The sequence below is a fragment of the Nomascus leucogenys genome, chromosome 6 (assembly GCF_006542625.1).
Source record: "Nomascus leucogenys isolate Asia chromosome 6, Asia_NLE_v1, whole genome shotgun sequence".
Taxonomy (NCBI): domain Eukaryota; kingdom Metazoa; phylum Chordata; class Mammalia; order Primates; family Hylobatidae; genus Nomascus; species Nomascus leucogenys.
The window spans coordinates 108,747,095-108,889,320 of NC_044386.1; the positions used below are offsets into that span (position 1 = coordinate 108,747,095).

Consider the following 142,226-nt stretch of genomic DNA (forward strand, 5'->3'; position numbering starts at 1 on the left):
TCCAACCAACATGCCTTGGCTCGCTTGTAGGTGGAGGGTGACTGGCCTGAGAGCCCATTGCTATGTCCCTTTGTGCTGCTAATCAATTAGGCCTTGAGAATTCACTAAATTCTTTTTTTCTTTTCTTTTCTTTTTTTTTTTTTTTGAGATGGAGTTTCATTCTTGTTGCCCAGGCTGGTGCGATCTCGGCTCACCGCAACTTCCGCCTCCCAGGTTCAAGCAATTCTCCTGCCTCAGCCTCCCAAGTAGCTGGGATTACAGGTATGCACCACCACACCCGGCTAAGTTTGTATTTTTAGTAGAGATGGGGTTTCTCCATGTTGGTCAGGCTGGTCTCGAACTCCTGATCTCAGGTGATCCACATGCCTCGGCCTCCCAAAGTGTTGGGATTACAGGCGTGAGCCACTGCACCTGGCCCAAGAATTCACTACATTCTTAAGCAATAGTATCTCTCCTTTTTGCCTCCTATGTGGGACAATATTACCTGGGAATGAGCCTTCCCAGGTGTGGATGTGGGACAAACTTAAACCTACAATGTTGATTCCCAGTGCCTTCAGAAGAGAAAGATATCTATCAAAAGGGAGAAATGAGAGAAGAAAAACAGCTTAGAGCAGTCTGGCATTTTGTTCTTTCTTTTCTTCCCTGTAGTTTCCTGAATACCCGCCTTAACCATCATATCTATGTTGCTGGAATTTATGATAAAAAAATGTACAGCCAATCAATAGTTAATGTTATTTTAATGTAAATTCTTGGTAAACAACTTAGGAACTGTCTCATATTTTCCTTTTAAAATCCACTTGTTGATTGGGCACAGTGGCTCACACCTGTAATCCCAGGACTTTGGGAGGCTGAGGGGGGTGGTGGATCACCTAATGTCAGGAGTTCAAGACCAGCCTGGCCAACATGGCGAAACCCCGTCTCTACTAAAAATGGAAAAATTAGCTGGGTGTGGTGGGTATACCTGTAATCCCAGCTACTTGGAAGGTTGAGGCAGAAGAATCAATTGAACCTGGGGAGTGGAGGTTGCAGTGAGCCGAGATCATGCCATTGCACTCCAGCCTGGGTGACAGAGCGATACTCTGTCTCAAAACAAAACAAAACAGAACGAAACACTTGCTGGGCCATGTCTGTAATCCCAGCACTTTGAGAAGCCAAGGTGAGAGGCTTACTTGAGCTCAGGAGTTTGAGACCAATCTGGGCAACAGAGCAAGACCTTGTCTCTAAACAATAATAATAAATTAATTAATTAACTAACTTGTCGATGGTCCTAGGAAGCTGGAAGTGATAGTATCTACCTAATAGGATAGTGAGGTAAAGCAGGTAATGAGCTCGAGGCTGCAAGTGAGCTCCAATCTTATCACCGCCCTCCAGCCTGAGCCACAGAGAAAGACCTGTCTCTTTAAAAAAAAAAAAAAAAAGAACCAGCTGAAAGACATATCTGTTAATTCTGTTTTTCTATTTTTTAATTTATTCATGTCCTCCTTCCTCATCTTAGGATTTTGTTTTTTAATATTTTTAGATTTAATATTTTAGATTGTTACATGAATGATTATTTTGTTTATTTAACTTTTTCTGGGTTTAATAATACAATTACTTTAAAATCTAAATACTTTTTTTTAAATTGAGGTGAAGTCTCACTCTGTTGCTTAGCCTGGAGTGCAGTGGCGCGTCTCGGCTTACTGCAATCTCTGCCTCCAGGGTTCAAGTGATTCTCCTGTCTCAACCTCCTGAGTAGCTAGGACTACAGGCACACGACACTTCGCCCGGCCAATTTTTGTATTTTTAGTAGAAACGGGGTTTCACCATATTGGCCAGGCTGGTCTTGAACTCCTGGCCTCAAGTGATCTGCCTGCCTCATCCTCCCAAAGTGTTGGGATTACAGGCGTGAGCCACTGCGCCTGGCTAAATACATTTTTGAGTAAAGTTTTGCATGTATATTTTTGGTTTTCATGGGTGAAATTCTTTTTTTTTTTTTCTTTTTGAGATGGAGTCTCGCTCTGTCGCCCAGGCTGGAGTGCAGTGGCATGATCTCGGCTCACTGCAAGCTCCGCCTCCCGGGTTCACACCATTCTCCTGCCTCAGCCACCCGAGTAGCTGGGACTACAGGTGCCCGCCACCATGCCTGGCTAATTTTTTGTATTTTTAGTAGAGATGGGGTTTCACCGTGTTAGCCAGGATGATCTCGATCTCCTGACCTCGTAATCCACCCACCTCGGCCTCCCAAAGTGCTGGGATTACAGGTGTGAGCCACCGTGCCTGGCCGGGTGCAACTCTTTTTTTAAAAAATTCTTTATTTTTAATTTATTTGAACATTCATAACTGTATTTATACAATTTGCAACATTCCCAATAATCATTAAATAGGACCATATTTTACTTTTTCTTGTTTTATTTTTTTGAGACAAAGTCTCACTCTGTTGCACAGGCTGGAGGGCAGTGGCTTAATCTTGGCTCATTGCAACCTGTTCTTGGGTTCAAGCAATTCTTGTGCCTCAGCCTCTCAAGTAGCTGGGTTACAGGCGTGCACCACCACACCTGGCTAATTTTTGTATTTTTAGTAGAGACGGGGTTTCGCCATGTTGCCCAGTCTAGTTTAAAACTCCTGGGCTCAAGTGATCCTCCCGCCTTGACTTCCCAAAGTGCTGAATTACAGGCATGAGCCACTGCACCCAGCTCAGTCCTTCTTTTTATTGTCAACAATATTCCATTCACAGGTACAATTCTTGTTTGTGTTATTTTCTCTTTTTTGTTGTTGTTGAGATGGGGTCTTGCTATGTTGGCCAGGCTAGTCTGGAACTTCTGACCTCACACAGTCTTCCCATCTTGGCCTCTCAAAATGCTGGGATTACAGGCGTGAGCCACCATGCCCAGCTTGTGTTATTTTCTAAATTAACACTTTATTGGCCAGGCGCGGTGGCTCACGCCTATAATCCCAGCACTTTGGGAGGCCGAGGCAGGTGGGTCACGAGGTCAAGAGATTGAGACCATCCTGGCTAACGTGGTGAAACCCCATCTCTACTAAAAATACAAAAAAAAATTAGCCAGGCATGGTGGCAGATGCCTGTAGTCCCAGCTACTCGGGAGACTGAGGCAGGAGAATGGTGTGAACCGGGAGGCAGAGATTGCAGTGAGCCGAGATTGTGCCACTGCACTCCAGCTTGGGCGACAGAGCGAGACTCCATCTCCAAAACAAAAACAAAAACAAAAAACACTTTATTCTTGATTTCTTACTTTATCCAAAAGCAATTTTGGAGATTTTTTTCTTTTTTTGAGACAAGGACTCACTCTATCACCCAGGCTGAAGTGCAGCGGTACAATCCCAGGCTCAAGCCATGCTCCCACCTCAGCCTCCCGAGTAGCTGGGACTACAGGTGTCCACACCCAGCTAATTTTTGTATTTTTGTTTTTATAGAGATGGGGGTCTCACCACGTTGCCCAGGCTGGTCTCAAACTCCTGGACTCAAGCAATCCACTCACCTTGGCCTCCCAAAATGTTGGGATTACAGGTGTGAGCCACCATGCCTGGTCTGGAGAATTTTTAATAGCTGATTTCTAAAGTTAATTATTTTTATTTTTTAATTGTTTTCACTGCCACAAATTTCACAGTCACAAATTTCACACAGACTCTAACATTAATTTCTAATTTTAGCATATGTGAACAGGGAATGTGATCTATATGACACCTGTATTTTCAAATTTATTGAGATTTTCTTTGTGATGGAAAATATGATAGGTGTTTTAAATTATTTTCCAGATCTTGGAAAATCATCTGAGTAACTTTAAGGGCCCAAGCCAGCAGTCAAGATATCTAGAGGAACTGGGGAAAAGAACAAAATGTGAACGGAAAGTAAACTTCAAAGAGGAACTGATTTTGATACTGAAGGGACAAAGAACTGACTTCTTCAGTCCCTACTATCGGCCAGGTCCCGTGCTAGGTACCTTGCATATATCATCTCATTCGGTGGTGAGGTAGGATTCTTCAGGGCAGGAAACGGGGGCTCAGAAGGGTTACATGTTTCCAAAATCCATTCCCCCTGCTCCACATCTTGTCCTTATTGCTTTGCTGAGCAGCCTCCCACTTTTCTTTCAAGACTCGGTTTAAACATCACCTCTTTTTTTGTTTTTTTTTTTTTGAGACGGAGTGATGGAGTCTCACTCTGTCACAGCCGGTGACAGGCTGGAGTGCAGTGGCACTGTCTCAGTTCACTGCAACCTCTACCTCCCAGGTTCAAGCGATTCTCCTGCCTCAGCCTCCTAAGTAGCTGGGATTACAGGCGTGCCACCATGCCGGGCTAATTTTTTGTATTTTTAGTAGAGACGGGGTTTCACCATATTGGTCAGGCTGGTCTCAAACTCCTGATCTCGTGATCCACCCGCCTTGGCCTCCCAGAGTGTTTGGATTACGGTGTGAGCCACCATGCCTGGCCTAATCACCTCTTATAGGAAGGCCTCCTTCCTACAGAGAAGAGGATACACCTCTTCTGCTATTGTATAAGTCAGTGTACATCTGTCATCCTTGGTCGCCTGGGAGACCCTTGATGGTGGACAGTACATCGTCAGGTCACAACAAATGTTTGTTGATTAAATGAAGAATAAAAGCAAAAGAGGGGGACAAAAAGAGAATTCATGTCTGAAGATTCAACCCTCACCCTACAGCATTCCTCTCCACCCTCTGCCCAGATGGTGCTGCTGCTGCATAGCCAGGCATTCTATACCTCCATTTCTCACTTAAGAAAATATCTCCAGCCTGGGCAACATAGTGAGATCCTGTCTCTACAAAAAATAAAAAGTCAGCTGGGCGTGCACCTGCAGTCCCAACTACTGGGGAGTCTGATATGGCAGGATGGCTTGAGCCCAGGAGGTCGAGACTGCAATGAGCTGTGATTGCACCACTGCACTTCAGCCTGGGAGACAGAGCGAGACCATGTCCCCCAAAAAAAGGCTACATTCCCCTCCTGTCTTGCCCATGATCACAGCTTCACAGTCTTTCAGACTGTTTTATTAATGCCTTAAAAGAAATTCATGGGAGTGATCCCGGATGTTACATGTTCATTCATTCATGCATTCTTTTTTTTTTTTTTTAAACGGAGTCTCGCTCTATCCTCCAGGCTGGAGTGCAGTGGTGCAATCTCAGTTCACTGCAACCTCTGCCTCCTGAGTTCAAGCGATTCTACTGCCTCAGCCTCCTGAGTAGCTGGGATCACAGACGCACGCCACCACGCCCAGCTAATTTTTGTATTTTTAGTGGAGACGGGGTTTCACCACGTTGGTCAGGTTGGTCTCGAACTCCTGACCTCGTGATCTGCCGGCCTTGGCCTCCCAAAGTGCTGGGATCACAGGTATGAGCCACTGCGCCCAGCCTTTATTCATGTATCATGTGTTCTTTTTTTTTTTTTGAGACAGAGTCTCGCTATGTTGCCCAGGCTGGAGTGCAGTAGCGTGATCTCAGCTCACTGCAAGCTCCGCCTCCTGGGTACACGCCATTCTCCCGCCTCAGCCTCCCGAGTAGCTGGGACTACAAGTGCCCACCACCACGCCTGGCTAATTTTTTGTATTTTTAGTAGAGACGGGGTTTCACCATGTTAGCCAGGATGGTCTCCATCTCCTGACCTCGTGAACCGCCCACTTCGGCCTCCCAAAGTGCTGGGATCACAGGCGTGAGCCACATTCATGTATTCTTATGGGCAACAAACATTTACTGAACTCCTGTCATGAACATGATGCCAGCTACCAGGCTGGCCCTGGACACCAAGACCCATGTGCAGAGTGGGGAGGACAACCTGGAGGGACCTTAGGGCAGCCCTGAAGTCCACCCACAGGATAAGTGCTTCCAGGCCTCTCAGGGATCTGCCTGGCCCTGCCCCCTCCTTCCCCATCCTCCTCATTCCCACCCTACACCCTCTTTATCTCCCTTCACAAAAAGCTCTATTCTCTTTTTGCACAATACACTTTCACAATAGATAGTCTATTCAACCCAGAGCCCAAATCATCAGCAACCAAAACGCTGGTTCCTCTTTCCTCCTAGGTTTCAAACATTTCCAAGGGAGGAGAAATAATTGCACTCTGCAGCATCACTTCTGTTTTCATGGCCGTTTCTGCTGAAGATTGGAAGCTCCTTGAAGGCCTGGCCTGGGTCTTCTCACCATTGACTATGAAGTGAACCAGAAGCCTAGACCTTGTTTCCTGAATATATAATTTATTGTTCAAAATTAATATAATCATTCTTACCACAGAAACAAACAAAACAAACAACAAAGGGATTCAAGGAAACTTTTGGAGGTGATGGATATACTGACTGTGGTGATTGTCACAGGAGTATATACATACGTCCAAACTCACAGATTGTATATATTAATTATGTGTATTTTTTGTATACCAATTATACCTTAATAATCCAGGAGAGGAAAAAAAGAAAAATAAATACAGCTTGCTCAAGAAAGAGAAAAAATATATAATAATTATAGAAATTTGGCAAATAGGGCCAGCCGTGATGGCTCATGCCTATAATCCCAGCACTTTGGGAGGCCAAGGCAGGAGGACGGCTGGAGCCCAGGAGTTCTAGGCTGCAGTGAACCAGGATTTTGCCATCGCACTACAGCCTGGGTGACAGAGTGATACCCTGTCTCTAAAAACAGAAAGAAAGAAAGAAAGAAAGAAAGAAAGAAAGAAAGAAAGAAAGAAAGAAAGAAGGAAGAAAGAAAGAGAAAGAGAGAGAAAGAGAGAGAGAGGGGGAGGGAGGGAGGGAGGAGAGAGAAAAAGAAAAAGAAAGGAAGGAAGGAAGGAAAAGAAACAACAGAAAGAAGTTAGGCAAGTACACTAAGGGATAAAGAAGAAAATTAAAATCACCTATAATTTCAACAAACAGAAATAACTTTTTTTTTTTTTTTTTTTTAGATGGAGTCTCACTCTGTCACCCAGGCTGGAGTGTAATGGCACGATCTCAGCTCACCACAACCTCTGCCTCCCGGGTTCAAGTGATTCTCCTGCCTCAGCCTCCTGAGTAGCTGGGATAACAGGCATGCACCACCATACCTGGCTAATTTTTTGTATTTTTAGTAGAGATGAGGTTTCACCATGTTGGCCAGGCTGGTTTCAAACTCCTGACCTCAAGTGATCTGCCCACCTTAGCATCCTAAAGTGCTGGGATTACAGGTGTAAGCCACTGCGCCCAGCCGGAAATAACTTTTTAACTTGTATATTTCCTTCCAGGCATTTTACATGTATTTTTCCGGATATGTATACATGTATATACCAAATTTTAAATATATATAATTTTATATTTCACTCAGCATATTACAAACACTTCACAAGTCATTATTCTTCAAAAACATTATTTTTAATAGCTTATAATAGTATTACATCAAATGTGCATGCCATAACTTCTTTAAACATTTCCATCATTTTTGGATATTTAGATTATTTCCTTCTTTCTTTCGTTCCTTTTTCCTATTTTTAACTTTTGCCAATATAAATAATACTTTCATAAACATGCTTAACACATCTTTGTTCACATTGCTGATTATTTCTCTCAAAAACAGATTTCTAGAATTCGAGTGGACTGAATCAAAGAGTAGAAACTTTTAGGCTTCTCTTGATCTTTAATATCCAATTATTTTCCAGGCTTTGTACCAATTTGCCCTCCGGTAGCCATAAGTATCAACACTGTGGCTTTTAAATTTAATTTATTTTTAACTCTTCGGTGAAGCTGGCAGTTGTAATGACCCATGTTTCTTTTGGCATATTTTTATTCTTAAATTTATGTATATAGGATTAATTAACTAATTGGTTCAGCCATGATGGGAATAAAGCCATGCAATTGTGCACTCTCCATCACAAGGGGAGGTCAGAGGAGGTGGATTATTTCACGTACCCTTTCATTACTCCTGGACTAATAATTTGTAAGTCACACGTTCATCCCATCTATCCACACAAACTTATGCTTTCTTTGGGTTTTCCCCAAAAACCCTGAGTATTCCTAAATTGTTACTATACTTCTGAGGATTTTGTTTTTTATTGTTTATTTTTTAATTTTAATTCTAATTTAATTTAATTTTTTTTTAAGATGATCTTGCTTTGTCACCCAGGCTGGAGTGCAGTGGTGTGATCTCGGCTCACTTCAACCTCTGCCTCCCAGGCTCGAGCAATTCTCCTGCCTCAGCCTCCCAAGTAGCTGGGACTACAGGTGCATGCCACCACACCTAACTAATTTTTGTATCTTTAGTAGAGACAGGGTTTCACCATGTTGGCCAGGCTGGTCTTGAACTCCTGGCCTGAAGTGATCCGCCCACCTTGCCCTCCCAAAGTGCTGGGATTACAGGCGTGAACCACTGCACCCGGTCCTTCTAAGGTTTTTGAATTGCTGCCCAATGCATCTTCTGTGGGCACTTAGAGCTTAGCTCTCAGTGACTCTCTACCAGTTCCCAACCCCCATGCCATTTCCGCTAAGACCAGCCTTTTAGGAGCCCCAGGTCCATCTCTGCTTTCTGCAGTGCCTGTCTAGTTGAACCCTGGGGTCCTCGCCTTTCATTGGCTGGATTCCTGTTGGGAGTCTTGATATTAAAAGTCAAATTTCAGATACTGCAAAGCCAATAATATCTTTTAAAATGTTTGTTTGGTTCTGGCAATGGAAGAAGCAGATATTAATAATCACCTGCTAATCTCCCAGCGAATTACTCTAGTGAACATGTCGACTGAAACATTGAAGAGCTGTGTTCATCCCTTTTCTCAGCTTACAAGATTCCTGGGATTTTCAGAGATGGCTAGAAAGGTCTGCAGCAGGAATGTATCCTCTATCAGGGAAATCAGGATTAATAAACCTTATAATTATAAACCTACCTTTGAATTTCAGCTCTAGGGAGGCAGCTTTGGTGCTTCTGAAATGCCCAGGGGAGGCCTCCATCTACTGCTTTTGTATCAAAAAAGCTGATTTCTTTCTCTCTGGTGTGAATCTGGAGGATTCCTTGCTGGGTTTGGGCAAGTCAGGAGATTTGGCTAAACAGTGATGTCTGCAAGCTTAGGGCCTCACTGGGACCTTCTAACATTCACACAGGCTTTGAAATTTACAAAATACAGTATCATACATTACACATCATATATTATCGGCTTCCACTCCTCCCAACAACCCTAGAAGGTGGGCATTATTTAAGTTAAAAAGGTGTCACAAAAGGAAGTGGGTCACCTGTCCAGACAGGTTCTCACAGGGAGGTAATCTGTAAGAGAGGAAATTGGTGGGGAAAGTGGAGGGGATTCTAAAGAGGGGAAAACAGATGCTGAAAGAGAATTCACAAAGGGAAACCCTATCTATACATTCTGGCTCAGACGCTCCACGGTAGTGACCTTAGGAAGTTTTTTTTTTTTTTTTTTGAGACGGAGTCTCGCTCTGTCGCCCAGGCTGGAGTGCAGTGGCACAATCTCGGCTCACTGCAAGCTCCGCCTCCTGGGTTCACGCCATTCTCCTGCCTCAGCTGCCTGAGTAGCTGGGACTACAGGCGCCCGCCACCACGCCCGGCTAATTTTTTTTTTTTTTTGTATTTTTAGTAGAGACGGGGTTTCACCGTGGTCTTGATCTCCTGACCTCGTGATCCGCCCGCCTTGGCCTCCCAAAGTGCTGGGATTACAAGTGTGAGCCACCGCGCCCGGCTGACCTTAGGCAGTTTTTAAGCTTTTCTGTGCCTCAGCGTCCTCATCTGTAAAATGATAATGACACCTACCTCAAATAAAGTGCTTAGCTCAGCCTAGCACTAAGGTGGCTGTACAGGTATGTTTATCAAAGCAGGTTCATAAAAGCAAAAAACCTGCAAACATCCCATGAATCTAACAATTTGTTTAAACAAATTAAGATACACACATACCATGGAATAATATAATTCACTAAGAATGAGAATGTGGGCTGGGTGAGGTGGCTTATGCTGGTAATCCCAACACTTTGGGAGGCTGAGGCAGGAGGACTGCTTGAACCTAGGAGTTCGAGACCAGCCTGGGCAACATAGCGAGACCCAGTCTGTTCCAAAACATAAAAATAAAAAATACAGCCGAGCATGGTGGCACACAAATGTAACCCTAGTTACTTGGGAGGCTGAGGTGGGAGGATGGCTTGAACCCAGAAGTTTGAGGCTGCAGTGAGCTATGATCATGCCACTGTAATCCAACCTGGGTGACAGAGCAAGACCCTGTATCCAAAGAAGAATGTGGATGTTTACAGACCAGAAGATAATTTGTGACATATACCGGGTGAAAGTAGTTGCAATTCAGGTGTAGTGTTATGCCATTGTTGTTAATTTTGTAAAAATAACATGCTTATACATATAGTCATCATTTGTTTAATGATATTGACTTTGTACAGTTTTATTATTATGTGCACTTAAATGTAGCTACTGGGATATAAAATGTCCAAGGATATACACCAAAATATGTCTCTAGATAGGGTTCGTTTTCGAATTCTTTCACAATGAACTTGTGTTGTAAAGAAATAATAGAGGGCCGGGCGCAGTGGCTCATGCCTGTAATCCTAGCACTTTGGGAGGCCGAGGCAGGCAGATCCCCTGAAGTCAGGAGTTTGAGACCAGCCTGGTCAACAGGGCAAAACCCTGTCTCTACTAAAAATAAAAAAAAATTAGCTGGGTGTGGTGGCGCATGCCTGTAATCCCAGCTACTTGAGAGGCTGAGGCAAGAGAATCGCTTGAACCCAGGAGGCGGAGGTTGCAGTGAGCCAAGATCGTGCCACTGCACTCCAGCATGGGTGACAGAGTGAGACTCTCACTCACAAAAGAAATAATAGAAGTGTAAAATGTTTACAAAGCAGGAACTAGAGCTGTGGTATCTGCCTGAATCCTTGAGGGCATTTGGCTGGTGCCAAGTTCATGTGCAGGTCCCTTGGAGAACCAATAATCCAACCAAAGGACTAAGAGGTTTTGGGAGCTTTAAATCACGTCGTGGAGAAGTCAATAATCACCCCCTATCCCTCCCCTGCCCCTCCAGTGCAAACTTCTGTGATTACTTCTCTCTCCTGAGCAAACAGCCAGGTGCCTGCTCCCAGGAGCCTTCCTGGATTTCATGAGGCCCATACTCTCCTGATTCCTATTTGTTCCTCAGGCAGGCTACAACTCTGCTGATCAGGCTGGGCTTTGGTAACCAGTCATCAAGCTCTGGTCATATTCCTGAGAAGCCACCTGGCCATCTTGATCGGATGTGGTGTTCACCAATCCCAGCCACCCACTGGGACACTGGTCATCTTTTAAGGAATGCTTCCCCCTCAGCCAGCTCATCGTGTTTTTCATGTGGTGAGTCACTCTGGTTTCAACCCAGAACGTAATCTTATTTCCAGGTCATCGGGGCACTACCCAGTCACTCCTTGATTTGTAGTAATAGTAAATAAAAGCTACCAGGGATTGGTGCTTATGTACTGGACATCATGCTAGGTGTGGGGTTTGAGCCTCACAACAAACTGTGAAGCAGGTATTTTTATCCCTATTTTACAGAAAAGTTAGAGAGGTTGACTTGCCCAGGAATATGCAGCAGGTAAGCCTGGGCCCTTAAACTAAGACACTGTCTCTGCAATCCACAGGTCTGCTTACCTGCATTTTATATGTCCCGAAATTAAGTCTAAGTTATTCACTGAAGTTATGTTATTCATTTACATTCACGAAGTTAGCAAGTGGGAGGGGCTAAAATCTGAACACTTCCCTGACACCCTCCCCTTTTTCCCACTTGTGCTCTATCCTCACTCTCCCCCCACCCACTTGTATTCTAAGCTGCAGTAAGCACTTCAACCCTTGACAGTTCTAAGAACCTGTAATAATGTGCTGTCTTGCCCTGGGGCCTTTGGACAGACTGTTCTCTCCCATGCATTTGGCTAGCACAGCCTAATCTACACACGACCTCCTCCAGGAAGCCACACCTGACCACCTTAGTCCAAGCACCCTCTTAGGAGCTTCCTTGGTTCACTCTTGCCTGTATCGCATGGCACTGAGGTTGCCTGTCTTCTCTTCTTGCTCCTTCGCCTGCAAAGCCAAAGGCCAAAGCAACGACTGCGTCTTGCTGATGATTCGGTCCTTAGCAGCCAGCACCTTAGCTGGCACAGGGTAGGTACTCAGTAAGCATTTGTTAAATGAATGCTTGGCTCTAAGAGCTGCATTCTGCTTTTTTGGAGGATACAGCTTGGGTGTACTAAGTGGGAGGGTGCAAGTGATGACGGAAATGTGGCTTCCTGCAGGACCTGGGCAAAGGCTCTGGGGTCATTGGGGGCTCAGGGTGCTGATGTTAGAAAACCGTGGTGTCCTTCTTGTTGAACCAAACTCTCAGGCTACTGTTTTGTCACTCCTAGTCAGAGACAAATGTGTTCTGAGTGACTGGAGTCATAGCTCAGAGCACCAGGAGATGGTTTAGGGTGGGGCGAGGGGCCGTGGCCTTGGGGCTCTCATTTCTAAAGGCCCAGGGCTCAGGGCTGGGGGGGAGGGGTGAGGAGTGGCAGGTCCTGTCCCCGGGAGGCTGCAGTCACTGGGGGAGAGACAATGGGGCTCAGCATCTGCTCCTCCCTGGGAGAAGGGACCCTTCAGTGAAAAGCCAGGGAGAGCAGGGAAGTGTGGGAGGAATTGATGAGGAGAAGGGGTGGAGCCAAGGAGATGCAGCCGGGAGGAAGGAAGGGAAGGGAAGGAAGGGAAGAGGGAGGGGAGAGGATCCAGGCTTTCCTTCCTCCCGGTGACCTGGTCCTGAGCCGCAGCTTCCCCTGCATTGTTCCCTGCGTTTGCTCTCGGGGCCCACCGAGACCTCACGTTTCTCCCCCTGGCTGCAGCCCCAGTCCGAGGGCCCGGCATCCAGCAGGTGCTCAATACTTACTTGGGAAAATGAGAAATGTGACCAACTTTGCTCTGGGAACTTTCCCCCGTCTTCTCCCCACTCCTCCGGAGAACCCGAGGACAGAGCAGGTCTTGGGAGCACGCCCGGGCGCCCCATGAATAATTGACCCTTCCTGGCGGCACTGCCCGGCTCTGTCCGAGGGCTCCGGACCCGCCCTGCATCGGAGTCGAGAAACGGCTCGGAGTGGCGGGTGTTCTGGAGGTTGGAGGCCTGGTGTCCGGCCTGCGCCGGAGCTAGAGCCGGAGGGAGGCGAGGCTGTGCCAAACCCCGCGGCCCCTCAGGGAGCCGAGAGGGACCTGACGGCCGCGCTGCCAGCGGCCACGACTCGGGCCCCCACCCCCAACCCCAGCAGCGCGCCCCGGGGCCGAGGCCCAGGCCCTGGGCTCCGGGACCCCGCCAGCCCGCCGATCCCAGCAGCTGCCCTGAGCCCCTTCTCCACCCGGGCCCTGGCGCTCGGAGCCCGCGCCGCTCCCTCGAGTCAGGCCGTCCAGGGCTCTGCTAACAGCTGTTTAAAGGCTTTTCCTCTTCAGTGCTCTGCGGGGATGTTTGTTCCAAGCCCATCTGCCTACTTTAAAAATACATAAGTGAAGCACACACACCCAGCCTGCCACCTCTGGCTGGGGAGGGGGCGGGCTCGGCGGCCCTCGCTCGCACTTCGGAAGGAACCGGCACCCAGGAGCCGCACCCGTGCCCCACACCCCCACCGGCTCTCCTCTCCAGAGGACGCCCCTGGCTTCCCGGGGGGGGGGGCGGGGCGCAGGGCCCCCGGGCCCCCTTTGTACGGGACAGGGCCGGGCCCCCCATTTCCAAGCGAGGTCTGCCTCTTCCCTCTCCCCCGCTTCAGTTAATCTTTGTTCCCCTTTTCTGCTGAGAGGAGAAAAAAAAAAGAGAGAGAAAGAAAGAAAAGAAGGAAAAAAGGCGTGACTTGATTTTCAAACGAAACTCCCACAGCAAACAAAACCCTTTTAGAGAAATAAGAAAGGAGGAAGAAGGAAGAAAAGAGGGAAGAAAAAAACAGGAGAAAGAAAACCCTTCAGGCTTTCAATTCGAGTGGGAGAGTTGGACAGAAAGAAAGAGAAAGAAAGGAAGAAAAATCCTCTGCTATAGAAAGAGAAAAGAAAACTTGGGCTGACAAGAGGGGGGTGTTGGGGGTGGAAGGAAGTGAGAAAACAAAAGAGAGATAAAAGGGCTGCTTTTCTGTCTCTCTCTTCCTCTGCGAGCTGGCTTAGGAGGAGCTGTTTTGCATCCCTTCACGTCAGCCCTGCCTCATTCCCTTCTTCCAGGGAGGGAGAGAGCGCGAGCGAGAGGAGGGGGGAGAGAGAGAGAGAGAGAGAGAAAGAGAGGAGCGGAGGGAGGGCGGCAGGAGCAGGCGGCGGGCGCGCGTGGAGGCGGGCGGCGGACGCACAGCAGCAGCCCGGGCGGTGGGCAGCCAGGAGCCCCCGGCCCGGCCCGGCCCGGCCCGCCGAGGGCCCCAGCGCAGGAGCCGCGCCCGGACCCAGGGTGAGTGTCCCGCGCGGCCCCCGGCCCCAGCCCCAGCCCCGCAGCCCCAGGCTGCCGGCCGGCGGGGGCGCGGGGGGCGCGGGGGTGGGTCGCTGCGGCCGCGGCCGACCCGCCCCCCGCCTCTCCCTGGGGACGGCCGCGCGCAGGCCCGCGCCGCGCTGCAAACATGTCGTCTTTTCCTTTCACTTCCACATTCCCTCATGCCGGAGAGCTGGAGGGAGAGAGGGAGAGCCGGGGAAAGAGGGAGAGATGGCGTCTGGGGGTGGGGGGGAGGGAGAGGAGGGGGAGGGGGAAGGGAGAGGGAGGGAGCGAGCGAAAGAGGGCGAGAGGGAGGAGAGCGCGCGAATGAGAGAGAGAGAGAGAGAGGCAAAAATGAAAGGAAAGCGTCGCGGCGGCGGCGGCGCGGGAGGCCCGGGAGGCGACGGTGGCGGCGGCTCTCGGGCCCGCACGTGGGTGTCCCGGTGCTGGGTGCGCTCCCCCCACACCCGGCCCGGGACTCAAAGTTTCACCCCCTCGCCGCCCCGCCCCTACGGCTGCCCACAAACTTTATTCTCGGAGCGGGTGGGGTTGCTGCGCGTCCCAGCCGGCCGGGGGTGGGGGAAAGCTGAGCGCGCCGCTGGGGGGGCTGGGGGCGTCCCCGAGGGCCACTGGCCGCCGCACGCTGGGCGCCGCGGGACCTCCGCCCGGACGGCGTCGGGGCGCCGCGGGCCAGGGACCCAGGACCGGCGCTCGCTGGCTGGGGGCGTGGGGGTGGGGGTGGCGGGCGGGGTCCCTACGGCCTGTCTTGAGCCTCCCGCGGCTCAGCCCCCCTTCCTCCTCGTCGCCTTCTCTCCGTCTTCTCGCGGTCATTTTCCTAATTGGATGGAGCTGTGGGGCGTGATCGCCGGCGTCAGATCGGGGCCCTCAGGCTGCCAGGTGGGCGCGCGGGCTCGGGGACCGACGGGGCAGCCTCAGCCTCCCCACCCTAGGCGCGCAGATCCCGCAGATCCGGCCCTTGGGCCACCGCCCCCTTCACCGCGGACTTGCTAACTAGTGCGTATCGGATTTTTTTCCAACTTGCTTTTTAAGATGACTTTTATGGGCGCTGCAACTGCTTCCCTCCAGTATAAGCTGTAGTTTGGAAAGATTTAAGAGGCCAGGGAGGTGCTTGTGTGGATTTTAACCGACCCGAAAGGGTCATTCATGTATCTCTAGGCTTTGCGAGACGGTTAGGGCAAGGCGTAGCAGTATCCTGGGTGCCTTTTTTTTTTCTTGATATGGAGTCTTGCTCTGTCGCCCAGGCTGGAGTGCAGTGGCGCGATCTCGGCTCACTGCAGCCTCCGCCTCCCGGGTTCAAGCGATTCTCCTGCCTCAGCCTCCCCGGTAGCTGGGACTACAGGCGCACGCCACCACGCCCGTTTAATTTTTAATTATTTTTAGGAGAGACGGGGTTTCACCATATTGGCCAGGCTGGTCTCAACTCCTGACCTCGTGATTCGCCCGCTCTGGCCTCCCAAAGAGCTGGGATCACAAGGACTCTTCGAGGTGCTCGTCCTACCGGGTCTGAGGGAGGCCTGCCGGGCAATCCAGTGAGGGACCAACGTCATGGCCCACCCTTGAGCTGCAGGCCGAGTGCCCACCTGCAAAGGGCACCCTGAGCACCTTTCTTGCTGTGCAAAATGGAAACTCCCGGCCGGTATCGAGCTGCAGGGTACATAACTAGTCCCTGTGGGCGCCTGGGAAATTCACAAAACTCCCCCACAGGTGTGTGGAGAAGGACTTTGTGCTCTTGGGGGTCACTCAGCCAGCTTTGAAGCTGCCCTCTCAGTCCTGCATTTGTACACGTGTAAGTAAAACCAGTCAAAGTTCATTTCTGCCAAGTAGAGGGCTGGGGGTCTGTGTCCCTATTGCATCTTCACCAGGGGGCCTAGAGAACCAATGGGGCCACGTGGGAGAAGGGAAGAAGAAAACCGTTCTTAACTCATAAGATAAGAGAGAATGTATTCCTAATGTGATCAAAGCTGATGGGGCTATCTGGTTTTGACTTCTGAAACCTAGAGTAGCCATTCCTTTCTCATTTGTTTTAAAGACAATGTTATTTTCTATACTTTCTCAGTGGTTTTATCAGCTGACCCTCAGGCCAGGGTGACTGTGCTGGGTACCTGCCAGTCTCAGAGCAGAACCTCTGGTCGGTCATCTGTAGCTCCAGAGAGGTGCCCACCTGGTGCCCCAGTGACCTTCTGGAGCTGGCTTTTACTGCATGAGGGCCGTGGGGATAGAGCTGCTTTCTTTTGGGTAGGGAGAATTGGATGTTTGGGTCACATTTTCTTCCTCCAGCCTGGCCTGGTTGCCTGTGTCTTGGTAGAGGGGGGCTGCAGTGAGTTGAAGTGGGACCCAGGCTCACTTGCTTGTGTTCTCAGAGCTGATACCTGGGTGAGTCCTCAGCCCACGGTGTGTGGTCAGCGGGCCATTTTTTCAGGGCTTGGGTCATTTCCATTCCAACCAGGCATTTCCTACCAGGGAGACTTATTTTAGGCTCACTGTCTACAGACAAGGAGACAGACAAGGTCTGGAATGGTTTTTGAGTTGGAGGAAGGGAGACTAATGGGACCACCAGAGATTTTGCACTTCTATTTTAGGTTTGCCTTGTGGCCCAGAGATATTTCTAGCAGAGTTGTGTTTGGAAAGAAGCACAACTTCTTTCTAGAAGGGAGTAAATAAATAAATAAAGGAGGAGTCCAGCGCATCCTGGAGGAGACAAGTGAAGTCAGCTCCCTGGCCCCACCAGTGCTGATGCTTGGCGCAGGCTCCTCATCTGGCTTGCTGACCCCTCCCATACTCCCAGTTCCTCAGGCCTAGCCAGGGCCTAGCCCTGGGCAGGACTCATTGTGTTTAAATAAGAAATCTGTGAATGTGCTGCGTCTGCTGTTAATGGTGGTTGCTCCCAGCCCTTTGACTTCAAAGCTGGAAGAAGGCCTTAAGAGATTGTCTGAAAGCAACTGAGGCAGGAAGAAAGCTCTGTACCTAGGATTACACAGTAAGTGGCAGAGCCAGCACTCAAACCTGAGCTTTCAGAGCCTGTTCCTAGTGCTGTTTCTACGAGGCCACTGTTTCTGCTACTGCTGGGGATCCCAAATCAAGCTCACTTCAAAGAATGTAGCTATGAGAGCATGAAACCGTGGGCTCACGCTGCACACATGAGATGGGTAAATGGAGCGCCTCATTTTCCAGATGTGTTACACAAACTGTGCTGGAGGATGTGACTGGCCAGTGAGACAACTAGGGGGAACTGGGTGATTCAGGCTGTTTCAACATTGACTTCTTCAAAGTCCAACAATCAGAGAAGCAGTTTAGTCATCGGGATTTTCTCACATCACACCATTTTTTGATCTGGAATGCTTTCTTCGTACTTTGACTTGTATGTGATTTATTTAGGATTGGTCAGGAGAGAAGAGAAGGAATGTAAGGACCCAAGACCTGAACTGATCTCCATCTGTGGGTTAAATGTACTAGAACGTTTGTGAGGGTAGACGTCTTTGCTTTGTTCATTGCTGAGCCCCTGTGCCTAGAATAGGGTCTGATCCATAGTGGGCCCTCAGTAGATACTTGCTGAATGAATGTACTGGACATTAGGGAAAGGATTTGCCTCCCAGAAGGAACCCATGAATGACACAGGCAGGGACAGGGAGGTGATTGATGGGAGCTGCAGAGTTGTGCTGTGAGTCATTGCTTCAAACAAGCTCCAGACAGGTGAGGCAGGAGGGGGCTGGGAAGAGAGGATCCTGAATGGGGTGGAGCCCCTGGGTGGAGACTTGTGCAAAACAATAGGTTTTTTTAGACTTTTTTTTTTCTTTTTTTGAGAGGGAGTCTCGCTCTTTCACCAGGCTGGAGTGCAGTGGCGTGATCTCAGCTCACTGCAACCTTCGCCTCCCGGCTTCAAGCGATTCTCCTGCCTCAGCCTCCTGAGTAGCTGGGACTACAGGTGTGCGCCACTACACCCAGCCTAATTTTTGTATTTTTAGTAGAGATGGGATTTCACTGGGTTGGCCAGGATGGTCTCGATCTCTTGACCTCGTGATCTGCCCACCTGGGCCTCCCAAAGTGCTGGGATTACAGGCGTGAGCCACTGCACCTGGCCTGAAACAATAGGTTTTGAATTGGACTCAGGATATAGGGAGAATAATAATAATCATGTGTCTTAGGCCAGAATTATGCTGCGTGCTTTGTGTATTTGTCTCTCTTAGTCCTTGCAGGTGCTGGCTCTTGCATTCTTATTCTCATTTGGCAGAGGAGTTAAATAACTTGTCCAAGGGCACAGAGCTGGTATCTAAACCCATGCTGTCTAACTTCAAACTTTGCCTCCCAGGAACGATGACATGGTCATATATCTCTGCCCATGCCAAAGAGTTGGGTGTTCAGCACTTCCGGGTTCCTTGGAAGGACAGCAGCAGAAAAACTAAAGAGAAATGGTGGGTCTGTAGCACAGGGAGGCTGGTCAGGGAGTGTGCCTGAAGAGGGTTCACCCAGTGAGGCCTATAAGGGAATGCTTATTTTAGGGGCCTAACTATTCCTCAAGCAGAGTGGCTATTGTGAGATCAGGGCTATTTTGCACTTGATAAAGATGTAGGAGATCTTTTTATGGGCAAAGATTGCTTTTCAGCTTAAAGTTTAGTTGGCATATATTTGAAACTAGTGGGAATTTTAAAGCTAAGAAATGTCCTTGTTGGCCTTGATACCACCAGAGCCTATTTCCCACATGTGTAAATGTTACCTGCCTGCTCCAGGATGCTGGCCCGGCCTGTTCCAGACCACAGCAGCTCCTCGTTCATTGGCAATCTGTGATGTGCTAGACACTGTGCAGTTCCCGGCCTCGTGAAGCTTGCAGTCTCCCTGGGAGGCAGGCATTAAACTAATAATTACACAAATACTCTTTAATTACAGTTGTTATAAATGCTTCAAAGGAAAAAGTACAGAGGCATAGAAGCCAGTAATCATGGAGAGGGGGAAGGGAGGCTTTCCTGAAGAAAGGACATTTAAATAGCCACCTGCAGTGTGGATGAAGAGGCTTTAACCAGGGTGGTACAGTTCATTAACCTTGATGTGAACCTTGCGACTCCATATGTGATCCATGGACCAGCATCAGCGTTACCTGGTAGTGAGTTAGAAATGCAGAGCCCCGGGCTCCTCAGCAAACCTACTGGATCTGCATTTTAATTCACATGCATGGTAATGTCTGTAAAGCACTGATGGACTCAAAAGTACTGAAATGGGAGGTTCTCAGCTTTGCTGGGAGCTCACTGGGTGACGCTGGGAAAGTCACCCAGGGGTGACTTCTCTGATCTTTGGCTTTTTCCAGTTTGTGCTGTCTCCCTGCTTGTTGAGGGTGACCCACCCCTGTGTTGCTGTTGATGGAGACCCTGCAGACACTAGTCCATGCTCTGGTCTGACTTCTGTAAGCACTGAAGATGGGCTGAACCATCAGAGCTTTTGATAAGGATCAGAATAATTCCCTAAAAGTGTGTGGAGCTGCACACAGAGATTGTCTTAAGGTGACCCTGGGAGGATTTGGCCTGAAGCAAGAGAAAAACTGGCAAGGGTCAAAAGGGCTTTGGGGAAGAAAGGTGTAATGTTTCTGCCAAAAGCGGAACCTAAAACGGGGAGAGAGAGGCACCTGCTCAATAGTTCCATGCATGGGAACATAATACTTTTAAGAATTGCCTCAGAGTTTTATCCTGGAGACCTTCACATCACTGTAGAGAAGACCAGACGGTTGAAATCAGGGGTCCTGGACTCTTGCAGTGCGTGGGTGGGCTTCAAGGGTCAGGGGTACTTGAAACTGTGCAGAAGGTTACATGTGTGCAGTTTTCTGGGAAGAGGACCCATAGCTTTCACTGGCCTTAAGGGAGATTGCGGCTCTAAGAATTTGTCAAATGTCTTACTGGACTAACCTCACCCAACTCTCTTGTTATACAGCACATATGATATGCCAGGCATAATTGTAAGCACTTTATACATACTGTCAGCTCATTTAGGTTGAATACCTTTCTGGAGGTCACAGATCTAGTAAGCCTCAGAGCCAGGATTAGAACCCAGGCACTGGGGTCCCAGAGTCGCTGGTTGCAAAGCCTATCCTAGTAACAGGGCAAGCAGGACTAGGGGTGAGCTCTTTTTGGTAGCACAGATGAAGAGGCTCACCCCCACCCCCACTTTACAAGTAAGCATCTCCCCGGTTGTTCGTGTAAAACATAGAAAGGATTTTCCCAAGGAAGCAGCTTGTGAATTGCTCCAGGTTGCCAGGCTAGCCCATGAAAGCCTGTATCACTATTGAGCCCAACTCATGCTTGTTTGCAAAGAAAATAATTAGAAAACAAGACTGCTGCCGCACCAAAGGCTAAATTAAAAATTCTAGAATTGGAAAGAAGGCACTTGAAGAATTGCACCCTTAAACCAGGGAGGTAAGGTGGCAACAGGAAATTGGCGTAGATTCTGAAAGGGAGGGATTAAAGGATGTTACAGCCAAAGCACAGCCAAATATATGTTGAATCAGCAGCTTCAAAAGGTAAAACAACTGTTTTTTATTACCTACTAATTAATGTGTATAGCTCACAGACCTGACCCTTTCCCCATCCCTAGTGCCTACCCCAAGTACAGAGGCCTTTTGTCTTTTCTCTCACTCATTTTGTGTTATTTGAATTTTTATCCAGTATGTATTAATGTATTATCTGTCTGTCTGTCTGTCTATCTATCTATCTATCTATCTATCTATCTATCTATCTATCTATCTATCTATCTATCTGAAGTAAAAGAACTATTAGAAGTAGGTTGGAGGCCGGGCGCAGTGGCTCATGCCTGTAATCACAGGACTTTGGGAGGCCCAGGCAGGAGGATCGCTTGAGCCCAGGAGTTTGAGAACAGCCTGGGCAACGTAGTGAGACCCTGTCTCTACAAAAAAGTTTTATAAATCAGTCGGTGGCACGTGTAGCTGTAGTCCCAGCTACTTGAGAGACTGAGGTGGGAGGATCGCTTGAGCCCAGGAGGTTGAGCTGTGATGGCGTCAGTGTACTCCAGCCTGAAAACCCTGTCTCAAAAAAAAAAAAAGAAAAGAAGTGGGTTGGCCTCTTTCGCAATCACCATTGTAAAGGATTTTCTGATATTAAATGCATATGCTCTATTGTGTGTTTATTTCTGGGAGAACTAAGAAAACTGTTGGAAATGTGAGAATTTTTAGTGTAGTCGGAAGCTGAGAATAAGTGATCATATTGCGACCCAACTATTTTCCCTTTCTTCTTTCCCTGCCCCCTGCATGTTATATATATGGAATCGAAATGAAGTTAGAATGGTCACGACAGAAAGCAGGAAGGTCCACCCTCCACATTTAAATGGGAAACTATAACTTTTGTGATAACTCTTGGTCATGTGTGGTTTTGTCTTCTGGATGGTACCTGGAATGCCATCCCAGACCCCATCCCATTCTCAGTGGGACAGCAAGGATATGGGCTTCCAGACTGGGAAGGCTGTCTTGCATGTGTTTGGTAAAAGACAGTGGCTAAACTTGGGGCACATCAGAATGTCCTCACAAGGACCAAGTCCAAGCTGGCCCCTTGAGAAGCATCAGGTACCCTTTGGAAGCTGGTAGTGCTGGTCAGTTTAATCTCACTCTGTGATGTCTGATCCTCGGGCCCTGGGCTCACAAGCCATCGCTTCCCATCATGGCTCCATTCTCTAGCTGCAAATCACAAGACCGTTTGTAGACTTGCCATTACCCAGAAGCAGGTCACCTCTGAAATTCAGAACTCTTCCTGTCCTCCCACTACACAGCACTCCTTGAAGCAGCCCTGCCCACCCCTGCCCCGACCTGGGAAATCTGTGCCCACTTCCCTGGTCCATTCCCCATGTGCCCACCATCAACCCCACTGCTTGTTCCTCTGTGTCCTGCCCTGGCTTCCTCCCTAGGTCTAGGCACCCCACATCCTCCTATGCCTTAATTCTCCACCTACAGCTACAGTCACACCTCTCTCCCCGTCCCCAGCCCCAACCTGTGTCACTTCTCTTTACCCTAGGATTTCACAAAGAAGAGTCCACTCTGTCCCCAGTTCCTCTCTCCCCCTCTTCTCCTTGCCAGCTCAGCAACAGTGGAGTGTTTCACCCCGGCCCACTGTCACTCCAGCTGGCTCTCCTAGAGGTCCCTGGCCACCTACTCATGCCCAGTGGGCCATCTTGTGTGACTCTTACCTGACTGCCCAGTGGCCCATCTTGTGACTTCCTCTTACCTGACTTCTCCATAGCAGTTATTGTCATGAATAGTCTTCTCCACCTTGGGTCTGGCTCATCACTCTGGGTCCTTTTCCTACCTCTCTCATCTGTTTTTTTGTACCATTCTTTCCTGTTGCTATGCTTTGGTGCCTTGGCCACAGTTCGTTGCTACTTGCTTACCTACCATGACCGTGGTTTCAGCCTGTATAGGACTCTTGGCCTATGATCCCTGTCCTCATGTCTCCTGTAGACAGCCTAGGGCTGGATTTCCTTGTTTTTAATCTAGTTTGATATCTATGCTCTTTAACCAGAGAGTTCAAGCCATTTGCATTTGTTATGGTTTTGGAAATAGATGGATTTCTTTTTTTTTCTTCTTTTTTTTTTTTTTTTTTTTTTTTTTTTTTGAGACAGGATCTCACTGTGTCACCCAGGCTGGAGTGCAGTGGTGGATCTCAGCTCACTGCAACCTCTGCCTCCTAGGCTCAAGTGATCCTCCCACCTCAGCCTCCCAAGTAGCTGGGACCACAGGCATGCACCACCACAGCTGGCTAATTTTTATTTTTTTTATTTTTTGTAGAGATGGGGTTTTTCCATGTTGCCCAGGCTGGTCTTGAACTCTGAGCTCAGGCTATCCACCTGCCTCGGCCTCCCAAAATGCTGGGATTGCAGTGTGAGCCACCGCACCTGGCCAAAACAGGATGCAGATTTCTTTCTACCATCGTATTTGATGTTTTCTGTGTGTTCTTTTTCTGATTCTTCTGTTCATTCTTTTGAATTGATTGAAAGATTTTTTTCTTTCCTTCAGTCCATTTTTTCTCTACTGCTTTGAAACTCATATACTGTTTTTAAAATTTTTTTATTTTTAGAGAAAGGATCTTGCTCTGTCACCCAGGTGGGAGTGTAGTGGCAGGTTCATAGCTTACTGTAACCTTGATTTACTGGGCTCAAGTAATTCTCTCTCCTCAGCCTCCTGGTAGTTGGTCTTGAATTTGAACTTCTGTTTTTTATTGTTGGTTTTTTTTTTTTTTTTTTTTTTTTGAGACGGAGCCTCACTCTGTTGCCCAGGCTGGAGTGCAATGGTGCAATCTTGGCTCACTGCAACCTCTGCCTCCTGGGTTCAAGTGATTCTCCTGTCTCAGCCTCCCAAATAGCTGGGATTACAGGCATGCGCCACCATGCCTGGCTAATCTTTGTATTTTAGTAGAGACAGGGTTTCACCATGTTGCCCAGGCTGGTCTTGAACTCCTGACCTCACATGATCCACCCGCCTTGGCCTCCCAAAGTGCTAGGATTACAGGCGTGAGCCACCGCGCCCGGCCTAGCCTCCTGAGTAGTTGGGACTACAGACACGGAACCACCACTCCTGGCTGGTTTTATTTTTTAGAGGCAAGTTCTGGCTGTGTTGCCCAGGCTGGTCTCAAACTCCTGGCCTCAATCCATGCTCCTGCCACGGCCTCCCAGAGTGTTGGGATTACAGGTGTGAGCCACCGTGCCTGGCCTGAAACGCAGACTGCGTAATGTTTGGTTGGTGTCTGTAAATTTTTTTCAAACAATGTAAAGACCTTAGAATGCTTTATATAAAGTGACCACTGTCCCTCCCCACATTCCATTGTCATACAATGGTTTATGTTTCTGTCTTTAATCCCACAAATTGGACTCTAATTTTAATGTTGTATACACTTAATCCTTTGTTTTTATTTTCCACATATTTACCTTTTACTCACATTTTCCCTTTCATCTCAGGTCTTCTTTCTGGGATCAGAACATCATGTGGCAAAGGTCTTTTAGTCATAAGCTTTCAGTGTCCGTTTGGCTGAAATCTTATTTCATCCTTATTCTTTTTTTTTTCTTCTTCATCTTTTTTTTTAGCCTAGAATATATATAATAATGGCTTCATCCTTACTCTTAAAAGATAGTTTTGCTGGGTAGAAAACATTAGCCTGACCATTATTTTCTCAGTATTTACGGGCATCATTCCACTGTCTTCAGGCTTTCATTGTTGATATTAAGAAGCTGGGGGCCGGGTGTGGTGGCTCACGCCTGTAACCCCAGCACTTTCGGAGGCCGAGGCAGGTGGATCACGAGGTCAAGAGATTGAGACCATCCTGGCCAACATGGTGAAACCCTGTTTCTACTAAAAATACAAAAATTAGCTGAGTGTGGTGGCGTGTGCCTGTAGTCCCAGCTACTCAGGAGGCTGAGGCAGGAGAATCGCTTGAACCCGGGAGGTGGAGGTTGCAGTGAGCCGAGATGGCGCTACTGCACTCCAGCCTGGCAACAGAGAGAGACTCCGTCTCAAAAAAAAAAAAAAGAAAAAGAAGTTGGTAGCCCAATTATTGTTCCCTTAGGTAAATTCTTCTCTGTGGTTGTTTTGTGTGTGCATTTTTTTTTTCTGTAATCTTGCTCTGTCTCCCAGGCTGGAGTGCAGTGGCGCAATCTTGGCTCACTGCAAGCTCCACCCGCCGGGTTCACACCATTCCCTGGACTCCAGGCACCCGCCACTGCACCCGCCGCCACACCTGGCTGATTTTTTGTATTTTTAGTAGAGACGGGATTTCACTGTGTTAGCCAGGATAGTCTCGATCCCCTGACCTCGTGATCCACCCACCTCGGCCTCCCAAAGTGCTGGGATTACAGGCGTGAGCCTCCATGCCTGGCCAACTTTTTCATTTTTAATCTTTTTTTATTCCGGGTGTTTTCAGGGTAATTTTTTTTTCCATGAACAGAGCAATGAAGGGGTAATTTCTTGTTTTCTAGTTCATGAATTCTCTTTTTAGTTATCTCTAATCCCTGTTTAGCCCTTCACTGAGGTATTTTTAATATAAATATTAACTCATAGATTTAATATATCTAATGTGTTTTACTCCATTGCAGTTGTTATTTTTGATGCTCATCCATTGAGCTTGTAATGTGAATGATTTTTTTTTATTTCTGGGTTTCTATTTTATTATTTTTCAAATATGCTTGGTCTTTTAATAAACAATCTCTTACTCCTTGTGTTTTTTAATTCCTTACTTTATTTCTTTAATCATATTAAACGTGTTTATTTTGTATTCTGTATCCAATAAATCTAATATCTAAAGTATTTGCATTATAGTTGTATTGTTTGATGCTTCTGCTGACTTCCACTCACGAGGGCATGTTCCTTAGGTGTTCTGTGATTTTTGCTTTTTGTTTGTTTATTTATTTATTTGAGATGGAGTTTTATTCTTGTTGCCCAGGCTGGAGTGCAGTGGCACAATCTCGGCTCACTGCAAGCTCTGCCTCCCGGGTTCACGCCATTCTCCTGGCTCAGCCTCTCGAGGAGCTGGGATTACAGGTGTCCACCACCGTGCCTGGCTAAGTTTTGTATTCGTAGTAGAGATGGGGTTTCACCATGTTGGCCAGGCTGGTCTCGGACTTCTGACCTCAAGTGATCTGCCCACCTTGGCCTCCCAAAGTGCTGGTATTACAGGTGTGACCACTGTGCCTGGTCAGGTGTTGTGTGATTTTTGATTGCAAGCTTATGTTTATTAGGATTCTATCTGTGAGAATTCTTTGAGGTATAGGATGAGAGTACCTTCTTTCAGGGAGGATGTGTGTTTCCTTCTACTAGGTACCTGAAGGGCCTACAGATGGATTCATTTCTCTATGATTCTTAGCTTGCAGTTTTGACAACCAGAACCTAAACCCACATAAGAGCCTGCCAATGACCACAGATTCTCAGAGGAACCTTTTTTTTTAAAACTCCACCCACAGCTAACACTAAGATTACTTCCTTCCTGAATATATATCACCAGACGCTCTCTTTTGTCCCATTGTTGCTTTATTGCCAAATGCCTTCTCTCAATTTTTGGTCAAAGTCCTAATCATTTCAGGCCCAATTAAAAACTCGGTATCTCCTGAGCCTTCCCCACACCATATGTTGCAAAATTATCTGGTCTTTCCACATTCACAGGCCACTGTTGCATTACCCATTAGTCTGTGAATATACGCCTTTGGACCCCACACTGGATTCTGAGCTTTTTGAAAGCACAGAGCTGTATCATTTATTTCTGGAGCCCCAGTCCCTGGCTCACTGTTGTGCAGAGTAGTTGTTTCATAGATATTTATTGGTCAAATAGAATTTATGGCAAAACCAGTACTTCTCTTCTTTTTGAATAGTAATAAAAAAAAAAATCACAAGCCCAAGCACCCCCGGTCTTGGACAAAGCCAGTTCACCTCTTTGGATCTCAATATCCTTAGCTGTAAAATGAAAGGATGCTCTGAGGTCTCTACTTGTTCTGAGACACTGAGATCCAATGCAGCTGTGTGTCCGTCAGTCACAATACCATGGATCAACTCTTGACTCACAAATTGAATGAAGGGATGGGAGGGCTGTGGTGAGAAAGAGTGTAATTCTGAGGTAACTGGGCATGAGTTGGAAGAGAGGAAGGAGAAGGGACTTCAAGATGGGTTAATATAAAATAAAGATGGCAGAACCAGGCATGATGGTGTGTCCTTGTAATCCCAGCTACACTAGAGGCCGAGGTGGGAGGATCAGTTGTACCTGGGAGTTTGAATCCAGTCTGGGAAACATAGTGAGACCCTATCTCTTAAAAAAAAAAAAAAAAAAAGATGGCATTTAAAAAATTATGACCTGGTTTAGATGACCATCTAAAAAATGAACACATTAAAACAAAATAAATTTCAGTTGGGTTAAAGATGGTAAATATTTTTAAAAATGAAATTGGAGAAAGTACTTTCTAAGAATGACTTAAAACCCAGAAGTCATAAGAGAAAAAATTAATATATTTGACCCTATGCAAGTAAAGAATTTCTTCGTGGCAGAATCCATCATAAAATCAAAGGAGTCTCCCAGTTCTCAAAATTGGGAAAGCATTTTTGCAACATATATCATGGAGCTTATTTCCTTAATATCTAAAGAGTTCCTACAAATCATTAAGAAAAAGACCATCAACCGAATTTTTTTTTTTTTTTTGAGATGGAGTTTTGCTCTTGTTGCCCAGGCTGAAGTACAATGGCACGATCTGGCCTCACTGCAGCCTCCGTCTCCTGGGTTCAGGTGATTCTCCTGCCTCCGCCTCCTGAGTAGCTGGGATTACAGGCATGCGCCACCACCCCAGCTAATTTTGTATTTTTAGTAGAGATGGGGTTTCTCCATGTTGGTCAGGCTGGTCTTGAACTCTCGACCTCAGGTGACCCACTCGCCTCAGCCTCCCAAAGTGCTAGGATTACAGGCGTGAGCCACCGCGCCCAGCCCATCAACTGAATTTTTAAAGCAGGCTAAAAACGTGAACAGTTCACAGAAAAGGTTCTGAACCATATGAGAATGTGTTGAGCCCACTAGCAATAAGAGAAACACAAGTTTTCTGTGGAGATGTGATGGTGGGGAACAGATACTCTCATAGTTGTTGATAGAAGTGTAAATCAGTACAACTTTTATGGAGGAAATTCTGGCAATATTTATTAAAATTAAAAGTGCACGAGCAATTCCACTTTTGGAAATTTCTCTTACAGATAAATTGTACACGTGTGAAATGATGCATTTTTCAAGATAGTTAATTGCATCATTGCTTGTAAAAGGAAAAGAGAAAGGAAATAACCAGAATGTCTGTCACTAGAGAACTGGTAAATAAATTATCCTGCCACCATACAATGCAATTCTCTTTTTTTTTTTTGAGACGGGGTCTTGCTCTTGTCATCCAGGCTGGAGTGCAGTGGCGCAGTCACAGCCCGCTGCAGCCTCGACCTCCCAGGCTTAAGCGATCCTCCCACCTCAGCTTCCCAAGTAGCTGGGAACATAGGCGCATGCCCGTAAATACTGAGAAAACCCACCCAGCTAATTTTTAAATTTTTTGTACAGACAAGGTCTCACTATATTGCCCAGGCTGGTCTCGAACTCCTGGACTCAAGCAATCCTCCCCCTTCAGCCTCCCAAAGTGTTGGGATTACAGGCATGAGTCACTGCAATGCACTACGATGCAATTCTGTGCAGTTGTAATAAAGAATGGACACGCCCTATGTACCAATGTATACTATGTACCAACTAAGACATTTTAAGTGAGAAAGAGAGGGATAGAATGCCTGCTTATGCAGTAGCTCTGCAAGGATATCTAGGAGGCCGGTAACAGTGGTTTCCCACAGTGGGGGCAGACTTTTCATGGTGTATCTTTTTCTGTATTTTGAATCTTGTACCTTGTGCACGTACTACGTAATAATTTTTTTTAAAGAAGGAAAAAAGCATGGGTAGAAAGAAAGGAGGGGAGGCAGAGGTGGGGAAGAAGGCTTTCACCTTTGCTCTGCATTTTCATATAGATGATTTCAGTTAATACTCTCCAGAAACTGGTGCAAGGTTATCATTTTTAGACCAAGAAACTGAAGCTCAGGAGTCTGAAATGACTTGCCCAAGTTCATGGAGTTAGCCTTGGAACCTGGCATTGAATTCAGTCCTGACTCCAGAGCCTTTGGGCTCATCTCTGTCAGTTTTCTTTTCTTGCTCTCTTATATTTATTTTATTTTTTTGAGACAGAGTCTCATTCTGTCACCCACGCTAGAATGCAGTAGTACGATCATAGCTCACTGCAGCCTCAAACTCCTGGGCTCGAGTGATCCTCCTGCCTCGGCCTCCCAAGTAGCTGGGACTACAGCTGGGACTACATGATGTATCACCATGCCTGGCTCATTTTTAAATTTTTTGTAGAGGTGGGGTCTGGGCTGGTCTCAAACTAATGGCCTCAGTGATTCTTCCACATTGGCTTCCCAACGTGCTGGGATTATAGGCGTGAGCCACTGTGCCTGGCCTCTTGTTTTTTTTAACCAGCATTTCACTGATCAAGAACAAATGGCCATACACCATGGCCTAGACCCATCTCTGCAAAGGGAGTGACTGACTGTAAAGAAACTTCCACTCCTGCCTCTGCAGCTGGCTTGTGCCTACGGGGCAAAAGCTCAGGCAGTAGGTGGTGAAGGCAAGCCCAGAGCCCAGCCAGCCACATCAGACACTTCGAGGAGGATTAGGGATTGGCTCTGCAGTCCTGCCTTTGAAGTTCCCAGCTTTTATCAGAATGTCTGAACCTTAGCGTTATTTCAAGGGAGCTTTTCTTTCTGTCTGTAAACTGGCCTCAGGTAGGTGCCAGCTGCTGCCAGGTGCCAAGGGAGCATTTCCTGGCTCCCTAAGCTGGTGCCTTCACTTTGTTTTATGGCAGGGAACTTTTTGGGGGTAAAGGCACTTGGTACTTGGAAGATTCTGGGAGAATAACTTTTTTAAAATATTTTTCTATACAGAAGTGCCATTGGATGGCATCTCTTTAATTTAAGGGAGGGAGAGGTGCATTTTTATTATTTGTTTCCCAGAACCACCTGTGCTGTTTTTCAAAGTAGGGTATTGACTGCTTCCTCCTTGCTGATGAGAAATGCTGTATGGAGAACAAAGCTGAAAGTGTTGGCCATATATAATATGAGGCTGTAATTTACAGGCTATAGCTTCACCAGGGGAAGAATTTGATGTCTTTAAGAGATACAAAATCATCCAGCTCCAGCTGTCCTTGTGTGTGGTGCCGTATTTATTTTCTAACTTGGAGTCATCATTCTTTAAGAAAGAGGCAGGGTCCTTTTGGGCTGATGAATGCTCTCGGGGGTAGGAAGTTTTCGAGATCTGTGGGCCTGAGCTAGCGTGTCCAACATCCTGTCACTATACTGCTTGGCATCTTACAAGGGATGCATCCTAATGAGCCACCCTGTCCACTTTTGTTTGGTTACTTGGTGGAGGTGGGAGTGTCTTGAACAGCATGGGGCTGTTCCCCTGTAAAGTTTATACTCATCAGTGCCCAGTTGTTTGCAGAATTCGAGAATGGATGGGAAGCACCCAGGAAACGGTTCCCAAATGGATGCATTTTGATATTTGAAATAGACTTTAAAGCTTTTGGCTTTTGATCATAAAGGGACCGGCAACATTGAGACACCTCCCCACTGCTCCTCAGGTTTTCCTGGTGCTTTAATAATTAAGGCCATGCTCTGTGGAATCTCCTTCCTTGGGCTCCAGGGCATCTCTCTTAGCAAAGGCTAGCGAAGGCTAGCTTCTCACTCACAGTGCACTGTGAGTGCTCTGGACGTCCTACCCAGCGTTCTGTTCCATCATCTTCTTGTGTTCTGTCTCACTATCCAGAAAAACTTCTGTGTAACATCAGCTGTGTTCTTTTGCTTCAGTTACAGAGCTTGTTAGAATTTCTCTTCCAAATCCCTGTTTTGGGACTTTTTTTTTTTTTTTTGAAATGGCGTCTCGCTCTGTCACCCAGACTGGAGGACAGTGGCGTGATCTCGACTCACTGCAACTTCCGCCTCCCGGGTTCAAGCAGTTCGCCTGCCTCAGCCCCCGAATAGCTGGGATCACAGGCGTGTGCCACCACACCCAGCTACTTTTTGTATTTTTAGTAGAGCCGGGGTTTCACCGTGTTGGCAGGCTGGTCTTGAACTCCTGACTTCAGGTGATCCGCCCACGGTGGCCTCCCAAAGTGCTGAGATTATAGGCGTGAGCCACCGTGCCCAGCTGGGGTTTTTCTACCGTGGTTGTAAAAATTCATTTCTTGTCGCCACCTAGGTTAACAAATCTCAGGTTAGGAACTGGCCTTTTTTCCCCTCCTCTTTGAATTCACTGTCTAAAGAAATGGCCATTGCCCTTTCCCTAAACCAGGACAGAGGTCATGTCTGCTTTGCCTTTTTGCACCTTGGCCCCTGCCTGCCCCTCACCTCCCCACTCCAGCTACAGTGACTGGAAGGGCCTGCACAGGAAAGCTGGGCCCTGGATCTTCCTGGACGTTGCTGGAGGATGTGTCTCCCTGCTGGTGGCTCTCATTCTTCCTGTGCTCAGTAGGGCCTTCTGGAGGATTCTAATTTCCCTGTCCTGGAAACCACCTTGAAAATATTCTTAAATATTCTTAGGTGGATTTAAGATGTCTCTGTCTAGTGTTTTTTTGTTTGTTTGTTTTTTTAATCCAGCTCAGATTTGAATGCCCAAAGAATGAACAGTCTCTTAGATCTTGTATCTCTTCCTTTTGTTTTTTAGAAAATAGCTTTTATTGATTTTTTTTTTCTTGCTACAAAGAGGTTGATGATTATTGCAGAAAATTTAGGGACTATAAGTAGGCAAAAAAGATAAAAACCACCTATAATTATTAATATTTTAGTATATTGTATAGCCCCCCCCAGAATATTTTTCAATTTAAAAAGATGAGATCATACTGTTTGTACCATCTTATTACTTTTTTTTTTTTTTTTTTTGCTTTTACTTTACAACATGTGATTAAAATTTCCATCAGGTTAAGCAGCCTCTGTCAAGTCACTTTAAAGGGTTGTATAGTTCTTTTGAACAGATGAACTATCATTTATTTAACCGATCTCCTACATTTAGCTTGTTTCCTCTGTTTCTGTCTTGTAAAGAATGCTGTGGTGAACATCCTTGGGTATATTTGCCCACAGACTTGGTTATTTCCTTGTGATACATCTCCAGAAGAGAATCACTGGGCCAAGGACACATTCTAAAGGCTGTTGATCTAGTTGGGTAAATTGCCCCCTGGACACATTGTATCATATTTGGATTCAGTTTAGCCAAACACTAACTCCCATGCTTTTAAACATGGTTGTGAGTCTTTCAGACCTCTGTTTCCTAATGTTTCTCACAGGTCATACAGGTTGGCTGAGAGTAAATGGCAAGGAAGGGCCTGAGAGACTCCGGGCACAGCTGACCTAGGAAAGGGAGTCTGTCATCCTGGCCCCTCGCTTTACGATGGGAGTGCGAGGGCTGGGCCCAGAGACCCTGTCTTGCCTCCCATGACCTCAGGAAGCTGCAGGCCTGTGGCTCCCCGGGGTAACCTTCTCTGGTGCCAGCCGTTAGGGTGCCCAGGGCAGAGAGCTGGCTTTGAGGATTCCAGAGTCTGTCAGAGAACTTAGGCTGGTCTTTCTTCCAAGAGAATGCTCCTAAACAAACATCCTGCCCTAATCCAGAGACTAGGTTGGTGCTTATGGGGGGCGGTGAGTGGGGGAGCTGAGGATTTCCTGTGCAGGCCTCAGACTCTGGCCCAGGAGTCCAGGCCAAGGAAGTGCCTCTGCCCAGACTTTCAGCCTCTTGAAGCCCAGTTCTTCGTCATCACTTGGTGGGGGGAACAGAGGGAAGTTTGATGGAATTACTGAGGAAGTAGCATTTACGTGGTCTAAATCGGACCTTCCTGTTCCCACTGCTGACCGGCTCCTCCTCCTTTTCCGCTCTCTTCCTCCTGCGTGACAGCGCGTTCTTCATGGGGCCTTTGGGGCCCTTCCTGTGGGCTGAGCTTCTTTCTTCCCTTTTCTCTCCTGCCGGGACCTAGACTGGTGCCCACCTTCAGGACTGGGCACATCCAGGCACCTCACTGCCCCTTCCCTCCTCCAGCTCTGCTCCCAACTCCCCTGCACCCTTCCGTCCAGGCAGGGCTGTCCCAGCTGAGGCCCAAGCCCAGCCCACCCTTTCTTCTCAGTTCTGCCAAGAGGCCATGGGGGCTGGTGGAGGCCCGAGCTGCCTCCCCGCCGGGAGACACAGCATGCCAGCTGCTGCCCGGATGGGTTACAAAAAACAAAAACACAAACCCCAGCCCCTTGAGATGAGGGACATTTCGGTTTCTGTGAACCTGACGACTCATGTGTGTTGGAAATGAGAGGCGCAGGTTGGGAGAGGGAGGCTGCATGTTTCCCCCGGGGTGGGCTTTGTTTAAATTTTAATATGCTCTTCCTTTTTCTCAAAGTGCCAGCAACGGCTCCCAGCTCCTTTGTCATTTTAGCCCAGTTATCTGTCTGGTGGATGAGATCTCTTATCTGCCCAGTCCTCCCTCTCCTCCCTGAATGGCGGGTCCCCCACCTGCCTCCCCGCAACTTGTAACTGTGTTACAGATCTCATTCTGTAACCTTAGATTCAGATGAAGCTTGTCACTTTGCTTCTTTAATCGATTAAGATTTGGGGAAAGCACGGGTCCGTTTGTGATAGTGTTGGACCCACCAAGGGCATGGGTAGTGGGCAACTTTGGTGTCCTTTGAGAGAGGGTGTGGCACCCCACCCTTAGCAGCCTGGAGGACGTCAGCTCCAAGGGTGAGGGTTTCAGCTCTGGGTTCCTTGCGATGGAGTCAAACGTCTTCTCCCGTGTGTGTTCAGACTTCTGACCTGGCCCTGCCTTAGCCTTGGGGAGCTCTCTCAACTGCGTCCTTTGTTGGATGGAAACTGCATTAGACACAGAAACACAGAGCTGGTCTTTTCCCCACAGGCAGGTGCAGATCTGAAAGAGCCCTGCTGAAGCGTCTCAGAGGGAAGGGGAGGACCTCATCCTTAAGTCACAGGACTCAGGATTAGAGGACCATGGCTTTCAGCCTCGGCTCGCCATCTCCTAGCCCTGGTGACCCACAGCCTCCCCGAGCCTTGGTTTCACAGCCTGTGAAATGGGTTCATGAGCCTACTTTTCATAGCTATGCTGTGTGTTTGTATATAACCCATGGTTATCACTATTACCTGTGGACCGCGGTGCTATCAAGTCAGGAGAGAGGCCTGCACCATCCTGAATCTTCTGTTCTCTGAAAAATCTCCCTTTGTTCTCTCTTACTTCCTTCATTCAATCAGCAAACATTTACCAACTACCTACCATGTGCTAAACTCTGTCCTATTAAGGTGAATGGCATGGTCTCTCTCACCAGTGAGCCCTCAGTCCAGAAGGGGTACCAGGTATTGGATATAGCCACAAAAGCACAGGAAGTTATAGCTCTTCGAATGTGCTGTGGGCAGGGGGCTGTAGGGAAGACTGCTTGGTGGAGGTGGTGTCTAGCTGAGTCCTAGCAGACAAAGGAGGCATGGGGGACCAGGGGTGGTGGCTCACACCTGTAATCCCAGCACTTTGGGAGGCCGAGGCAGGTGGATCACCTGAGGTCAGAAGTTCAAGACCAAGTGAACATAGCAAAACCCATCTCTACTAAAAATACAAAAATTAGCCGGGCATGGTGGCGCATGCCTGTAAGTCCCAGCTACTTGGGAGGCTGAGGCAGGAGAATCGCTCGAACCAGGGAGGCGGAGGTTGCAGTGAGCCGAGATCGAGCCACTGTACCTCAGGCTGGGTTACAGAGTGAGACTCTGTCTCAAAAAACAAAACAAGGCTGGGCAAGGTGGCTCACACCTGTAATCCCAGAACTTTGGGAGGCCGAGGCGGGCGAATCACGAGGTCAGGAGTTCAACACCAGCCTGACCAATATGGTGAAACCCCATCTCTACTAAAAATACAAAAATTAGCCGGGTGTGGTGGTGCATGCCTGTAATCCCAGCTACTCGGGAGGCCGAGGCAGGAGAATCGCTTGAACCTGGGAGACAGAGGTTGCAGTGAGCCGAGATTGCACCACTGCACTCCAGCCTGGGGGACAGAGTGAGACTCCGTCTCAAAAAAACAAAACAAAACAAAAAGGAGGCATGGGGGACTCAAACATGCAAAGGCAGCAAGGGACACACTTGAGGAGTCCGAGGGGGATTGTGGGTGAGATGGCAGAAGATGAGGCTGCAGGTATAGGTGGGGACCAACTGAGAATGTGTCAAAAGGCTTGGGCTTCATCCTGAGGCCTGGGAGGCCACTAGTGGGTTCTGAGCAAAGAAACAATATGGCGGATCACTCTGGCATAAGCCAGGAGACTTGGGGCTTGTGTTGTTAAATCCCTGTGGGGAAATCCCTTTGGAGATGTTGACCTGAGAGATGAGAAACCCCTCAGAGGAACACATATGGCACTTTTACTTGAATTCCTTTTCATTTCGCCTAGAATTTCTGTTTTGCATCAGCTGTTTACATATAATTTACGAAAGTACACTAATAGGCTTGATTGTGTTTCTTAAAACTCACTGAGAAGTAACCCCAAGTAAAATTTTTCCACTGGGGCATGTTCTTAATACATATTTATAGTTACTGAATCCATTTAAGAATGCAGAAAGCTCTTTTGAAATGTTGCAGGAGTACATGACATCTTCAGGTTGGGTTTTCCCCAGTCCTGGCAAGGGGAAGAGAAGGAGAATTAATGTCTGTCAAGTAGCTGCTATAGGCCAGACGCTGATCTAGATTCTTTGAATTCAGTGATGCACTGAGAAATAGCATTCCTCTCCCCATTTTACAGACGGGGAAACTGAGGCTTATGAAGGTGGCTGCTTTCCCAAGGCCTCGCACCTATAAGGAGTGGCAGTGGAATTTGAACCCAGATGCGATGAGTCCAAAGCTCACACTCCATCCACTGAATGACTCTGCCACCCAGCTGCTAAGACCTGCCAGAAAATTAAAGCAGGAGCTACAGAGGTGGGTGAGCCACTGGGGAGCCTGGTGGCTTCTAGATAAAAATCAGAGCTAAAACACCAGCTCATTTCCATTCTCCGTGCACAAGTTCTTCTGCTGGCTGACAAACTGGAAGCCAGCCCTTCTTTGGGTAGCACTCTTCCAAACAGTGATAGCTGCAAGCTCTTGGCTACATTCTGAGTTGGAGGTTCAGCCCACTGCATGGAGCAGTAGGTAGGCAGTTGGTGCCTGTAGGTGGCATCAAATTGAACATAAACACACTTGCAGGTGAACCAGGCATGGTGGCTCATGCCTGTAATCCCTGTGACTCAGGTGGCTGAGGCAGGAAGATCCCTTGAGCCCAAGAGTTCAAGGCTGCAGTGAACCATGATCACACCACTGCACACCAGCCTGGGTGACAGAGTGAGACCCCAACTCTATTAAAAGCAAAATAAAACAAAACAGTGCTTGGCCAGGCATGGTGGCTCACACCTGTAATCCCAGCACTTTGGGAGGCCAAGGAAGGTGGATCATCGAGCTCAGAAGTTCGAGACCAGCCTAGGCAACATGGCAAAAGCCGGTCTCTACCAAAAATACAAAAAAAATTAGCTGGACATGGTGGCATACACCTGTAGTCCCAGCTACTCAGGAGGCTAAGATAGGCGGATCACTTGAGCCTGGGAGGTGGAGGTTGCAGTGAGCCGAGATCATGCCACTGCACTGCAGTATGGGTGACAGAGTGAGACCTTTGAAAAAAAAAAAAAGCATGCTTGAAAGTGACAATCCAGAACACCCAGCCATGGAGTAGGGAGGGGGCAAGGGCCAGGTTTATAGAGAAAGGATGTCTGTGGCTCTTTTCCCTGGCCACATGATGCAACCCTCCTTCCCACCCCTTACCCTAAGCCATGCCCAGGCGGCGAGCATTCCCAGAAAACAAGATGCTCCACTGGGGCACTGGGCACCCCAGTATCTCTGCCCATCACTGCAGTTCTTTTGGCCCATGCCATATTTCATTGGCCATCTTAACACATTCCCCCCAGAAAAGGGCACCCTGGTCAGGATGCTCTTCCCCTGACTTTCTAGGAGTGTCTTCCTCCCTCTGACTCCTATGGACCCAGACCCCACCAGACTATGTTGGGGGTGGGAGGGTCATTGGATGCCAGTTGAGACAGCTGATGGCCCCCCACCCGTGCTCCTTCCTCCCGTCTGGTCCAGAGGATTCAGATCCATGAGAATGGGCAGCAGAGAAACAGAGGAGGAAGACCCCAGTACAAGATGACTCCCAGGAATGGCAGTAGATGTGCGGGGAAGGGAACGCAGGTGGCTGCAAGGCCGTGGCGCCTGGGCAGTGCATTTGCCCGTTGCCTGCTTGTGAAATGATGGGTCCCCCAGGAACTATTCTGTCTGTGGCTTCCTTGCCATGCCCCCTCTTTCTCTCATACTTTATCATCTCTGCTGCCTCTCCCTCCACCTCCATCCTTGCTTTCTTCTGAGGGTTGGCAGGTAGATCTCCCTGCTAGATCAGGCTGCTACATCTCCTGGAGTTTTTGGCCACCTCCTCTCCAGAGCTGCCAGTGTTGGGGTGGGTGGCAGGAACCGACAGAACATCCAAGGTGAACATCGGCCACCCTTTCCATTAGCAAGGGCCTGCACCAGGGATTTGGCCAGAGTTCCTCTGAATTCACTTGGTCTCTGGCAGTTGACCTTGGGTTGAAAATGCAGTTTTTTTGAGTGGGCTTTAGAGATCATGCTGAGGAAGAAAGAAAATAGCCTGCATGGATGTGTTGCTGTGGTTGGATTTCACTGGCTGTTTTTCATATACCTGGTTTTTCCCTGTGAGAAAAAACTCAGCCATGACAGTAAGCAGGGGAAGCTCATTTGAGAGTAGGGGACATGGAGGGATGAGGGCAGTTCTCCGGGGCACCCCTGAGAATGAATTTCCTCCTCCAGAGCCAGGGTGACCGGGTCCCTCCCAGGGCCACCGTCTTCAGGCATCAACACTCTTTTGGGTCTAAATCCAATTATTCCTCAAGTTCTTCTTGGTGGCTTCCTTCACTCTCTGGCCGGGGGGAGCTTTGCAGAAATACTGTTCCAACAGCAGAGCATGTCTGTGACCAAACCTTGGGCAAATACATATTTAAAGAAATCTTATTATTAAAATAGTCAACCTTATGGTTTATGTAGAAAATTTGATAAACACAGACAAGGGTAAAGACAGTACAAATTGCCCCATGATCTCTCAAGCTGGAAATTACCAACACCATTTAGTACTTTTGTGTATTTCCTCACAGCCTTTTTCATTGCATATATGTAAATACACTGTATTTTAAACATGGTTACAAGCACATTGAACTTTATATCATTTTTCTTTTTCATTTGACATAACATTATGGCAAACAAAAACTTTAAAAAAGCACATGGGCTTTACAAGTGAGCATATGCTTTGCAAACATTTCTGTCAGCTACCAGTAACCAACTGCAAAAACTCATATTCTACCCAAAACAGAAATTGTGCCAGTCGGGGAGTCCTTTGATCACCATGCAGTAAACCTCGCCAAAATATTGTAAATTTAAACAAACTAAAACCCAACCACTTGAAAAAATTTAAAGCACTTAAATTGCTATTGGTTCAAGGAAGAAATAAAGAATGTACTGACAAATATTTAGAAAGCATTGAAAACTAGCATGCCACATACCCAAACCTATGGGAGACAGCTGGCACTATTCTCATAGCCTTAAATGCTTTTATTATTAAAAAGGGAGAGAGAAAAGCCAAATAAACTAAGCATTCAGCCTGAGTGCTTAGCAAAAAAAAAGAATAAAAACAGCCCCTAAGGAAAACGAGAGGGAAAAAAAATAGTAAAGATAAAGGCAGAAATAAATGAATTAAGAAACAGAAACACAGTGAAATTAGCAAACATATCCAAAAGCTGATTCTGTTTTTAAACAAACAGTAAAGTAGATTAACCCCTGGCAATTCTATTTGAGAAATAAAAGGGAGAAATGAAAAAACAAAAACAATGACAACAATAAACAAGGGAATGAGAAAGGGGACATTGCAATAGATACAGAGATTTTAAAATAGTAGAAATTTATGCACAATCATAGGCGTAATTTCAAAATCTCAATTAAATGCATGCTTTTCTGAAAATATATATGTTGCTAATTGAGAAAAAATGTTCAATCCTTATCGAAGCATTGCCCCTCTACCCACCAAAGACACTGGTCCCAAGTGTTTTTGCTAGTTAATTGTTTTGAATTTGATAATACTGATAATGCTAAGCTGTTCCATAGCTTAGCAAAAGATGGAGAGCTCTCCAATTCATTCTACAGAGCAAAATAAGCCTGATATTAAACATGGCAAAGAGACTATTTTGAAGCATGAAAATGCTGGGTAGGAAATAGAATTCAATAATATATTAAACAAGTCATCCACCATAACCCAGTGGGGCAGGAGGAAAGAATAGTCAATATTAGGAAAGCTTAATATAGTAACTACGTCATGCTAATGCATTAAAGAAGTAAAACCGTATTGTTTCCAATGTGTGCTGGGGAAAAATGATTAAATTGAACAACCATGTCTACCTAATCAATACAGCAAAAAAAAGGAACAGAAGGGTGCATTCTTAGCATAATCAAAAATATCTATTTCAAACCAATAACCAATTCTATAATTAACTTAAACATTAGAGGCATTCTTGTGGAAACCAGTAACAAAATAAGGAGGTCTGCCATCACCATCACTATTTAACATTGCTTTTAACACTCTAGTCAACATGATAATACTGAAACAGAAACATATATATATTATAAAGAAGGAGTAAAAGTATTAAATAACAGTAAGTACAATTTACCCTCTGCCAAATCTTAGGCTAGAGGTTGATTTCCAAAGTTTAGAACCAATAGCAAAAGTCATCAAAAAATTCAACAGATTTGACTACCTTAAAAAATTGTAACTTCTTTTTCTTCTTCTTTTTTTTTTTTTGGAGACAGAGTCTTGCTCTGTCGCCCAGGCTAGCGTACAGTGGCGAGTTCTCAGCTCACTGCAACATCCACCTCCTGGGTTCAAGCAATTCTCCTGCCTCAGCCTCCCAAGTAGCTGGGATCACAGGCATGCGCCACCAACCCAGCTAATTCTTGTATTTTTAGTAGAGACGGGGTTTCACCATGTTGGTCAGGCTTGTCTCAATCTCCTGACCTTAAATGATCCACCTGCCTCGGCCTCCCAAAGTGCTGGGATTATAGGCGTGAGCCATCTGCCCAGCCATTGACATTTTAATTCTACCAAGATCCTATATAGATTAGTTTTTAAAAATCAAGATTTAAACTTGAAGGCCTTGCTCATGCCTGTAATACTAGTACTTTGGGAGGCCAAGGCAGGCTGATCATTTGAGGCCAGGAGTTCAAAACCAGCCTGGCCAACATGGCAAAACCCTGTCTCTACTAAAAATACAAAAATTAGCTGGATGTGGTGATGCATGCCTATAGTCCCAGCTGCTCGGGAGGCTGAGGCATGAGAAGCACTTGAACCTGGGAGGTTGCAGTTAGCCAAGATTGTGCCACTGTACTCTAGCCTTGGTGACAGAGTGAGACGGAAAAAAAAAAAAGATTTAAACTTGAAGACAGTATACACAGACAATATAATTAGCAAACAAATGCCCGACCTAAAGAAAATGCTGAATGGTAAGCTCCATGAGGCTAGGAACCAGGTCAATTCTGCGTAACAGATACTACATTGAGTTAATATTTGTTGACTCTATTGAATTAGTATTTGTTGAAGAAATTAATGAACGCAATACAAGTTTTGAAAGTATACCATTTTTAACTTTTTAAATTAGAAGAGTTTTTAAAAGATTTTATTATGAAAGAATTTCAACTACTGAGAAAAATTGAAAGAATATAACAGTAAATACCCATACACCAATGGCTGAGATATAATAGGTATTAACATTTGCCATATTTGCTTCATCTGCACAGGTATATATATTTTTTCCTGAACCATTTTGAAGAAAGTTACAGAGCACACATCATTTCTCCCTTCAATACTTCCACATACAAATCCTCAATCACCCAGAACTTAGCAGTCTGAATGCAGGGTATGGGAAGCTGCTGCACTGTGCTCCAAGGGTGTCTCTGCAGGTTGTCCCAGTCCTTGAGAAGGTATTTAGGAGTCACAGACATGACCCTCTGATATGTAAGAGAAAAGAAAACAGGCATTTATTGTGTATCATGCCCTGTGCTGGGAGTTTACCAATGGCCTCCTGTTTAAATCCTTTTTACAATTCTGCCCATATTATGGGAAATTGAGGTTCCGAGAGGTTAAGTAACTTGCCCCAGTTGACACAGTGTCATTATTCACCAAGTCCCTTCTGACACCATCAAATTACATGACATTTGCCTCTTCCCTTTATCTTCTCTGTGCATGAATGCGTGGAGGTGATTTGTTGGGCAGTGTGGACAGACTGGAAGCAATCTCAATGTCCTCCAGTGCAAGAATTGGCAGGCAAATGGGGATCTGTGTGAATGGTGTGACTATGAACATGGCTGATCGATTACGAACATGCAAGATGGAAAATTGCTTGTGGCATCCAGGTAAGGGAAAACAAGTAGGACACCAGATTGTATACACTGTGATCAAAACCATGTGAAAAACACATGCATGAAGAGGACCGGGAAGAAATACACAAGAAGTGGTTGCATTAGGGTGACAAGGAGTATTCATGTTTTTCTCGTCCATCTTTTTCAAACCTTTTGTAATGGGTGGTTTTGTTAATTTTATAATGGAAAATGTTAATTTAAAAGCAATTTATTTACAGTTTAGTAAGCTCATGGCAAGGAAAGGCTGTGCTCTGTTCATTGCTGTTACTTTTTCCCAACGCCTACTCCCATGCCTGGCAATTATAGAGATAATAAATGTGGGTGTGGAATGAGTGCCCACTGGGAAACCTGTCAGAGGACTTTGACCCAGGAACATATTTGCACAGGGTTTCCCTCAGCTGGGGAAGATTTCTCTGGGAGAGCACCAGCCAGGTGTGTGTCATGGGACATATTTACAGGGTGGTGAGCTCTCCTGGTCCAACCAAAAAGGCCCCAGCAAGGTGTAGGGGCCATTCTGGCAATTTGACATCACCAGGGCAGTTAGTGCTGATACGAACCACAGAGAATGAACAAACTCCAACTCAAACGGGAATGGAGTTTATGTCATTCTGGGACTTTCAAACTTGCTAATAGACCAAGCATGGTGGCTCACACATGTAATCCTAGCACTTTGGGAAGCCAAGGTGGGAGGATCGCTTGCGGCCAGGAGATTGAGACCAGCCTGGGAAAGGTAGCAAGACCCAGTCTCTACAAAAAAATTTTTTGTTTTGTTTTGTTTTTGAGACAGAGTCTCAATTCTGTCGTCTAGGCTGTGGTGCAGTGGTGTGATCTTGGCTTGCTGCGACCTCCACCTCCTGGGTTCCAGTGATTCTCCTACCTCAGCCTCCCGAGTAGCTGGGATTACAGGCACACGCCATCATGCCCGGCTAATTTTTCTGTTTTTAGTAGAGATGGGGTTTCACCATGTTGGCCAGGCAGGTCTTGAACTCCTGACCTTAGGTGATCCGCCCACACCTCGGCCTCCCAAAGTGCTGGGATTACAGGCATGAGCCACCATGCCTGGCCAAACACTTTTTAGTAATTAAAAAGATCAAGCTTGATAATCACAATCATATGAGCAGTTATTAAGTGCCAGCCTAAGTGCATTTACAGACATTCCTTATTTAATTTTCACAACAACTATTAGCATTAGCTATCAGCCGAGCACAGTGGCTCACACCTGTAATCCCAACACTTTGGGAGGCTGAGGTGGATGGATCGCCTGAGGTCAGGAGTTCGAGACCAGCCTGGCCAACATGGTGAAACCCCGTCTCTACTAAAAATACAAAATTAGCCGGATGTGGTGGTGCATGCCTGTGATCCCAGCTATTTGGGAGGCTGAGGCAGGAAAATCGCTGGAACCTGGGAGGTAGAGGTTGCAGTGAGCCAATATCACGCCATTGCACTCTAGCCTGGGCAACAAAAGTGAAACTCCATCTCAAAAAAAAAAAAAGAAAGGAAGAATTAGCTATCAGCTCCATTTTATAGATGAGGAAACTGAGGCACAGAGGAAGGAGGGATGGGTTTCAGGGCCGGTCTTGGTTTTGCTAAGAACTTGACTTTAAGCAAATCGTAAGCCTTCTGGGCTTTCATTTCCTTGTCTCTGAACGAAACAGCTGGCAGGAGTTGAATGCTTATCATGTGCCAGGCCCTGGCCGAACACTCTGAACATGTGTGCACAGAGTGTGTGTTAACCAGTGGGGGAAAGGGCACTAAGCAGGCCCCTCTGGGTGGGAATATGAAGCCACCTTCCCAACGGGGCAGTCACATATGCCCAGCAGGAAAGGGCTGTATCTGTGCTGCAAAGAGGGTCATTTCATATTTAAAAAAAAAATTGGCTGGGCGCGGTGGCTCACTCCTGTAATCCCAGCACTTTGGGAGGCCGAGGCAGGCGGATCATGAGGTCAGGAGATTGAGACCATCCTGGCTAACACGGTGAAACCCCGTCTCTACTAAAAAAAAATAAAAAAATTAGCCGGGCGTGGTGGCGGATGCCTGTAGTCCCGCCTACTCAGGAGGCTGAGGCAGGAGAATGGCGTGAACCTGGGAGGCGGAGCTTGCAGTGATCCGAGATCGCACCACTGCACTCCAGCCTGCGCGACAGAGCGAGACTCCGTCTCAAAAAAAAAAAATTGCTTAATGGATTGTTTGGTAACAAATGGATACCAACAAACACAAAATGGCCTTTTCTTTTTCTTTCTTTAAATAAACATTTGAATTGGAGGCTTAGGCTCATCTCAAGAGGTGGTGGACCCGACGGTGGTGATGGGTTTTGTTCATAAATGAGAATAATAGTCGTGAGTTTAATCCAACACATTGATTGAAGTGAATGAAAAAGAACACATACGCTGTGTGAATATAGTGACTAATCATAGACTCTAGGGATTGAAATGTACCCTGGGGGGATCCAGGATGCAGCCTCACCCGGGAGCTTATTATTAATAGAAACGAAGTATCTCTCACAGCACCCTAGACCTGCTGAACCAGAATCTGCATTTTAGCAAGATCCTCGGGTGATTCCTCAGCACATTTGAGAAGCAGTGCTCTCATTCGTCCTGTCTCCTTTGAGGAAATAGAAGATTAGAGAGGTTAAGTGAGGACACACAGGAAGTTCTAAAAAACTGTAACTCTGGTCTCTCAACTCCAGGTCTTTGCACAGCACTTGCCCCATGGGAGAAACCCAGTTGGTTTTGTTTTTGCTTGTTTTGCATTCCCAAGACCAATTCTTGTGAGCCACTGATCATAGCCCATCTCTCTTGTTTTCATGCAGCAGGGGCATCTTCAGTGGCCACGTCATCTCTTACTCTCTGCTGGGGAGCTTGTTAAAATGCAGTTGCCTGGGTCCAGCCCCAAATCCACAGGCTCTGGGTAGGTGGGAACCAAGTGCCTTAAAATACCCTCAGGTATTCCTAGATGCCAGTGTTGTTACGGCCAGCTTGGGCCAACTATGAACTGTTAAACAGTGTCCTTTTATTCTGAAATTAAACCTGCAGATGCTTGGGCTAATATAAACTAAAGCCCATTTTCATCTGAAGGAAGCCATCCAGCTACTAACATTATATTGTGTACTGAGTATTGACTGTGAATTTCTTTTTTTTTTGAGACGGAGTCTCGCTCTGTCACCCAGGCTGGAGTGCAGTGGCACGATCTCAGCTCACTGCAACCTCCAGCTCCCGAGTTCAAGCAATTCTCTTGCCCTCAGCCTCCCGAGTAGCTGGGATTACAGGTGCCTGCCATCACTCCTAGCTAATTTTTGTATTTTTAGTAGAGACAGAGTTTTGCCATATTGGCCAGGCTGGTCTCGAACTCCCAACCTCAGGTGATCCTCCCGCCTCGGCCTCCCAAAGTGCTGGGATTATAGGCGTGAGCCACTGTGTCCAGCCACTGTGAATTTCTCATTAACAGAACATTTTCTTTAAACCTCAGCTCCATGGAACTCAGCAGATCACATGTGGTTGACTGTAAATTCCAGGACATTTAAATGTATTATTTTCTATTTTTAAGAGAGAGGAGAGGCAGACTGGATGAACTTGGAAAATTAAATGGTCCCCAAAAAGTAACAATTAAGAATGTGTGTTTGGGGCTGGGCATGGTGGCTCATGCCTGCAATCACAGCACTTTGGGAGGCCTAGGCAGGAGGATCACTTGAGGTCAGGAGTTCGAGACCAGCCTGGCCAACATGGCGAAACCCCCATCTCCACTAAAAATACAAAAATTAGCCGGACATGGTGGTGGGCACCTGTAATCCCAGGTACTTGGGAGGCTGAGGCAGGAGAATTGCTTGAACCCAGGAGGCAGAGGTTGCAGTGAGCTGAGATTGTGCTACTGCACTCCAGCCTGGGCAAGAGTGAGATTCCATCTCAAAAAAAAAAAAAAAAAAAAGAATGTGTGTTTGGCCTGTATAGTCTTAGCTACTCAGGAGGCTAAAGCAAGAGGATTCCTTGAGTCCAGGAGTTCAAGGCCAGCATGGACAACATAGCAAGAACTTGTCTCTAAAAAAAGAAAAAAAAAAGTGTGTATTTGAAATTTGAGGCTCTGTGGCTAGAATTTTCACTCAAGAGGAAATATATATCTGCATTTAAAATTATTTAATTTATAAACATTCTTGTTTATAAATTATTTAATTTATACAGATTTCTTAGGCTAGTGCCGCACAAAAGTATGGGCCATGCACCAGAGCTGTTCTGCACAATGTTAACTAACCAAGAGGAGGAGCTAAACATAGAAAATGGGATTGGTGTTTAGAAACTTCTGTAGTTTGACATTGGCAGGATGACATCCAAATGGGCGATTGGTGGCTTCCTCTCGAACAGCGTGTGGGCCAGGGTGGGCACCGTTGACCCCATGTGGCAGGACTCAGGACTAAACTGCCTGCTGATGTTAGATCTGAGAGGGATTAAGGATTAAGATGAATCAAACTGACCTTTCACCACAGAGTTTGAGAAGCACTGGGGATGTTAAAGGTGGGGAAAGTTTGCAGCAGGAGGTGTGCTTTTAAGCTTAGGAAGTGGAAAGCGGGAGAAGAGTTGGACAGGCAGAAGCCTTCTCACTCCCACTTCACCCTCGAGATCCCAACAGGCCAGTTCAGGCAGAAAGGGGCTGGCTCCTAGGCTAGCCGGCTACTCCACGTTGAGCCTTCTGCCTTGTCCCATATGTTCCTTTTTCCTGTTTTTTTAGAGACAGGTTCTCACTCTGTTGCCCAGGCTGGAGTGCAGTGTCTGTTCACAGGCATGATCATAGCTCACTGCACCCTTGACCTCCTGGGCCTGAGCGATCCTCCCAACTCAGCCTCCCAAGTAGCTGGGACCATAGGCATTCACTACCATGCCCAGCTTGTCCCATAGACTTGGTTTGACTGGTCACAGAGCCTGGGGAGAAATTCCTTGATTCAAAGCAGAGCAAGGTGGTTTAAGAGATGGCCTTCTGAGTCCTGCCTGGCCTGGGTATGGAAATGTGGGCACTACCAGCTGTGCAAGCTTGGCCCACTGACTTTCTTTCTTTGCCCCTCAGAGTTTAGAAAATGGGAATAGCTGGATGCAGTGGCTCATGCCTGTAATCCCAACACTTTTGGAGGCCGAGGCAGGCAGATCACTTGAGGTCAGGAGTTCAAGACCAGCTTGGCCAACATGGTGAAACCCCGTCTTTACTAAAAGTACAAAAATCAGCTGGGCATGGTAGCACCTGTAGTCCCAGCTACTCGGGAGGCTGAGGTGGGAGAATCGCTTGCACCCAGGAGGCGGAGGTTGCAGTGAGCCAAGATGGCACCATTGTACTTCAGCCAGGGTGACAGAGTGAGACTCTGTCTCAAAAAAAAAAGAAAAATAGGTGAATGACAGTCACTCCTGGAGGGGTTCTTCTGCCAGATATAAACAAGATATCACATGCAAGAGGCTCCACACATGGTCTGCACTCAGGAAAGGGAGGAATTCTTTGTGTTGTTTTGTCTATGTTATTTGAAAAAGTAGATTGCATTGTGGGTCCCCAGGAAGTTGCCAGCTGTCCTTCCTGTTTCCAAATTCCTGTGTGTGTGTGTGTGTATGTATGTGTGTGTGTGTGTATGTATGTGTGTGTGTGTGTGTGTGTGTGTGTGTGTGTATTCTGTGCCTGTGGTGGTGGTGGCCATGGTGTCGGCAGCAGCAGGGTTGTCAGGAAACAACCATCGGTTTCCTGCTGATTAACTCAGTTCCTGGAGGGCCCTCCCTAGCAGCGGGGGAAGCCTGGCAGCTTGGCTGGGCCTCCTCCGGCCTCTGCCTCACCCGCCTGCTCTTCTCACCCCTTCCGAGAGACCCGCCTGCCCTCCTGCTACCCTAGGGCCCAGGACACCCTTGCAGGCCTTCTGAGCCTTCTTTGTTCTGTCCGTGGGTGGGGCGCCCGGCTCCACCTGCCGCAGGTTTTGCCTGCAGGTGCATTTCCTTTGCACACCTGGCACCTGGCGGGGACTTAGACCTCTTCCACATCGCCCCAAGGTCGGGCCGAAGAGATTTGGATCTTTTGAGTTGCAAGCCCTTAGAAACGATGCTGTTAGGGCCCTCTGTTCACTCAGAGAAGGAGGCTTGATGGCAGGGGCCCCAGGGCTCCCCTGCTGGTAGAAAGGGTGTCTGGAGGGCCTCTGCCTTCCATCATCAGAAGGAGGTTCTAGCAAGGGAAAGAGGCCCGTATAGTACTGGGATTTTGGATCCCTTGAGTGAAGGACCAGGCAGAGAAGGGGAGCACTGCTGGACGATGTGGGGGGCTGGGCCAGGCTGGGCACAGGCATACGGCCATGGTGATTGGCCGCATCTGCCTCACCACTTCACGTGGGGACTTGGCAACCACACAGTGGCCCTGGGGCATGGTGTGGGGGCTGAGACATGAGGCGGTGGTCTTGGTCTCAAACACCCCAGCTTCCGGCTGCTGGGGGTCAGGGACTCGTTGTGGCTTCCTGCCCTGGCTTAGCATTGGCCGTCTGGCTCCTGCAGCAGTGACATCTCCACTCTGGACCCATGAGCCCATCAGCTCTTGGGTGTGGACAGGTTTGCACAGTTGCCCCTGCTGCCTCTGCAATGAGCTGGCTGCAGAAGGCAGGACTTCCAGGGCTAGGAGGGTGTTAGCAGGCTGGCTTTCGGGCCTCAGCACCATCGTGCTTCTTATGTGCTGGGACAGGATCAGGACCATGTTGTGCCTAACATCCGGCAGACCCTGGTAGCTTCTTAAATGATGACACTCTCCAGCACTCACATATCTCATCTGAGTTAGGCCGGGCTCTCTAGCTGGGGTGGGAAGCCCTGCACTTCCTAATACCTGGTGGCTGAGTCAACAACACGGGGACGTGTATTTGGATAGCAAACAGCGATCAGCAGCGGAGCCAGCCCACTGCCTTCCTGCACCCGCCTTCTAGCAAAAATGTCCTCTGGAAAGGTCAGCCAGGACTGGCTACATAATTTTCAGGGCCAGGTGTAAAATGAAAATGCAGTCCCCATGTTTAAAAATTAGTAAAATTTAAAGAACAGCAGAGCACGAAACCAAATGTGAGCCCTTCTACACGTGGGGCCCCTGGCAGTGGCACCATTGCACGCCCCCAAGGCAGCCTGGAGTCAGCATTTCCCAGCCTTGTGAAGTCCTGATGCTTCCAAGGGTGGCGGGATTGGGTCCTCTTTGGTAGAAGAGCCGCTTGGCATCCTGAGACGCACTCACCCCATCCGGTCCCACAAGCAGCTTTCTCAAGAGCTGGAGTGACTTCCACTTCGAAGCGCAAGCACTTCACCTTCTCCCTTTTGTTCTTCTCTACCCTGTTTCCTTCTTTCTTTGTGAACTCAGAAAGCTTTGAGACTCCCCTCCCGTTCCTCCTTTCTTCCCCTCCACTCTTGCTGCTCGCCCCCCACCCCCTCCGCCTCTGTTTCTCTCTCCCTCTTTCCCTTGCTTTTATCTGGGGGAACCCCTTCACAGGTTTGCTGTATAACATTTCTCTTCCATTCACTTGGCGCCGTTCAATTTTAATGTTCCTTTGAATGACACCAGGCGAGTGCGCCTTGGGTTTCCGAAGCCTCTCTCTGAAGTGGCTGGAGCCAGCATCTTCCCCACCGAGGGACGTCCCTTCAGTGGCCTCTGGCTCTGTCCAGATGGTCTCTCCCCATTGGGAGCCTGGAATGAATTCTCATTGTGAGCATTCATCACTCACCACCTCCTCCCCACATTCAGCTGTCAGTCCTACTGGCCGCAGTGGAAAGAAAGCCTGTTCCATTATTTCTAGTGACAGACCTGGCCATCATTCCAAAGGTCTGTGGCTCCCATGCAGGCCTCGAGCTGGGGGTGGGGCAGGGCATGGGAAAGGGTTAAACAGATAAGCCCAAGACACAGTCCTGGCCCCCCTCGTCCTCTTCACACAGGAATCAGAAGGGTCTTCAGCAACATGCATGGGATCGTGTTACTTCCTGGCTTCCCATGCCTGAGAATGGCATCCAGACATGGCCTTCAAGGCTCTTGTCTGCCTCGGTGACCCCATCCCCAGCCACTGTTCCCAGTTCACATCAGGGAATTCTCTGGCCCTCCTGGAGAGGCAGCCCAGGTTGCTAAAGAGGCACTTCAAGCACATTTCAAAGAATGCAAGAATTCTGGAGAGGTGGAGAGCAGGAGAATAGCACAAGCAAGAGCCAGCTCCAGGGTCAGGCTGGAGATGGGAGGTCAGGCACGGTGGGGAGGAGCGGAGGTGGGGCTGGGTTCAAAGCCTGGCTCAGCTTGGAGGACCTGGCAGGGGCTCGGGGTGGGGGTGGAGTGTCTCGATCCTGGTGCACACTGGAGTCATTTGAAGGACTTTTAAAAATTATCAAAGTTGTTCCAGGTTCATTCCCCGGGTGGCCCACACACTGTTTTTAAGTTTAGCTCTCCATCCCTTCCTTGTGGTCCTCCCCTCCCCTTGGAAGAAAGTCCCTGGTCCAGCCTGGGTGTTGGCATTGGCATTTGCCCTCCCAGGGCCACCGGGACTGGGAATCCCCAGGAGGGCTTTCGAAAGTGTCAAGAACTGCTCCATGCACTGGGGTTTTTCTCCACTGATGGGAAGGCTGCCTTGCTCAATCAGCCCCAGGCCCCTGGACAGAAGGAACTACGGGAGCACTAAGCATCATAGGTGTCCCTAGAGAGTCAGCTGGAAGGGACCTAGTTCAGAAGAGGAAACTGAGTCTCAGCCACCAGCGAGTACCACCACCGGTGGCACTCAGAGCTTGGGTAGCAGAGCTTGGGCTTTTCAGCCTTGGACACCACCAGCTAGGATGGAGTGAGGGCTGAGCTGGAACGCTTCTGAGGAAATGATCTCCGACCCGAGCATGCCACAATTACGAGAGCATCTTCAGCACTCATAAGCATTGCAGGCTGGATCCCTTTCTCTGACCTTTGGATGTGGGGTGCCAGAATCTGTGCTTAAAGATGAGGGAGGCCGGGCTTCCGCCCTCAGAGAACTCCGGATCTCGAGGGGGGCAGTGGGCCTAAGCGTAGAGTATTCTAATACGGTCGCTAGGCTTCCAGAGCTGTAAGAGACAGGCTTGAGCAGGGAGAGACGAATTCCCCGAGGGAGGCCTTGATGAGGAGGTGAAGAGGCAAGTGAGGGTCTGGTGTCTACTCCCCTTTAACCACAGGCCTGGCCTTCCAGCCAGGGTGCTGTACCAAAGTGAGTGCTGGGGCTGCTAAGTGGTGCCCAGGTACTGATTTCCCCTCGACCCTCAGTCAGCTGGGCTGGGCGGGTCTGTGGGTGGTTTGGACCAGCCTTGCCCGATTACCCCAGTGTATGGTCCAAATATGATTTTCTCTGTGTGCCATGCAGATCAGGAGCACTGTAGCAGGTCCCTCTCTCTATCACCAGTGCATCACTTTCATCATGGAGCAGGTTGGGAAACAAGCCAAAGGCTGGCCCCACAGACGCAAAGAATAAGTCACAACTCACCTGCGTGGTGTGTTTCCTCCTAACTCTTTAGTTTGAAATTTTCAAACTTGACAGAAAAGTTAAGAACCTTCGTCCAGATTCACTCATTGTTGCCATTTTGCCATGTTTTCTTTATCTCACTCTCTTTCACATGGTTTTGCTGAGTCATTTGAAAGTGAGTTGCAGACAGCCCACCGTTGAGTACGTCAGCAGGTATCTTTCAGGAGTGTGGACTTCCCCATTTGCAACTATGGTGCCATCATCACACCTAAGAGGTTACCACTGTCCAATAATATCCAATCTACAACCCATTCATATTTCCCCAGTTGAACTCCAAAAATGTTTTCGTATGGCTGTTTTCCTGATCCAAAAATCTTCATGCATTACATTTGGGTGTTGTGTTTCTTTACCTTCTTTTAATCTAGAACAGCCTCCCTGCTCTGTGTGTGTGTGTGTGTGTGTGTGTGTGTGTGTGTGACAGTGGCTTTGAAGAGTCCAGGAAGGCCAGCTGTGTTACACAATAGATTTGTGTAATCGAATATGTTCAGGTTAAGTTTGCATAATTTCAAAACTCACCTGATAATTGCTTCATTGTGTCCAGGAAAGTCCTAAGGCAGAGAGGCTATCTCTTTGGCTGTCTGTCCCTGTGTGAGTTGTGGGGTATCCTGTCCAGCCACCCAGAAAAAGCAATGGCTTTGGTAACATGACATGTTATGTATAAAATGTTTCCTGCCAGGTGAGGTGGCTCACACCTATAACCCCATCACTTTGGGAGGCCAAGGGGGGTGGATCACTTGAGGCCGGGAGTTCAAGACCAGCCTGGCCAACATAGTGAAACCCCATCTCTACTAAAAATACAAAAATTAGCCAGGCGTGGTGGCAGGCGCCTGTAACCCCAGCTACTCGGGAGGCTGAGGCAGGAGAATCACTTGAACCCAGGAGGTGGAGGTTGCAGTGAGCTGAGATCATGCCACTGCACTCCAGCCTGGGTGGCAGAGCGAGACTGTCTCAAAAAAAAAAAAAAATTGCTTCTGATGTGTAAAATGATTTCACCTGATGATTTCACTGTCAGGGCAGATGTTCCTCTCATTTCGTGGGTGGGATTCTGAGAGGTTGAGGCCATGCCCAGGTCCACTATCTTAGGCAAAAGTAGACCAGAGCCCTGCCTTGTGACCCACCGTGGGGCTCTCTGCAGTGACAGCTGGGAGTCTTGCCCATGACTAGATGACAGGTGGTCTCACCTCATTTCACTCCTGGATCCAACACGTGCTTGGCTGAGTACTCAACCGAGTATTGAATGTAATCTAATACAGTCCAATCCATCTTGATGACTGCAAGTCATGATTAGGAGCCCTCGGTGCTGAGCTGAGGTATGGAGGTGTCCAAGCTGCTTGCCCCACCCCTAATGGCCCCAAACTGTCACTGGCTCATTTTCAGCCTGCACCCTAGCCAGCCACCATCATAGCCTTCAGCAGCGAGTGGCACCTCTTTCACCTCCTTGGGTTTCCTCTGCATCTGCCGTGATCTGGGAAACTGGATAACCATGCTTGTTAGAACTGAGTCCAAAGCCTCCAAGCAAGGGGCACTGTCCCATAAAGAGAAAAGTGCCTGGGACACCAAAGTCCCCTCTTCGAGTCACCCACATCTGTTTCATTCTGGACTCTCAACTTTTTGATATGCTCTGCAATTCTCTAGTCTTTCGGGGGAAATTTGCGGTGGCCAGAGAAGAGATCTCTGGGCAAGTGTAATCTTGATGTCACATATTAGGAAAGACCGTAATGTACAGCAGAGGTGCCTGGTGAGGAAACAGTCAGCACGCGGGTGAGAGCCAGAGCCCGGGGGCACTTTGTGCATGGTGGCCATGCTGCTGGATGACCATGCCAGCTTGGGCTGTGGCTTGGTGAGGTCACCCAGGCCTCAGGCCTGTGCACCGTGGCCACTGCCTCCTCTGCACGTAGATCATGCCACCTCTGTTGAGGAAGTCGTGTCTGAGGATCTGGTCCCCAGCTCTAGGCAACAGCAGAAACCCTGGTACCTAGATCCCCCAGTCTCCAGGGAGGTGTCCTTAGTGCTCCGGATGGGGTTGTTAAAGCCGCATGTGAACACTCGGCAGATTTTCCCTGCGAGGTACAAGCCCTCCAGCCTCTTCCATCCAAATATGTCACCTTGGGCAGCAGCTCCCTGAATTCTGTTCTTTCTTGAAGGAATTTCTGTTCTCATCACTTCATAAGCACAGTGCCCCTTCTGTTTCTTGGCTCAATGCTCCGGGGAGTTCACAGTGATCCCGATTTGACTTAACAGTGACTCCTTTACCAAGCTTTTTTCCTTGTTTGCTTGCTTTTAATTTTGTTTCTTTATCAGAGTAATATATGCATCTTTTTTTACATCAAACAATACTGATGGGCTTCCAGTGCTAAAGCAGCAGGCCCCGCCCCACCTCACTACCCGACTCCAGCCCTCCAGCTAGTTAACCATTTGCAAACTGCTTACTTCCTCCTTCCTGTTATTTACCTCCATGTTCTGAAATAATGTTACTCCGATGACTTCTTGATTTATCAATTTTGGACATTATCTTTTGCCTCCATATTGCTGCAAGTGAGGACTCATCTCTCCACCACCCTATCATTCCTCCTCCTCCTCTCTTAGTATTATCATTAGGTCGCAATTTTGGGTTAAGCCCACAGTGTAAATACTATTCACTGCTAAACATGGCACTGAACTACGATTACTTCTTTAAAAAAAGAGTTCATTATTGTTTCTGTTGTTCTCACTGCATTACTTTTCTCTGTGCTTCTGATTCCTCCTCATACACCAACAGATTAGGAAAACATCTATTGGATGTTTATCTATTGGTTCACTGATCCATTCTATTTTTTTTCTTTTCTAGACACCTAGGTATCTTGCCAGTTAAATTCTTTTCTTTTCTTTTTGTTTGTTTGTCTGTTTGGTTGGTTTTTAGAGGTAGGGTCTCACTCTGTCACGCAAGCTAGAATGCAGCGGCATGATCACAGCTCCAACATCTGGGCTCAAGTGATCTTCCCACCTCAGCCTCCAGAGTAGCTAAGACTACCAGCATGCGCCACCATGCCTGGCTAATTTTTTTATTTTTTGTAGAGGTGCGGTCTCACTATATTGCTTAGGCCGGTGTCAAACTCCCAGGCTCAAGCAATACTTCTCCCTTGGGCTCTCAAAAGTGCTGGGATTATAGGTGTGAGCCACTGGGCCTGGCCACCAGTGAAATTCTTTATATCTTTTTCAAAACAAGTGAAAATTTTGTTCACTTTAATATATTAAAATAACTCCATGCCACCTCCTCTGAAAGAGCTTCCCTGAACCTCCAGCCTCTCTAAGGCTGCCCCTCCTCTGTTCTTGTTCTAACGCAGCCTTTACACACCAAATTAAAATTGCCTGTTTTCTTGCCTGTTGCTCTCACAACACTGTTAAGTTCTTAAGGGCAGGACCGAGCCTTGTGCACTGCTATCTGCCTAGGAATGCACAGGAGCTGGCTGGCACATGGTAGGTGCTCAACAAATATTTGTGGGATTTGCCTTTGTCAAATGGAAGTGCAACGGTGATTTTATAGGCTGCTGGTGGCTAGGTTAAGTATCTGCCCCATGCCTGTTTGTTTTTCATTTTTTATTTTTATTTTTTTTTGAGATAGAGTTTTGCTCTGTTGCCCAGGCTTGAGTGCAGTGGCATGATCTCGGCTCACTGCAACCACTGCATCCTGGGTTCAAGTGATTCTCCTGCCTCAGCCTCCCAGGTAGCTGGGATTACAGGCGCCCACCACCACATCTGGCTTATTTTTGTATTTTTAGTAGAGACAGGGTTTCACCATGTTGGCCAGGCTGGCTCGAACTCCTGACCTCAGGTGATCCCACCCGCCTCAGCCTTCCAAAGTGCTAGGATTACAGGCGAGAGCCACCGCGACTGGCCCCTGTGCCTCTTTGTATTTTCCATGCCCCCCATTCTCTCCAGCCTCCTTGTTGGGTTCGGAGGCCCTCCTGGGGCCTGTTCCAGCAAAATAACAGCCTTTTCCAGATATAAATGGAAAGGAAGGGTTTTCTTTCCCTGATCCATTGTGTCTCCCCCCATGCCCTCCAGGCAGCATTAGGTTGGCCCCAAGCACCTCAGGGCTCCAGACTGGTCCTTGTTGCTTTATGATCCCAGCCCACACCACTGAGCTCCACACAGACTGAGTGCTCAATAGATGAGTAAGGTTGAGACTCGCTCAATCAATCAATCAATAAACCAATCAGTCTTCCTCCACTCAGCCTCTCTGCTCCCAGGCGTTTCTCATTATCTAGCGTTTGGATGATCAGAAGGAAACAGGAGCCGCTGCGTAAAGGTGACCCCATTTCAGGTTTCGTCATGACTCGCTAGGTACTGACAGACAGCAGGAGAAGGGAAGACAAAGAAGGGGGACGGGGAACACTCACCTGTGATCGCAGAGGGACATTTTGGGAGACACTTGGTCACTAGACTGAGGGCTGTGTGTGGGCATTTGCTGGCATGATCTGGTGTGTAACTGAGGCCCAACCAGGAAGGACAGGAAATCTAAATCCAGGTCAAGGCACGTATATTGCGCGCAGTCTTTGGGTCTTGGCTAACTCAGGAAGGTGCTGGTCTGCAGTGACCCGTGATGTGAGAACACGCCTCAACGTCCAAAGAGGCCCTCCCTTGTCAGTGACATAGACCCAACAGCTAGTGGCCTGTAAAAAGAGCCAACCCACCCGCTCACACTCCTGGAGTGAGGGCCCAGCCTGAGCAGGCAGCGGGCTTCCTTGGAGCAGTCCCTCGAGGGGACAGCCCATCCCAGGGCTGACTCAGAATGCCCTTCACCCCACACATCCACCTGGGACCGAGCACCTCCTGTGTGCAGGCAGCCGCAGAACCGGGTGGACACGGCCCAGGCAGGGTGAGTCGCCACGGCTTTCACCTCCAGCCAGAGCAGCTGCCTCACTGAGAACCCCCTCATCTGCCCCGCTACCTGGTTAAGGGCCCGAGGGCTCTCATAGAGGAGACCTGCGGGCACCCAGAGGTCCGAGCTGCCTTTGGAGACCGAGCCTTGTGCACAGCATCACAGGCCAGGGCTCTCTCCCTTGGCTCACCCAGGACCCTATGGGAGGAGGCCGTAGCCAGGCGGCCAGGGCAGGGAGCAGCCGACCCTGTAATAAAGCTGATAGCTGTCGGCCTGTGGCGCCCCTGGAGAGGGAGCACTCCCCTTGGGGGTGTAGCTTGTTTGGGGGAAGCCTTTACAGCAGCTCTTTGATGTTTCTCCAGTGGAACTGAATTTATTTTTTGTACTTTTAGGAATTAACTTGCAGTGCTCAGCCTCTCCCTCCCCAGAAAGGAGAGAAGGAGAAAAGAAGAAAGGGTTTGCATTGTCACGGTGATTGGCACCGCCTGTGAATGAGGGGTCACTGTTTCAGGCTGCTCCTTTTCAAGCAGGCCTTTCTCCCCTGCACGCTGCATTCACGCTAGAACATTCTTTCTTTCAAAGCTTCTGTCTTTCTCTCCCCCGCCCTTTGTGTCTCTGCCTTCCTTCCCTTCACTTTTGCCTTTCATTCTGAGCCCTCACCACTTCCCTCGGGCTTCACTCTCTTCTCCCTCTCTTTTTTCCCCTTTTTCTTCTTCTTCTATTCAGTTCCTTTTTTTCCCTCTTGCCTCTCTCTCTCTCTTTTAAATTTCTTTTTTCTTTTTCCTTTTGAATAGTGCTTCTGTTTTCAAGGGAAAAGACCAGTAGAGAAGTGGGTTTATTTGAGGAAGGGAGAATATGTTTTTTCTCCATTGCTCTAAATGTGTAAAACAACAACAACAACAAAAAACCTGTTGAAGACACTGTTTTCTTTTAGGCTCCCGCTTTAAAGAGGGAAGAGTGTTTGGGGGTCTCCACCAGCCGTAGGGACCTGTTCATCACACAGGAGGAGTCCTGAGTGGGTCAGCAGGGGTAGGTGACTGAAGGCCTGGGGTGGGACTGGCAGGATGTAGACATGGCCTTGGGATCCTTCCCTTCTGCCTGGCCCAATATGAGGCTCGAGATGAGGGTGAAGGCAGAGGTGGATGTGGTCCCATGGGCCTCCCCACTCTGGCAGAGCCTGGTGTCGCCATTCCCTGCCAAGGCGGGGCTAGGTGGCATCCGTGTGAACATGACGCAGGGGCTGAGTGTGAGGAAGGGGGCCGGTCCACACGACACAAGCTGGACCGCCAGCTGAGCTGGATAGCCCTCACCAAATAAGGGGCCCGCCACCTTGGGTTTGGCAGCCTGTGTTGACACATCCTTTGTGACAGGGACGCATGTGTCCCACGCATCAGAGGGATTTTAAGATGTCACCTGGGAGCTCTAGAGAATTTTCACTCAGGTTTTCCTAAATTATCCAAACAGAACAGTTTGGTTCTTTCCCTGTAGGCCTCTTTATTTTTCTTTAAACCTGTGGAAACACACCTCCTCTGAGAGCCGACATACGCTTGTCAATCAGGCGTGTGCATGTGCCTGGTTAGCACATTTACTTTACCTGTTAAGCAGTGGCTCCTCTCCTGTGTGTGTGGGTCAGTGGATAGCACCGCAGCAAGGCCACCACTTTCTACATCCCCAGGGGCCACGAGTCGCTGTGGTCTGAGGAGTAAAGGTGGCCCTGCCTACTCTTGAAGTGTGTTTATACCTGTGTAGGCCAAACCCCTGCACTGTGTCACACCTCCACATTACAATCACCGCCCCCTCCCCCGGAGTGCCTTTCTTCTGTTAGTCTGCCTGCTGAACTCCTACACAACCTACAAAACCTTGCTCGGGTGTCACCTCCCCCTATGACTCCCCCACATAGACTTAAGCACATCTCCCTTTATCCACCTTCTGGGAGTTGTATGTCATAGCTATCAACTCACTAAGGTAATCATCCATTTACTCTGGCTGCTGGAGGGCGGAGACTGTTGTCTTCATCTCTCTGGCTCCTAGGAGAATGGTGTGCTGTCCATGTTTGCCAGGCAGAAAAGTCTTGCAAAACCTCAGTCACTCTACAGTGACCTCAGAGCTTGAACCTGGTCAACTGGAACAGCAGAAAGAAGGAAGCTGGAAATGGCGGATGGCTTCAAGGACATGAGCCATGGAGAGGTTAGACAGTGACGGCTGACAGGTTTGCCATCTAGGAACCGTTGCAGACCTGGGTAAGGCTGCAGCTCTAGTGAGGTCAACACTGAGGTGAGCGCAGAAGCCATGAGAGATGGTTTCTCTGAGGGAGCCCACTCAGGCCAAGGCCTGAGCCCAGAGGCCGCTGGGATGCAGGAGGCCAGGGAGTGGTGGTGGTGCGTGGCCCGTGAGCCCAGAGAGGGTTGTGTGGCTGCTGCCAGATGAGGAGGAGGCCCAGCTCAAAGCTCCTGTGTTTGGCAAAGGGCTGCCACCTTCCAGAGGACAGTTGAGCTCTGGTGGAGGGGACAGATATCATAGAGTAGAGCTTGAGGAGGTGATGGAGGACATAGATCTGGCCCCAGTTTAGGAGGTGAAGAGAAAACAAGAAATTGGACATTGCCAGGGTTGCAGCGGGCTGTGGTGCAGGCAGGGAAACTAAGCATGCATGAAAGCTTTGAGCTGGAGGCCAGAGAGGGAAGAGACGCAAGGCAGCAGGGGCCAGGTCTCTTCGGGAGGACGTACTGCGTGTCTGGGCCCCTTCTGCCCTGCAGAAGGGGCATGTCGGGCAGCGGGCCTCGAAGACCCTGGATACCTCCTCAGAGCACAGAAGAAGGGACCTGGTCACACTCTGGATCCCCCAGGGCCACAGAGAAAGCTTGTGGGGCTCCCGTCCAGCCAGGGTTCCCAGGGGCCCCAGGAAAAGCCATGGTCTCTGGGGGGACACAGGGCTCTCTGCAGGAGGAAGCTGCCTCTGGGAGGGAGCCCTGAGATGTCAGTGGCCTGGGCTATGTGAGATGAGGACTCCAGGCCCAGGTGTGCTGGCACAAGCCATCAGGCCTGGAGGTGTGGCCGGCAGGACCCTCCCAAGGCAGAACCCTGTGTGCCCTTCCTCCTGCGCACCCAGCTCAGTGCCCGGCCCATAGTAGGCGCTTCATGAATGTTTGCTGAAGTGTGAATTGCATGTGTCGTTAGCAGATGTAGAGTGGAAACAGTACAGCTCACAGCAAAGTGCTGTGTAAATTGTAAAGCCTCTTGCAAAGGGGAGTTCTACCCCTGCCCTCCAGAGCACAGGGCCTCAGGGAAGGAGCCATATCCTCCCCAAGAAGACTAGAGGAGGGTGGAGGAGGGCGGAGGGACAAGTCAGTGCCAGGTATGGAGGATGGCAGGAGAAGGAAGGGCTAGTGACCAAGCCAGACACCCAGACGGCTGAGGACAATGAGCCCACTCATCAGTAGTGACCAGACCCAGGTAGAGGAAGAATGTCAGTTGGATGTGGAAATGAAGGAGGTGGATCTGAAGCCCTGTGATATGGTGCTGAGCCCCTACTATGTGCAAGTTGGGTGCTAACACCCACTTCCCAGGAGGAGGGTCTGGGGCTCCAAAAGGGTTGGGGAAAATGCTGTCCTCCCTCTGAGTCTGGGTGACCAAGACAAGATGAGCTGTGGGAAAAGGTAGCAAGGAGTCTGCTTATCTAGGGACATTTGGGATTTAAGCTCCAGGAAAGGGATCAAAATGGCTTTGGGGCAGGCACCATAGAGATTTGAGCCTGGGCCCAGGGGAGGAGGCCACCATTGCTCTTCCCGGCCCCACCTGCTTCTCAAGATACTGCTGGCAACCCGGAAGCTGCCAGGGCAGGGCTGCAAGGCCATCAGGTTTTTCTGGTTTGGGCAAGAACACCTCCTTACACCCATTAAGATGCCCACCCACAGCCACGCTGGCCTAGAGATGAAAGGGGTTTTGGGGGTGGGTGGGGACAGGACGAGGGTCCAAGTTTGTGAACAGGCTTTAGAGGCAGGCATGTTTCTGGGGCCCCAGTTTCCCAGGTGGCAGGGGACCTAGCGGTCAATTCCCCCCGAAGAACTGGCATCAAGGAGTCCAGCTCCTCCCGTAACTACTGTGTGGCCCCAGGCGAGCTGCTGAATGCTAATAATAGCAGCAAACACCACAGGCGTGCCAGGTTCTGCTTTCAGCACTTTACATATTTTAACTGGTAAGGCAGGTGCTCTTGGTACCACCTCACTTTAGTAAGGAGAAAGAGTCATGCCGTTGGGAAGTAGCAGAGGATGCAAACTCAGGCCTTCAACTCTAGAGTCTGGATCTAAACTGGTGCTTCAAAACCTGGTGGGTTTTTAAAGTCCATTTCTAAGCCTCACAGACTAATACTTTATCAACCTGGCTCAAATGTCACAGCATTGTCACATTGCTATATGAGTTTCTTTTCTTTTTCTTTTTTCTTTTCTTTTTTTTTTTTTTTTGAGACAGAGTCTTGCTCTGTCGCCAGGCTGGGGTGTAGTGGTATGATCTCAGCTCACTGCAACCCCCAACTCCCGGGTTCAAATGATTCTCCTGCCTCAGCCTCTGAGTAGCTGGGACTACAGGCATGCACCACCGCGCCCGGCTAATTTTTGTATTTTTTCTAGTAGAGGCGGCATTTCACCATGTTGGCCAGGCTGGTCTTGAACTCCTGACCTCAAATGATCCACCCATTTCAGCCTCCCAAAATACTGAGATTACAGGCATGAGCCACTGCACCCAGCCAAGTTTCTAAGGCTACACTTACCTATTTGGAAGCAGTCCCAGAGCTCGAGGGCCATGCTGTGAGGAGCAATGTTCTAAAGCTATTAACCATTCTGTGCCTCAGTTTCCATATTTGTAAAACAGGGTGATGGCACCAGTACCAACCATAGGCTGCAGTCAGGATTAAATGACACACTGTGCTGAAAGTTGGCCCAGGTTGGCACTGTCACTCTTAGGGCAGCCAGCCAGTCTGTGAACGTCGGGTTTTGCCATTAGGAATAAGAGCCCACACAGGTGCTGCCCATTCAGATGCCAGTGCAGAACCTGGCAGGGAGCATCCCATGACTTCATGCCTGGGAAGAGCTTTGTAAACTGTAGAGGGCTGTGGCTGTGTGAGCAGGCCTGCTCATTCTCTTGCCCAGCCTGTCTTTCTGAGTCCCAGAAGATCTTGTGTTTCCTTCTTCACTTTGGCACCCAGAGCTGGGGGCATTTGGAGGACAGAACCCACCAAGGCTCCCAGGGGCAGGCCCTGAGTGCATCAGAGCCAGGACGCAGCCCAGCCCATCCTTGCATCAGCACAGGGAGGAGGGTGACTTGCCTCCTGGCTGTGCACGTGTGAGTGCGTGTGGACTTCACACAAGAAGCTTCTGGGCGTTTTGGTTTCAGGGCTCGGGGCCACCACGGGGCAGGGTGAGGGTCCCATTCTTGGACCCAGCCCTTCCTTCTGTGACCCATCTGAGCTGCGTTTGTTTGCTGAGGAGTGGGTCATTCCAGCTGGCAGGAGTGTGATCCCAGAAACAGATTATCTACACTCTGGTGAGGAGAGTTGGATCTTGTACTTCATTTAGGAATGTGGTCTTCTGAGCTACCTGGATGAGTTGTCAAATTTCAGAAAAGAGGTAGCATCTGTGACGAGACTTCTAGAGGCCCACAGAAGATGCCTTCCCGCCTCTCCAGGGTCCTCCTCAGGTTCTGGGGCCCAAGGGACCCTCACAGCCCCACAGGCACTGGGGTTGAGACTGCCCATTTCCTGGCAACCCAGGGGCTCCCATGTGGACCAAGGGCTTGAGCTAGAATCTTCCGTGGGACCGGGTCTATTCCCAGCATCTCCGTCCTTCCTTACACCTGATTTCATTACTTTTTCCAAGTGTTCGTCCTCTCCCCACTCCTTCATGGGATTTAGATATTTTTAATGATAGTGAGAACATGTCAAATATTTAGGGGCCCTGGGTGACTCATATTGTATATGTACATATATTGTGGTGTAAAGGCTTAAACTGACCATTTATCAGAAGCCAGTCCCCAGTTCCAGGTATATCCCCTTGCATTACCTTATTGAGTCTTCTCCACCATCCTGTGGGGAAGGCAGCTGTTATCCCCATTTTACACTTGAGAAAACAGAGGCCCTGAGAGATGAAGCAACTTACCCAACACAGTACAGCAAGGAGGTGGCCAGGCCAATTCTAGAGCTTCCCATTGCCGAGGGCCCCACCCTGCCTCCATGGCCTGGCCGGAGGGGCCTCAACCCCACAGGCAGTCGCACCGCAGGCAGAGGGGGCGGAAACCCTCACACCACTAGTCACGGCCAGCCATTTGCTTGTTTTATAATCATCCCCTCTACTAAAGTCACTTTCGCCCTTGGGTCACACACATGCATTTGAATTCCAGCATCTGGGACACACGGCCCAGAGCCTACCACCCTGCAGACAGGGCTTCCAAGCTCCTACAGGTCATCCTCTGTGATCCAGATTGAAGAGGAAACGAGTTCCTGCTCTGAGCTGAGCTGACCATGTTGGGTACCATCCCCTCTGACGTCCATGGTCCTGCCCTCGAGACCCTCTTCCGTCTCTCCTTCCCAGGCCCCGCTGCCCTCTGATTCTCCTCCCACCTCTCCTCTACCCTGCAGCCAACAGGCCGCCTTGGCCTCCTCCTTTGTGAGCTCCTAGTAATGTGCAGACCCAGGAGCTCCTGGCTGGGATGCCCATCATGTGGCTTCCGCCTTCTCTGAACCTCTTATCTGAGGCATGCATCTCCCTCCGCAGCTCGACTGCAGGGTCCAGTGTGGGTACCCGGGCTTCCACCCCTTGCATAGGTCCTATCCCTGGGCTCACTGCATGAAAGTATCGTTGTTAGGTGACTGAGGAAGGCATGGCTTTGCGCGTTGCTCCTGCCTGCCTCTGATGATAGCCTGTGTGGACGGCCGCATGTGTCTGATGTCTGCGTGTGTACACTATCAGCTGATATGTTGCACCAGCTGTCCCTCCCCCCAGGAGATACACGAAGGCATTACGTGAATGAGAGAGGCATTCTTTACTCCTCCTGGCATAAATCCGTACTCGAGCTGGGTGTGTGGGTGACTGCAAAATAAATGTTGATTACAGTAGTGGCTTCGGGAGGCAGCTGCTGCCAGGGGCTCTGCTGGCATGGAGGCCCAGGGAGGAGTCATTAACACTGCCATGAGAACGGAGAGGGCTTGTGCCCAGGCCATACTCTCCACCCGCCCTCAGACCTCAGCACCTTCCCTACCTCCTGCGCTTCTGTCCGCTTTCCCTTCCCTTCTCCATCCCAAGCTTCCAGGCTGGGCAGGCCCTCCTCTCTGGCTGGGTCTACGGGGGAAGGGATCTTCCTAACCAGCTTCTCCCTTCTCTAGGCCTCCCCGGGCCCAACCACCCAACCTTTGGGTAATAAACACCACAGATCACCCTCATTTGTCTAACGGGCTCAGTTAAACCCCCTAACAACTCCAGGAAGTGAGAACCATTATCTCATGCCACAGATGAGGAGACTGAGGCACACACAGACCAAGGTGTGAGTGATGGGGCCAGACAGCAGTCTGACCCTGCAGCCCATGCCCTGAGTTTATCGCCTCCCAAAGTGCCCATTTATATGGAAGAACATTCCTGATCCCTTACGTTTGGTGTTTTTTTTAAGCACATTTATTTACTGCTTATTTCCTATCTGATATTTTCCACTACTATTTTGTGGTTCTTAATCTTGTCTCTAGCCAAATTGTGAGGTCCTGAGACTGGGGATCTTTGTGCCTCACCAGCAACAAGCACTAGCCTGGCCGGATGATAGGAACAATAATAACAGCAATCGCACAGCCCGGGGCACTGTGGCTCACGCCTGTAATCCCAGCACTTTGGAAGGCTGAGGTGGGCAGATCACTTGAGGTCAGGAGTTGGAGACCAGCCTGGCCAACATGGCAAAACCCGCCTCTACTAAAAATACAAAAATTATCTGGGTGTGGTGGCGGGTGCCTGTAATCCCAATTATTTGGGAGGCTGAGACGGGAGAATCGCTTGAACCGGGGAGGCAGAGGTTGCAGTGAGCTGAGATGGCACCACTGCACTCCAGCCTTGGCGACAGAGTGAGACTTCGTCTCAAAATAATAACAATAGTTGTAATAAATAAATAAATAAATAAAAGCAGAGGCATTTAAGTTAGACCCAACTCCACTTATTCTCTGCTGTACCTGGTGACCGTGGGTGAATCACTCAACTCCTGTGCCTTGGTTTCCTCCTCTGTAAATAGGTTTTGTTGTCAAGATTCTGTGCTGTATAAAAATGACCTCAACAGGCACAACTCCAGGCTGAAAGGAAGGGCACAGTGATTAGACCCTTCTCCTGTCACTATACAGACAAGGAAACCAAATCCCAGGGAGGTCGAGACACTTGCCTGAGGGTGTACAGCTCCTGAGTGGCAGAGCTGGGGGTGGAGGACAGGTCTGCTGGACTGAGAACCATGTATCCCTCCCTTCTACCACCTGCAGAGGAAGGGGCTGTCCTTCCCCGTTTCCTCCCCACCTCTGCTGCTTCTCATCGCCCCCTCCTCGGACCTTGCTCCTGGGGCCCAGGAGATGCTGAGCCAGCCTTTCAGTAGAGGACTACCAATACCATGGCCTCCTCCCTGGCCTGATCCCTGGCGCAGCAACGCTTCTCACCTGCAGCCAGACACTCACACAGCTCGAGGGCTCCTGAAGACCTAGGGCCCCTTTCTTCATCCCCATGTGACTTTTTTTTTCGCAGGGGACTTGATCCCATTTTCCACCAGTGCATCTCTTGGTCACTTTGAGATGCTGGGGCCACAGCCATAATCGGTTTGCTTCATTTTCTGCAGTCAATCTCCATTCCCGGATCTTTGTTTCTCCTGTCATTTCTGATCACTCGAGATTAAAAACAGCAATGGAGAAGCCAGGAGGAGGCTGAGCTAAGGAGGACTCGGAGTGATGTGACCTCACTCCTCCTAGGAACACAGGAAGAAGAGGAGTAAATGGGGAAGAATGTGATTATAATCAGCTCCAATCCTGCCTTTATATCTTACTGGCTCTGTGACGTAGACAAATCATAACTTCTCTAAGCCTCAGTTTGCTCATCTGTAAAATGAAAATTAAAATGTCTATCTTGGGCCGGGTTCGGTGGCTCACGCCTGTAATCCCAGCACTTTGGGAGGCCGAGGTGGGCAGATCGTCGAGGTCAGGAGTTCGAGACCAGCCTGGCCAACATGGTGAAACCCCATTTCTTTTTTTTTTTTTTTTTTTTTTTTTTTGAGACGGAGTCTCGCTCTGTCGCCCAGGCTGGAGTTCTCCTGCCTCAGCCTCTCCGAGTAGCTGGGACTACGGGCGCCCGCCACCACTCCCGGCTAATTTTTTTGTATTTTTAGTAGAGACGGGGTTTCACCGTGGTCTCGATCTCCTGACCTGGTGATCCGCCCGCCTTGGCCTCCCAAAGTGCTGGGATTACAAGCGTGAGCCACCGCGCCCGGCCTATGAAACCCCATTTCTACTAAAACTACAAAAAAGCTAGCCGGGCGTGTTGGCACATGCCTGTAATTCCAGCTACTCGGGACGCCGAGGTCAGGGGAATCGCTTGAACCCAGGAGGCGGAGGTTGCAGTGAGCCAAGATGGCACCACTGCACTCCAGCCTGGGCGACAGAGAGAGACTCTGTCTCAAAAAATAATAATCATTAAAATAAAATAAAATAGTCTATCTCCCTGGGACAGCCTGTCCGTTGTGCCTGGTCCATAATATGAGCTCCGTAAATGATGGCTGAAAAGAAATTAGAAAGAGCTGGCAACCTTTCATTCTGCCTTAAACTTGGGGCACAGAGACATGGGTGGGAAAGCCCATGAATTTTGCTTCGTTTACTCAGAGGCAATTTAGAAACATAGAAGAGTGAATTTTGGAGAATTGGTAAATCTCACCATCCAGTTTGGAGTGAGGGAGCTGGGCACCCTGAGCATTTGCTGGGTGCCTCAGCCTGGGGCCAGGCCCTGTGTCTCATTCACACAAGGCAAGGTAGGGCCTGAAGAGGCAGCATGGGGCGGTGAATGGTTGGGTTTCCCCGGACAGCAGTGAATTCCCTTTTTTTTTTTTTTTTTTTTTTTTTGAGACACAGTCTCTGTCACCCGGGCTGGAGTGCAGTGGTATGATCACGGCTCACTGCAACCTCGACCTCCCAGACTCAAGCCATCCTCCCACTCAGCCCCCTGAGTAGCTGGTACTACAGGCACGTGCCATCATGGCCTGTTAATATTTTGTAGAAATGGGATTTCACAGTGTTGCCCAGGGTGGTCTCAAACTCCTGAGCTCAAGTGATCCTCCCTCCTTAGCCTCCCAAAGTGCTGGGATTATAGGTGTGAGCCACTGCGCCAGTCAGCAGTGAATTCCTGCCTGGGGCTGGTCATGGGGGATTTCTGCACTGGCTCACCCCCTGCTCTAGGTCCTGCCCTTGCTTCATCCTGAAGGGGGTGCCGGCTTCTCCCCTACCCTGACCTCAGGGAAGCAGGGCCAGGCTGTCTGGGATGCCTCCTCCCAGGGAGCCCCCCCAACACACACTTCCCACTCGTGTGTTTTCTTCCTCCCTTCCCTAGGTGAGGTCAATAGAGAAGCTTCTCTGTGGCAGGCAGGGGTCCATTCTGGGGTTTGTCTCCTCCCTCCTGGCCACTGTGGGGAGTCTGACCCTTAGAGATGACCCGAGAGAGAGAAGGCCGGACTGATCTGGAGAAGCCCTGGCTGATGGAATGGGGCTTCTTTTTCTCTCCTTTCTTCCTTCTTTTCTTTTTTATTTTTAAGCAAGAGATAAATAAATGTCATCCTGAGATGACAAGAGAACACTGAAGGAGATAAAAGGAGAGTAAAAGGGAGCGAGAGAGCAGAGGCAAAGGACAGAGGGGGATTTGGACTGTACACTGCGATGAGGGGAGAGATGAAAGAGGGAAGAAAGAGATGAGATGGGAAGGCAGGACCGAGTGGCAGAGCGGAGGATGGGGTTGCCACGGAAACCGGAGGAGGGGAGGAATGGAGGGAGAGGAAGACGGGATGGAGAAGGCGGAGGGCTTGGTGCAGGAGGGGTCTGAGGCGAGCCTTGGTGAGGAGGAAGGGAAGCCATGAGGGGCTCCCAGGTGTGAATTAGGCCCCGGTGTGGGAAAACAGGTTGGCAGGGGAGGAAGACAAGACCCAGAAAGCCCATCTCTGAGATCTGAGGTGGGGAGGGCTGGGTCTCGGCCCTGGGCCCACCCAGCTGGGGCCTGCTCTATCCTGCCTGCAGGGGACTGCCTCAGTTTCCACGTCTGTATAATGGAAATGGTACGCCCTATCCCAGAGGACTGCCCCGATGGCTAGAAATGGTGTGCTTTCATCCCAGGCCCTGATGAAGTTCAAGCACAGTGAATGGTCTTATTGTTACTTCCTTTGATTCTAATCTTTGTCCCCTTGAACTTGTGAGCTGAAGTTTTGTCTGTTTTTCCCGTTACGTGAAGCTGGTCATCTCTGGGTCCAGGATAGTGTACTTGTTTGGGGGACAGATGTGCTTCTTTGCTTCTGGACCTGGAGGAAAGATGTGGAGCCCTCTGGAAACATGAGGCCTGCTGTCCTTCCCCCTCAGAACAGGAACTGGCCCTAAAGCTCAGGGAAAAGAGGCGGGTAGGGTCTATCTGGCTGCTGTCCAAAGCTGGGCTCGGCAAGGGGCCTCTTTTTTCTTTGCCCTTGAATATGGGTATTCTCAAAAGGGCAACAATTTATTCTATCTGTGTACTCTGCTAGGGATGCAGTGGTAAGCAAACAGGCAAGGTCTCTGCCCTTGGAGAGTGTAATCTAACTCGGATGCCAGAATCTAACTGGGATGGTAGCTATTAGGCAAGTAATTCTATAAATACATAAATCATTAACAAATCATTTAAAGTTACAATAAGGTCCAGGAAGGAAAAGTATGAAATTTGAGATTGCACAGGACCTGGTCTAGACCTGGTCAGGGTGGGGCAGGGGGTCAGGGCAAGCTTCCTGAGGAAATGATACCTGGGCTGAAAACTGAAGGGAGAGGAATGAGGAAGAGCATTCCAGGTAGGGGACAGCATGTGTGAAGGGGCTGTGTGCAGGCGAGGTCTATTAAAGAACATCGATGAAGTCCATGTGGCTTCACATGGAGGGAGGGGACAGCAGCACGCTGTGGACTTTTCATGGAGGCAGGGACCAACCAGGCAAGTTCTGGAAGCCCTTGGTGAGATGTTTGGGCTTGATCGCAAGAGCAATGGGAGGTGACTGGGATGTGGAGCAGGTGGGATGTCGTGACCAATTGGTACAAGCATAAGGCTTGCTTCAGTCTTCTCTCTTTTGACCGACTGTTAGCATCCTAGGGCAAGGGACAGCTACGTGGCAGAACTCTTGAGAGCTCAAAACATTTCCTGCAGGTGGGTTGAATGGTGGAAATTCCTTGCCCCATACGATCTCCTGTGCACACCTTCACGGCCCCCAGACAGTAGAAGGCAAACACCCTGGTGGGAAAGCCTGAGTTGCGGGGTGAACCCCATGTTTGACATGGATGGAAGGAAACACGAGGAGTCAAGAGCTCCACAGGGACGGTGGCTCACGCCTGTAATCCCAGCACTTTGGGAGGCCGAGGCAGGTGGATCACCTGAGGTCAGGAGTTCAAGACCAGCCTGGTGAAACCCCGTCTCTACTAAAAAAAAAATACAAAAATTAGCCAGGCATGGTGGTGCATACGTGTAATCCTAGCTATTTGGGAGGCTGAGGCAGGAGAACCGCTTGAACCAGGAGGTGGAGGTTGCAGTGGGCCAAGATCACACCACTACATTCCAGCCTGGGTGACAGAGCAAGACTCCATCTTTAAAAAAAAAAAAAAATGCCAGGTGCAGTGGCTCACACCTATAATCCCAGCACTTTGGGAGGCCGAGGCAGGTGGATCACCTGGGGTTGGGAGTTCAAGACCGGCCTGACCAACATGGAGAAACTCCGTCTCTACTAAAAATACAAAAAAAATTAGCTGGGCCGTGGTGGCACATGCCTGTAATCCCAGCTACTCTGGAGGCTGAGGCAGGAGAATCGATTGAATCCGGAAGGCGGAGGTTGCAGTGAGCCGAGATCATATCATTGTACTCTAGCCTAGGCAATAGGAGCAAAACTCCGTCTCAAAAAAAAAAAAAAAAGAGCTCCAGATTAGTCCTCACTGAGGGGTAGGGGCCTTGGGGTCTTGGTTTCCATATCTGTAAAATGATGGCATTGGACAGGAGGGTCCCCAAAGTTCCTTTCAGCCCTGCCAGTGAAGATTCCAAGACCCACATCCAAAGTGGCTGAAGCACAGGGTCTTCATCAAGGCCACCAGCCTGCCATGGGAGAGCCAAGCATCTGTCCTTTGCAGTAAAGAAGCACGCATGCGTTAACTGGGCATGTGAGCTGCGAGGTGGGAGGATCAGGCCCATGGCTTCTGGGATCCCGGTGTCTTCAGATCATAGGCGGCGCATTACTCCTGTACTTAGCATCAAAGAGAAGCTACCATGTGCTTTTTATGCAGCTCTGCAGGCAGCTCAGCATTTGCCCATAGTAATTTGTGCAGCAGACGCCCTGTTAGTTTAGGCAGGCTCATTTCTATAAGAACCAGAGGCCCACCCAACTCACCTCAGGGCTAAGGGGAGTTGATTGCCAGCGAGGGTCCCCCAGGCTAGGGGCAGGGGCTGGGCACCATCCAGAATCCAGGTGCCTTCTGGGATCAGTGTTCCCTTGGGCTCTCCTCAGACACCCACCCCACCACCCACTTGCCCAAACTCTCTGCTCCTTCATGTTTTGGCCTCACTCTACCCCATGGTGCTCCTTTGTGTGTTCTTTGCACATCTGCTCCTGTGGCTGATGGACTGAGGCTTAATGCACAGCCAAGTTTCCAAGAGAGGAAACCTTGGCCCAAGTTCTTTCAGGGAATGGGGAGGGCCAGGCCATAGGTCTGGGCCCAGCTTCTGTATGAACTGCCCTAGATGGTGGGGGTATGCTATGCTTGGAGGCCCAGGGCTGGAAGTGGGGCAGCTGCCATTAGGGGAAGGTGAGGAAGAAGGCACCTGGGGTGGGGAGGGGCCTCCCACTTGATTCACCAGGCAAGGCCAGGTCACCGAGAGTATGCGTCAACTCTTGCTAATTAACTTCGAGAGGCCGGGCACAGTGGCTCACACCTGTAATCCCAGCACTTTGGGAGGCCAAGCTGGGTAGATCACTTGAGCCCAGGAGTTTGAGACCAGCCTGGGTAACATGGTGAAACACAGTGTCTACTAAAAAATCCAAAAATGAGCCAGGCGTGGTGGCACACTCCTGTAGTCCCAGCTACTTGGGAGGCTGAGGCACAAGAATCGCTTGAACCCAGAAGGTGGAGGTTGCAGTGAGCTGAGATCATGCCACTGCACTCCAGCCTGGGTGACAGAGCAAGACTAAATAATAATAATAATAATAATAATAATAATAATAATTTGGAGAATCAGAATCACTTGAGAAGCCTCTAGAAAATCCCATGTCCAGGCCCTGAACCCAGAGATTCTGGTTTAACTGATCTAGAGTGAGACCCCGGTATTGGCATTCTAATCAAACGATACCAGTTCTGGAACTCTGTGGACCCAGGGTCTCTGTCTTCACAAGAGTTTGTGTCTGAAAACTCACATCAAAATAGTTCATGCCTCACCATGGGGGCTTCACCCCTCATTTCCTTGGGTTTTAGGGTACTGTGATCTCTTAGAGGAGGGAGATCCTCACACAGGGGCCACCCTGTGGCAGTCAGGCCCACCTCAGCCCTCAGCTTATAGAAGCAGAGGCGTGGCTCCCAGATCAGGTGTAGGTGCACCTGGGCCTGGGGGATGGATCAAGAGAGCAAGCGTTGTCAGAGCAGGCCCTGTGGGAGGGGCTCTCTCACCTGGGAGGGCGTCAGATGAAAAAGCACTCAGAGCTCCTGGGCCTGAGCTCCTGGGGACTCTGCCATTAGGGGAAGGCAAGGAAGAAGGCACCTGGGGTGGGGAGGGCCCTCTGGCTTGATTCACTAGACAAGGTCAGGTCACTGAGAGTGTGCGTCTGCTCTTGCTAACTAATTTGGAGAGGCCCTTCCCTATGCTGCCTGGAGACCACCCGAAGGAGGAGACAGGACTGCCCTGGGAGTGAGGTGCTCAGAGAAGAGCAAAGCCTTGGTGGAACTCTCAGGCAAGAGTTTCACTCTCCATCTCACTTACCATGTTCAGTCTTGGCCCCTTGGCGACTGTCAGCTTCCTTCTCTTCCCTTTTCTGCACCCTGGTGTCTTTCTCTAGAGACACTCCCCCGCTGGGCCCCCTCTGTTCCTCTGCAGTCACTGTCCTGTAGGGGTGGCCTGGCTGTGGGGGGAGATGATCCACAGTGTGATTGTATCAGTCAGGGTTCTAGAAAGAAATAGAACCAGTAGGAGACACTACACACACACACACATACACACACATACACACACACACACACACACAGGTCTCTTTTAAGGAATTGGCTCCTGTGATTGTGGGGGCTGGCAAGTCCAAAATCTGCAGGGCAGACCTGGGGGCTGGAAACTCAGGCAAGATTCATATGTTACAGTCTCAAGGCAGAATTCTTTCTCTGGGAAACCTCAATGTTTGCCCTTAAGGCCTTCAACTGATTGTTTGATGCCTACCCACATTATGGAGGGTCATCTGCTTTTCTTAAAGTCACCCGATTGTAAATGTGAGTCACATCTATAAGATACCTTCATAGCAACATCTAGCTTAGCCAAGCACACAGCTGGGCACCATAGCTTAGCCAAGATGACGCATAAGATTTACCATCACAGTGATGGTCTCAGGCTGGGAGAGGGTCCTCATCCTGCCCTCATGTACTTCAAGGGAGGCAGTGCCTGCACTAAATCCCCAAAGATGATGGGAAATGCACCCAGTTCGAGGGAAGGGCAGTCCTGGCAGGGGCATCAGCCTGTGCAGAGGCCCCGAGGTAGGAAACGTTGGTGAGTGGGGGGCAGAGGGGCAGTGGAGCCTGCCTGGGAGCCATCTTGGGCAGCAAATGAAGGCATGGGCAGTGCATCCCACCTACCAAAAGGCTGTGGGGGCTGCGGAGCTGGAGACCTGCATTCTAGTCCTTGCTCCCCCACCGTCTCACTGTGTGACCTTGGACCATTCCCTTCCCCTCCCTGGGCCTCAGTTTCCTTATCTGTTAACAGGGCTGGGTACGGTGGGCATCACGGTGGTTTGTGGGTTGGTAGCCCTGTGTCAGGGGCCCAGCCACTCTGACTCCCAGAGGTGGGGCTCAGTGAATCTGTCCACAGAGAAAGGGGAAGCAAGGCAGAGACAGGATCCCAGGAGGAAGAGACTCTCGAGCTTCCCCTGCCCCTCCCCCATGCCGGTGGCAGCTCCCTGGGCCTCTGGCTCCTGAGGCCTGTGGGCTGGGCAGAAGTGAGACTGTGGCAAGGGGCCCCGAGGCACAGGCCTCCCAGCTCTCGCTTCCTCTTCCCTTCTGCACATGTGAGCAGAGTTTCCTTTGAAGCCTCCTGCGAGGAGGACAACAGGGGAAACCAAGAGGCTGGTTTCCTTAGGCGGTGAAATCCCATGCATGTTTTTCACAGCGGTGTACAGGCCTGGAACTTCCTCTTCTCCTCTCACCTGGTTACTTGTCCCGCCCACTCCAGCTTCAGCCTCTCCAGCCCCAGGGCCCTGGACTCCGAGGGGCAAAAGGTCCAGAGCCACATCCTGGAGGGCTTGAATGCCAGACCCAGGGTCAGGAGCCCCCTCCCCGCTCTTGCTCTGTTGGGTCCTGAACTGCCTCCATGGAACCCAGTCCTCAGTGCTGTCCCCACCCCACCCCCATACTGCAGCCCCTGCCTCCCAGAGATCCTGGTGCTTCATGTGGACTGAGCTTACGCAAGTCAACTCCCCAAGGGTGAGAACTTTAATTTGCCCCTTCTATCTACCCACAAGCAAGCACCTAATAGGTGCTTAGTAAATGTGCATTAAATCAGTGGCTCAAGCCTGGCACAGTGGCTTAGGCCTGTCATCCCAGCACTTTGGGAGGCCAAGGTGAGAAGATCGCTTGACCCCAGAAGTTCAAGACCAGCCTGGGCAACTTAGAAGACTCCACCTCTACAAAAACAATGTAAAATTAAATGGGTGTGGTAGCACATGCCTTTAGTCCCACCTACTTGGGAGGCTGAGGCAGGAGGATCGCCTGAGCCCAGGAGTTTGAGGCTGCAGTGAGCTACGATGGCACCACTGCACTCCAGCCTGGACAACAGAGGAAGACCCATCTCTTAAAAAAAAAAAAAGTCAGGCCGGGTGCAGTAGCTCACGCCTGTAATCCCAGCACTTTGGGAGGCCAAGGCGGGTGGATCACCTGAGGTCAGGAGTTCGAGACCAGCCTGGCCAACATGGTGAACACCTTGTCTCTACTAAAAATATAAAAAATTAGCCGAGCATGGTGATGGGTGCCTGTAATCCCAGCTACTTTGGAGGCTGAGGCAGGAGAATTGCTTGAACCCAGGAGGCAGAGGTTGCAGTGATCCAGTATCGCTTCACTGCACTCCAGCCTGAGCGACAGAGCGAGACTCTGTCTCAAAAAATAAATAAATAAATAAATAAATAAATAAATAAATAAATAAATAAAAGATCAGAGGTTCAGCTGCAGGGCTGGAGACTGCAGTCTCTGAGCAATCTGGTGATTCAAGGCCAAGATGAGGGAGCCAACAGGCAAGCCTGCCTTCCAGGATAAGTTCGAGGCACTGCTGAGGCTGTGTCAGGGAGTATGGGCTCACTGGACCCTCAGGAAATAGTCATCAAATTACATTGATCACGGGTGCTTGGTGATGTCCCAAGCCTGGCCTGGTAGAAGCCCCAGACCTCTGTCTGTTGGTTGTTTTTGTTTGTTTCTTTGCTTGCTTTTTCTTTATTTCTATACTTTTTTTTGTTTTGTTTTTTTGATACAGGGTTTCACTCTTGTCACCCAGGCTAGAGTGCAGTGGCGTGATCTCAGCTCACTGCAACCTCCGCCTCCCGGGCTCAAGCAATTCTCCTGCCTCAGCCTCCCAAATACGTGGGGCTACAGGCACGCCACCACACTTAGCTAATTTTTGCATTTTTTTGCAGAGACAAGAGCTCATCACGTTACCCAGGCTGGTCACAAACTCCTGAGCTCAAGTGATCCGCCTGCCTCGGCCTCCCAAAGTGCTGGGATTACAGGTGTGAGCCACCGTGCCCGCCCTTCAGTTGGTGTTTGAGATCTCCCTGGTGGTGGGAATTAGTCAAAGAGTGTCCAGGTGGCCACAAGATCCTGTTGGTTCTTCCTTCAAAATGGCTCCTGTCGTGCCAGACCAGGTTTTGGGTGTCTTCACCCACTCTCTGCCCTGAGATCTGTGTCCCAGGGGACACCAGCCACCCTGATCCCACCTGACCCTCCTCTGCTGCTAGAGTGATGGGTGAGTGAGAAGAAAGGAGCACTGTTGTGGGCAGTGTGGGATGAGAGGAGGTGCTGTCACAGCTTGGGGAAGGGACCCTGGTAACTGGCAGGTAGGTCAATAGTTCGCCCGCCTCCGCGGTCCAAGTAGGCTCTTGTGCCCATTTTACAGATCAGGAAACGGAGACAGGTGGAGGAGCCAGGCGACTTGCCCAGCCTTTACAGGACCCATGGGGCAAAGCCATAGGTGAAGTCGCAGTGAGAGATTCCAGAGCTCTGAGGAGCCCGCGTCCCCGCCTTGGTGGGGAAGGTCCCCTGCCGGCCCCCAGACGATGAATCTTTGTTCCCTCCCCAGGGGCTGGCCTGGCCCTCAGGCCTGGGAGGTGGAGGTGCCGAGCCCTGGGAAATAGGGCAGTCCTGGGCTTCTGGTGTCACTGCACGCCCCTCCCCCTCCCGCCTTTGTTTCTTGGCCTCCACAGCCTCATTCTCTCTCCCTCCCCCTCACTCAGGCTCCTCCTCTGCCCCCCCTTCCCTGTCTCTACATTTCTTCTCTCCCTCTCCCTTTCTCTCTCTCTCTGATATGTCCTCCCTTCCCCCACTTCCAGCACAACTACAATCAGGCAGCTCATCTGTGTCTCTATTTCCCCGCCTTTCACATTGACTTTCTCCCCACCCTGGGGACCGAGGGCATCCTGGTGGGAGGCCACGCCACATCCCAGCCAGTGGACGCCCCTCATCTCGCCAGCCTGGGGCAGTCTGAGCTCCCCTTTCTCCTGGACATGGGGGGAGCTTTTGTTCTGAGTCCTCAGCACAAGTGGTGGGAGACTCCCTGCTCTAAGAAGGGAGGGGCCACAGTGGGGCCCCAGGTGCATGACAGAGGGGCCTTGGGTTGGGTGGGGAGGCAGTCCTGGCACACAGGTGACACACACCTGGCAGGCTCTCTTCCTGCCCTGGACGGCCCTGTGCCAGGACATAAGGAGAAGGGTTTAGCCTGGGAGATGGAACCAGAGCAGGTGAGGAGACACGAGCCACAATGCTGGCCCAGGAGGAGGAAGAACAGAGCGACACCGGGCCTCCCCACTCCTCATGTCCGTGTGTGATAGGCAGGCAGAACACACATGCGAAACGCAGGTAAATTAGATTCCCTCCTCAGCAGATCCCCTTCTGCATACACACATGCACGCACGCACACACACAGAGCCTGCCTGGCTGCCCCAGTGAACAAGACAACATGAACACAGGGCCTGCCCCCGTAAGCCCGGCAGAGAGCATTACAGGGTGGTGTGTGTTCTACTCAGCCAAGTCTCCAGGCCAGTGTAAAAGAAAGCATGGGGCCAACTGCCCAGGTGGGCTGTGGCTCAATGAAGACTTCTAGTGGAAGGAGAGACCTGAGATCCCCCCGCCGACTGGGGCCCTGGACCAGCCAGCCAGGAAGCAGCCCGAGGCTTCATGTTGCGGTTTGCCCAGGTCTTGCCTACGTGCCCCTGCTGGCCTGTGGTGACCCAGGGCAGCTCCTGAGAACTGAGGAGCCGGGCTCGGGTGTGACCTCTGCGGGTGCATAGCTGCAGGAGCACAGATGGAACCCAGCGGTGGGGCCGCACGGGCCTGGCTGCAGACCCAGCTCCCCCTTCATTGATAGGGCACTCGGGAGTGTGTTACTCAAGCCTGGGTTTCCTGGGGCGTGAGGCGGGGAGCGCACTACCCCACCCCTGCCCCCCGGGTTGTTTCTAGTATTAAATGGCTCACTGGGGACCTCGTGAGTCTCTGTAATGAGAAGCTGTAGCTCTTGCGTGGTGTTTGTCGTCAGTTGTTGGCAGCTCTCTGTACCCCTGCCCTGCCCCCACTTAGGCACAAACCCTCAAGAACAAGGACTCCGGGTTAGTCCCTTTCTACAGCCAAGCACAGGCCCCTGACACAGACGCACCTTCTCAAGTCCAAACTACCTGTTCATATGGGAAGGGGTTTGCTTCTGGTGTCCTGGTGTGACTATAAGGAGTGGCCCCTTGTAGAAGGGGGCCCGGTGTGGACGGTCAGCTCCATGGTTACCCTTGCTGTAGGGAACCACACTTCAGCTCCCACGGGCAGTTCGTTGTCTGAAGTTTTTGCCCTCTCCTCACGTCTAAAGCACTGTTAACTGTTTCCTTATGCCTGCGCCCTTGAGGTTGTCAAGAGGGGGCTGATTCCTGGTATTAGGCTGCAGGGGAAAGGAGAGGAAAGGGAACTAACGACACTGACATCCTCATCTCACTGTCCCATGAATCAGGAGCCTTTTCCCCCCTATAGAGATGAGAATCACCTGATGTCACATGGCTAGTAGATGGCAGGGCCTGGATTGAACTCAGCATCCAGGGCCAAGGGGGGAGCACTGGCTTGGCCACTGACGCTCAGTTCCTCCTTCTTGCTGGTCCTGCCTTTGGGGAAGTTTACAAAAACTGCTGAACACATCATTTGCCCAAACCCCACAACAGACAGGAGGGTTGCCGCTGGGTGCTGTGTCAGATGGACTGTTGCAACAGGAGGCAGCCATGCTCCTCAGCGTGCTCTGCAAACCTGACAGTGGCTGGAGGGCACTGGGGGTGGCTGTGGTGGGCCCCAGGGGGCAAGACCCCTGCCTCATTCACCTTGCTGTCTCCAAGCACAAGCCCTAACCCATAGCGGGGATTTAGCGGCTATTTATTGTACAAATGAATGAATGAGTTCTCAGTCTCTAGCGATTGTCCTCAGAATCACTTAAGCTTTGCTGAATTTGGGGCCCAAGAATGGAAACATCTCTTGGCTCTGTGGCTTTTTTCAGAGAAGCCTTCTCCCAGAGATCTGGGCAGATAATAATGGTTCTTTTTTTCTTCCTTTGAGACAGAGTCTCGCTGTGACGCCCAGGCTGGAATGCAATGGCTCGATCTCTGCTCACTGCAACTTCCGCCTCCCGGGTTCAAGTGATTCTCCTGCCTCAGACTCCCAAGCAGCTGGGATTACAGGCACCCACCACCACGCCTGGCTAATTTTTGTATTTTTAGTAGAGATGGGGGTTTCACCATATTGGCCAGGCTGGTCTCGAACTCCTGACCTCAAGTGATCCGCCCGCCTCAGCCTCCCAAAGTGCTGGGATTACAGGTGTGAGCCACCATGCCCCTGCCAACAGTGATTCTTTACAGTTGGTTAGGGCCTTATAATGAACCAAGCTGCTTCACCTGTGTTAGGACCCTCGGCTCTCACAACCCTTCCATGGGTGAGTGTTTTCATCTCCGTTTTTCAGATAGGGAAACTGAGCCACTGGCATGACTTTGCTTAGTCACTTGCAAGTGACTGAGCTGGCACTTGAGGTCCTCGCTGACTGCATTTCCCAGCAGCTGGACATTGGGGTGGGGTGTGGTGGTTTGGAAGCAGGTTTAGCCCCTCCAACCTATTCCAGATGCACCCTGACCCCCAGGCCGAGGTTTCCTTCTATCTGATCCCTTCCACGAGACCTCACTTTAAGCTTAATAGTTTAATCTTTGGTGTACGTTTCAAGGAGGCTAAATTCCTGTCTGGGGTATTTTTAGCTGTCCTCAGGAAGGGGAAGCTCCGCTGGGCGCTGGGGGGAGGGGGACGCCTTGCCCGGAGCCGGTTTCCTGAGGAAGGGCCGCCGACCGTGTGCCTGACCGTGGCCCTGGGAGAGGCTGGTAGTTGGTCGGTTGGGAGCCCTGGGAGCAGAGCAGGCGAGAGTTGCCCCAGTAATGCCATCCCCCCTCCTCTGATGTGCCAGGTGTTGAACCAGGGCAAGGGGTATAGGCCCAGGAGGAGGTCGCCACCCCCTATGGGCACACTGCCTGGCGTGCTGCAGTCCTTGGAAGCCTGGAGAGGGCAGGAGGGCAGGCCGGGAGAGCCAGGAAGGCCCCAGGAGCAGGTGGACCTCGAGCCACGCCTGGGAGGCTGGTGGGAGGAGCAGAGGTCAGCGGGGTTGGGAAAAGGCCGCCCCAGGTGGGAAGACCCATGGGTGCAAAGACCGGGCTCCACAGAGGGCTCACGGAGCAGGTGCCTCCATATGTGGCTGGAGGCCCCAGCGAGGGAAGAGGCCGCTGTTTGTACCTGGGCACGTGGGCACATTGGCACTATTTAGAAGATCATGTTAGGGGCAGGTACAGTGGTTCATGTCTGTAATCCTAGCATTTCGGGGGCCGAGGCAGGAGGATCACTTCAGTGCTGGAGGTTGAGGCTGCAGTGAGCCATGATTGTGTTACAGTAGCCTGAGCAACAGAGCAAGACCTATCTCTAATCAAAAGGAAAGAAAAAAACCTGTTAGTTGAGAGGCTGTGAATGTGAACTTGGGAGCCTGTTTGAGCATTCAATTCGGACAGTGGTCTCAAACATGTTAGCTGTCAAGGAGCCCTTCTTTCAAATCAGATCTGACATGGAACTCCAATGTATAAAATCAGATAAAAGTGATATTTTTATCAGTATAAATTTAGATATTTAAAGTATAACATTTAGCTAATCAAGAAAAACAACAACCAGTTGTGATAGATGCAGATGTTTAGCATCAGGGCTGACAAGTGATAGCCAGTGTTTGAGATCGGCCTCAGCACCTAATTTATTTTTTTATGTTGTGTTTTTTTGCCATACGTTCTCATTCATACAGCCGAGTCATTACAAATAATGACACTTAACACCTCACCGCACAGTCCCAAGGTCTGTGCAAATTAATTACTTTGGCAACAAAGCCAGTGGGGCTACTGAATGTGTTAGAATGTGGCACATATTACATTTGAGTAGGTGGGCCTTTTAAAATCAGTTTTTAAATAGTGGAATCTTTACTTTTTGCATTTTTGAATCCGATTTTTAAGGATTTTTTTTTTTTTTTGAGACAGAGTCTCACTTTGCTGCCCAGGCTGGAGTGCAGTGGCGTGATCTCGGCTCACTGCAACCTCCGCCTCCCAGGTTCAAGCGATTCTCCTGCCTCAGCCACCTATAGCTGGGATTACAGGTGCCGGCCACCACGCCCAGCTAATTTTGTATTTTTAGTAGAGACGGGATTTCACCATGTTGGCCAGGCTGGTCTCAAACTCCTGACCTCAGGTGATCTGCCCGTCTCGGCCTCCCAAAGTGCTGGGATTACAGATGTGAGCCACCATGCCTAGCCTTTTTAAGGAATTCTTGAAGGACCTGTAGAACACAGTTGGAGAACCACTGAGGAAATCCCACCTCCTTGTTGTACAGATGGGAAGACTGAGGCCAGCAAGGGGGCAGAGCTTGCCCAGGATCCCCCAGGGAGATGGAGGAGATGGTCAGAGACACAGCGGGAATCATTGTTCCCTATAATAACAAGTGTGCCCTGTTCCCAAGGCAGGAGTAGAAAAGACATCAGGGCCAGACACACCCAAAAATCAGCCAAGCCCTTGTCTGTGCTGTGTCTGTTGTCTGTCTGTGCAGCAGTGAGCCAGCAATATTAACCTTCCCTTCTCCACCCACAGCGATGCCCTCCTAGCTAGCCGTCACGGGATGGAGGGCTTCATGGACTCAGGGACACAGACGGACGCTGTGGTGGTGCTGTCCTTGGCTCAGGCCGCCGTGCTTGGCCTGGTCTCCGAAAATGAGCTCTTTGGAGCTACCATAAGCGCCGAGGCCTTCTACCCGGACCTGGGGCCCGAGCTTTCAGGGGCAGCCATGGGAGAGCCCGGGCCACCAGGCCCCGACGTCTACCAGCTGGCCTGCAACGGGAGGGCCTTGGAGGAGCCAGCAGAGGAGGAGGTGCTGGAGGTGGAGGCAGCCTTTGAGAAGCACACCCGGCGGAAGACGCGGCCACCTGTGCGGCTGGTGCCTAAGGTCAAGTTTGAGAAGGTGGAGGAGGAGGAACAGGAGGTCTATGAGGTTTCCGTGCCGGGTGACGACAAGGACGCAGGGCCAGCAGAAGCCCCCGCCGAGGCGGCCAGTGGCGGCTGTGACACCCTGGTGCAGAGCAGCGCCGTCAAGATGATCGACCTCAGCGCCTTCAGCCGCAAGCCCCGGACACTCCGGCATCTGCCCCGAACCCCGAGGCCGGAGCTGGACGTGGCCCCATATGACCCTCACTTCCCGGCCCCGGCCCGGGATGGCTTCCCCGAGCCCAGCATGGCGCTGCCTGGGCCAGAGGCCTTGCCCACAGAGTGTGGGTTCGAGCCACCCCACCTGGCCCCCCTGAGTGACCCTGAGGCCCCCAGCATGGAGTCCCCGGAGCCTGTCAAGCCGGAACAGGGCTTCGTGTGGCAGGAGGCCAGCGAGTTCGAGGCTGACACGGCGGGTTCGACCGTGGAACGCCACAAGAAGGCCCAGCTGGATCGGCTGGACATCAACGTGCAGATCGACGACTCCTACCTGGTGGAGGCGGGCGACCGCCAGAAGCGCTGGCAGTGCCGCATGTGCGAGAAGTCCTACACGTCCAAGTACAACCTGGTGACGCACATCCTGGGCCACAACGGCATCAAGCCACACTCGTGCCCACACTGCAGCAAGCTCTTCAAGCAGCCCAGCCACCTGCAGACTCACCTGCTGACGCACCAGGGCACCCGGCCCCACAAGTGCCAGGTATGCCACAAGGCCTTCACGCAGACCAGCCACCTCAAGCGCCACATGCTGCTGCACTCGGAGGTCAAGCCCTACAGCTGCCACTTCTGCGGCCGTGGCTTCGCCTACCCCAGCGAACTCAAGGCCCACGAAGTGAAGCATGAGAGTGGCCGCTGCCATGTCTGCGTCGAGTGCGGCCTGGACTTCTCCACCCTGACCCAGCTCAAGCGCCACCTGGCCTCCCACCAGGGCCCCACCCTCTACCAGTGCCTCGAGTGTGACAAGTCCTTCCACTACCGCAGCCAGTTGCAGAACCACATGCTCAAGCACCAGAACGTGCGACCCTTTGTGTGCACTGAATGTGGCATGGAGTTCAGCCAGATCCACCACCTCAAGCAGCACTCCCTCACCCACAAGGTAAGGCCGTTCCCAGGGCCTGGGGATCTGCCTGCCCCTCCTGCCACTTTTTCATCCAGTACTTTCCAAAGCCCCAGATGGGACCATTTAGGTGGTCTCCTAGTTTTATCATTATATACTTATTTTGATGAGTATTAGAAATCAATTAGTATTAGAAACTAATTGAAATTAGCTTTGTAAGTAGTAAAGCTTTACGCATTCAAAAACATGTATTTGGCCGGGCACAATGGCTCATGCCTGTAATCCCAGCACTTTGGGAGGCCAAGGCAGGCAGATTGCTTGAGTCCTGGAGTTTGAGACCAGCCTGGGCAAAATAATGAGACCCCATCGCTACAAAAAAATTTAAACATGGCCAGGCGTGATGGCTCATGCCTATAATCCCAGCACTTTGGGAGGCCAAGGTGGGCAGATCACCTGAGGTCAGGAGTTCAAGACCAGCCTTGCCAATGGTGAAACCCTGTCTCTACTAAAAATACAAAAATTAGCCGGGTGTGGTGGCGGATGCCTGTGATCCCAGCTACTTGGGAGGCTGAGGCAAGAGAATCGCTTCAACCCAGGAGGCAGAGGTTGCAGTCAGCTGAGACTGCACCATTGCACTCCAGCCTGGGCAACAGGAGCAAAACTCTGTCTCAGAAAAAAAAAAAAAAAATTTAAACATTAGCTGGGTGTGGTGACACACACCTATAGTCCCAGCTACTTGGAAGGCTAAGGTGGGAGGAACACCTGAGCCTGAGAGGCTGAGGTTGCAGTGAGCTGAAATCACGATACTGCACTTCAGCCTGGGCAACCAGACTGAGACCCTGTCTCAAAAAAAAAAAAAAAAAATCATTTTTAGAACCCCTGCAAGACCCAAGGAACACAGTTTGAGAATCACTGAAGTCTCTTACCCTCCCTATTTTCTAGATGGGAGGCCAGAGGCCAGAGAGAGGCCAGGATGCAACAGGGAGGCGTCCTGGCTCAGTGGTCAGAAGTACAGAGGGTGTCCTTTGTTCCTTGTCATGACAAAAGCGAATCAAAACCTGTGACTTCCCTTTAAGAACAGGCTAAATATATTTAATTTTCAAAGCAGAGAAGATGTAAGGAAAAATATTTGTTATGGAAAAGTACAGGTAGTTCTAGAATATGGCTAAACTAGGCACAGTGGCTCGGCAAGGCAGAAAATTGAGCAGCACTTTCTAATCTACCATGTCCCTAAAGCCAGCCTTGACCTGTACTCCCCTGCCCTCCATTCCCTGCCTTCGGCCACTAGCCTCCCCGCTTTTCAGCCAATATCACCTCCTCTGAGAGGCCCTCATATCCGGGTAGGTGGAATGAGGCCCCTCGGGTCCCACAATCCCACTCTGGTACTTGGCTGCCCCGTGGTTTCCACCAAAATCCCACCAACTTTACCCTTCAAAGCTGAATGTACGTAGAGCTTCCTCTCCCCATAACGGTGGCCTATGAGTGATACTCCAGGTCAGACTTGCGACCCTGTCTCTCACAGTAGACACTATAGGGAGTTGGGGAGCTGTTAACACCCTGCCAGGCCTAGAAACCAGCAATTTGTAGGTTTCATTGCAGAGGCTCCTCCAGTCAACTGGTAGTAGCTGCCTAAAATGTAATGTCAAGAAAGAGTCTAGCCAGGCATGGTGCTGCACACCTGTAGTCCCAGCTACTCAGGAGGCTGAGGTGGGAAGTTTGCTCGAACCTGGGAGTTAGAGGCTATGATTGCTCCTATTAATAGCCACTGCACTCTAGCCTGGGCAACATAGCAAGACTTTTTTTTTTTTTTTAAGAGAAAAAAAAGGAAGAATTCTGGGCTGGATGCAATGGCTCACACCTGTAATCCCAACACTTTGGGAGACTGAGGCAGGAGAATCACTTGAGCCCAGGAGTTTGAGACCAGCCTGGCTAACATGGTGAAACCCTGGCTCTACTAAAAATATTTTTTAAAAATAGCTGAGTGTGGTGGTGTGCACCTGTAGTCCCAGCTTGAACCCAGGAGGCAGAGATTCCAGTGAGCCAAGATCACACCACTGTGCTCCAGCCCAGGTGACAGAGCAAGACTCTATCTCAAAAAAAGGAAAAAAATCAAAAAATTAGCCAGGCATGGTGGCACACAACTGTGGTCCAGCTACACATGAGACTGAAGCAGGAGGATCGCTTGAGCCCAGGAGGTCAAGGCTGCAGTGAGCTGTGATTGCACCACTGCACTCCAACCTGGGCAACAGAGCAAGACTGTGTCTCCAAAAAGAGAAAAGGATTCTGAAACTGAATCTAGGCTTGGCAATAAAACCCTATGATTGATTGTTAATGTCTGCACTGAGTGATTGTGCAGGGTGACAGCACATATGCTATATATTTGCCATCTTTCTCCTCTACTAGGGGACTTAAAAATCCCAAGTCCAGGGCCTGGCGCAGTGGCTCACGCCTGTAATCCCAGCACTTTAGGAGGCTGAGGCGGGCAGGTCACAAGGTCAGGAGTTCGAGGCCAATCTGGCCAACATGGCGAAACCCCGTCTCTACTAAAAATACAAAAATTAGTTGGGCGTGGTAATGGGCGCCTGTAGTCCCAGCTACTCGGGAGGCTGAGGCAGGAGAATTGCTTGAATCCTGGGAGGCAGAGGTTGCAGTGAGCCAAGATCGTGCCGCTGTACTCTAGCCTGGGCAATGAAAGCAAGACTCCATCTCAAAAAAAAAAAAACAAAAATCCCAAGTCCACAGAGTGTTAATACTGTGAAGAAAAGCTGAAAGCAAAAACCAAAGGCTAATAAAACTGAAAATGTCCCTATTATCAGCCTAAATTTGTACAATGTGCACATGATGTGTTTATAAAATAAACTCCTGAATGGCAGGGCCCCCTGGTGGTCATACACATCTGCGATGTGTCAACAGTGGGTTTACAACACAAGACACAGTCCCTGCTGCTAAGAGACATAGACACGGGAACCATTAAGTTATAATACAAAGTTTTTATACCAAACAAGCAGTTAAGACAGCAGCTGTGACCACAGACACATATCCCACTGGGTTCCTACTAAATTACTAACTCATCAAAAAGAAAACAACTCCCAACTTAAAAAAAAATTCTTTTATTTATTTATTTTTACTTTTTCTTTTTCTTTGAGACGGAGTCTTACTCTGTCACCCAAGCTGGAGTGCAGTGGCATGATCTCGGCTCACTGCAACCTCCGCCTCCTGGGTTTAAGCAATTCTCCTGCCTCAGCCTCTTGAGTAGCTGGGATTACAGGCGCATACCATGCTTAGCTAATTTTTGTATTTTTAGTAGAGATGGGGTTTCACCATGTTGGCTAGCCTGGTCTCGAACTCCTGACCTTGTGATCTGCCCACCTTAGCCTCCCAAAGTGCTGAGATTACAGGCATGAGCCCAGCCTTTTTCAAATTTTAGAGATAGGGTCTTGCTATGTTGTCCACACTGGTCTTGAATTCCTGCCCTCAGGTGATCCTCTTGCCTCAGCCTCCCAAAATGCTGGGATTACAGGTATGAGCCACCGCACCCAGCCCAGCTCCCAGCTTTTATCCTAATTTTCCTCTATGGATAATAAATTGGACCCCTTTGCACACAACACCCTGTCCTGCTCTGGGAGTGACCTCCAAACCGTAGAAAAGAAAGTTCACAGTCCAAACCAGTGGGTTTTCTCCTGGAATCCATGTCTCCTGGGGGTGAATAGCCCAAAGTCCATCAATGATAAGAATCATCTGGGGGCCCTGTTGAGAATAAAAATTCCTGGGCCCGTCCCAGACCCCATGAATCAGACCCTCCAGGGAGCAGCCTGCAAGGCTGTATGTTGGATAAGAACTACAGGTGGCTGTTATCACCAGGGAAGTTAGGAAAACACTTTCAAGAGGTCAGTGGATAGGCTCCAGGAGTTTGAGACCTTTCGAAATTCTACATAGACCTAAGTGCCACTTTTGGGGGGGTGTCCATAGCTTTAATCATATTATCAAAAGGGTCTGTGAACCAAAAAGGCCACCAAGAGACAGCATGGAGGATAAAAACACATACACATGTCCTTGATCTGATGAAACAGTCCACAGACAGCAGGCAGACCCTGTGTCTTCTTGACCACAGGCCCCTGCCGCCTAGCGTGGTACTGGCTTGGAGCAGGTGCCCGGTAAATGGTTGTCGAATGAATGAATGAGCACACGTTTGCCTGAGTGCACTAGTACAGACCTTATGTACACATCCACCCTGGGGGCAGGAGACAGCAGGTATCTGGATCGTTACAGTAAGGCACAGCCTATTTCTGTCTATTACTGAAAGGCTTCCTGGAGTAAGTGGCTCTGCCGCAACATTCTTTGGTGGTTTTAAACAAGTGTTACCTATTTTGGAATACCCTCAAAAAGAGACATTTCCCAGAAACTGTGCCTTTGTGATGCTATGGCCCTGCACCTACCCGGCTCCCCACCAAGAGTCACTGCCAGAGGCTGTGCCCATTGTGTAGCCCTGACCATCACCCCCTACCCCACAGGGCGTGAAGGAGTTCAAGTGCGAGGTGTGTGGCCGGGAGTTCACCCTACAGGCGAACATGAAGCGGCACATGCTGATCCACACCAGCGTCCGGCCCTACCAGTGCCACATCTGCTTCAAGACATTTGTGCAGAAGCAGACCCTCAAGACCCACATGATTGTACACTCGCCCGTGAAGCCATTCAAATGCAAGGTACCAGGCCGTCAGGCCCCGGGGCTGGGACCTCCCCAAGGGTGGCCTGGAATCAGCATGCCTGCAACAGCTGTGGCCCACCAAGCGCCGGCCTGGCCAGTGCGGGCAAGAGGAGCCCTGGCTGGGTGAAACTTAGCCTGGGCTTTGGGGGTTGGGAGGGCAGGTGGGGATTCAGATCCTGAAAGCTGCTGAAGTTGGTTTTTTCTGAGAGCTGGGGAGGGAGTGAAGGTCATGGTGCAGCCACAGAGAAAGGACCCCAGCCTGAGGGCTCAGTGCAGCTCGAGATCCAAGCCCTGGGTTTCTGATAACTCCGGCTCAGAGAAAGTGGGGCAGACCTGGCCGGGCGCGGTGGCTCACGCCTGTAATCCCAGCATTTTGGGAGGCCAAGGCAGGTGGATCACAAGGTCAGGAGATCGAGACCACCCTGGCTAACACAGTGAAACTCCGTCTCTACTAAAAACACAAAAAATTAGCTGGGCGTGGTGGTGGGCACCTGTAGTCCCAGCAACTCGGGAGGCTGAGGCAGGAAAATGGCGTGAACCCAGGAGGCGGAGCTTGCAGTGAGCTGAGATCGCGCCACTGTACTCCAGCCTGGGCGACAGAGTGAGACTCCGTCTCAAAAAAAAGAAAAGAGTGGGGCAGACCCACAGGAGCAGTGACCCGCAATGGATGGCTTGTGTCCCTGTCTCTCGGGTGTCTGGGGTCACATGGAAAAGCATAAAGAGAGAACTGTCCATAAAGAACAGGATTCTGGGCCAGGCATGGTGGTGCATGCCTGTAATCCCAGCATTTTGGGAAGCTGAGGTGGGTGGATCATTTGAGGTAAGGAGTTCGAGACCAGCCTAGCCAGTGTGGTGAAACCCCTTCTCTACTAAACATACAAAAAATTAGCCGGGCGTGGTAGCACGTGCCTGTAGTCCCAGCTACTCAGGAGGCTAAGGCAGGAGAATCACTTGAACCCAGGAGGCAGAAGTTGCAGTGAGCCGAGATCACGCCACTGCACTCCAGCCTGGGCGACAGAGTGAGAGTCTGTCTCAAAAAAAAAAAAAAAGGATTCTGGCCCAGCCATAGAGGTGGGAGTGGGCTGGGGTCCAGGGAAAGCAGGTTCCCCACAGGCTCAGGACACCGGGTTGATGTGTTCTAGGTGTGCGGGAAGTCCTTCAACCGCATGTACAACCTGCTGGGCCACATGCACCTGCACGCGGGCAGCAAGCCCTTCAAGTGCCCCTACTGCTCCAGCAAGTTTAATCTCAAGGGCAACCTGAGCCGGCACATGAAGGTCAAGCATGGCGTCATGGACATCGGCCTGGACAGCCAAGGTGGGTGGGCCAAGCGCAATGGACAGAGCAGGAATGATACGAACATGGCGCACTCAGGAGCCTCCTGCCCAGTTAGAGGAGTGGGGAGGCTGGCCAAGGCTGAGACTTCATTGGGGTGGGCTCAGGTCTGGAGAGGGGGGGACCCTGGAGGGCCATGATGACAATAACGATGGGATATTTATGTCTTCTTCAAAGGACTTAAATGAGCTCACGTAAACAATATAATAAAAATCATAACTAACATTTATTGAGTGCTAACTGTGTGCCAGGCCTTTATTAACTCATGTGATCCTCAAAGCGAGGTTGGCTCTGTTAGTATCATCATTTTACAGCTGCAGAAACTGAAGAACAGAGAAGTTAGGTAGCTCATGCAAGATGACAACACAGCAGGAGGTGACAGACACTTTCGTTTGTTACCGTGAGATAATATTTCAAATAAGTGGATGGGAAAGAAAGTTAAAAAGGGGAAAAAATGGCAGCTGGAAAGATAAGGGAGAGCCAGGTGAGGTCCCAACTCCAAGTACACCATGGGAGGTCCTAGGGAAGGGACATGCAGAGGGGAGATCTGAGCTTCCCGGCAACCAAGGCAAAAAAGTGTCAATCAGTCACACTCTTCACAGGTGCCTGCCAGAGACTATAACCCACGTACTCATGAAAGGGCCAGACAGGCCTGACGTTAAGATCTGGGAGAAATTTTAGGAGAGGATTCTACGCCTCTGCAGTTCATAGAAGTTTCGGAGGCTGTCAGAAAACATCCCAAGTGTTAGCGGTAGCCTTTCCCTCCAGCAGTGGTCAGTACTTAAAGCATTTCTGTTGGGTGACAGCAAAGCTGTTAGCCTTTCTGGCCTCATGGTGGGGAGGGACTGCTGTGGAGACTCCACAGGAAGGAGGGAGCCGACAGCGCTACAGGGAGGCTCCTTCTACAGTTTGGAGCTATTTCTGGTGCTCTGGCTGGGCATGATGGCTCACACTTTGGGAGGCCGAGGCAGGAGGATCACTTAAGGCCAGGAGTTTGATACCAAACCAGGCAACATAGTGAGACCTGGTCTCTACAAAAATATTTTTAAATTATCTGGGTGTGGTGGCGTGCGCCTATAATCTCAGCTACTTGGGAGTCTAAGGCAGGAAGATCACTTGAGCCCAGGAGTTCAAGGCTGCAGTAAACTGTGATCGGACCACAGCACTCCAGCCTGGGTGGCAAAGCAAGACCCTATCGCCAAATAATAATAAAGAAATTCTGGTGTGCCTCTGAGTCACACCAGCTGGGAACATGCCTGGGCAGTAACCAGGTGAGCTGACTTGCCACGTGGGATTATTTACTGGAACGCGGTCAGGCACGCGGGGACAGCTGCAGTAGCCTTAACTCTGGTTTCGGAACAGCTGACCAGTGAATGGCCTGGATTTTCTGGCAGAAACAGGTATCTCAGTTGTTTTGTTTTGTTTTTCAGTTGTCTATTAAGGTTGCTTCCAGTAGATGAGAATGAAACCCCGTCAGCTGCTCTTGGTAGCTCCTTGCTACTCAAAATGTGGTAGGAGGATGAGCAGCGTCGGCCCCACCTGGGATCTTGCTGGCCTCTCAGCTCCACCCACACCTGCTGAGTCAGACTCTACACTTCAAAAAGATCTCTGGGCCATTTGTTGCACAGTCAAGTTTGAGACCCACTAGACCAGACTAGTGCCTCAGAGTCTCCTGGAGGGCTTGTTGAAACAAAGTGCTGGCCCCACCCCCAGAGTTTCTGATTCAGTAGATCTGGGGTGGGGTCTGAGACGCTGCCTTTCCCACAAGTTCCCAGTTCTTAGCAAAGGGGCCGCTGGTTCAGGGATCTCACGTTGAGAACCTTTGATCCAGACTGCAGAGGGCTGGCTGGCAAATCAGCTGCATGTTGGGAGTCACCTGAGGAATGTTTTAAATGCTGATGCCTGAGTTTGGACCTGAGGTCCTGGGATCAGGATTTTTGTAAAGCTCTTTGGGTGATTCCATGTGCAGTAGATTTTGAGAGCTGTATTCTAGTGGATCTGCCCTGTTGCTAACCCACCAGAAGGAACCAGAGCAGAACATGCCCTTTTGGAAATAACTGGGACCATGAAGAGACTGTCAAATGTTACAGCTCTTTTTTTTTTTTTTTTTTTTTTTGAGACGGAGTCTCGCTCTGTCACCCAGGCTGGAGTGCAGTGGCGCAATCTCGGCTCACTGCAAGCTCCGCCTCCCGGGTTCACGCCATTCTCCTGCCTCAGCCTCTCCGAGTAGCTGGGACTACAGGCGCCCGCCACCACGCCCGGCTAATTTTTTTGTATTTTTTTTAGTAGAGACGGGGTTTCACCGTGGTCTCGATCTCCTGACCTCGTGATCCACCCGCCTCGGCCTCCCAAAGTGCTGGGATTACAAGCGTGAGCCACCGCGCCCGGCCGTTACAGCTCTTTTAGAATTTGTTAGGCTGGGTGTACTGACTCATGCCTGTAATCCCAACACTTTGGGAGGCCAAGGTGGGCAGATCACCTGAGGTTGGGAGTTCGAGACCAGCCTGGCTAACATGATGAAACCTCGTCTCTACTAAAAATACAAAAATTAGCTGGGCGTGTTGGCACATGCGTGTAACCCCAGCTACTCGGAAGGCTGAGGCAGGAGAATCACTTGAACCTGGGAGGCGGAGGTTGCAGTGAGCCGAGATCATGTCACTGCACTCCAGCCTGGGTGACAGAGTGAGACTTTGACTCAAAAAAAAAAAAAAAAAAAAAAAAAAAAAAAAAGAATTTGTTTAGCAGGTTTTTGTTTTTACCAGAAATCGCCCCACCCCCACCCCACCGCCCAAAGAAGATTTTTTAAAAAGACTGTCCCTGTACACCTTGTTCCTAGGGGTGGTTAAGGCACAACCTCTTTCTATATGAGCTCAGTCACCAGGGATGCTTACAATTGCTCTATTCCTGGCTGTACCCGATGACAGAATGAAGCGATTGGCCCTGGAACAACTGGGCTCCAGGTCCCCACGTCCCGCATAGAGTCCTGGTCTGGGAAGCCCAGGCTTGATGCGTATGCAGAAGGAAGGCAGCCTACATTCTAGACAGAACGATCTAGTAACTATGGGGCTGTCATTTGGGGAGGTGGATCAATGTCCTTATAAAAAATGCTACAGACTATTCTCTGGGGCCCACAGGACAGGACCAATAGACTTGATAAACATAATGGGGACGGTGTACAGAGCTCCACAAGTAGAAATTTTCCCAAGGTGCTTTATTTAGCTTATTTTTAAAACAGCTGTGTAACATGAGGGTGTGGCACTAGGACTGAGGGAAGAAACAGCCCAAATCTATAAGATATGGGCCAAGTGACCTTGTTGTATAAAGTCCGGAAGACTCACAGTGTGTAGATGCTACAGGCACAAGTAACAGATGCCCATTCAGACTGGCCTAAACAATAAGGAAATCGATTAAGAAATGGCCCAAGGCCAGGTGTGGTAGCGCACACCTTTCGTCCCAGCTACTCGGGAGGCTGAGTTAGGAGGATCACTTTGAGTTTGAGGCTGCAGTGAGCCATGATTGCACCACTGCACTCCAGCCTTGGCAACAGAGCAAGACCTTGTCAAAAAAAAAAAGAAAAGTAATGGGGCCAGGTGCGGTGGCTCACGCCTATAATCCCAGCACTTTGAGAGGCCGAGGTGGGCGGATCACCTGAGATTGGGAGTTCGAGACCAGCCTGACCAACATGGAGAAGCCCCGTCTCTACTAAAAATACAAAAAAAAATAGCCGGGTATGGTGGCGGGTGCCTGTAATCTCAGCTACTCGGGAGGCTGAGGCAGGAGAATCGCTTGACCCCGGGAGGCGGAGGTTGTGATGAGCCAAGATTGCGCCATTGCACTCCAGCCTGGGCAACAAGAGCGAAACTCGGTTTCAAAAGACAAAAGAAATGGTTCAAAGTCTAGGCCCTCTTCAGAGCTGGCTGATTCAGCTTGCCAACAGTGACATCAGGGTGAGGCTTCCTCTGTCCACAGCATTAGCTGCGAATATCCTCATGGTCACAAGATGGCTGCCAATGGCCGTCAGGGTGTGTGCTTCCTTGTTCACATCCAGTGGAAGAGTGACAGGCTGCTCCCCTTAACTCTCTGACACCAATGAGAAGGTGCTAAGAACTTACTAGCAGGCCTTTCCTCATGACCCACTCAACAGTTTTGGGTCACATGCCTATTCCTGAACCACTAATTGGGAAGGGATGGGATTACTCTTAGACCAGTGGTTCTCGACTGAGCGTGAGTTTGTCTTCCAGGTCACATTTGGCCATGTTTGGAGACATTTATGGTTGTCACAACTGGGGTGATGCTACTGGCATCTCATGGGTAGAGGCCAGGGATGCTGTTAAACATCCTACAATGCACAAGACAGCCCCACAGCAAAGAATTATGGCCCTAAGTGCCAAGGTTGAGAAAGCCTGCCTTAGATCTGTCAGGGCTGCCCCTAGCCTGGGGTCTGTTTCCCCCAAAACATACATATCTCCGCGGACAGGGCCAGAATGCCACAGCCCCTGCCAGCCTCCCAGGTCCCCCAGATCCTACCCTGGGCTTCCCCTATATGAGCTTTATAATGAGATTTCAATTTTATAAAATTACAAGGGGCCTCTTTAAGAGTTTTTGCCTGACATATCTTCATGAACCTACCCTGAGTGTTTGTCTGTCCCTGGAGAGCCAGCCCCAAGGATGCCAATGGCTAGGACCGATAGAAAAGCACAGATGCTGGCAGGAGGCCAGAGGAGGAAAAGCACCCTCCAGCAGTTTGAGGCAGAGCAGCACGGTGGCTCAGAACAACAGCATGTGCTGGGTGACCTTTGGCAAACTGATTCACCTCTCTAAACCTCAGCCTTTTGAGCTGCTAAATGGGGTTGTTGTGATTGTTGGATGAGGTGAGGCCTGTGAAGTGGCTGGCATGCAGCAGGTACTGGTAAGTGTTGCAAAGGTGATGTCATGCAGGCAGCTTCCCGTGGCCAATGAGAAACACTGCAGAGAAGGAATAAGTAGGGCTTAGTGACTTTGACGGGTCAGTGGAGGAATGACCCAAAGAAGACTTCAAGGCCAGGCCTGCAGTTCTCCACCACAAGGGCCCTCACTGATAGCATCCACTCCCCCACACTCAGCTTTGGGGCCTAGGTCTGGTGACCCAGCTAGAAGCCACAGGACCCTGAGGCGTCTGAGGGCGGGAAGGCTGAGAGGCAGCTGAGACTCCTGGAGGCCGTGACTGGGAAGCCCTCTCTTTAGAAAGGCCATCAGCTTCCTGCGTGGGGGTGACTGGCTCCTCCCGAGAGACGGCAGCCAGGTCTGACTGTGCCCCTCTCTTACAGACCCCATGATGGAGCTGACAGGCACTGACCCTTCAGAGCTCGACGGCCAGCAGGAGATGGAGGACTTCGAGGAGAACGCCTACAGCTATGCGAGCGTGGACAGCAGCGCCGAGGCCAGTGTCCTCACTGAACAGGCCATGAAAGAGATGGCCTACTACAACGTACTATAGCGCAAGCTGCGCCACCCTAACGGGGGCCGGGGGGCCAGGGCATGGGGGTGAGACCCATGGGCTGCAGGCTGCACCTCCTGCAGCCGAGAAACAAGCTACTGCCCCACTGTTCTGAGCCCTCCCTCCCCGAGTCATTTGCACCACTAGGGACCTTTAGACCAAATGGAGACTGTACTACCGGCCCCGGCTGTGAGCCAGCACAGGCCCAGGCATCCCAGCAAGGGAAGAACACACGAGGCCCAGATCTGGGTCTCCCTGGCCTGCTTCCGTGGGGAGTGGGAGAAGTGGGGCCACTGGGGACAGGTCACAAGGGCACAGGCCCTCGGGGTCTCTCCAGGCCCAGCAGAGCTCTTCAGGGGTCCTGACACTGGAAGAAGAGACCACTTGAGCCATGTCTTTTCCGCGGGCATCTCCTGCCTCTAAGGATGTCTGAGCTCCCCTCTGGCCAGTACTGCCCACCCCTACCTTCTCCAGGCCCCCTTCCCCGCCCTGTCGATGGACCGCCAGGCAGGGCACTCTGCCTTCTACCTCCTGGGGTCTCCCATGCGCTCCTCAAGCCAGGCGTGCATGTGGCCCTGGCCCTGGCCTGCAGGACAGCTGGGGGGAGCCTAGCCCCAGAAGACCCCTGTCCTACATCCCTTTCTGAAAGTGGATGTCCCTAAAGTGGATTGCAACACATGTCATCCACTTCGGCCCTAGCTGGAGCGCCTCACCAGGGGGCCCCCACTAGCAACAAAGCCAGGACAGGCCCCGCGTCAGGCACACACTAACAAAACCAGAAGCATGGGGCAGGGCAGGGCAGAGTGAGGGCACCATGGGGGACCAAGAAGGGCTGTCCTTGGGGGAGGCCCAGGACCACCTGTCGGGGAGGGGGACTGCAGTCATTTCTTATTCCTTAGTGTCCACCTCTCGCGACGGGGATAGCCACAAGTCAGCAGCTCCCCGGAAAGAGCAACGTATTTAAAAAAGGCAAGTGACGCCCACAGGGGGAAATCAAGGGTTTTTTTGAGCAAAGGGGGTCTTCTGAAGGTAACTTATTATTTTTTCTTTCCAACTCTGTGTCACCTATGACCTTTTCTGATGGAGATGCATTTTCTTTTTCCAAGCGTAAGTTTCCTCGTGTGCTGTGCGTGCTTCCTACCTACCCACCCCGAGCAGCCTGGCCGGGCAGGACTGGGGCTCCATGGGGACTGTCATCCTGGCCCTGGAGGTGCAGCCGCTGGCAGCAGCCTCAGCAGGCTGGGGTGGGAGGCAGGAGAAGGCAGAGCTGGGAAGCCCTCCACCCCTGCCTGGCTCCTGCAGTCGCTGACTTGCTCCGTCCCATGTCCCATCCTCGGCTGTCAGGGCTACTGACTGCTCAGCCAACAGCTAGCTCCCTCGCTCACCTGCTCTCTTCCCCTCTGTTCCCACGCCAGCTCCTGCCCCTGGAACCAGAAACGACAGGCCCAGGGCAGTGAAATACCATATTCAGGAACTCTAGGGCACCCGGACCCCCACTCACTTGCCTCCTGAGGCCTCAGTGGGGAGGGGCAAGCAGGGGTCTTCCCCAAAGGCACAGATGAAGCCACTAGCTTCAGCCTAGAAACCCGGAGAAGGGAACAGCCTGGGGTGGAGGAACCAGTCTGCAGCACAGCCACCCCCAAGGCTGGATCCTTAAGTGAAGGACCAAGCCAGGCCTCAGGGTGACTGTGATCAGGACTGAGGGGTAGACAAGGTGGCCCAAGTATGGCTTCCAGACCCCGAAGCCCCACGACCTCCTAGGTGCCCGCCATGATGACCCTCAGGTGGCAGTGACCCCGTCACTGTATAAGACATTTTCTCCTGCTGAGCAGAAGGCATCATCCCCTGCAACTACCTCTTCCCACGTCTTTCTCCCCTGGTACCAAAAAGAACCCTGTACCTCCTCCTCCTCCTCCCTCCTGCCAGTGCAGTGGCCTTGGTCTTGGAAACTGAAGGGAGAAGGTCTGGCCCCCAGGGTGGGGCTCTCCTTTCCCTCCCCGAGCCCCGCCGTCAGCACTGGCCCTCTGTGAGGTTCGATACTTGAACGCCCCCTGCCCTGTGCCTTGGACCTGGGCAAAGCTAGGAGGAGGAAACAGCACAACTCACAGTTTGAGCTGGGGGTGGTCTCGGCAAGGCTCCTGTCTGCACCCCTCCCTAACCTTCTCAAAAGAGGTGCACGGCCTCTCGGGTGACTTGGAAACTCCTGGACAAATTCCATTCTAACTTATTTTGACATGTATACAAACCAACTGTTTAGAGATTCCACTTGTGCAAAGCCCTACTGTGTTTTTATGTTCCTGTTTAAAAGAGAAGTTTACTTAGCAATAATTATAAATAAATGAATATTCTTTAGTGAGGTGACTGCAAATGCTTCTTTCCCCAGCTCTTGGGGACCTGGCCCTCACTGCCAGCGGGAACTCCCAGCAAAACTTCCCAGCCCCACACAGCAGGGCTGCACTCTCCAGGGCCCTGGGCAGCCATCCTCTGCACTGGAATGGCCACCTGCAGGGCCAGGCGCCTACAGCCAGCTGCCCCGGGCCCAAGAGAGTCGTGTGGGCCAAGGCCCCTGTATTCCCACCACTTGCAGAGAAAAGCTGCTTCCCCCCCACACCCACCAACATGGCTTCAGGAAAGAAGCCAGCTCCCGATGCCAGGCTGGACTTCAGAGGCTGCATTCTGCAGAGCTGCCAGCCCTGTGCTGGTGACAGGCAAGAAGAGGCAGGAAGCCTTGAGCTTCCTCCCAGGGGCTGGGCCTGCTGGAGCCAGCAGTCCACATTTCTTCTTATAGCCCTGAGAGTTTCAGGGCATTACTCAGGAAAAGGAAGCGGGGGGTCACCAGTGTGGGTGGAGGGCTAGAGCCCTTCCAAAGCCACTCAGTCTACTGCAATGGTCAGGTTTCAGGAGACATAGGAGTCCCCCCAGTATTTAGGAAAGGGACTTTGTAAGATGGGGTTTTGAGAGATGGGGTCTCACTCTGTTACTCAGGCTGGAGTGCAGTGGTGCAATCATAGCTCACTACAGCCTCAAACTCCTGGGCTCAAATGATCCTCCCACCTTGGCCTCCCAAAGTGCTGGGACTGTAGGCATGAGCCACCACACCTGGCCAGGACTTTATAAAGATTATACAACTCTTCTCCAGGACATTTTAACCCCAAAAAGTAGAAGCTTTGCAGAACTTACTATGCAGAGGACAGTCCTTTTGATTATATGTAGCTTTAGAGCAACTTTTATTTTTCCTTTTTACATGGGGCTAAAGAACTTGCATAGAGCAATTTTTTTTTTTTTTTTTTTTTTTTTTTTTTTTTGAGACAGAGTCTTGCTCTGTCACCCAGGCTAGAGGTGCAATCTCGGCTCACTGCAACCTCTGCCTCCTAGGTTCAAGCCATTTTCCTGCCTCAGCCTCCCGAGTAGCTGGGACTACAGGTGCGCATCACCACGCCTGGCTAATTTTTGTATTTTGAGTAGAGATGGGGTTTCACCATGTTGGCCAGGCTGGTCTCGAACTCCTGGCTTGAAGTGATCCACCCACCTCAGCCTCCCAAAGTACTGGGATTGCAGGCGTGCGCCACTGTGCCCGGCCGATAACAATTTTTCACAAGCTTACTTTTCTCGTTTTGCCAATGCATGGTGAAAGTGAACCCAAGCTTGGGGACCGCAGGCCTAGACAATGCGGGGCCCTCGTTCACACACACCCAAGCCCCGCCAAACTCAGGCAGCCTTGGAAAGGAGACGTGTAAGGCAGGTGTGGGTAGGACCTGTTTTTAGTACCTAGAAAAAGACTAAGAAAGTGGTCTGGAGATGTTTAGAAGGTTAAAAGCAACGAAGAAAAAAATCCATGACAACCTATCAGGAACTGATTGACTCTCAGAATGGAAAACTGGACACAGAAACTGGATCATGCTAGAAAATTCCAGGGAACCCACAGGCCTGTGCCCTGAGTGTCCGAGAGCTCCGCAGTGGGCCCCTGTGGAAGGCGGGATCCCAGGGCTGCCTGGTCCCTTCCCCGCGGTGGCAGCCCCTTCCTGAGGTGCTCTGGTCTGCCCCAGGGGAACCTGCCAGCTCTAGCAGGGCCTCTGCCTCAGGGTCCCACCACCTCCTCCCCTCAGGGACAAACACAGCAGACAGTTTTGTGAAGAGCTTTTTAGTAGCTAAATATGGCACCATGTGTTCCAAGGGCAATATAAATTACAGTATGCAAAACATACTGACTGGCTGAGGTAAAACACACTGCTCCTGCCTCACGTCACCATGAGGGGAAACACACATATGCTTTAAAAACATCTCGCTTATAAAAAAACATCCCCTAGAAAGGCCTCCAGAGAGGGGCTGTGAGGCTCACCCTCTGCCGCGCTCAGGAGGACCCACCGGCTCGGCCCTGGCCCATCCACTGCAGCCATGGGTGGCGCCTCCCCCTACTGCCTGCCCAGGGCTCTGTCCACGTTGCTCTTGATGGTGTCGAGGAAGTCTGTGGTGTTCAGGAAGTGCTCGTTCAGCTTCACACTGCAGAGAGAGCACCACTCACATCAGGGGCGGCTCCAGGCCTTGCCAAGGCCATCAGCCAGGCCCTTCCAGGGAACAGCCTGAGCTTGGGCATCAGAACAGCCATCTCCTGCCACCCAGGCTACAGGCCAGGGGCCAGCTATAGCCCACTGCCATGAGGCCACAGAGATTCGGCAGGCACCCCCGGGGTCTGTCTTTCCAGGTAACTGCTCTCCTGAGAGCTGGGAGAGGGGTGTGGGCAGGGTCAGAAGGAGCTCTGAGTAGCCAGCCTCAGGGATGGGGGGGAACTCACTAGACCTGGTCTGCAGAGGCTGGCCTGAGCAGTCTCTCAGGGCTGTGGACATGTCCTGCCCCAGGCCCCCTGGCAGCTAAGCTGACTCATGAGGGGGACTTTAGGAGGGGTCCCCTGGCTTCCTCCCACATGGCCCCAGGGTCTGCCCGCCACCCCAGGCCACGCACTTGCTGAGGCCGTGAATGCAGCCCGCCAGGTCCTTGGTCATGGCTCCACTCTCCACCGTCTCCACGCACACCTTCTCCAGCGTCTGGGCAAACCTACGGGGATGGGGCAGAATGAGACCCCACCTGTGCAAGGGCAGGACCCAGAGCCTGTCCCAGGCAGCTCTGGCCTCTCCCTCCGTGCTCACCTGATGAGCTCTTGGTTCCCATCTAGCTTCCCCCGGTGCTCCAGGCCACGTGTCCAGGCAAAGATACTGGCGATGGGGTTGGTGCTGGTGGGCCGGCCCTGGGGACGGGGGTTGCAGGGGGATCAGGAGCCGAGCCAGCTAGTGAGGAGGCTGCCCAGATACAGCTGCCCGCCCCTGGACTGGCAGGTCAGGCTCGTCTTTCCAGCCCTCAGCCCAGTGGGCTTTGGGCCCCTGGGGTAGAGGGGCATTGTGAGGCCCCATGCCCTGTACTCACCTTCTGGTGCTCCCGATAGTGGCGGGTGACGGTCCCATGAGCGGCCTCAGCCTCAATCGTCTTCCCATCAGGGCAGACCAGGACGGACGTCATCAGGCCAAGGGAGCCAAAGCCTGGAGGGCAGAAAGCCTTTCTCTCAGGGCCTCGCCTCTCTTGGGGCCACCCAGCTGAGCCCTGCTGCCCTCTACAACCCAATATTGTAGCTGTCATAGTTTGTGGCTCTACTCAGCCTCCCCCAACTGCAACTGGGAGGACAGGGACCGTTCCAGGCCTCTCCACCCTGCTGTGGGTCTCCAGGGCCCGGCACAGGGCTGGAGGGCACTGGAGGGTGGCTATCACCAGCACATTAACATCCATCTGTGTCACCAGCTCCGGGCGCCCCACAGCCTGTAGCCCACAGGGCCCAAGACCCCACAGAGTCCTGTGGTCCCCCACAGCCTGCCACCCAGCCTGGCTCATGACCCGGAGGCACATTCAAGGAGAACGATAAAGCTGTGGTCAGCTATTTCCCAACAATCACTTTTGCAGCTGCTCTCTCAGGACACTTTCAAGCTTTTTGATTAATTTCTGAATGTTCCCAAATCCACATGTCAGCTCCCGCAAATTTTCTATCGTCAAGGACTCCAGGGCTTCAAAGGCACCCCCATGACACCAAAATAAGGACCGAAGAAAGAAAACGTGGACAGCATCTACAGGAAAATGCTTTGTCTACGAATTCTAAGCATTCTGGCTGTGAGCAATCCCTTCTCCATTTTACCTGCACCTTCACACCATTCTTTAGACACTTAAGGTTAATTGTCATGCCTCTGCCTCATCTGCTATGACGTTTCATCCTTCTATCCTAGATGGGAATTGTTCTGGTGAGAGGATCCCCACTGAACTTTCCAAAGTAAAGCCAAAGGTTTACGCAAAGTAACAAGACTCTGCTTTCCATCAGAACCTGTCCTGGGCTTCCCTTTTCCCCGTACCAGGAGCTGCCCTGGTAAGCTTAGGTTTCTCTTTCACTCTCTATGTCCTGCCTGTTTCCCACGCCTACCACCTTTCCTGCTCTTGTTCCCAACACAATTCGCCCATTTCTCGCTGTTCTTCTCTAATGGTCTCACCTATACTTTTTTTTTTTTTGGAGACGGAGTTTCACCCTTGTTGCCCAGGCTGGAGTGCAATGGTGCAATCTCGGCTCACTGCAACCTCCGCCTCCTGGATTCAAGAGATTCTCCTGCCTCAGCCTCTCAAGTGGCTGGGATTACAGGTGCCCACCACCGCGCCCGCCTCTATGCCTGGCTAATTTTTTTTGCATTTTTAGTAGAGACGGGGTTTCGCCATGTTGGCCACGCTGTTCTCAAACTCCTGACCTCATCACCTATACTTTTTACTGCAATCTGATTTGTCTTTTAGGACACCCTAGGGCTTGGGGGTTTGCAAGCTTCCCCGACATTCTCTTCCATCCATTAGGTTCGCTATGCAAAATGCATTCGCTGTAGTTTAAAGAACCTCCGGTCCTGCTTGATCCCATTTTCCTACTGGAACCAAAGAGTTATGAGGCTCCATCATGGACTGGAGCAACCTTAGGGCTGACAACCTAGCCCTGGAATTCCTGTGCCCTCCTTTCTCTCTAAGAGCAGCCTCAGTAATACACCAGTCCAAACCTAATTTGTGATCCTCTCTCTCAGACGCCAGGGAGCTCCTGCCCCCTGCTGTCTACAGAGGACCCTGCAGTGAGTCCTGCTGTTCCACTAGAGTTTTCTACCAAAAGGGTCTGAAAATCCCTCCAGCCAGAGAAGACCAACAGTCCACCCCCACAGGGAGCAGCGAGCTCCCAGCATACCCTGGGCCAGGATGTCTGACTGCACATCTCCGTCATAGTTCTTGCAGGCCCACACAAAGCCGCCCGAAGACTTGAGGACCTGAGCCACCATGTCATCAATGAGCCGGTGCTCATACCAGATCTTATTCTTGTCGAAGTCGGTCTTATAGTGCCTGGGAGTAAAAAGGTCTGTTATGGGGAGAGGGCAGAAGGCTGACAGGTTGGGGATCCGTCCCTGAGCCTTGAAGCTGAGCCAAATGCACTCTAATAGCGACCTTCCCAGGGTAGGATGGGAATAGCATGGGGGGAAGAAAGGCCACAGAGTACATGGATGAGGCTTTACTTGTCAAAGATCTCCTGGAAGATGTCCTTGAAACGCCCATCGTAGGCTTTCAGTATGGTGTTCTTGGTGCTCATGTACAGCGGCCATTTCTTCTGGATGGCATACTGGAAGCAGCTGTGCGCAAAACCCGAGATGGACTGCAGGGGGAGAGACAGGGCCCTGGCGTGGTGCCCTAGCCTGGCGATTGCCGGCAACCTCTCACCTCCCAGGGCAAGGCCCAGATCTCCAGGAACGGTACCCCGCCGCCCACACGACTGTTTAACACCAGCCTCCGTGCAGTGAACACGATGTGTCCGCTGGCCCAGCCTCTCCCTCTCAACTTCCCAGGGGCAAGAGGCCCCTCAACTTTGCTTTGGAAAGCACCGCCTTTTCCCCAGTTCTTAGACTATGTGGCTGGGGCAGGGCTAATTCCCAGGCCTAGCCCTGGGGTTGACAGTGTGTCCCTGGCTTATCCAATCAGAAGCCTTTCTCCCCGGGGCCTCTGTGATTGGCTCAGAGGTGGTCATGTGACTCAGCCTGGCATTGGAGCTGGAATTGGGTGTAAAGAGGCATTCTCTTCTGATAGGGTAGCCAAGCAGGCAGGAGTACGCCTGGAGCTGTTCATGGCCATTTCTTTTCTTTCTTTTTTTTTTTTCAAGAGATGGGGTCTCACTGTTGCCCAGGCTGGTCTTAAACTTCCGGTGTCAAGCAATCCTGCCTTGGCCTCCCAAAGTGCTGGAATTACAAGTGTGAGCCACCATGCCGAGCCCTGGTGGCCATTTCTGCCTCTCTGTGGCCTAAGAATGAGGCCATTACAGAAGAAAGGAAAGCCACGAGACAGGGATGAAGAGACAAGCTGGGAGAGGAGGGGCCCAGGATGCCCGAGCCAGCCTCACCTCGTCGGTGTTGTACATGCCCATGCCCACGCCGCCTGCGGGGAAGTTGTACACTTCCCACTCCTTGACACCGCTGCCATCTTTTGGGGTGAAGACCATTTTGAACGTGCCGGCCCGGTCTGCCACAAAGTCTGTGGCCTTGTACTGCAGAGACAAGAGGATGGCTAGGCCAGGAGCTCCAGTCGGGGGGTGCCCAGGTCAGTGGATCCCCTCCCCAACCCTGGCCTACCTGGTCGCCATGGGCATGCCTGCCAATGGTGATGGGCTTGGTCCAGCCAGGGACTAGGCGTGGGATGTTTTTGCAGATGATGGGCTCCCGGAAGACAGTCCCCCCCAGGATGTTCCGGATAGTTCCATTGGGACTTTTCCACATCTTCTTCAGCTTGAACTCTGTGAGGACAGAGATAATAGGGGTCCCACTGCAGCCGCCACCTTTCAACCAGAATTTGAACCCCAAGCAACAACAAAGCCAGACGGGGGTCCTAAAATTCTTCACGAGGGAGGCAGTAGAGTCTAGAGTGCAAATATGTGGGCTCTGGAGTCTGCCAATTTTTTTTTTTTTTTTTTTTGAGACGGAGTTTTGCTCCTATTGCCCAGGCTGGAGTGCAATGGTGCGATCTCGGCTCACCACAACCTCCGCCTCCTGGGTTCAAGCGGTTCTCCTGCTTCAGCCTCCCGAGCAGCTGGGATTACAGGCATGTGACACCACACCCAGCTAATTCTGTATTTTTAGGAGAGATGGGGTTTCTCCATGTTGGTCAGGCTGGTCTCGACCTCCCAACCTCAGGTGATCTGCCTGCCTCGGCCTCCCAAAGTGCTGGGATTACAGGTGTGAGCCACCACGCCCGGCAAGTCTGCCAGTTTTAACGGTGAAGCTTACAAAAGTGGCTCAACCAAAGCTGTAAAAAAAAATTACTGGAAAAATAACTAGCCTAAGTGTCGTCGTGAGGACTAAATGAGCTCGTGTGTAAAGGGCCTAGAACGGTGCCCGGTCCATGCTGAGTGCGCTGTTGGCCATTATGATTCCCACATCACACATGCAGGGAGTACAGTCAGGGGGAAGGGCTTGTCTAATGAAACCTGACAACACAATGCCCACTCCACATGCTCCGGTCCTGGCCCCAATGTCACCCCAGTTCCTAAGGCTGTGACCCTCTCCTGCCTTGTCCGTAAATGGGGATACGTAACTCCCAGGGTTCAGGTGAAATGAAGAGCTCAGCACTCAAATGATCCCAGTGCTGTGGGCCAGGCATGACCTGCAGGACAGGGGCAGGCCTGGGGAGTTTGCAGATGTATCTCGAGTACTTCCCACCAGCTCCCTCCGACTGTGGAAGGTAGGAAGAGAGAGCTCAGAAAACTCCTCAACCATCCTTTCTCGAATTATCCAAACCTGGCCCCTCTGCACACACACTGCTTTCACTTCATGGAACCCTCAAGAGTGGCCCCAACAGCCAAGGACCAGGAGCCAGTCCAGGCCTGGTAGGGGCAGCTCTCAGTGACCCTGCATGACCATGGGGACAGAGGTAGACCTGCAAGGCCAAGCCAGTGGCAGGAGGGCAATAGCGATGTTCCCCAGAGGCTGCTGAGGCTCTGAAGGACACAGGCCTTACTCACAGCCCTCCTCTGCACAATCTCTCTGCAAACCTGCCTGCAAGACTGTCCACGCCAGAATGGACTACTGCCCAAAGAAGCCATCCTTACTGTGACCACATCAGCATTACCTTCCTCCTCCTCAGCCCTGTCACCGATGACATCTACCACTGTCAGAGCCAGAGTGCAGCAGAAACACCACTGGCCTGGGAGATGGAAGACGTGGATTCTGTTCTCAGCTCTGCTGTGCCCTAACCGTGGAACCTGAGGCCAGCCCCTTTACCCACGCCTGCCCCAGCCTCATCAAAGGTGACCTCTGAGGCCCCACTGCCCACCAGGCACACACAGGGAGACTGGCCTCCGGTGCAGTTGGCTTCAGGAAAGCCCCAGCTCCGGAGCCTCCCAACCTCCCAGTCCCGAAATGAGTGACATGGCCAACTGCCCCACCCCAAGTCTGGGAGAGGCCGGGGGGAGAAGCCTGTGACCCTCCCTGGCCCACCCACCTCCACACCCTCGCACCTTCCACACGGGCCTCATCAGGGGTGATGGTGGCACACTTGACAGCCACACTGTACTTCTGGGTGGCCAGTGCAGAGTCAATGGTGACCTGGTCATCGGTCTGGTCACGGTTTGGGAGCCCGAGGTCAAAATACTTTAGCTGGATGTCCACGTGGGGCAGGATGAGCTGGGGACAGAGGGCCAGAGCAAGGCGTCACCCCAGTGACTCAGGGACATGACAACAAAGGGCAGAATAAGAAGTCTACAGGCCATGGCAGGGGACAGTCAGTCAGAACAGGGATGAGTGAAGGCCAGTGGAGGGGCGCAGCAGAAAGCTGGAGTCAGCCATTTCTCAGTGGGGCCTGGCCAGAGCTGGCAGAGGCTGGGGCTCTGGAGAGAGGTTGGCAGGCCAGGCCACAGTCTTTCGGAGGGTTCTTCCCCCATTGTGCCTATCTGCCCCCCTCACATGGCCCATCAACTCAGCCAAACCCCAACCCCAAATACATCTAGATTTCTCTATATAACTGGCTTCCTCTTCTCCTCAAGTGCTTTGAGATCTTACAATCGGAAGTGACAGTTCTCAACCTCTGTCCCAGGAACGCACAGTGTGAGGCCTTCACAAGGACTACGTGCTCTCCTGGACATGCATAGACCACGGCAACTTTGGAGAAGCCAAGCGGCCACTCTGGGACCCCTTTGCCATGTGGCTTGTCACAGCTGCAGGCTGGGTCACTGCCCTGCACACCAGCCCTGTTCCCCTTTCACTCCTTTTCAAGAAGTGAGGCAAAATGTAGGGGATCAAGATGGAAATGATACAGGATTAACCTTGAAGCTTCTCAAAGTTGACAGAACATGTGGGATTTGGCACCAGCACAACACAGACTGCTGGGGACAGGCCCCCGCCTGACGACTTCTGAACAATTAGCGGACCAGATGTGAAAGAAGGGTAGACAGAGGGAGAGAAACAGAGCTGCTGCCGCCCACCAGGACAACGGGGGGTCCTAGAGACCTGCAGTCCAGGAGACTCTGTGAGACAGAACACTCCCTGGCCAGCCCACCTGGAGAGCCACCCACTTCGGGAGGGGGCACTACCTTCTCCTTGATGAACTGCCAGATAATACGGGTCATCTCATCACCATCCATCTCCACCACGGGCTTCGCCACCTTGATCCTTTTGTCGGCATCTAGAAGCAGGGACACACAGTGCATCATGCCCCTGGGGAGGCTGGAGGGGGGCCCTCTCCTCCCGGCCAGGCCCGCCCTTCACCAGGAGACAGTGGCAGAAAGCCAGGGCTCCAGCTGCCCGGCGTCCACTCCCCGTCTGCAAATCAGCTCCCTCACTGCTTAGAGCAGGGGTCCCCAACTCCCAGGCCGTGGACTAGTACCATGGGCTCTGCAGAGAGGTCAGCAGACCAGGCCACAGCCTTTAGTGCAGGTCCATGGCTGTTAGGAACTGGGCCACACAGCAGGAGGAGAGCTGCAGGTGAGTGAGCACTACCACCTGAGCTCATGCCTGGGAACTGTGCACACGAGGGATCTAGGTTGCAAGCTCCTTATGAGAGTCTAATGCCTGATGATCTGTCACTGTCTCCCAGCACCTCCAGATGGGACTGTCTAGTTGCAAGAAAACAAGCTCAGGGCCCTCCCCGATTGTACATTATGGTGAGCTATATAATTTTTTCATTATATATTACAATATAATAATAGAAATAAAGTGCACAATAAATGTAATGCACTTGACTCATCCCAAAACCATCCCCGCTGCCCACCACCCTGTCACCCGTGGAAAAACTGTCTTCCATGAAGCTGGCCCCTGGTGCCAAAAAGTTTGGAAATTGCTGGTTTACAGCACCTGGATCCATCTATCCTTCCTTCCTTCCTTTCCTTTCTTTCCTTCCTTCCTTCCTTCCTTCCTTCCTTCCTTCCTTCCTTCCTTCCTTTCCTTCCTTTCCTTCCTTCCTCCCTGTCTCTCTCTCTCTCTTTCTCTCTCTTTCTTGGCAGGGTCCTGTTCCGTTTGTCAGGCTGGAATGCACTGATGCCATCATAGCTTACTACAGCATTGACCTCCTGGCTTCAAGTGATCCTCTGACCTCAGCCTCCCACATAGCTGAGACTACAGGCGCATGCCACCACACCCAGCTATTTTTAATTTTTTTTTCTGAGACGAAGTTTCGCTATTGTCCCCCAGGGTGGAGTGCAGTGGCATGATCTCAGGCCACTGCAACCTCCGCCTCCAGAGTTCAAGTGATTCTCGGGCCTCAGCCTTCCAAGTAGCGGGAATTTCAGGTGTGCACCACCACACCTGGCTAATTTTTTGTATTTTTAGTAGAGACAGTGTTTCACCATGTTGGCCAGGCTGGTCTCGAACTCCTGACCTCAGGTGATCCACCTGCCTCAACCCCCGCAAAGTGCTGGGATTACAGGCGTGAGCCACTGCACAGGCTTAATTTTCAAATTTTTTTGTAGAGATGGAGTCTTGCTCTGTTGCCCAGGCTGGCTGGACTCCCCACCCCACCCCCACTTTAATCCGGCTAGGTAGAACTACCCAAAAACATGCCCAGCCCACCAGTGGCCAAGAGGGTGGGGGCCAGTCTGGCCAGTCAGACCCTCTCCCCATGGAATATGAAGGCAGAGGAGATCAACACAAAGAACGCCGGCTAGCTGCGGCTGCCTCAGCCAGCACCAAATCAGCAAGAGATTGTCCACGGGCTCCTGCCGTCCAGTTCCTAAGGAGGGCCTGGGTCCTCTTTTATGTATTTATTTATTTATTGTTTAGAGTCAGGGTCTCTTTATCTCTCTATGTTGCCCAGGCCAGGCTCAGACTCCAGGGCTCAAGCAATCCTTGTACCTCAGCCTCCTTAGTAGTTGGGGCTACAGGCCCACGCCTAGATACTTCTTTTGTCCAAGACTTAGTTCTTTACAGTTTTCCCTGCAATTCTATGAGCTACCCTGTGTACCTCATAATAAAACCCTCTCCAAGTTAACCACTCACTAACTTTGTCTGTTGCTTGCGACCCAAGAGCCCTTAACTAACTTGTAGTGATAAATAGTATAGACAGGTATTGAGTGCCTACTATGTGCCTTACAGCGTACCAATGCTGTACAATGTGATTCCATTTAATCCCAAAAACAACCCCAAGGAGGTATCATTACCTCCGTTTCATTTATTTAGTTTATTTATTTATTTATTTATTTATTTTTTGAGACAGTCTTTGGTCTGTCGCCCAGGCTGGAATGCAATGGTGCGATCTCGGCTCACTGCAACCTCCGCCTCCCAGGTTCAAGCGATTCTGTCTCAGCTTCCCGAGTGGCTGGGATTACAGGCAGACGCCACCAGGCCTGGCTAATTCTTGCATTTTTAGTAGAGACGGGGTTTTGCCATGTTGGCCAGGCTGGTCTCGAACTCCTAACCTCAGGTGATCCACCCACCTTGGCCTCCCAAAGTGCTGGGATTACAGGCGTGAGCCACCACGCCTGACCATTATCTCCATTTTAAATGTGGGAAACTGAGGCTTAGAGAGGTTAATGGCTTACTGCCCAAGGTGACAGAGCTTGAAAACAGCAGAGCCACGAGGACTCTGACCCTGTTCAACAGGAAGGACAGGCTTACAGCACCTGCGAATGGAACTCAGAACCTTTGATCCCAGCCGACGAAGGTCAGTGAGTCCTACCAGAGAAGCATCAAAGGACTCAATGAGGGGCTGATCAGAGGTCCAGGGAGACAATGGAGGGTAGGGGGCAGGGGACACTACTGAAGGAGAGTCTGACTCACAGGAAAACCCAACAGTCTGGGAAGTGAATTTCAAAGAAAACTCAGGAACTGGCCACCTAACAATGAATCAGTACAGCTGCCTTGGACAAGGCTTGTTGAACCTCAGCCTGTAGCAGACAGAGGCACCGGGGCACCAGCCTGCTCCTCTGCCCGCAGTCTGGGAAGAAGCAGCAACTGCAGAGCAGGGAACAAGATCTAATAAAACTTCAGTCACAGGGAAATCTCACCAGCTCAGCTGAGAGCTGTGCCCTTCCCCCAAAGCAGCACTCCTCAGCCTCACTTACAGCCCAATTACTCTTGTGTTACACACAGTCCTTAGAGAGGTAGTGATGTGTCTTCAGCTCCACTCTAGATTAGACACAGCAAATCAGGTGAAGGAAAGAGAATGTTTATTTGAAAATACTGGGTTGGGGCTGGGTGTAATGGCTCACGCCTGTAATTCTAGCACTTTGGGAGGCTGAGGCAGGTGGATTACTCAAGGTAAGGAGTTCAAGACCAGCCTGGCCAACATGGTGAAACCCCATCTCTACTAAAAATAGAAAAATTAGTCGGGCATGGTGGCACGTGCCTGTAATCCCAGCTACCGAGGAGGGTGAGGCAGGAGAATCGCTTGAACCCGGGAGGTGGAGGTTGCAGTGAGCCAAGATCACGCCACTGCACTCCAGCCTGGGCAACAGAGTGAGACTCCATCTCAAAACAAACAAACAAACAAAAAAAACCCAAAAAAAAAAACAAAAAAAAACAAAAAAAAACTGGGTTGGAAGAACTGGCAAGGGACAGAATACCTGTGAAAAGCAGGCCTAGAAACCATCTCGGCACATTTAAAACAAAAGTGATTAAAGCCCAACAGACCTCAAACAACTCACTTTCCAAAGATAGGCAAAGAGTTTGTTTGTTTTTTTTTAATCTAAAAATAATCTTAGAGATCATTTAGGGGGAATAATGAGACTCAGAGTGTGGTCTGCATCAGAGGCAAGATAGAACCCAGATCCCTGACCCAAATGCAGCCTCTGGAAGACCCGTGGGTCAGAGGTAGAGAAGCAGCACACAAACAAAGCCTTGGACTATTCCATTCCCTAGAGAACAACAGGTGGCTGGCTGCTGGCTCTACTGCCTTCCCCAAGACGCGATGGGGATTTTGAACCCAATCTATGATATTCCTTCACTTTTCTCTGAAGCTTGAGTGGAAAGAACTGCAGAACCTGCAGAAAGTCTGTTGAGCTGTTGCAGAGCTAGTTTAGTTCTGCGGAGCATCTCCTATGAGTTAATTTGAGGACAGCTAATCAAATGTGTTAAAAAAAAAAAATGGACTATCATAATTAGGAGCCCTAAGGAGAGACTCACTTGGGGCCAGTTCTACAGGTTTCAGCCTCAGCCTGGGCTCCACGGTTGGGCTTCAGGCAGGCATGGCTAGGAGAGTTCAAGGTCAAGATCAAAGACCCGGTGTGTCAAACCCTCAGAGACCACGGGACCTGCTTATTTACTCACCAGCAAGTGCTAAGTAAGCACTTATCCAGTACCCCACTGGGATACTGAAATGGCTAAATCACAACAGTGCCTGCCCTGAGGCGGTGAGTGTGGAAGGGGAAACCCACAGGTAACAGAGAGAGAGCAAGCAGGGCTGTCATCAAAGTCAGGATGCCCAGGCCTCCCTGGAAGCAAACATCCCAGGGGAGCTGAGAACAGCGACATGAGCCAAGGCCAGCAGAGACTTGTTCTGCTTGTTCCAGGTAGTGGTTTTTAAAAAAATCTTAATTGGTGACCAAGTTTTAAAAATCATTAAATCTCAACAATAAAACAAATAACTCAATGTTAAAATGGACAAGAGACTGGCTGGGCGCCGTGTCTCACGCCTGTAATCCCAGCACTTTGGGAGGTTGAGGCGGGCAGATCACTTGAGGTCAGGAGTTCGAGACCAGTCTGGCCACAATGGTGAAACTGTCTCTACTAAAAATAGAAAAAAAAAATTAGCCTGGTGTGGTGACACACACCTGTAGTCCCAGCTATTTGGGAGGCTGAGGCAGGAGAATTGCTTGAACCCAGGAGGTGGAGGTTGCAGTGAGCACAGATCACGCCACTGTACTCCAGGCTGGGTAACAGGAAGACTCCGTCTCAAAATAAATAAATAAATATAATGGACAAAAGACTTAAATAGACATTTCAAGTCCAAAGATGATATAGAAATGGCCAACAAGCACATTAAAAGATGCTCAGCATCACTAATCATTAGGGAAATGCAAATCAAAACCATAATGAGATATCACCCCACTATCCCACAACCACTAAAATAGCTACTATCAGAAAAAAAAAAAAAAAAAAAACCCAGAAAATAAAGTGCTGGCAAGGATATGGAGAAATTAGAACTCTTGTGCCCTGTTGGTGGGAATGTGAAATGGTGCAGCTGCTGTGGAAAACAGTATGGGTGTTCCTCAGCTAAAAGAGAAAGACTTACTATATGATCCAGCAATTCTGCTTCTGGATATACATCCAAAAAAAATTGAAAGCGGGGTCTGAAAGAGATATATCTATGCCCACATTCACAGCAGCAATGTTCACAATAGCAAAAGGTAGAAGCAACCCACGTATCCATCACAGATGAATGGATAAAGACAATGTGATACAGTCCGCCCTTATCCAAGGTTTTATTTCCATGACATCAGTTACCTGTGGTGTCAGTTACCCACAGTCAACCCTAGTCTGAAAATAGGTGAGTACAGTACGATAAGATATTTTAAGAGAGACCAAATTCATGTAACTTTCATTACAGTATATTGTTATAATTGTTCTATTTTATTACTAGTTATTATTGCTACTCTTACTGTCCCTAATTCATAAATTAAACTTTATCCTAGATCTGTATGTATAGGAAAAAACATGGTATCTACAGGCTTTGCAGTTTCAGGTACCCACTGGGGGTCTTGAAATGCATCCTCCAAGGATAAGGGGGACTACTGTGTCTACATACAATGGAATATGATTCAGCCTTGAAAAGGAGGGAAATTCTGACACCTGCTATGAAGTGGATGAACCTGGGCAGCATTATGCTAAGTGAAATAAACCAGTCACAAAAGACAAATACTATATGCTTCTACTTACATGAGGTACCTAGAATAGTCAAATTCATAGAAACAGAAAGTAAAAAGGTGGTTGCCAGGGACTGGGGACGGGAAATGGGGAGGTATTGTTTAATGTGCAGAGAGTTTCAGTTTTGCCTTTTTTTTTTTTTTTTTTGAGAGTTTCAGTTTTTTTTTTTTTTTTTTTTTTTGAGAGTTTCAGTTTTGCAAGGTGACAAAGTTCTGGTGATGGATGGTAGTAATGTTTGCACAACAGTGTGAATGTACTTAACAATACTGTACACTGAAAAATGATTAAGATGGTAAGTTTTATAGGTTTTTTACCAAAATAATAAAAATTTAAACCAGTCAAAAAAAATCAGGAGATTTTATATAAAAATCTAGAAATGCAGCAGGCATTCACTCATGGCAAGGATGGGCTGGGCTGAGGGCGGCCTCTCCCTTCATTCCATGACAGCCAAGTGCCCTCCAGTGTGGCCCAGGGCACTGGACTTTGAGACCCCTGTCTGCTGTTCAGCCTGTATGGTGGAGATACAGCCATGGTCTGCCCTTCTATGGGAGACAAGTGGTGACAAGCTACCTGAAATACACGGAGCAGCAGCTAGGCCTCCCTGAAAACCTCTGAAGTGACAGCCACCACAAATCTTCAGCTGATGCATTGCACAAACACTGTCCTCTTAGCGAGAGTGCAGGATGGAATTACACCAGTCACCAGAGGCACGTTAGGCCGACTCTCCTCCCTGTCTTGGTACTGGCACCCAATACCAAGTAAGGATTTCAAAACCCATCCCTGGCTTCTTGCTGCTCCCAGCAGGAGGCTAGAGGTCCAGCCGCTGGCATAACTGCTCCCTCCACATTCCTACCTATGCACTCAGCAGAGAGGCTGCTCAGTCTGCATGTCCCAGCAAAGGATCACAGAGTGGGGAAAGGTTCCAATTCCTGGGGGCTCAAGAAGGCAGGACAGCAATTTTGTATAATTTATTTTATGTATGTATGTATGTATTTACTGAGACGGCGTGATCTCAGCTCACTGCAAGCTCCACCTCCCGGGTTCAAGCAATTCTCCTGCCTCAGCCTCCTGAGTAGCTGGGACTAGAGGCGCCCGCCACCACATCCAGCTAATTTTTGTATTTTTAGTAGAGACGGGGTTTCACCATGGTGGCCAGGCAGTTCTCGAACTCCTGGCCCCAAGTGATCTGCCCGCCTCAGCCTCCCAAAGTCCTGGGAGCCACCGCACCTGGCCAGAACAGCCATTTTGGAACAAACTCTAGTGGTTTCCTTGGTGTCATCCTTCATTCCTTCCCTTCTCTCACATCCACATCCAAACCACCAAAACCAGAAGCCACCCTCAGACAAGCCTATCCTTGCCATGAGTGAGTGCCTGCTGCGTATCTAGAGTTTTACGTAAAATCTCCTGAATTGGAACCTTTCCCCACTACTGGCTCTTCCTTCAAAATATATGCAGAATCCAATCACTTCTTCACCATCCCCAGTGCCACCATCCAGGTCCAAGCCATCATCCTCTCTTGCCAGGTCCCTGAAGCTAGAATGCTCCTGATAAGATGGAAATCAGATAACGACACTCCTCTCAAAACCCTGCAAAGTAAAAGCCAAAGCTCTCAAAAATGGCCTGTGAGCCCTCTACAGACCCCACTGCCGAACCTCATCCCATCACTCTACCTGGTGCCTGCTGAGCCAGCCTTCGCACCATCCTCTCTGCTCTTCCATCATGCCCTTGGCACCTGCAAGTCCCTCTTCCCCCAATACCGAAAATGGCCTGCTTCCTCCCCTCCTCAGCGATTCCTTCAGTGAGGACTTTTCTGGCTGCCCTATACAAACTTTTGTGCACAAAAGGACCCCCTCCCGAAATACCCGAAATACCCTTTCTTGCCTGTTTCTCCTTAGCTCTTCTCTTTTTTGGGGGAGAAGGGGGAGGCAGGGTCTTGCTTTGTCACCCAGGCTAGAGTGCAGTGGCACAATCATACCTCACTGCAGCCTTGACCTCCTGGGCTCAAGTGATCCTCCTGAGTAGCTAAGACTACAGACATGCACCATTGTGCCTGGCTAATTTCATTTTTTATTTTTGTAGAGATGGGGTCTCACTACATTGCCCAGGCTGGTCTGGAGCTCCCAGCCTCAAGCAATCCTCCCACCTCAGCCTCCCAAAATGCTGGGATTACAGGTGTGAGCCACAGTGCCTGGCCTTCCTTAGCTCTTGTACCCATATATCACACTAGTCAACGTCTATCTTGTTTACTGTCTGCCCCGTTCCACATCAGAATTTGAGCTCCTAAGGGTTTTGAAGGAGTCTCTGCTGGTTTTACTCCCAGCTCTATCCCCAGCACTCGGCATGGTGTCTGGCACAAAGTAGGAGTATACTACTTTTGTCAAAGACATAAATAAAGGTCAAGCTGAAGTCAACTCCATCTGTGGTCAGGGCTGCCCTGCCCTCACCTTCTGTTTCACTGAATGTGCTTCCTCCCCTCTCACCCATCTGGTATGCATTGCCACACAGCGGCCAGTGAGTTCTTACCAGCAGCCTGCACCAGATTTACACGGGTGGCACTCTCCCCAGCCATGGGCCCCGTGCCCTGAAGAAGCTTACAACCTACAGTGTACTAATATTTGCAATCTGCTGGTATTTTTAACATGGGTTTACAGAGTATAAACCCCAGGGAAGGCCACAGACTGTGGCTTCCAGTAATCCGAGAGCAGTTTCCAGCACCTCATACCCTGAATGGAACCAGCCCAAGGGCCCTCAACTTCTTCACACAGAAGATCTGGGAGCAGGTCTCAGCCACTCCAAAGAGGCTGTTCCTAAGTACCTACTAGGCCTAAACACAACCACCCAAATCAGCTCTGGCAGGGCAGCTAGGGCCTTATCTGACGTGGCAGAAAGATCTGCACACTTAAGGGGCAAGAATTAAGAAGTTTCTGGGTTAGGAGTGGAGTAAAGGAAGGCTAGATAAGTAATTCTCCCACTGAGCCGTTCACAGAACTGGCCCCCACTGCCCCAAACTCTAACTTACCAGAAACATCACCAGCAGTCGCTGGAAGCCTGTAGCATTGCAAAATAGGAAACGATGCGTGCAGGAATTTACCAGGCAGCAGACACCGGGCTCTTTTAGCCCAAAAATATTCTTTCCTTGTCATCAAGGGGAATGCCAAGTATTCTGTCTCCAGCTGCGTTGCCAGGTAACAAGCTGGCAGAGTCGCAACTGTGTAATCTGATGTCTAACTCAAACACCAAGCAATTTCCCCATTCATAACCAACCCACATGGGGACTTCTAGAAGGACCCGTAACTGACTGCTTTTTCTGTATCCAAATTCAGGACCCTTAAAAGGGGCTTTGTGTTCCTGTTTGTGTGTTTTTTGGGGTTGTTTGTTGTTTTGTTTCTTTTTTTTACCATCAAGGCAGGAAAAAAAAGGAGAATTAAAGAATGTGGCTAACTTCCACCATATTTTTGCTGAAGGTGTTGTGCTATATGGGAATCTTTGGGTCCTGGGGCACTTGGAACCTGGGAGTTGTTGGGCTGATCCCTGAGGCAGATTCCCAGAGGTACAAAAGCAGACATGCCCCTTTCTCCTTGGCAGGGAGGTAGGACTGGGGCCCAAGCCTCCCTACCCCCCAGCTCTAGTCAGCTGCTCCCACAATCCGGTTAACCATTACTTCCTCTGACCAGGCCAAGGCCGGCGGGCCCCACCCCCTCTTCCTCACTCTCCTGGCTCACAAGGGGCTCCTGGCCAGATTAGGATAGGGGTTTCCATGGCAACTGGCATTAGACAGGGCCAAGGGACCCACATTGTTCCCTGCCTTTTGTAGCTGTGTTGGGTAGCCAGGGTAGGGGGCAGGCCGATGCCCACACGCCAGGCAAGGCACCCTGCGTTAGTAACGGAGGCTCGGGCTAACTCTTGCTTATTACGAAACGACTACTGTCTTCTCTCCTAAGCAGGGAGCTAAGGGTACCCAGAAGCCGTGGGAACGATTCCGCAAAGTGACATTTTGCGCGGGCTGCCAGGTCTCTGCGGCGAGTGAGCCAGGCAGGGAGGGCATGTGCCTGCCAAGGCAGGTCAAGTCAAGGAGAGGCCCCAGGATGGAGCCTCAAGTGCAGCAATGAAGGCCAAGGGGTGGGGGTGGGGGCGGCCAAACAAAAGGGGAAAATTAAAAAGGACGCTCCTCCAGCTGTCGTGTAAAAGGCTCCAAAAATAGCTGACGTGGGCCTGGTATCAGCGCGCGCCTGGCTGAAAAGGAAGGGGAAGTGCCTGTCTCCCGCCTCCCAGCCTTTGTCTGAGCAGGGGCCGCGCCACGACCCTCCCTCTCGCCAGGGGAGCGCGCGGGATGCTCCAGCCCCCCACGGGTGCTCGTCTCGTTCCAGGGGCGCAGGGCAGGTAGGCCACCCTTCGGGTCCGGGACACTCTCAGGACCCCCTCCCGAAATACCTAGGGGCGCGCGGCAGCCCCGAGCCCCCGCCCGCGCAGAACTGGCCGTCGCCCGGGCCACCAGTTGCCACCGTCCCTCAAGTCCCCACCCCAGCGCCTGGCATGGCCGGGAAGCGCCGGGCGGGGGATCGCGGGGGGAAGCTGCCCCCCGGCCCTTTGTGCGTCCGACCCCGCCGTCCCCGGGCTGCGGGCTGGCGGGACGCGCTCCCCGGCCCCAGCCTGGGAAGCCGCCACGTCGCAGCTGGGGGCGCGCGCCTGCCTGGACCCTCCGCGCGGCACTCACAGTGGCGCCGCGGCTGCTCTTGCGAGGTGGGGGCCGTCAGGGCCGCCGGCGCCCAGGCCGGCCGCGAGCCTGAGGCTCTGCAGAGCGAGCGCACGACCCGCAGGTAGCCGGCCATCCCAAGCAGGAGAGCGAACGAGCAGGGCGGGAGAGGTTCCAGCGCGCGCAGCTCCTGCCGGCTGCCTGGCCGCGGGCTAACGCTGGGCCTGGCGGGCGCGGGCCGCGCGGACACCACCGGGGCGGGGCTGCAGGGCCCGCCGCCCCATTGGGCCTTGCCGGGGAGGAGGCGGGGCCAGGGCCCCCGACGCTTCCAGCGTCCCGCGGGAGCCGGGACCCGGCGGCCAGGCCCGGCTGGTGCTTCTCTGGGCGCCGCTGAAAGCCCAGCTCCGCAGGAGGTACAGGCGTGAGACGCACCGGGACCCGGGAGCGGGATCAGGGCTGGGGGATTAGCAGAGCCACTTGCGAGGCTGACCCTCTCCAGGATGCCCCATGTAAACCTGGATGTCCGTTGCTGACGCTTTAGCTTAAACCCAAAGGCCAATCTGAGCGAATTCTAGCTTCCCTCCCCTGCCGGGCTGAACCCCAAGGCGCATTAGCCCAGCGCGGCTGCTGCATTCTTGAGCTAAGACCACCGGCGGCGCCTGCGCCTCCTCGAGTCCGCTGTCAGGTCCAGCTGGTGTAGAGAGAGTTGAAATCTCACTTTGGGCCGGGCGCAGTGGCTCACGCCTGTAATCCTAGAACTTTTGAGAGGTCGAGGCAGGCGGATCACTTGAAGTCAGGAGTTCGAGACCAGCCTGGCTAACATAATGAAACCCCTGTCTCGACTAAAAATACAAAAATTAGCCGGGCATGGTGGCACGCGCCCGTAATCCCAGCTACTCAGGAGGCTGAGGCGGGAGAATCACTTGAACCTGGGAGGCAGAGATTGCAGTGAGCTGAGATCATGCCGCTGCACTCCAGCCTGGGCAACAGAGCGAGACTCCGTCTCAAAAAAAAAAAAAAAAAAGATAAAAGAAATATGATTGGACCAGAAGGCCAATAACCTGAGTGGGGAAACCCAGCAAGTCCTGTCCATGTAGATTCTTCTTGGCCTCTCTCTGCAGCATTCCTTCCTTCTGAGTACGGGGCAGGACTCTCTCTGGGATGGAGGGGTCTTAGGACCTGCAAGCAAACAAGGTAGGTCAGATAATTTATGGCCAGTTTTTACCCAGAAACGTGTGGGAGAAAGTTAGAGTAATATTTTTGGGTTTGATGTCTGGCTTTGGGGGAGAAGGGCTCTGGTTTCTATGACCTGCCTTGAGGAAGAAGGATTCTAGTTTCTATGGCTGGCCTCGGAGGAGAGTGAGGGGCCAAAGACAGGAGGGAGGGAGAGCGTCAGAGAGAGCTGCTCCTGAGGCCTGCACTTTGGGGTATTGTTTTCTGAGACCGTAGAGTAGTCAAGCAGCCACAGTAGAAACAGTTCCATTTTTGCCTGTTTGCATACAAAAGATGGTTGTTTTTTTTTTTAATTAAAAATAGAGATGGGGGGGACTCACTATGTTGCCCAGGCTGGTCTCCAGCTCCTAAGCTCAAATGATCCTCCCGCCTCGGCCTCCCAAAGCACTGGGATTACAGGTGTGAGCTACTGCACCTGGCCACAAAAGACAGTTGTAATTGGTTCTGCCACAAACAAAGTTTCTCTCTTCATCTGTTTTCTTAAACTAAGACACGAGCTGAGGGCTGGGTTTTATTTGGAAAAACCTGACCTCTTTCCCTTCTCTGCTTTCTCAGTCACGCTAATTCACTCCAAATAGGAGCAAACTTTCTCTTCTGTGTTCTCAGCCCTCCCCTCCACTGCCTCACAGTCAACATTGCCAGGTGGAGCTGGGCCAGGAAGGTGACCTTCAACTAGTGACTTCAAAGCTCCCCTCACCAAGTCCTAGCCGGCAGAGCCACTACTCTGGCCCTGGGATCCAGAAGGCTGAGCCCAAGGGAGGGCTGCTTTTGGGCCCCCCAGAGTCTGAGGCCTCTGTCAAAGGCCTGGTCTTGGGCCAGCTTGTGCCAGAAAGACCCCTTATCCCTTTGACTCTGTTCAGAATTCTGTTGCTCCAAACACAAGTAGAGACCGTGGAAGCCTCTGGCATTTGGCTTTCCTGCCAACCTGGTATTATCAGGTGCCTGGATCTCAATGCCCACACCTGTAAACTGGAAGACTGGACCCCTGAAGATCCTTCTGGTCCAATCAGACTTATGTATTTCAACCACCCACACCGCCACCCCTGAAAGGGCGGTAATGAAATTGCTGCCTCCCTACCCGCACCAAGGACTTGCCCCTTCCTCTGCATGCTGGACTCATATCTCAGAGGCCTGGCCAGAGGCAGCACTGTAGGTGTGTTCCAGAGTCTGGTCTTTGCCTGCTGAGGGATCAGAAGGGGAGCACTTGTGTTCTTTGTAAGCACAGCAGCAGCTGGAGGCAAATGAGGCAAAATCTTTAAACTGCTTCTAACTGCCTGCCTCCCAGAGCCCCAGCTCCACGCCAGCCTTTCCCATATAATCCCTGTTTGGTGAGGCAGCTGATGCCAGCTCCATTTGGCTAGTAGAGGTTACCACACTTGCTCAATGTCACACTGCTGGGAAGTAGTAAAACTCCAGTTCAAGTCAACATACCTGGCCCATATTCCAGTACTGTTTTTTTGTTTTTTTTGGTTTTTTTTTTTTGTTTTTTCCAAGACAGGGTCTCACTCTGTTGCCCAGGCTGGAGTGCAGTGGTATGATCATGGCTCCCTGCAGCCTCGACCTCCCGGGCTCAAGTGATCCTCCCACCTTAGCCTCCTCAGTAGCTTGGACTACAAGAGCATGCCACCATGCCCGGCTAATTTTTTTTCTATTACTTTTTTAAGGAGAAAGAGGGAGAAACCACAGCCTCTATTTATTGTGCTAGTCTGGAATTCCTGGTGATGGTAACTATTGGCCCTGAAAGCTGCTGCAGAGAAAGATGGTGTTTAAAGGAAAGGGGCTTAGATCCTCCCATTTGGGGTAAGTGGAATTGAAAATTTCCACCCCTCCGTATTTTTCAATCAAACCCCAATTTGTCATTGAATTTAGGTCACGTGCAAGTTCCCTGTGGATGCACAAAAATTTGTATCACTCCGTCCCCACCCTCTGGGAGCCAGACACACATGTATACAATCACCATAAACTCAGGCACAAGAGGAAAGTGTCTGCTGGGCGTGGTGGCTCACACCTGTAATCCCAGCACTTCGGGAGGTCAAGGCAAACTCCTTGAGCTCAGGAGTTTGAGGCCAGCTTGGGCAGCAGAGTGAGACCTTAATCTCTATTTAAAAAAAAAAAAAAAGAAAGAAAGTGTCCCAAGAGGAGTGTAGATGACACTTGAAGCATCTGGCAAGGAGAGAAGCACCTCGGATGCAGGAGCCCCTGGAAAGCCTGGGGGAGGAGCATCCATCTAGCTGCCCTTCAAAGAGCTCTAAGGTCTGGCGGGAGGCCGGACAGGACAGCTGGGAGCAGTCAGGGACTCATTTCTTTTTCTTTTTTCTTTGGAGACAGAGTCTTGCTCTGTTGCCCAGGCTGGTGTACAGTGGCGGGACTCGGCTCACTGCAACCTCTGCCTCCCAGGTTCAAGCAATTCTCCTCTGTCTCAGCCTCTCAAGTAGCTGGGATTACAGGTACGCGCCACCATGCCCAGCTAATTTTTGTATTTTGAGTAGAGACAGGGGTTTCACCATGTTGGCCAGGCTGGTCTTGAACCCCTGACTTCAGGTGATCAGCCCGCCTCAGCCTCCCAAAGTGCTGGGATTACAGGCATGAGCCACCACGCCCAGCCTCTGTTTTTTTTTTTTTTTTTGAGATGGAGTCTTGCTGTGTTGCCCAGGCTGGAGTGCAGCAGTGTGATCTCGGCTCAGTGCATCCTCTGCCTCCCAGGTTCAAGTGATTCTCTTGCTTCAGTCTCCCAAGTAGCTGGAATTACAGGCACAAGCCACCGTGCCAGCCTTTTTCTTTCTTTTTTTTTTTTTTTTTGAGACAGGGTCTCACTCTGTTGCCCAGGTTGGAGTGCAATGGTGCAATCTCGGCTCACTGCAGCCTCGACCTCCCGGGCCCAAGCAATCCTCCCGCCTCAGCTTCCTGAGTAGCTGGGACTACAGGTGCATGCCTGGCTAATTTTTGTGTTTTTTGTAGAGACAGGGTTTCAGCATGTTTCCCAGACTGTTCTGGAACTCCTGGCCTCAAGTGATCCTCCCACCTTGGCCTCCCAAAGTGCTGGCATTACAGGAGTGAATCCTGCGGGGACTCACGTTTCTTCCAGCCAACACTCCAGGGCATTCGTTTTGTGGTGTGCAATAGGCAGACAGTAACATTTGGCAACAGTGGTGAGAGGGTATTGGGATAGAGCCTGGGGAAGGGAGACAAGAGTTCCTGAGCTAGGGACAGGCCTGACACAGGGTGCTGGCAGAACCCCCAAGAGAGGCAGGGCTCCAGAGATGGTGTAGAGCAGATAGAATCAGCAGGAATTGTAGCTGGTTTGACATGGAGCATGGCGGGGGGAGGAGTCAGAGTGACTCAGACTTCCATCCCTGGGGCTGGAAGAATGGCACAGCCATTATTAGAAATCGGAGAATAGGAGCAGGACAGAGTTGTGGGAGAGGCGTTGACAGCAGAGCTATTTATGGTCATCTCCAAACTTATTTCCCTGCCAGCTGTCTGTGCCCCCTCCCCCACCCAATCTGCCCTACCTGCTGCTTCCAGCACTGTCCTCCTAAAGCCCAGTCCTGAGCAGCTACTCCACAGCTCAGATACCCACAGGAGCTTCCCACGCCATGCACAATCAACTCTGAACAGCTTCTAACAGTCCATGGCCTCCACCTCCCTCTCCTCTCTTCTCTTCTGCTATTTCCCCCTCCCCAGGATCCCTAAATGTAGCATTCTCCTGAATTGTCACTGCCTCGGTGCCCTTGCGTTGTCCCCTCCCTCCACCAAACAGGTTCTCTACTGCCCACAGCCAGACCCAACTCACACTTGGTGGCTATGGACTGAATGTTTTTTTGTTTTGTTTTTTTCTCTCTTTTTTTTTTTGAGATGGAGTTTCACTTTGTCGCCCAGTCTGGAGTGCAGTGGCGTGATCTCAGCTCACTATGACCTCCACCTCCCAGGTTCAGGCAATTCTCCTGCCTCAGCCTCCTGAGTAGCTGAGATTATAGGTGTGTGCCACCATGCCCAGGTAGTTTTTATTTTTATTTATTTATTTATTTTGAGATGGACTCTTGCTCTGTCGCCAGGCTGGAGTGCAGTGGCGCAATCTCGGCTCACTGCAACCTCTGCCTCCCAGGTTCAAGTGATTCTCCTGCCTCAGCCTCCTGAGTAGCTGGGACTATAGGTACCCGCCACCACGCCCAGCTAATTTTTGTATTTTTAGTAGAGACAGGGTTTCACCATGTTGGCCAGGATGGTCTCAATCTCTTGACCTTGTGATCCGCCTGCCTTGGCCTCCCAAAGTGCTGGGATTACAGGCGTGAGGCACTGCGCCAAGCCTTAGTTTTTGTATTTTTAATTATCAAGATTTCACCATGTTGGCCAGGTTGGTCTTGAACTCCTGACCTCAAGCGATCCTCCCACCTCAGCCTCCCAAAGTGCTGGGATTACAGGCGTGAGCCACTGTGCCCAGCCTGGACTGAATGTTTGTGTCCTCCAAAATTCATATGCCGAAGCCCTAAGCCAGTGTGATGGTGTTTGGAGGCAGAGTCTCTGGGAGGTAATTAGGTCATGTCTTCATGAATGGGATTAGTGCCCTTGTAAAAAGAGACAGGTGAGAGAAGATCTCTCTCTGCCATGTGAGGTCATAATCAGGAAGAGGGCCGTCACCAGGAACCGAATCAACCAGCACCTTGATCTTGGACTTTTTAGACTCCAGAACCAACAGAAAAAAAAAAATTCTGTTGTTTATTTTTTACTTTATTTTATTTTATTTTATTTTTTGAGATGGAGTCTCATTCTGTCATCCAGGCTGGAGTGCAGTGGCACAATCTCAGCTCACCGCAACCTCCGCCTACTGGGTTCAAGTGATTCTCCTATCTCAGCCTCCCGAGTAGCTGGGATTACAGGCGCACACCACCACACCCGGCTAATTTTTGTATTTTTAGTAGAGACGGGGTTACACCATATTGATCAGGCTGGTTTCAAACTCCTGACCTCAGGTGATCCCCCCACCTTGGCCTCCCAAAGTGCTGAGATTACAGGCGTGAGCCACCATGCCCAGCCAATTCTGTTGTTTAAACCACCCAATCTGTGATATTTTTGTTATAGCATCCTGAACTAGGACAATGGCCAAGTCCAAGCCCACCTTCACAAGCCTGCACTGAGGGTAGGGGCTGCAGGGACAGTAGCATTCATTTACCTGGGTCATCATGTAGGGTATCCAACCCTCCAGACCCCTCCAATAAAAAAGCACAAAATCTATTCTGATTTTAGCTTTGGAAAATGGACATCAATGGGGTTCAGAAGCAAATTTGAAATATTTTGAAATACTATTTAATTTCTTGAAATTTTATCTCATCACTTAAGTTAATCCTAAAAATTCCTAATATTAATAAAACTAGAGAGCCAAGAGCCATTCTCAGTGGCACGTACCTGTAATCCCAGCTACTTGGGAGGCTGAGGCAGGAGGACCGCTTGAGCCCAGGAGTTTAAGGCCAGCCTGGGCAATATAGCTTAATCCAAGTAAAAACCAGAGACCCAGAGTTGGGGCTATGGGAAATGATTAAAAGTCATTACAAAGAACCAGGTGCTGGCCAGGAGCAGTGGCTCATGCCTGTAATCCCAGCACTTTCGGAGGCTGAGGCAGGTGGATCACGAGGTCAAGAGATCAAGACCATCCTGGCCAACATGGTATAACCCCATCTCTACTAAAACAAAAAAAACTAGCCAGGTGTGGTGGCGAGTGTCTATAGTCCCAGCTACTTGGGAGGCTAAGGCAGGAGAATAACTTGAACCTGGGAGGCAGAGGTTGCAGTGAGCCGAGATTGCTCCACTGCACTCCAGCCTGTCGACAGAGCAAGACTCCATCTTGAAAAAAAAAAGAACCAGTTGCAACATTGTCATGTTGCAGCAGATTCCTAAAGTATACAGATTTCATCCAATTTGCAGAAATAATTTGTATGATTCAAGGTCTCATTGCCTGGGCAAGTCAGTTAACCTCTCTGAGCCTCAGTTTCTGCATCTGCAAAATGTGGATAATAACAGCACCTACTCCTAGGGTAATTCTGAGAATTAAATGAACTCATGCAGATAAAATGCTTAGAATGGTGCCTGGCACACGTTGAGGGGATCTGCTGCTAGTGATGTTAATATTATCAGATCGTTCACATCTACAATGCACCAGTTTTTTTTGTTGTTGTTGGTTTTGTTTTGTTTTGAGACAGAGTCTTGCTCTGTCACCCAGGCTGGAGTGCAATGGCATGCTGTCCGCTCACCGCACCTCCACCCCCCAGGTTCAACCAATTCTCCTGTCTCAGCCTCCCGAGTAGCTGGGATTACAGGCATGTACCACTATGCCCGGCTAATTTTTTGTATTTTTTTATGGGATTTAGCCATGTTGGCCAGGCTGGTCTCAAACTCCTGACCTCAAATGATCCGCCCGCCTTGGCCTCCCAAAGTGCTGAGGTTATAGGTGTGAGCCACTGCACCTGGCCTACATGGCACCAGTTTACTGAGCCCCTATGACATGCCAGTCCTGACCCAGGGATGGACAAGAGGGCACATTCCTTTCCTGAGAGGACCTCAATCCACTGAGGAACATGGGGAAATGAATGTGTCAACAGATATTTCAAAACAGTGGATTGGCCAGGCACAATGGCTCATGCCTGTAATCCCAGCATTAAAGGAGGTCACAAAGGGAGGACCGTTTGAGGCCACGAGGTTGACACTGCAGCCAAATTTGTGTCACCACACTCCAGCCTAGGTGACAAAGTAAGGCCCTGTCTCAAAAAAGAAGAAGAAAAGAAAGAATGAAAGAGAGAGAGAGGGAGGGAGGGAGGGCGGGAGGAAGGAAGGAAGGAAGGAAGGAAGGAAGGAAGGAAAAGGGGAAGAGGAAGGAAATGTAATGGTGGTTACATGTTATTACATTGTCAAAACCCCTAGAACTGTACAACACAATGAATGAACCTTAATGTAAACTATGGACTATAGTTAATAATAATATATCAATATTTTTTCATCAATTGTAATAAGCATAACAAGGGTAAAATATTAATAGGAGAGACTATGAAGGATGGGCTGGGGTGGTAGGATGGGTATAGAGAACTCTGTGTATTACTTTGCTCAATTAGTCTGTAAATCTAAAACTGTACTATTAATAAAAAACAAAGTATTATTTTTCATACTTTTTTTCAAAAGGCATTAACAATAATCTAATGATGCAGGGCATTCCTTTTGAGCAAGGAAAGAAGGTAAAATGATTTAAATAGTTACCCTTGTGAGATTTTGATTTGTGGTATGTTTATGAAGTGTGGGACAAGGGGTGAGGGTGTTGGATTTGAGACATAGAATGATGCCAGGCATGGTGGCTCTCACACCTGAAATCCCAGCAGTTTGGGAGGCCAAGGTGGGAGGATTGGTTGAGGCCAGGTGTTTGAGACCAGCCTGGGCAAGACAGCAAGATCCTGTCTCTAAAAAAAATAATACTTTAATTTAATTCAACATAAAAACATAAAAAGAATGGGCCGAGTGTGGTGGCTCATGCCTGTAATCCCAGCACTTTGGGAGGCTGAGGCAGGCGGATCACATGAGGTCAGGAGTTCGAGACCAGCCTGGCCAACATGGCAAAACCCCTTCTCTACTAAAAGTACAAAAATTAGCTGGGTGTGGTGGCAGGCAACTGTAATCCCAGCTACTCGGGAGGCTGTGGCAGGAGAATTGCTTGAACCTGGGAGGCAGAGGTTGCAGTGAGCCGAGATCGCACCACTGTATTCCAGCCTGGGCAAGAGTGAAACTCTGTCTCAAAACATAATAATAGGATGGGCGCGGTGGCTCACGTCTGTGATCCCAGCACTTTGGGAGGCCGAGGTGGGCGGATCACGAGGTCAGGAGATCGAGACCATCCTGGCTAATATGGTGAAACCCCGTCTCTACGAAAAATACAAAAAAATTAGCCGGGCTTGGTGGTGGGCGCCTGTAGTCCCAGCTACTTGGGAGGCTGAGGCAGGAGAATGGCATGAGCCCAGGAGGCATAGCTTGCAGTGAGTTGAGATTGCGCCACTGCACTCCAGCCTGGGCGACAGAGCGAGACTCCGTCTCAAAAAATAATAATAATAATAATAAAATAAATAAAAAATAAAAATAATTTAAAAAATGGAATAAAACATAAGGAAGACATCAAAAAAATAAAAGAATGAGGTAGGTCAATATTTGCTGACATCAAAAGATGTTCTGTGCCAGGTGTGATGGCTCATGCCTGTAATCCCAGCACTTTGGGAGGCCGAGGAGGGTAGATTGCTTGAGTCCAGGAGTTTGAGACCAGCCTGGGCAAAATGGTGAAATCTAGTCTCTACAAAAAATACAGAGATTAGCTGGGCATGGTGGAATGCACCTGTGGTCCCAGCTACTTGGGAGACTGAGGTGAGAGGATCACTTGAACCCAGAGACAGAGGTAGTAGTGAGCTGAGATCACACCATTGCACTACAGCCTGGGTGACAGAGTGAGAGAGTGAGACCCTGTCTCAAAAAACAACAACAAAAAAGTTACATGATACAATAAATAAAAGGAGAAAATTGCAGAGAAGTAACCATATGTACACACACATACACATACATGAAAAATTGAAGGCACTTAAGCCAAAGAGTATGAGGGAGGGGTGGGATAATGCAAGACTCTCAATTTCTACTTTATACAGTTCTGTGGGGTTTGAATGTCATGTAACAAGCATCTATTACTTTTATAACCAGAAAAAAACAATTGAGATATATATTGTTTATTTTAAAAACAAACAGACACAGCCAGTCTCAGTAGCACATGCCTGTAATTCCAGCTACTCCGGAGGTGGGAGGATCACCTGAGCCTGGGAGGCAGAGGTTGCAGTGAGCCGAGATCATACCACTGCACTCCAGCCTGGGCAACAAAGTGAGACCCTGTCTCAAAAAAAAACAATGGATTTAAATGTAATACAGTACAAAATACTCATTGTTTCAAATTCTACCTTGCAAGTAACTTTTAAGAAACTATCACTTGTGCATTTTGTTACAGAAAATGAGTGCAGTCAGTTCTCTGTATCCAAAGGGGTCTGCATCCATGGATTCAACTGACCATGGATGGATGAAGAATATTCAGACAAAAGATTGCTTCTGTATTGAACATGTACAGACTCTTTTACCTTATCATTATTTCCTAAACAATACAGTATAACAACTATACAACTATTTACATTGTATTACATATTATAAATAATCCAGAGATGATTTCAAGTATACAGACAGGGCTGGGTGAGGTGGCTGATGCCTGTAATCCCTGCACTTTGGGAGGCCGAGGTGGGCGGATCACCGAGGTCAGGAGTTTAACACCAGCCTGGCCAACATGGTGAAACCCCGTCTCTACAAAAATACAAAAACTAGCCAGGCATGATGGCAGGTGCCTGTAATTCCAGCTACTTGGGAGGCTGAGGCGGGAGAATCACTTGAACCCAGGAGGCGGAGGTTGCAGTGAGCTGAGATCCTGCCACTGCACTCCAGCCTGGGCAACAGAGCAAGACTCCATCTCTAAATAAATAAGTAAATAAATAAAGTATACAGACAGATATTTGTTGGTCATATGTAAGTACTACACTATTTTCTATCAGGGACTTGAGCATCCTGAGATTTTGGTATCCATAGGAAGTTCTGGAACAATCCTCTATGGATACCAAGGGATGGTTATATTCTCAATATCTGAAAAAACTATGAAGTACTCCCTCCCATTCCTTTTGCAGCTGTGTGAGGCTGGGTTTTCTTCATATACTTCAACCCAAACAGCATAATAGCAACACAAATGCAGAAGCAGCTATGAGAATCCAGCTACTTTCATTAAGTCAGATATTGAGAGAATTGCAAAAATGTAAACAATGCAATTCTTTTGAAGTTTTTTTTGGAAACTGTAGTTATTTTTAAATAAATAAATATTTCTTTTTTTTTTTTTTTTTTTTGAGATGGAGTCTCCCTCTGTCGCCAGGCTGGAGTGCAATGGCGTGATTTCGGCTCACTGCAACCTCTGCCTCCCGGGTTCAAGCGATTCTCCTGCCTCAGCCTCCCAAGTAGCTGCGACTACAGGCATGTCCCACCACGTCCAGCTAATTTTTATATTTTTAGTAGAGATGGGATTTCACCATGTTGGCCAGGATGGTCTCAATCTTTTGACCTCGTGATCTGCCCATCTCGGCCTCCCAAAGTGCTGGGATTACAGGCGTGAACCACTGCGTCCTGCCTAAATAAATATTTCTAAAACATATTCATTTCTAACTTTTAACTCAGTAAATATGGTTATATATAACCCGTAAATGCAAAACCTCTTTGGAATCCTCAAAAACAATGTATGTAAAAGGATGCCAGTAAAACCACCTCTGCAAAAATTCTAACAGTGAGAGAAATATAATATAACTGACTTCATCTTGCTTCTAACCTGAGAAGCTAACTGCCCTTGCTCATTCCTGGGCATAGGCCAAGCTAACTATGGGAAGAATTTTGTTTATAGTTTAACCTTAAAGCAAGGATTAGCCTGGCACAGTGGCTCATGCCTGTAATCTAAGCACTTTGGGAGGCTGAGGCTGGAGGATCACTTGAAGCCAGGGGTTTGAGACCAGCCTGGACAACAGAGTGAGACCCTGTTTCTACAGAAAAAAAAAAAAAAAGAGAGAGAGAGAGAAAAGAAAGAAAAGAAAAGAAGGATGATAATAATCCTTTCTCAAAACTAACCCCCATCATGTTTGGGACTGAAACTGCCTTTGTAAAGCCAATGAAAGACCTCGAATTTAGAAGCATGGGAGGGGTCTGAATTATGCTAACCTGTAAGCATACTTGCTTTCCTATAATCACTTACTGCTCAGCAGCCATATAGATTTGTAACTGCTGGAGGTCACAAGATTTGCAACTTCCCTAGTTGTTCCTATAGATAACATCACTAGTGTAAACCTAAGGCTGGTCTGAGATATTTCTCACACTTTTGCATTCTGGCAGACCAACTGACTTCACTCAGACCCATGACCCACACCAAGGGACTGACTCCACCAGTCCTGTGACCCCACTCAGAAACTGACTCAGCACACCAAACAGTTTAAACATTCCTCTTATTTCATCCCCAGCCAATCAACAGCACCAATTCCTTAGTCTCCTGACTGTCAAATTGTCCTTAAAAGCCCTAGCCTCTGAGTTCTTGATGAGATGGATTTGAGAAACATCTCTGGTCCTCTGCTCAGCACCCTATGATTATTAAACTCTTTCTCTACTGCAACACCTTCTGTTTCAACACATTGGCTTTTTCTGCGTGGCAAGGAAGAAGAACCTGTTGGGTAGTAACACCAAAATAAAAACATTTGAGAATAATTTTACTAGAAGAGAGTAATTGCATCTCAACAAAAATGGAGGCCACATTATCACACAAAAGATATTTAATATTTATACGTGTCAAAAGACAAAATTACAATAAATTTATAATAAAGATCTCAATTGCCTTTATGTGTGATTCTAGAATCAGGCAACACTTTATTCCATAAAACAGAATAAGTGTTATAATGAGCTGAGCAGAGAAGGTTGGCATTTTTTTTTTTTTTTTTTTCTTGAGACAGGGTCTCTGTCACCCAGGCTGGAGTGCAGTGACACAATCACAGCTCACTGAAACGTCAATCTCCTGAGCTCAAGTGATCCTCCCACCTCAGCCTCCCCAGTAGCTGGGACTACAGGCATGCAATACCATGCCTGGCTGATTTTTTTGTTCTTGGTAGAGATGAGGTCTTAGTATGTTGTACAGGCTGGTCTTGAACTCCTGAGCTTAGGCAATCCTCCTGCCTCAGCCTCCCAAAGTGCTGGAATTACAGGCATGAGCCACCACACCTGGCCATGGAGATTGGCCCTATAGACAGAGAAGGGCTGAAGAAAGAAGAAACAAAGAGTGCATTACAGTTGAGCCTTCAAAAACACAGGTTTGGACTGTGCACTTCATTTATTTGTAGATATTCTTCTTTTTTTTGTCTTTTTCTTTTCTTTTTGAGACTGAATCTCGCCCAGGCTGGATTGCAGTGGTGCGATCTCAGCTCACTGCACCTCCGCCTCCCACGTTCAAGTGAATCTTGAACTAATTCAAGAGAATCGCTTGAACCTGGGAGGCGGAGGTTGCAGTGAGCTGAGATTGCACCGTTGTACTCCAGCCTGGGCGACAGAGAGAGACTCCATCTCTAAATAAACAAATTCATTAAAATAAAATCAAATTACTGTTTCTTTTAAGGCAGGGAAAGGAAGACAGAACAAAATAAAAATGACGGATTAGTTAACAGCAGATTATTTTAGGCTACTTTTTTTGTGTAAAGACTTTATTATATCAATTAAAGATTTAAACAGGTCTGTTTGGGAAATCCGCTGTCTCTTCCTTCTGATTTCTTCAAAGGTAAACCAACAATTTATTGTGGGTGTGGTGAAAATGGAACTGTAGCATGGGTGACTCCATTTTGATTTTCAGTCTGGTCTGTTAGGGCCTAGTGCAGGAACTTTGTCCAAAATAATGGGCTCATATAATTTTTGTTTAATATACTGTGTAATATATAGTCCATATTAAGTTTTCCCAAATTGTCCCAATAATTAATGTAAGCATATTTTTAAATTACAAACACATAAGATTTAGGAGCTCTCTTTTTGATAGTGATTTTATATTTTATTGCACTGGGTCTTGCTAAAGAAAAAATGATTCATGATGCTTGTTAAAGATGGAAAGGCAGGTTTTATCCAAGGTGAGCTATGGTAATAGGTATAGGGACCATTGTGATGGGGTCTTGTAGTGGGGGAGAGAGTGGACTCAACTGCAACTCCAACAAGGACAAGTGGGGATCTATAACCAAGGAGTGGGGGGTTGGGTGTCAGTGGATGGAAAACTACTAAAAAGAAACATCGAGGATAAAAGCACTTCTGTTCTGGCTAAACTGACTCATAGCATTATTGCTGAAGGCAGGCCAGGGTGATAAGATATCAAGGGGGGTCAGATACCAAGGTTGGGGCCTGCCTTCTTTTTCCCTCCCCCTCCCCTCCCCTCCCCCTCCCCCCCCCCCTCCCCTCCCCTTTCTTCTTCTTTCCTTCTTCTTTCTTTCTTTTTTGTTGAGACAGGATCTCACTCTATCACCCAGGCCAGAGTGCAGTGACACGTTCTCGGCTCACTGCAGCCTTGACCACCTGGACTCAGGTGATCCTCCTGCCTCAGCCTCCAAGTTGCTGGGACCACAGGCATGTGTCTTAATTTTTTTATATTTCTTGTAGAGATGGGTTTTCACCATGTTGCCCAGGCTGATCCACCCACCTTGGCCTCCCAAAGTGCTAGGATTACAGGCGCAAGCCACCGTGCCTGGCCTAGATTTTGTTAAACTGACTTAGCTGGTCATTTGCTCAAACTGGATTCTACAAAGATAGAGAGGGAAGCCCGAGGTCAGGCCTATGGAGGTGGAGGACTCAGAGGACGTTGACTGAAGTTTTGGCCAAAGGGAAGTCTTTGTTAGTTTATAATTTGTCCTCTTTGACATGTATTGACTCTTCTTTGGTGCCAATGTGTGGTCAAATGTGTAAGTTCCAGGTGTCTTTGTTTTGTTGTTGTTTGATATAAGGTCTCACTCTATCACCCAGGCTGGAGTGCGGTGGCATGATCTCGGCTCACTGCAGCCTCGACCACCTGGACCCAGGCGATCCTCCCACCTCAGCCTCCCAAAGTGTTAGGATTACAGGTGTGAGCCACTACACCCAATCTTTTCCCTTTTTTTTTTTTTTTTTTTTTTTGGCAGGGGAGATGCGTTAGAGTGCAGTGATATGATCCCAGCTCATTGCAGCCTTGACCTGGGCTCAAGCAATCCTTCCACCTCAGTCTCCCAAGTAGCGCCACTGAAATCTACGTTCTTACAAGTTTTTATAAGCTATTTGTTTCTAAGAGAGGTGTTAAGCCTGCCCAATGTGGTTGTGGATGTGTTCGTTTCTCTTGGTAATTCCATCCATTTGTGCTATATATATTTTGAAGTTTTCTTAAGTGTTATGCTCATACCTGTTATATTTTTCTAGTAAATTACTCCTTTTATCATTAAATAATGATTCTCTTTATACCTAATCTTGCTTTTTGCCTTAAGATTTATTTTGAACTATTGTATATTGCTACACCAGCTTTACTTTGGTTCATATTTGCCTGATACAACTTTTTTCATACCTTTTAATTTTTTCTGTTACATATTTTATGTGTATCCACACATAGCTGAGTTTTGGTTTTATAAAATACTTTGAAAGTCTCTGTCTTTTTTTTTTTTTTTTTTTTGAGATGGAGTCTTGCTCTCTTGCCCAGGCTGGAGTGCAGTGGCACAAACTCAGCTCACTGCAACCTCCGCCTCCCAGGTTCAGGTGATTCTCCTGCCTCAGCCTCCCCAGTAGCTGGGATTACAGGTACGAACCACCAGGCCCAGCTAATTTTTGTAGTTTTAGTAGAGACGGGGTTTCACCATTTTGGCCAGGCTGGCCTCAAACTCCTGACTTTGTGATCTGCCTACGTCGGCCTCCCAAAGTGCTGGGATTACAGGCGTGAACCACCGTGCCCAGCCGAAAGTCTTTGTCTTTTATAAAGATATTTACACTGTTCACATTTATGGAGATTGCTGAATATTTTTTATATTTCTATCACTTTATTTTGCACTTTCTATTTGCCATGCTTTTCTTTTGCTTATCTATTTATTTATTTATTTTAGAGACAAGGTCTCACTCTGTTGGCCAGGTTGGAGTGCAGTGGTGTGACCGTAGCTCACTGCAACTTCAAGCTTCTAGGTCAAGGGATCCTCCCACCTCAGGCTCCCAAGTAGTTGGGACTATATGCCCATGTTACCATGCCTGGCCTTCTTTTACTTCTTTTCACATCCTTTTAAGCTTTCTATAGGATCAGCCAAGATTTCTTTATTCTCCTCTACCTCCCTTACTGGTATGGAAATGATATGTTCTATTTCTACCTGTTTAGAAATTAAATTCAGACTTGGGAACCCATATCTATAATCTCAGCACTTTGGGAAGCTGAGGCAGGAGGATCACTTGAAGCCAGGAGTTTGAGACCAGCCTGGGCAACATAGCAAGACCCTATCTTTACCAAAATTGAAAAACAATTAGCCAGATGTGATGGTACACACCTGTAGTTACTCAGGAGGCTGAGGCAGGGGGATCCCTTGAGCTCAGAAGGTCAAAGCGGCAGTAAGCCATGATCACAGCACTGCACTCTAGCCTGGGTGGCAGAGCAAGACCCTGTATCAGAAAGAAAAAAAGAAAAAGAGAGAGGGAAGGAAGGAAGGAAGCAAGGAAGGAAGGAAGGAAGAAAGAAAGGAAGGAGAAGGAGGGAGGGAAGGAAGGAAGGAAAGGATGGAAGGAAAGGAAGGAAGGAAAGGAAGGAAGGAAGGAAGGAAGGAAGGAAGGAAGGAAGGAAGGAAGGAGAAAGAAAAAAAAGGGAAAGGGAAGGGGAGGAAAAATTAAATTCTTGACTTTACAAAGTTTAAAACTCATCATTTTATTTATCCTTCTTAAAAATATGAGAAACAGATTATTTCTCTCCAATTCTCCCATCTTTCATGTTATTAGTCCATAATATTTTAGTTCCAGTGGGAGTTCTAAGCCTTCTCATTTTTTTTTAAGTAGATTTATAAACATGTTTGCACCTTTCTTTTTTCATAGAGATGGGGTCTTCCGATGTTGCCCAGGCTGGTCTTGAACTCCTAGATTCAAGGGATCTTCCCACCTCAGCTTCCCAAAAGTGCTGGGATTACAGGTGTGAGCTACCCAGCCATGCCAGTTTCTTCACTCAGCATTGTGTCTTGAATTTCACTCCTGCCTCCTGGGTTCAATTTCCTAATAACTGAAAGGTGTCATTCAACAGGTCTTTTAACAAAAGTCTGTGAGTAATTAAGCTTCTCTGTTTCAACTTGTTTTATTTTACTCTCACTGCTAAGGTCTAAATGTCTCACAGAATTCATGTATTAAAATTTAATGGCTGGGCCAGGCGTGGCAGCTCACACCCATAATCCCAGCACTTTGGGAGGCCGAGGCGGGCAGATTACTTGAGGTCAGGAGTTCAAGACCAGCCTGGCCAACATGGCAAAACCCCGTTTCTACTAAAAATACAAAAAAAATTAGCCAGGAGTCATGGTGCATGCCTGTAATCTCAGGTACTCTGGAGGCTGAGGCAGGAGAATCACTTGAAGCCGGGAGGCGGAGGTTGCAGTGAGCCGAGATCGTGCCACTGCACTCTAGCCTGGTCAACAGAGCAAGACTCCATCTCAAAAAAAAAAAAAAAATCAATGGCCATTGAGATGGTATTAAGAGGTGAGGCCCTAAAGGCTGAGACAGGAGAATCGCTTGAACTTGGGAGGCGGAGGTTGCAGTGAGCCAAGATCGCACCACTGTACTCCAGCCTGGGCGACAGAGTGAGACTGTCTCAAAAAAAAAAAAAAAAGAAAACATAACATTACCCGCACCCCAGAAACCGTCCTTAAGTGCTCTCTTAGACATTATTTTTCCAAATTCCCCAAAGGTCACTACTACTATCCTAACTTCTACTAAAATGATTGATTTTGCCCATTTTTATTTTTATGTAAATAAAATCATACAGTATATACTCTGTTGTGTCTTTCTCAACATTACATTATAAATTCATTCATGTTTTTGCATGTAGCTATAATTTACTAATTCCGTTGCTATCTAAAATTGCATTTTATGAACCTGCCATAATTTATTTCTACTATTTGCATTCTACTATTGATGAACATCAGGTGTTTACAGTTTGGGGCTATTACTAATGATGCTTCTATGAACGTTCTTACACTTATCTTCTGTACATATATACAAAATTCTGTGCAACAATACTTAGGAGTGAATTACTGGGTCATAGGACATACACATACATATATAAAGTGTCCAGCTTTAATAGACACTGCCAATTTTTCAGATTGATTGTCTAATTTATATTCTACCAGCAAAGTTTGAGAGTTTCAGTTTCTCTACAGCACTGATACAGTTAGCATTGTCATTCTTTTCAGCTTTAGTTATTCTGGTGGGTATAGTGGGAGCTCAGTGCGATTTTTAAATCGCATTTCCCTGGGGACTAATGAGATTGAGTTCCTTTTCATATGCTTATTAGCCATTTGGATATTCTCTTGTGAAGCCCCTGTTTCAAATCTTTTGCCTATTTTCCCATTGGCTTTTCTGCTTGTTTGTGATTTGCAGGAGTTCGATATACATTTTTTTTTCTTTTTTTTTTGTTTGACGGAATCTCGCTCTGTTACACAGACTGGAGTGCAGTGGTGCGATCTCGGCTCACTGCAACCTCTGCCTCTCAGGATCAAGCAATTCTCCTGCCTCAGCCTCCCGAGTAGTGGGATTACAGATGTGCACCACCACCCCCAGCTAGTTTTTGTATTTTTGATAGAGACAGGGTTTTGCCATGTTGGCCAGGCTGGTTTTGAGCTCCTGACCTCAGGTAATCTGCCTGCCTCGGCCTCCCAAAGTGCTGGGATTACAGACATAAGCCACCATGTCCAGCCTTGATATACATTTTGATATGAGTCTTATTTATTTATTTATTTATTTATTTATTTATTTATTTATTTTGAGACAGAGTCTTGCTCTGTCACCCAGGCTGGAGTACAGTGGTGCGATCTCAGCTCACTGCAACCTCCATCTCTCGATTTCAAGTAATTCTCCTGCCTCAGTCTCCAAGTAGTTGGAATTACAGGCACACGCAACCATGCCCAGCTAATTTTTTTTTTTTTGGTAGAGATGGGGTTTCACCATGTTGGTCAGGCTGGTCTCGAACTCCTAACCTCAAGTGACCCACCTGCCTCGGCCTCCCAAAGTGCTGGGGTTACAGGCGTGAGCCACCGCGCCCAAAGTCTCCTTTTTGGATGTATGTATTGCAAATGTCCTCTTACTCAATGGCTTGCTTTATTTTTTTAACACATCTTTCAATGCACAAAAACTTTTAATTTTAATGTAGTCCAACTTATTGACCTGAGAAAAGAAAAATAGCTCAGAACAGTCTGAGCTATGTGAGGTATACAAAATTGATCAGGCCCAGAGAGACTTGAGTATGGGACTTCAGTCACAGCTCCCCAGGCCCTCCCACATTCATGCCTGGGGCAACTGTTTAAAGGCCTTTTTTTTTTCCTTATCTGTTATCTTCATGTCCTGGAATTCCTGATACAAAAAAATCAATGGATAGCCAATCAATAGCTTATATTATTTTAATGTAAATTCTTGGTAGACCATTTAGGGACTGCTTCTCCTTTTTTCCTTTAAAAACCCATCTATAACTACTGCTAATTGGAGCACTTATTCAGGGCAACTTGAATCTGTGCTCCCAGGTTGCAGTCCTCAACTTGGCCCAAATAAACTCTCTATTTGTATAAACGATTTTCCCTCAGTTTCTTCCTCTAGGTCAACATATCTTTCGTTTGTTTGTTTGTTTTTTGAGATGGAGTCTTGCTCTGTTGCCCAGGCTGGAGTGCAGTGGCACGATCTCAGCTCACTGCAACCTCTGCCTCCCAGGTTCAAGTGATTCTCCTGTCTCAGCCTCCAGAATAGCTGGAATTACAGTCATTTGTCACCACACCCAGCTAATTTTTATATTTTTAGTAGAGACGGGGTTTCACCATGTTGGCCAGGCTGGTCTCAAACTCCTGACCTCAGGTGATCCACCTGTCTTGGCCTCCCAAAGTGCTGGGATTACAGGTGTGAGCCACCAAGCTCTGTCAACATATCTTTTATGTTTATTATTTCTATGTCCTATGTAATAAATCTTTTCCTATCCCAAGATTGTGAAAGTATTCTCCTATAGTATCTTCTAGAAGACTTACGCCTTTTTCAAAACTCCTATAGGCCGGGCGTGGTGGCTCACACCTGTAATCCCAACACTTTGGGAGGCAGAGGCGGGTGGATCATGAGGTCAGGAGATCGAGACCATCCTAGCTAACACAGTGGAACCCCATCTGTACTAAAAACACAAAAAATTAGCCAGGCATGGTGGCATGCGCCTGAAGTCCCAGCTACTCGGGAGGCTGAGGCAGGAGAATCGCTTGAACCCGGGAGGTGGAGCTTGCAGTGAGCCAAGATTGCACCATTGCGCTCCAGCCTGGGCGACAGAGTGAGACTCTGTCTCAAAACAAACAAAAAACTGCTATAATATCTTCCTAAAGTACAGAAGCTTTAGGTTTTTTTAAAACTTTTACAATGATACCTATAATTAATCTAGAATTGATTTTTATCCACCCTGATTTCAGGTATGTTTAAATGTGAAAAACAATGTGTTCTCAAGAATTGATAAAATAGTTATTTTTTTAGCCCTCACTTGTTACTTAATACTTTAGGGCATTTTTCTCTGCCATTAAATATTCTTCTACAACATATTTTTAAATTGTAAATTGGCAAATTACCATTGTATATGCTTATGGGTTACAAAGTGATGTTATGGGCTGGGCACCAGTAATTTCAGCACTTTGGGAGGCCAAGGTAGGAGGATTGCTTGAGTTCAGGAGTTCAAGACTAGCCTGGGCAATACTGTGAAACCCCCATCTCTTAAAAAAAAAAAAAAAAACCAAAGTGATGTTATGATTTATGAATACAATGTAGAAAAATTAAATCAAGCTAATTAACATATCTGTTACCTCAAATTCTTATAATTTTTGTAGTGAGAACATTTGAAATTTACACTTAGTGACTTTGAAATATATAGCACATTATTATTTACTATATTCACCATGCTGTGCAATATATCTCAAAGAAAAAAACTGATTCCTTCTGTCTAATTGAGGATTTGTACCCTTTGACTATCATTTCTCCCAAGGTTTTTTGTTTGTTTTTTTTTTTTACTAGCAGCCTAATAGTCCATCATATTCCTCTCCCTGGAGCAGGGGCTCTGGAATCAGTCAGGTTAATATTCTGTCCTCACCTCTTAGGAACTATGTAACTTTTACCTTTTTTTTTGAGACGGAGTTTCACTCTTGTTGCCCAGGCTGGAGTGCAATGGCGCGATCTTGGCTCACCGGAACCTCTGCCTCCCAGGTTGGCTAATTTTGTGTTTTTAGGAGAGATGAGGTTTCTCTATGTTGGTCAGGCTGGTCTCAAACTCTTGACCTCAGGCGATCTGCCCGCCTCGGCCTCCCAAAGTGCTGGGATTACAGGCATGAGCCACCGCTCCTGGCTGAACTATGTAACTTTTGACAAGAATTTTACTCTCTAGGCTTTAGCTCTTATGGGAGATGGCCAGGTCTAGAACTGAGTTAGTTTCATAGTTGGATCTCAATCCCTAAATGATTGAGTTAGAAGCCCTACATCAACTGAAATAGTGGATCATTAACTAGAACAGTCTTATTTACTCATGAAAGTCTCCTAAAGACCTAGGATAGGCCACATTTTGAGAGTCCACAGTTTTATTGTCTGTGACTAAGAACAATAAAACTACACGAAACGATGCCCTGTGGTGTTTGAAAGCTGTAGTCAGGGTTGGCAGCATGAAGGAGTGGCAATTGAACCACTTAATTAAATTCCCTTATCAGATGATCAGATTATTGTTTATCAGTAGAGCTAGCGGTTGAGGCCTCCGACCTTGTCCTAGCTGGTTGCGTTGGGAGAGTTTCCAGACTTCTCTGTGGCTCACTTTATCATCATCTGTAAAATGGGTAGAGTAACAGCTTAGTACCAACCTCATAGTAATGTGCTGGTTAAAATATACTCAGCTGGCTGGGTGCGGTGGCTTACGCCTGAAATCCCAGCACTTTGGGAGGCTAAGACGGGTAGATCACCTGAGGTCAGTAGTTCGAGACCAGCATGGCCAACATGGTGAAACCCCGTCCTACTAAAAATACAAAAATTAGCCAAGCGTAGTGGTGCACACCTGTAATCCCAGCTACTCGGGAGGCTGAGGCAGAAGAATCACTTGAACCCAGGAGGTGGAGGTTGCAGTGAGCTGAGATAGCACCACTGCACTCCAGCCTGGGCAACAAGAGCGAAACTCCATCTCAAAAAATAACAATAATAAATAAATAATACTCAGCTGGCCGGGTGTGGTGGCTCATGCATATAATCCCAGCACTTTGGGAGGCCAAGGAGGGTGGATCACTTGAGCTCGGCAGTTCAAGACCAGCCTGGCCAACATGGTGAAACCTCTTCTCTACTAAAAATACTAAAATTAGTCTGGCATGGTGCCATGTACCTGTAATCCCAGCTACTAGGGAGGCTGAGGCAGGCAAATCGCTTGAACTTGGGAGGTGGAGGTTGCGTGAGCCGAGATCGCATGACTGCACTGCAGTCCAGCCTGGGTGGCAGAATACAACTGTGTCTGAAAAAAAAAAAAAAATAACTCAGCTGGAGATGGACGCAACATGTGATAAGTGATGAATAATGGCCACCATCATTCTCATCTCTGGCCGGGGTAGGACTAGTGAGATCTGGACGTGTAAGGTAGCTCACTCAGATATTGGATTAAGGAGACCCAAAAAACTGCAGTAGAACTCAGGCCCTGTTCATCTGGGGCAGATGGCTAATACTGAAACTCACAAGAAATGGCTAACAACAAACTTCCTAGAAATCTGTTTGGGCCGGGTGCAGTGGCTCACGCCTGTAATCCCAGCACTTTGCAAGGCCAGGGTTGGCGGATCACATGAGGTCAGGAGTTCAAGACCAGCCTGGCCAACATGGCAAAACCCCATCTCTATTAAAAAATAGAAAAATTAGCCAGGGATGGTGGCACGTGCCTGTAATCCCAGCCACTTGGTAGGCTAAGGCAGGAGAAACGCTTGAACCCAGGAGGCAGAGGTTGCAGTGAGCCAAAACAGCGCCACTGCCCTCCAGCCTGGGTGACAGAGTGAGACGCCGTCTCAGGGGGAAAAAAAAAGAAATCAGTTTGTCCAATGAGGTACTGGTAAATGTTTAACAACCAGCTCCAGTGGGGTTTGTGTGTGTGTGTGTGTGTGTGTGTGTGTGTGTGTGTTTGCTGACTTGTAGCATTTGCTGATTTTGGTAGTGTAAATATTTCCACCATGGCCAATTTCAAACTACCAACACGGCATCACAGAACAGAGTTGTATATTTCCATCTATAATATTTCTACCATATAGATGCAACAGACATAAATGTCCTCAAATGCATAGATACTATTAAAATATAGTAAAATAATTAGAAAGTGATGAGTTTGAGTCTTTTAATATAATCATAAGTTTATATAACTTAATTTTTAATAATGGCTGTGTGTAACAACTGGCTTGCAAAATTCTTGAGAATTTAACAGTTGGCTCTCATGAGCCTGTACAAGCTGGCTCCAGACACCACTCCAGCCACCCCACGTCCCCTTTTGGATCTTGTGGAGTATAGCCCAGGACGCAGCAACTGCACAAGTGCTCAGGGCAGCTTCAATATCCTTCTTAGGAACTCCTTCCTCTGGCAACTGTGTCCCCCTCCCAGAGGACACAGCCCCAGAGGTGACCTTTTCCCTTCCAGGCTCCAAGCTGTTTAACATTCTCATCCACCAGCACCTCCCCCTACTGCAGGGCGGCTATTTCAGGAATGCCGGGACACGCACGTAGGGCATCCTGGCCAGCCACTTGCTGGCCAGCCACTTGCCGAATGCACCCTGTCAGGTACTCATAAGGTCATCCAGATGGCTAGACAGAGATCAGCAGCCTTAGGAAGGGGCTGCCTGCTCCTAGGCTCACAGCCCCTTGATACCTGCATTCTCGAATTAGAAATGCCTTGGCAAACAGACCCTAGAAGTCCACTGCCCTCGTGTATTTCAAAACCTGGATCCAAACTACCATTTCTTAGTTTAATCTCACTTCTGCCCATTGCTTCTCTACCCCTGCAAGTGACAACAGAGACAGTCATAAATAATGTTGGCAACTTCACGAATGGGGTGCTTGCTCTAGAATTATCCTACTTAATCCTTATAACAACCCTATGAAGTAGGTACTATTTTTATCCCAGTTCTGTAAATGAGAAGTCCAAGACTTGGGGTGATATGTTAACTTGCCCACAGTCATATAGAAGGACTGTCTGGGGAACCCAAGTGTCTTAATCAGTGTTTTTTCTTCTTTTTCTTTTTTTTTTTTTTTGAGATGGAGTTTTGCTCTTGTTGCCCAGGCTGGAGTGCAGTGGTGCAATCTTGGCTCACTGCAACCTCCGCCTCCCAGATTCAAGTGATTCTCCTGCCTCAGCCTCTCAAGTAGCTGGAATTATAGGCACCTGCTACCATGCCCAGCTAATTTTTGTATTTTTATTTTATTTTATTTTTTTATTTTATTTTAATTATTTTATTTTGAGACAGAGTCTTGCTCTGTTGCCCAGGCTGGAGTGCAGTGGCATGATCTTGGCTCACTGCAAGCTCCACCTCCCAGGTTCACACCATTCTCCTGCCTCAGCCTCCCAAGTAGCTGGGACTACAGGCGCCCGCCACCACACCTGGCTAATTTTTTGTATTTTTAGTAGAGATGGGATTTCACTGCGTTGGCCAGGATGGTCTTGATCTCCTGACCTCGTGATCTGCCTGCCTCGGCCTCCCAAAGTGCTGGGATTACAGGCCAGCCCATAATCCCTGGGATTACAGGTGAGCCACCACACCCGGTCAAATTTTTGTATTTTTAGTAGAGACAGAGTTTCACCATGTTGGCCAGGCTGGTCTTAAACTCCTGATCTCAACCTCAGGTGATCTACCTACCTCGGCCTCCCAAAGTGTTGGGATTACAGGCATGAGTCACCGTGCCTGGCCTTTTATTTTTGTTTTAGATGGAGTTTTCGCTCTTGTTGCCCAGGCTGGAGTGCCGCATTGCGATCTTGGCTCACTGCAATTTCCACCTCCCAGGTTCAAGCGGTTCTCCTGCCTCAGTTTCCTAAGTGGCTGGGATTACAGGTACACACCACCACACCCGGCTATTTTTTTTTTTCTTTTTTTTGTATTTTTAGTAGAGATGGGGTTTCACCATGTTGGCCAGGCTGGTCTCAAACTCCTGACCTTGTGATCCACCCACCTCAGACCCCCAAAGTACTGGGATTACAGGCGGGAGCCACTGCACCCGGCCTATCAGTGTTTTTTCTTTTTCCCTCAACTGTCTTCCTTTACATAGTATCCTTGTTTCACACGTGATTATTTTGCATCTTTGACATGTTGCTTATTACTAAACATCTCAGCACAGAGGCAGTAGTAGAAGCCATGAGTCTGATAAGTTTGCTGAAGGAGAGAGTGTGCTATGAGGAGGGATTGTTGACAAGACCCTGGAGGACACAAGGATCTAACAGCTCCTAAGAGGAGACAGAGAAGGTGCTGTCCCACAAAGTGCTAGATGTCCCAGGAGAGAGGTGTCCAGGGGATGACTGTGGGGGGGAAGCTACAAAGTGGACAAGTAAACGAGCACCGGAAGGTGTCCCAGGGATCTGGCAATCAAGAGGCCATCAGTGACCCAGGCAGGATCTGTTTCTTCATTTCTTTGCCAGTGGGTGAGGAGGCTGTAGCAGGGAAGGCAGGAGACCCAATAGGTGGGTGGAGGAAAGGCAGGGAGGTCGCAAAGTAGGGCCAGCCAGTGTAGACTTCCCTTCCAAGAAGGAGAAAGAGGGAGAGAGACATTAGGTGGAAGGAGGCTTTTGGGATTTGGGTTTTAGTTTTAGTTTTTTGTTTTTGTTTTTGTTTTTTAAAAAAACACGGTTTCGGCAGGGCGCGGTGGCTCACGCCTGTAATCCCAGCACTTTGGGACGCCAAGGCGGGGAGATCACAAGGTCAGCAGATCAAGACTACCCCGGCCAACGTGGTGAAACCCTGTCTCTACTAAAATAAAATAAAAAAAAATTAGCCAGGAGTGGTGGCGCATGCCTGTAGTCCCAGCTACTCGGGAAACTGAGGCAGGGGAATTGTTTGAACCCAGGAGGCAGAGGTTGAAGTGAGCCGAGATCCCGCCACTGCACTCCAGCCTGGCAACAGAGCGAGACTCCGTCTCAAAAAAAAAAAAAAAAACAAAACATAAACACAGTTTCACTCTGTCGCCCAGGCTGGGGTGTAGTGGCACCATCTTGGCTCACTGCAACCTCCACCTCCCAGATTCAAGCAATTCTTGTACCTCAGCCTCCCAAGCAGCTGGGATTACAGGCACACGCCACCATGCCTGGCTATTTTTTGTATTAGTAGAGATGGGGTTTCACCATGTTGGCCAGGCTGGTCTCTAACTCCTGACCTCAAGCGATCCACCTGCCTCAGCCTCCCACAGTGTTGGGATTACAGGCGTGAGCCACCGCACCCTGCCAAAACTGTGTTTTTTAAAAAACTAAACTAAGGCGCCAGGCCTTAGTTTTAGTTTAGTTTTGTTTTAAGCTGGGAATGCCCTTAGCACATGTCTATGCTGAGGAAAGGGAGCTAGTAGAGGTGAGGCTGGAGATGCCAGCAAGAGGACAGTGATGGCTGACACCATAGATGTAGGGGGATCCAAGTCCCAGACCAGAGAACACTCCCCTGCCCTCCTGGTTTGGTGGGAGCTAGATGGCTCCTGCCTGGCGGCCTGTATTTTCTCGAAAGAGGAGGCAGAGGGTGAGGGGATAAGTAGTTGGGGGACTGAGGATAGTGGAGGAGGCGTGTAACAGCCAGTCTGAGAGGACAAGAGAAGGGGTTGTCAAGAGAAACAACTGAAATAGGAAGTAATACAGATGCTCCTCAATTTGCAAGGGGCTATAGCCCCATAAACCCATTGTATGTGGAAAATACATTTAATGTGGGCAGCACAGCAGACACTCCCCCGACTGATAATGGTTTGATTTCAGATGTTTCGACTTTATGGTGGTGTGAAAGCATTACACTTTCAGTAGAAACCATAACCCCATCGTAAGTCGTAAGGAGTTCTTTGACTTAGGTTGGGGCTACATCCTAATAAGCCAATCACAAAGTTGAAAAATCCAGAATGGAAGCGTTGGAAATCGGAGACCATCTGTACAGGCGCAGTGGGACCATCTCTGCAGGTGTCAGGGCCCCAGCAGCTGAGACTAGACTTGGCAGATGCTGATTATGGGTTCTGTCTGCAGCCCATAACCTTGTCCATTGTCTCCTTTTTTACTGCTTTTGCCACCAGAGAAGGACACTCTCCCTCCAGGTTCTGGGAACCGCTCACCATGGCCCCCCATTTAAAACTCCATGAGGGCCGGGCGCGGTGGCTCACGCTTGTAATCCCAGCACTTTGGGAGGCTGAGGCAGGCGGATCACCTGAGGTCAGGAGTTCGAGACCAGCCTGGCCAACATGGAGAAACC

The 142,226-nt window shown here is 49.6% G+C and overlaps 2 protein-coding genes across 2 annotated transcripts; one reads left to right on the forward strand and one right to left on the reverse strand.

Annotated features, from left to right (window-relative positions):
• Positions 1 to 14,070: 14,070 nt before the first annotated feature.
• On the forward strand, positions 14,071 to 95,011 carry ZNF710 (zinc finger protein 710). Its single transcript, XM_003268494.4, has 5 exons — positions 14,071 to 14,354; positions 79,688 to 81,173; positions 85,646 to 85,837; positions 86,982 to 87,156; positions 92,481 to 95,011. The coding sequence occupies exons 2-5, from the start codon at positions 79,716 to 79,718 to the stop codon at positions 92,648 to 92,650; spliced, it is 1,995 nt and encodes a 664-aa protein (XP_003268542.1). The 5' UTR covers positions 14,071 to 14,354; positions 79,688 to 79,715; the 3' UTR covers positions 92,651 to 95,011.
• A 1,764-nt stretch (positions 95,012 to 96,775) lies between these two features.
• IDH2 (isocitrate dehydrogenase (NADP(+)) 2) lies at positions 96,776 to 115,022 on the reverse strand. Its single transcript, XM_003268495.4, has 11 exons — positions 114,749 to 115,022; positions 104,271 to 104,362; positions 103,200 to 103,365; positions 101,320 to 101,480; positions 101,091 to 101,234; positions 100,216 to 100,352; positions 99,894 to 100,045; positions 98,069 to 98,181; positions 97,795 to 97,892; positions 97,610 to 97,702; positions 96,776 to 97,150 (listed from the first exon to the last, which is right to left on the reverse strand). The coding sequence occupies exons 1-11, from the start codon at positions 114,861 to 114,863 to the stop codon at positions 97,063 to 97,065; spliced, it is 1,359 nt and encodes a 452-aa protein (XP_003268543.2). The 5' UTR covers positions 114,864 to 115,022; the 3' UTR covers positions 96,776 to 97,062.
• Between the last annotated feature and the right edge of the window lie 27,204 nt (positions 115,023 to 142,226).

Excerpts from the sequence above, each read along its gene's own strand:
- ZNF710 (XM_003268494.4), top strand. The coding sequence starts at position 79,716 with ATGGAGGGCTTCATGGACTCAGGGACACAGACGGACGCTGTGGTGGTG. Across the intron at positions 81,174-85,645 it reads AGCACTCCCTCACCCACAAG|GGCGTGAAGGAGTTCAAGTG; the intron begins GTAAGGCCGTTC and ends CCTACCCCACAG. Across the intron at positions 85,838-86,981 it reads TGAAGCCATTCAAATGCAAG|GTGTGCGGGAAGTCCTTCAA; the intron begins GTACCAGGCCGT and ends GATGTGTTCTAG.
- IDH2 (XM_003268495.4), bottom strand. The coding sequence starts at position 114,863 with ATGGCCGGCTACCTGCGGGTCGTGCGCTCGCTCTGCAGAGCCTCAGGC. Across the intron at positions 101,481-103,199 it reads TGATGAGGCCCGTGTGGAAG|AGTTCAAGCTGAAGAAGATG; the intron begins GTGCGAGGGTGT and ends CTGTCCTCACAG. Across the intron at positions 97,151-97,609 it reads TGCATTCACGGCCTCAGCAA|TGTGAAGCTGAACGAGCACT; the intron begins GTGCGTGGCCTG and ends CTCTCTCTGCAG.